The sequence below is a fragment of the Mesoplodon mirus genome (genome assembly GCF_964341445.2).
Source record: "Mesoplodon mirus genome assembly, chromosome: 7".
Lineage (NCBI taxonomy): Eukaryota > Metazoa > Chordata > Mammalia > Artiodactyla > Ziphiidae > Mesoplodon > Mesoplodon mirus.
Window position 1 is genome coordinate 24249448 of NC_138983.1, and position 117047 is coordinate 24366494.

Consider the following 117047-nt stretch of genomic DNA (forward strand, 5'->3'; position numbering starts at 1 on the left):
ACCTTACAAGGAGAGGGTTACTTTCATTTACATTGGGAATTAGAAGGTAAAGACTCAGTACTTTGATGATTCCAGGTTAAGTGTCAGGGAGCGAGGCTGCCAGGGTGGAATGGTTAATGATCACAGTGGCTGTAAGGATAGTGATAGAGGAATGAGGGTAAGTGCCAAGGGATGGTAGTCTTGTGACAGTGACTGGGGCTTGCCAGCAAGCTTCTGGGCTCGCTGAGTGGAAAGTCACAACACCTGGATAGGAAACAGGTACGGTTCTTGCTTATGGAGAGGAAAGGGACATCAAAGGCCTAAGATGATCCTGATGAGGTCTTTAACTCCCATAATTACACAATGTTCAAACAAACACTTAGTGACCTTGAGCTTTTCAGCTAAATGACAACAGTCAGTAGGACAGTTTGTTACTTCTGTGACATCAGAACTCTGGCTAGGTAAACTTTAAAGCAACGGGCAGATTTTTCTCGGAGGTACAACAGCACCGAGATGGAAGACAGAACTCATTCCGGTGCTACGTGGCCAGTGCGTTCCTGGAGACGAGAGGATGGTCAGGTCAGAAGCCTTGGGTGGGGTGGCGGTGGACTGTGCGGGTTGATGAGAAGAGAGGAATCCCCTTATATTCCTGGAGGAAGAGGAGAGACAGAAAGTGGGACCATGTGTTATTATAAAACACTTATTGGAGCCTATTTTGGTATTTGGCAAAGACTCTTGCTTTTCCCAGTGGTTGAGATAACGTGGGCTTCCTTCTGTGAACCAGGTCTTCCCTAGAAATGTAGAGGTTTCAAGAAAGAAGGAGTACAAATTGGGAAATATAATCTGTTCATCAGAAAAACAATTGGCCCTGAAACATCTCAGGCTGGTGAAGAAAAGGTGTGGGTCCCTGCACCCCAATGCCTAGCAATGAACCAGACACATGGTTTGCTTCTCAATGAGTATGTTTTGAATGAATCAGTGGTTGAATAGATGATATTCCTACTTTTTCATAGAGACGTTTTCTCCTTTAGATGATTGCTTAAATAACATATTAATAAGGTGTTTAGTGATGAGTTGGAAAAACTGTACCTTGTACCAAGGTCATCATCCGTGACTGCCTCTTGAAGAACTTAAGCACCCAGAAGTATGACACAGAGTCCTAAATGAGGATGTCTTCTGCATTCAGCCCCAGACTCTTTCTAGAAGTTCCGATGTTAGCTAGCGTCTTCAGCAATCATTGCTGAAGAAATTGGTCCAGATAAAAATCCATGCATCTCAGCTCTGCCATTTACCTGTTGTGTGGTAACTGTATTCCCCTGTGCAAGTGCACGGTATGTGAATGACTTTATTAAGAGTGTATCATCAACCAGTTAATCCTGCTGCAAAAGGTCTTGGGATCAAAGATTGAAAAGCAACAGTGTAAGTGATGTTGCACTTGGTGTGATGGAAAAGACAGGAGGCTTCATTTACATGATGGAAAGATATTTTCTGATATTGCTAAATATGTAAGGTGTTTGGTCCAATGCTCTACTCAGGGACTCTAGCATTTCTTATTCCTCTTGCAACACAAAATGTAGGTGTTACAAAGACCACCAGCTCCTCTTGCTGTTTTTCCCTTCAAATTACTCTTTTTTTTCCCTCCATAATTGGGAAGACAATGGCTTATGTTCATTCTGTTCTTCAATCATATCTTTTGAGTGTTTTCTATGTTTTGGGCCCAGTTTTAGGGTTTACCCTAAATTGGGTAGAATTGGGACAGTACTTAAATACTCTATCCTTTTACATGCTGATTTCTGTTTTTAGAAGCTCAAAAAGATGATAAAAAAATATTGATGGGACTTCCCTGGTGGCGCAGTGGTTAGGAATCCACTTGCCAATGCAGGGGACATGGGTTCGAGCCCTGGTCCGGGAAGATCCCACATGCTGCGGAGCAACTAAACCCATGCGCCACAACTACTGAGTCTGCTCTCTAGAGCCCACGAGCCACAACTGCTGAGCCAATGCGCCTAGAGCCCATGCTCTGCAACAAGAGAAGCCACCGCAGTGAGAAGCCAGCATACCCCAAAGAAGAGTAGTCCCTGTTCACCGTAACTAGAGAAACCCTGCAAAGACCCAACGCAACCAGAAATAAATAAATTAATTTTAAAAAAATGAGTCAAATGAAGCAGAAACTGCTGATAGTAATAATTCAGGAAATCAGAAAGAAGAGATAAAGTGTGGAAAGGTTGGATTTTGGGCGAGGACTCTATGTATTTGACACTGTGGATGATACCAAGCTGTGAAAAACCTGATGATTTTCCTTTTTGACAGTAATATAAATGACTTATTCTTTTCACATTTTGGCTCATTTCTCTCACTGTTTAAAACTAAGTCCTAAAGGTTCATTTGTTTATAGTTTCTTTTTTTTTTTTTTTTTGTGGTACTTGGGCCTCTCACTGTTGTGGCCTCTCCCGTAGTGGGCAGTGCTATTATAATCCCCTGCCATTCTCCATAGGAGAAAACCGAGCTGTAAAGAGTTACCTAAGCTTGTCCGGGAGACAGGCAGCCAAGGTGCTGAGTCTAGGTCTGTAACTGGCCTCACTCACTCCAGAGCCATTGTACTGACCACGCCCTGCTGATTTGCAGCACCCATGCAGTCAAACAAGGCGGTCAGCAGGCAGGACCCATGGGTGCTGTCCTCCTAGTGAGCCTCTGAATGCCGCCAAGTGCTGACCACCGGAAATGGTACCAGTTATGGGAGAGAACAGCAGAGAGACAGCGGGGATGAATGGGGTGGAGATGCGGGAGGAGGGTGCTGAGGGCCAGTAGGAGGAGGGCAGGCCACCTGAGGTTTTAAAGCGAGCCCACCATGGGTGGTCTCATCACAGACCCTCAGGCTACTGGTTGTTTTTCATCCTGAGAGTAAAGTCTACGCTTCGAACTTTTCTACCAACGAGGTGGAGGCATGTGACCTCACCCTGGTGGAAAGAGCCTGCTGCAAGAGAGAAATTCTCTGAAGGCTTGTGTTTGGTCTTTGTCTTTCAAGCACATTTTACATCACACTCCATCGTCTATTTGTGTTTATTTCTAGGTGTTGTGTTTTAAACTACCATGTTTCTCTGCTTCTGATATATAATCGTTTATAAGAGTTTCCACTGATTTCAGAATGACATGTGGGCGGGTAAACCTGCATTAATTATAAGGCACATTCCATTTTCAGAAATATTAAAATACGGGAACAAGATGTATCTGAGAATCGAGACAATTCAGTGAATTCTGAGTAAAATTGCTGCTCCCAGAAGATGTGTCATGTTTCTGGTGGGGCTGGGTCTGTCCTCTGGTCCATATTTGTGTACATGTGGTGGTAGACAAGAGCCTTGGTATATGATTCACAACCTTAGATGTGTTGTGGTGAGGGGAGCGTGTTGTGGTTGGGGCCGAGAAGCGTGGGGAGTTGCCCAGAGCTCATTCTGGGTCCTTTCCTGACATCTCTCGGGGCAGGGTTCCTTGACCTTTGCACTGTTGACATTTGGAGCCAGCTAACTCTGTTCAGGGAGATGTTTAGCAGCATCCTTGGCCTCTGTCTGCAAGGAACACCCCTTCTCTTCAGTTGTGACAACGAGAAATGTCTGCAGATATGATAGAATTGCCCCTGGTTGAGACCCGCTGTGTGAGGGCAAAAGAGAAGCACCTGAAACAGTGGACCAATACAGAGCCTTTGACCACAAGCTTTCCCTTTTATTCTAGGGGGTCTCTTGTGCCAGGATACACCAGGTAGGACACCTCTGTCATCTGGCAGCTGATGTTGTCTTTGGCCTTTATCTGCCAAGTGGCCAGATCTGAAGGTTTCTAGGGACCCTTCTAAGTGTGAAATTTTTCTCAATGGTTGAAAGGATTACAGGATTTGAAATAGTATCAATAATAACCTATCGCACCATTCCAATACCTCTGTTGAAGTTTTCCTTCCTCAAGGTTTAAAATGTATAGTATTATTGTACTAAATGTTGTGGTCATATTATTTGTTTATTTAACGTTCATTCAAGTGAGGATTTGGCTTATAAATGAAAGAGGAGTAAGAAAGAGTCACTAGGAGCCAGTACAGAAAGATAATAAATGCCTAAATATTATTTAACAGGCAGTGGATTACATATCAACATGGTCCAGTGATGGTAGGAAGATGGCAAGACTTTCTTCTCTCCTGAAAGTCTAGCTCATGTTCACCCTTGTAGGTGGTGATATTTGCCAAGAATTTCTGAAAGGAATTTGGAATCATCTGAGGCAAGAATTAATCATTTGTCTTCCAGCTCTCATTAGAGATTCAAGTTTATTCATGAAGCAAAAAATTATTGAAATTCCTATTGTGCTCTCTTTTTTTGTATTTTCAAAAATTAAAAAAAAATTTATTGAAGTATAATTGATTTACAATGTGTTAATTTCTGCTGTACAGCAAAGTGACTGTTATACATACATACATACATACATATATATATACTTTTTCATATTCTTTTCCATTATGATTTATCACAGGATATAGACTAGAGTTCCCTGTGCTATACAGTAGGACCTTGTTGTTTATCCATCCTATATATACTAGTTTGCATCTGCTAATCCCAAACTCCCAATCCATCTCTCCCCCAGCCCCCTCCCCTTTGGCAATCACAAGTCTGTTCTCTATGTCTGTGAGTCTGTTTCTGTTTTGTAGATATGTTCATTTGTCTTGTATTTTAGATTCTACATATAAGTGATATCATATGGTATTTGTTTTTCTCTTTCTGACTTACTTCGCTAAGTATGATAATCTCTAGGTCCATCCATGTTGCTGCAAATGGCATTATTTCATTCTTTTTATGGCTGAGTAATATTCCATTGTGTGTGTGTGTATATATATATATATATATATATATATATATATATATATATATATAAATAATATTACACCTTGTTTATCCATTCATCTGTTGATGGACATTTAGGTTGTTTCTATGTCTTGGCTATTGTGAATAGTACTGCTATGTATTGTGCTCTTAAGTGGTGATTTAACCGTGAGGGAAAAAAGGCCCAATCCTGCCCTCATGGCGGGTGCAGTCTAGTGGAGGATGGTGGACATCAATCCATTACACAGACAAATAGGGAAGTTGGACCTGATCTTCGAGGTCAGGAAGGCTTCCTGGAGGAAGCAATATTTGATCCAAGACCAGAAGAATGAGCAGGAGTCTGCTAGGTGAGGCAGAGGCGGGGATTTGCTTCTGTACATTTGTATGAACGGCTTGAGTAGTGGAAAACTTAATAGTAAAGAGACAAGTGAGTGAGAAAGTCAGTGCATCTGCTTCTATCAGTAGGTTCTTATTTATTTATTTATTTATTTATTTATGGCTATATTGGGTCTTTGTTGCTGCCCGTGGGCTTTCTCTAGTTGCAGCAAGCAGGGGCTACTGTTCGTTGTGGTGCTCGGGCTTCTCATTGCAGTGGCTTCTCTTGTTGTCGAGTACAGGCTCTAGGTGCACAGGCTTCAGTAGTTGTGGCTCACGGGCTCCAGAGCACAGGCTCAGTAGTTGTGGCGCACGGGCTTAGTTGCACCACGGCATGTGGGATCTTCCCGGACCAGGGCTCGAACCCATGTCCCCTGCATTGGCAGGCGGATTCTTAACAACTGTGCCACCGGGGAAGTTCTATCAGGAGGTTCTTAAACAGCTGCATTTACTCCATCCTAAATCACCCTTGGTTGTAATCTGCAAAAGCAATTTAGTAATAGTTTTTTCAAGTAGAAAGGCAAACACCGCAATAGATGTATATATTGAATATTATATGCAAGTATATATTCCAATTTCAGAAGTTCTAAAATATTTAAAGAAAGAAAAAAGCTTACCTTAAAACCAAGGAAATAAGGCATCAAAATTCAAATGTCAGTCTCAAAATTTCACAAATCATCCAGTTTGGCACAGGATGTTATTGTACTTTATGATTTACGTGAAATTGACTTGAAGCCCTGCTCATACTCCGAGGGCCACTGAGCCTCTCTTCCATGGATTCTTAGAGACTTGCATTTCTCCAAGGCACCTCCCAATCTGAGTCCTGCTTCTGTTGAATTCTTCCTCTCCACCCTGTCACCATCTGTGCAGGCTCTTTCCACCCTGCCTTCCCTCCCTGGAAGCCGTTTTGATGCCCCGCTTCCCAGGGTTCCACAGCCTTAAGGCTGCAGACACAGCAGAGCTTACTGATGGTCTGAGCGGCAAGGGAAGCGGGTGGCTTACACTGCAGAACAACACAGCGGGCAGAATACAGTGGCACCTTTGGCATTTCTGTTCTTAGGGAAACAGTGTGTAGTGCTGTGGTTAAGAACAAAGTTTCTGAAGTCAGGCTGAGATTTTCAAAACCCTCTTACTCTGTCACTTTGGGCAGATAACTGTACTTTTTGGTGCTTCAGTTTCTTCACCTGTGGAATGGGGATGAGAGTAGTACCTACCTCACAGGATCGTTGTGGGTATAAAGTGCTTGGAAGGACATCTGGAGTTAAGCGCTTTGGAAATGTTAGCTATCATTATTATCAACTTTATTATTATTGCTATTATTATTGTTATTATTATTGAAGGTCCTTTGACCACCCCTGCTAGCTGGGATAATCTTCATTGGCCATCTCTGCCACGCAAGCTCCCACCTCCCCACTGTGTTGATAGGACCTCTTGCTTCCTGGTCAAGATCCTCCCTTTTCCTCCCCAGATCCCTTCTCCCCCACCCCCTGAATTCCCATTTACCATTTACATCTTCTGCAGCACTGTTTACCCATTGCATTAGCTTACTCCCACCTGTCTCAGCCTAACCCCTGGAGTGAACTGTGTCCTTTAAGGTGTATTACAAAAGAAGAGCAGCTCGCATTCTCTCTCTCTCTCTCTCTCAGATTTGGTACAGCTCACTCTGAGATGTTTTTACAAATCTAACTGGTGATGATGTTCTTAGGAGAAGAAATTGTGCCAGTGCTTTGGAGAAGCGAGCTGGAGCCTGGCTGGTTCCTCAGCCATTGGAGTGGCTTCTAGAAAAACAACCTTGGCACCGGGACAAGATGAAAATGCCTTGTCTCTGTGACCTCTGAGGCTCGGCCAAGGCAGGAGTGGATAAAGAGCTAACCTGCCCCGCCTGCCAGCCAAAAATAGGCCAACTGCATCACAAGGCTGTCGGTAAAAAAACCTTCCCTCTGCAAAAGGCTGTGGCTCAGACTGGAAAGGGGCCAGGGATGGGTTAAGGTAATTCACTCCCAACCCTGACATTCTTCTCTTAGCATCAGAGGCAGGCTTGGAAACCATGTAGTGCTACAAGGAGGTGTAAATTCGTAACCAGGCACGATGTGTAAGCAGCCAGGTGAGGGAGCATGTGCCAGTGAGGTTACTTACAGATGAACTATTCTTTGTCTTTACTCTGAATAATGTAGACTTTTTGGGGGGTCAATCGGCTTATTTTTGTAAGTTTTTTGTTTCTTGTTCTAAAGGTTAATTTGTGTTTGTTGTAGAAAGTTTGAACATAAAGGAAAGAATCAATAAGGAAATAAAATGCATCCGTCAATATATAAGGAAATAAAATGCGTCCGTCATCCTACCATTACAACCACTGGAAACCTTTGGTGCCTTTTTTTTTTTTTTTTTGGCATCTTGATGCAACGTATGGTTTTCCTAAAATTGTGATCATATGCGGTTTTCTGTCTTGCATTCTAAAAGTACACACAGAGCACTCACAATGATACTGTATCTCATGAGGTCACTAAATATCACTTGAAAACCAGATGGTTTTTGGCTTATTAACCTCCTCGTGGCCGGGCTGAGTGCAGTGGAGTGGTGGCACACATGTCCATGTTGGTAGGAAAATATGCTAGTCTGGAGTGTTCTTCAGACTCCACAGTCCCAGGTGCCCACGTGCCGTCTGTGAGAGCGGAGATGTGCTGGCCATTCAGGGAGGTGGGGAAGGAATGGAAGGCTGCCCCAGCTTCCCTGGAGAACGTGTGACACAGTGAGTACAGCCTGGGCTCCTAAGGAAAGCATTCCTGGTTTGTATTCTCTCTGTGCCACTAACCAGTTGCCTGACTTTGATTAACCTACCTCATACTCTAAACCTCAGTTTTCCCATCTATAAAGTGGAACTAATGGTTGATTGTATCTATTTCTTTGGGAGAGTACCTGACTCCGAGTAAGTACTCAGTAGCGATTGTTAGAATACTCTTATGATTAATCTCTCAAATGAAGACTGGGTCAGCTGATTCCATTCTATGAGGATAGTGGGTAGATGGGTTCACTCTGTAAGAAAATCTCCAAAAGGAAATAAAAATGTGGGCGGGATTTAGTATGTTCTCTCAGAGAGGTGGTATGGTCAACGTGCAAGATGATACAAAGAATGGAATTAAGGCTCCTTCCATTACTCTTTTGAGGCCATGAGTGGAGGGTGCTTCCAATGCCTGCTAGGAGGTCACCCACCCCAGGGTCTGGGTCCAGACCAGAGAGAGGCTCCAACCCCAGGCAGGCATCTTCCCAATCAGACTTGATGGAGCAGCTACACCATCGAAAGTTTTGTTGCTTCTGCCAAGCTTGTTAGGGCCTGAAATTGACACACTGGGATGACATCTTACCTTGGTGTGCCTTCATGGAAGGATCCCCAGGTACCGGGGGTTCAGGTCTGGCTCCAGTCAAGAGCGGGGGAAGCATCTGAGGTGGCTGGAGAGGCCCGGGTTTGAAGCCCAGCTCTGCAGTAGCAATAGGACCTTGGGGAAGTTTCACACCCTCAGTCTCTCTTTTCCTTCTCACTTGATCTGGGTTAGACGTTTGTACCTTGTGGGTTGTTGTGAGGATTAAAAGAGATAAAGCCTAGGACATGCCTAATGCCATGCTGGACTCACTGTAGATGCTCAATAAATGTTGATAGTATCTTCCACCCTTACACTCTGCAAGATAAAACAAGGAAGAAGAAGAGAGTCTCTTGGTTTCTCCATCTGGAAGTAAGAAGGGTTGATAAGACTTAATGGCTCACTCAGCCTCTAGGGTTTGGGAGATGTTGTCTTGTCCTCCGAGTGTGAGTCCTAAAAATCAGTAGTGAGCTTCCAATATTTCCTGGCACATCCTGGCAGGTAACCAGAGTAAATGCCATGTGCCAGGCACTGAACTGAGCCCTTTGCATGGGCCATCCCATTCAGAGCTTACATTCCAAAAAGGAGAAAAACTGAGGCTCAGAGACATTAAGAAACTCACTCCAAGTTTCTTAGCTGGTAAGTGGTGGATCTGGGATTTGTACCCAGGTCTCACTACCTCTGGAGAGCTTGTTCATAACTAAAGACTTCTGCCCCCTGCTGGAAAAAATAAGTACAAAACAGACTAGAATGGCCTTTTCAGTTGCTAAATTGTAAGCTCCCTGAGCCCAAGGACTGTGCGTTATTCACTCCATCCCCTCCCAGGCATGCAGCAAACAGGAAACTGTGGACAGACATCCAGAAAATCTAAGCATCTGAGCCAGGCTTCCTTTAAATGCAAATGTCCTGTGAATAGTAAGTGTGTTAGATACATATCTTTGCTATGAGAGAAACCAGGACTTTCTCAGGTCTCTGGGTGAGTGCCCAGAGCAAAGGAGATTGAAAATCTGGAGGGGAAGGGCCTTTCCTCTCTTTTTGTTCCTCTACAGAAGGAAGGGAGGAAAAGGAGCTAGGATGAAGAGGACAGCTCCATAGGTTTCAAAAGAAAAAAAAAACTATCTGAATTATTGATATCTGGGCCCTGGGCATTTGCCAGACAAGGTTTGGTGGTCTGCAGTGCACAAAAAATCCATGTTTCTAAGGACTTATAGAAAACTGCCACTTCATCCATCCTTTGATTGTTTGTTCCTAGGGTCCTGTCGGCCTTTGATTCCCTTTGCACCTTTGACTCCTTCCTGATTCTCCCTTTCAATGTGGGCTTGGTTTCTTAGAATCTTTATTTTCATCCATATAGTCCACACCTTAACTCCGGCCTCATTCCTCACTGCCTGGGCCCCTGTGGTGCCCCCCATTCACATCCCTGCTTCCAATCTTGCTCCCTGTTTCTCCCAGATTCTCCTCCCACATTGTTCCTCCTGTTACTGAACTTTGCCTTTCCCATCCTGCCTCTGAGCTTTTGCCCTCCATTTCCTCTGCCAGATGCCTGTCTCCCCTTCTCTATCCCTATCGAATGTCTACCTACAGCCTTCCAAACTCAGCCCACACTCTTCTTTCTCCTTTGTGACTCTGTTCCAAGCTGTCCCATCCAGCTCTTTGTAACTCCGGTAGCACTGATGCGTGTGTGCATCGTTCCTTTGGCAGTTAATCATGTGCTGCCTTCCTCCTCATCTATTCAGGAGTTCTTTAAGTGTCTGTCTTATTACTGAGTCTCCACTACATACAAGACACTCTGCTGAGGGTTGAGGGACAACAAAGAGGATTATAGGGTTTGCTCATCAATAAATACTTGAGGGAAGACCCCCAGAAACGGCTGTTCATTGGCTCAACCCATTGCTAGAAGTTCTTTCCCAACCGCACGGGAGGCCAAGCTGGGCGTGTCTCTGCTTTTGACATTCCACAAGTCTCCTCTGCAGAAGCAGATGCCTGGGGAATGCTTCTGTGTCAGCCTGGATTCACAGGCATGTTTCTAGTGAGGCCGTGCCCATCAATTCCAGACTTTATCAGCTCTGTTAGTAACATCTCTTGCAGGGCAATGCATGGATGCTGTCCGTTGGCTGGGTACTTTCCCTGAATGAGGACAACCTCAGCTCGACCCAAGAGGAGCCCAGACTGTCATAGGGAGTTTGGCCCCTGGCGGGGTCAGAATGGAAAGCTGGCTTCGGAGGAAGAAGCCCCTTCTGCCACCCCTGCATTCCGAAAGCTCACAGCACTCAGCTTCTTTGTCATCATTATTCTTAGGAACAAATGAGTGCGATCATTCATTTAACAAACATTTGCTGAGCACAGTGATCTCTGTTCCCTAGTGCCGACCTGGCACAGGGCCTGGCACAAAGATAAATATGACAGTCTCGGCTCTAAATGAGCCTACATCTAAGAAAGAAAGTGTGTGCAAATTACTGGGCGAACGATGCCAAATATGGGCACTCAATTATGTGTCCATGGCAGACATTTCTAATCGATCATAGAACTCATTCACTTTGAATCTGGACTGAGCTTCAGAATACTTCTCAATACATTGCTCCAGGCAGCCACTATTTTTATTTATTTAGTTATCTATCTATCTTTTTTTTTTTTTTTTTTTTGTGGTACGCGGGCCTCTCACTGCTGTGGCCTCTCCCGTTGCGGAGCACAGGCTCCGGACGCGCAGGCTCAGTGGCCATGGCTCACGGGCCCAGCCACTCCGTGGCATGTGGGATCTTCCCGGACCGGGGCACGAACCCGTGTGCCCTGCATCGGCAGGCGGACTCTCAACCACTGCGCCACCAGGGAAGCCCGGCAGCCACTATTTTTGAATTGGATTTTGCCCAAAAGTTGATTGGCTTGTGATCCATTCTTATCTTTAAGGTGGTCTAAAGGCCATTGAGATAGAGGGAGGGAGGCTCATTGTATTGAGTTACTGTGTCTGTCCCTTTAGTGGAGTGCTCAAAAGTAGCACTGCTTTTGGGAAAGCCCCTTAAGATGGCTCCTCATGACGCCTTCATGCTTCTCCTGCTCTCTCATGACTCCTTTCTGCCTGCGTTTTGGAGGATTCTTCTTCCTCCTCTTTCCCCACAGAACTAGTTGCGAGATTCAACTCTCATCCTTTCTAAGGTCTTTGTTCTTGCCTGTTCTCTCACTCCGAGAGCTAATTAAAGTGGTTAACTCCCTAATCTTTATCTTCAGATACATCTTTTTCCTAAGTCTCCCCTCCTTCCTTTGGCATTGGAGTACCGGTATGACCTGAGCCTACTTATCTTTCCCACTCCCTCCCCAGCCCCAACCCCTTGCCTCCAGAACCTCTGCTGGGAGGACCTGGGTCCAAGTCCTGTGGAGTCAGTTGTGGAGCATCCTGCCCCCCTTCTCTGTTTGGTCACGTCTTATCCAGTCTCTGAGTCTCAGCTGAACTGTTACTTCACCTGGAAAGTCATACCCAACTTCTTTATGATTTCAGAAGAGCACCACGGGCTGAGATTCTTATTATCTTACTCTTTCAGGCATTCAGCAAACAGCCACTAACCGCCTCCTTTGAGTCTGCAGTGAATACAATACAAACCTGCCCTCAAGGAGCTTAGAGTCTGGCCACACTTCTGCTGTTAGTTTTTCTTGTTCACATGTCATGTCTCTGCCATTAGACCAAACCCCTTGTGGTCACTGTGTCCCCACCATCCTGTACATATAGTTGATGTTCTCCATATCCTGAGTGGACTGAAAAGTGGCCTCTTTTCCTTTTTGGTTTGCTGTCAACTCCATTGAATATGTGGTTCTCAGGGAAGCTCACAAAGGGTTGGAGTGCTGGCAGGAGAAGGAACAGCCCGTGGAGGCTGGACCCCAGAGCAGTGGGAGCCAGGGTAGAGATGGACACCTCGAATGGAAAGCAGTTACGATTAAAATGCCTTAAGAACAAGGTCTGGATTTGAATTCCAGCTCTTCTGCTTAATAACTAAGAGATGTTGGCAGGTTACTTAATTTCTCTTTGCCTTGGTTTTCTCATCTGCAAGATGGGCCTTGAAATAATGTCACCCCTATAGTGTGGCTGTGAGATTTAAATGAGTAAATGGGTGTACATGAGCATAAAGCACTGAAAACAATGCTTGGTATACGCACTGGCTCTTACTTAGACTTTCCTGGCAATGGAATTTACTGGGGATTTTCTTTTTTATATCTTTCTGTAAACAAAGTGCATATTATTTATGTAATCTGAGAAACAGACAAAAATTTTTTAAGAGACAAGGAAAGAGTCTGGTGGGTACGGGGGTCAGCGTTAGCCCTGCTAGCCCCTGCTCCTTGCCCCATGTGTGTATTTCTTGGTGCACTTCGTGTAGGAGAGGTAAGCTTCAATCCCCCTGTCTCCTGTCTGTCCCCATTGGTCCCTCCTAGTCCTAAGAGTTTCACAGTGTAAAGCTCCAACCTTCCTGGATGTTGTCATGATTGATGCCCAGAAGTCTTGCACGGAGAAAAGGAATGACATCACCCAAGGGTTCCCTCACAGAGAGAATTCGCTGATCAACGCAGTGGCAGGCGCACCAGGCCGGGGTGGGTTCCTCAGGACTGCGCAGAGGGCTCCAAGTGCGGGAAGGTGTGTGTAACGCCGAGCGGAGAAAGGAAGGAGGGCCAGACTCACGTCTGCAAAAGCAGGAGCCAAGTCCACACATTTTATGAAGTGTTTTATGGTGAAGCTGTAATTGGAACCCTGGTATTTAACAAGAATTATTAGGTGTGATGGTCCTAACACTGAGAGTCCTGTGGGGACCTGAGAGAAACTGGCAGGGGAAACAGGCAAAGTAAGCATCACAGAGTGGGTTGCTTGGATTCAGCACGCTGCTTAAATCTGCCTATTTATTTATTGGTTGTTTTTTTTTTTTTGCGGTACACGGGCCCTGCATTGGCAGGCGAACTCTCAACCACTGCGCCACCAGGGAAGCCCTTTATTGTTTTTTTAATTACTGTTATTAATTTTTTACTCTGGGGCATTCAAAACTCAACTTAGAGACAAACCAAGAATATTTGTCAGTTACTTGCTGTCTCTCTGAAACAGAGCTGCTAAGCCTAACTGAATGGTTTGATTCTCTTACTATTATACCTTCTGGAAACTAAAAGTGCCTCTGGGTCACTTCCAACTCAGAAGGCAGTGGAATCGGATCTAATCAGAATGCTCAGAACCCAGAAGGCTTTCCCTGTACAGAGAGGGGGCAGTGAGCAAGCCTACGATTGATCCTGTTCATCATTGCCCCAGGTTAATTTCTCAGTCTCCCAAGATGAGGGAAGGACCTCCCATCCCTTTGGAAATTCAGAACCAGCAGGTTGTCTGAAGAAGGAATTCATCTCCTCTTCGTCTCTTTCATCCCATGAGGGATGGCAGCCATGATTCAGCCATTTGGAGCCACACTAGCTCCAAAGCAACCATCTTCAAGGTTGGAGTAGAATAGAGTTTCTTAACTGGGGTCCATGGACAAAAGGCTCCAGGGGTCTTGGGGTAAGGAAAATGTTTCTGTATGTGCATTTTCAGGGGGAAACTTCTTGAATTGCATCAAACATGTGCTTACAGAATTTGCCTGTGTGCATGACGGTAAGGAAATCCTCCTTGCTGTTTTTAGAATTCACCACCTTGCCTGCTTCAGGGCCTTTGCACTTGCTGTTCTCACTCTCAGAATACATTTCCCAGGGGTTCCACATGGTCACCCTTACTTTCTTCAAGTCATTGATTAAATGTCCCCTCCTGACCCCCTTATATAAAATAGTCCCCCATCACTCTCTGTCCCACCCACCATTATATCACTCCATTGTTTTTTCACAGTACTTTACAGTACTTATTACCATATGACATTAATTATTTGTTTATGACCTCACTCTTTGTGAGCCTCTATTGTGTTCACTGATCTTTCTGTGGTATGTAGAATAGTGCCAAGCCCAGAGTAGATGCTCAGTAAATATCTTCTGAATGGATGAGTAAATGAACAAGTTAATAACTTTGATCATATTTGGGCCTCAGATGTAAAAAGTATTTTTTAAATGATGGAGAGTGAAGGTCTGAGTTCTTTTTTAAAAAATTTTATTGAAATATAGTTGATCTACAATTCTGTGCTAGTTTCAGGTGTACAGCAAAGCAATTCAGTTACACACGTATATATATAAACATATGTATTCTTTTTTTACATTCTCTTCCATTATAGGTTATTACAAGACATTGACTATAGTTCCCTGTGCTATACAGTAGATTCCTGTTGGCCATCCATTCTATGCACAGTAGTGTGTGTATCCCAATCCCAAACTCCTGATTTATCCCTCACCCCATCCGGAGCAACCACAAGTCTGCTCTCCAAGTCCGTGAGTCTATCTCTGTCCTGCAAATAAGTTCACCTGCATCACTTGTCTAGACTCGCCACACAAGAAATACTACATGAAATTCATCCTGCTCTGTCTGGCCCACACCACCCAGCACGAAAATCTCCAGGGCCATCCATGTCGCTGCAAATGGCATCATTCCACTCCTTTCCATAGCTGAGCAATATTCCACCGCACACACACACCACATCCTCCCCTCCATCCATCCCTCGATGGCTACCCAGGCTGCCTTCATGTCCTGGCCACTGCAAACAGTGCTGCTGTGAACTCCGCCATCTGAGTTCTTAGTGGGGCCACTTCTCAGCCATGTACCTTGGGTTTCAAGAATTCCATCTGCTGTGAAATGATCACCTGGGCACTGCAATGGATGTTTGGGCAGAAGCCTTCTAGGGATTTCACAGTGTTGGTGCATCTACCATCGATTTCATCAATCCTTTGAAATTGCCAGATCTGTGTGTGTGTGTGTGTGTGTGTGTGTGTTTGTGTGTCAAAATGAAGGGGTCAGATCTTGGTGCACCGATATTATTATTATTGATTGTTATTATTCTGGTGCACAGATCATGGGTTACCCCCTGTGAAGATGGATTACAGTCACATCACCGTGTTTGTTGTGACTTGCCTGAGTCCTCACAATGTGTCAGGGCGGGACAGTGATGAAAGTCTCACTTGCAAGCTGCAGCCCTATCCTAGAATCATTATTATGAACATTCTGGGGAAGATGTCCCAGTGTTGAACGTAAGTGGCCAGGACCAGTTTGGGGCTAGTATTTTCTGATACATGAACTGCTGTGTGAATGGGATGCAACTGCCTCTGTTACTGGCCAAGGAAAAGTGGAATTCAGACTAGGAAAAGAGATTCTGTAGTTTCCTCTAATTTTAAAGAAAATAAAAGGTACCCAGCTTTCCAGGAAGTGCATTTCCTCTGGTCCTTCTGGACAGGTTATTTGTTTTGTTTCTTGGGCATAAATCTCAGAATCATTTCGGACTTAAGGTTATCTTTTGTCATTATCTGTGTTGGGTGAGCTTGGAAGTAAATTCAGCACAAAGGGCTTGTGACCTCCCTGATAACTCCTTTCTAAAGGACAGCTCCTAAATTTTGTCTTTTAAAAAGTTAATACTTTCCTGCATTAAAAAATGTTATGTCCTCTTCAAAACATTTCAGATGGCTGATTCACCATTCCTCAAAATAAATTTTAATTATAGAACATGACACATGACTTTTATTAAAAGTCAAAACCTACACACAGGGCTTCCCTGGTGGCGCAGTGGTTGAGAGTCCGCCTGCCGATGCAGGGGACACGGGTTCGTGCCCCGGTCCGGGAAGATCCCACATGCTGCGGGAGCGGCTGGGCCCGTGAGCCATGGCCGCTGAGCCTGCGTGTCCGGAGCCTGTGCTCCGCAACGGGAGAGGCCACAACAGTGAGAGGCCCGCGTACCGCAAAAAAACAAAACCACACAAAAAAAGCCTGCAAAAAATGTGTATACACACACCTGCCTCGAAAACCCTCTTTTATTCCCAGAGTTAAACCCTGAGAGTATTTTTTTGCTTCTTCCAGAATTTTTCTCCATGCATTATAAATGTGCATTATAAATGTATAAAATTTTCACATATTTATATCTTGGAGATTTTTCCAAATAGTAATACGTCATCCTTTTTAACAGGTACATAGTCTTTCATTGCATCAAAGTGTATCAGAATTTTTTCAACCATATTGATGGAATTTAGGTTATTTCACAGGTTTTACTATTATAAACAATTCAGCAAAGAATGTACATCTTTGTGCACAGACATACACATTTCTCTAGGACAGATATTAAGAAAAAATGTTTCTGGGGTTGGGGTCAAAGGGTATTGCACACTTTTAATTTTGATAGAAACTACCACATCAACCCTCCCTCCACCCTACCTTACCAATCTAGACTCCCATGTTAAATTTTCCCATGTCTTTGCCGATCCTAGATGTTATAACTTTAAAATGTTTTGTCAATTTGATGTGCAAAGCTGCTGTTTTCCTTTGCTGTGCCCTGATTTCCAAGGTGATTGAGAACTTTTTGTCTGTTGTTTCTGATACTCCCTAGGTTGGTGGGTTTTTAACATGGTTTTCAAACATTTTCGTTAATAAGACTATTTCAGAAATGCCTCTCCTCCAGGGCTGACACTCAGTTGGTAGTTAAAATATTTTGCAAAAACAACCGGCTTTTACCATATGTGTATTGATAGTGATGTGAAAGTGATTTGGAGGTATAAAGCATTTTCTGATCTGGAAGTCAATATGGAATCATAGCTCGGGTTATGTTATATACTTTAATAACCCTGAAAACACAGAATCCTATGGAAAGGAATATGTTGGTGTACATAGCTGGCTTATAACCATACTTTTAAAACAAATGTTAGAAGAATGAGACTCCCTCTATCACTGATGTGGTCTGTGGCTAGGTAATAAACTAGATGAAACAACCAAAAACAAACAAACAAACAAACAAATAAATAAATAAATAAATAAAAGATCGAAATACTTTCACACTTGTTGGTAGCATGCCCTGACCTCAAGTTTCTGTTCCCTCACTCCCTGCCCTGGACCTGCCTGGGAGGCAGCAGCTAAGAGGTTAATAAGCAGGCTAGAGCTGCAGGGGACCTTCAAGGACCTGCCCTGTTGCAGTTCCAGCCTCTATTCAGGTGGTTTGGCACCCTGACGTACCATTTAAAAAATATTTTGACCATTTTCTCCCCTACTCTCAACCAAATGTACTCCACCTGTGTTTTAAGACATTTGGAAGTTTCTGGCTTCTGAGAGATTCACTGGAACATACCGCTGGCTTGCTTCTTGAACTGGTCTGTGCTTTGCTTGCCGATTTCCCAGGATTACGCTTACGTAATTTCCTTTTGCCCTTAGCCTGCACACCATAATCCCAGAGTGCACACACTGGGGGAATAAGATGCCCCTTACATAACTTGTTACATATGAGTCCAAAGATCTAAGTCTCACTGGAGTGTCTGCTGAGTTTCCTAAGAAGTATGAAAATTCATTTTGACAAGGGTTTATGTTGTCTCTTTTAGTCAATTGAATGCTTTAAAAAGCATTTTGTTATTTCAAAAATAGCGGAAGGAAACGGGGAAAGAAGAAAGGACAGTACTGCTACTCTGTGGCAGACACTTAGCAGAGGTTATTGTATCTAATTTAATCTTCTCTGAAATCCTCTTTCCTTCTGAGAAGACGGAGGGATGAAAATGAGTAGCTGAGGCTCATACAGCTGGAGACACCAGCCCTGGGCTGTAAAGCCAGACCCAGGTTCTGCCTATAGAATGTGCCTCTGTGTGTGTGTGTGTGTGTGTGTGTGTGTGTGTGTGTGTGTGTGTGTGTGTGTGTACAGCTCTGTTTCACGTCCTGTTCTCTTGAAGACAAACTTTCCCTGCTGACATAAAGCTGATAGGAAGCTGAGACCATTCTGAAGACTTCCAGTACCTTGGGGGCCAGGCTAAGGCTAGCTCTTTGATCTCTGTGCCAGAGATACCCTCCCTGGACCTGGCTGTGCCCAGATGGACTGGAGGCTTTGTGGCTGGAACCCTGGCTCCTTAATTCTCCCCTTCCTCTTTACCTCAGAGCTATGGCAGACCCCAAAGCAGCAGGTCCTGTGTCACATGCTAGCCTGTCACGAGCTGGGTCCCATTGCTTCTCTCTCTGTTCAGGGAAGTGACATGGAGAAGAGATCATGCCAGGGTGTATGTTTGCAATGGCCAATCTCACCAAGCCTCAAAGAAAAAGCTTAACCAGGGCTTCCCTGGTGGCACAGTGGTTGAGAGTCCGCCTGCCGATGCAGGGGACACGGGTTCGTGCCCCGGTCCGGGAAGATCCCACATGCCACGGAGCGGCTGGGCCCATAAGCCATGGCCGCTGGGCCTGCACATCCGGAGCCTGTGCTCTGCAATGGGAGAGGCCACAACAGTGAGAGGCCCGCGTACCACGAAAAAAAGAAAAAAAAAGGAAAAGCTTAACCAGGAAGCTTGAGGAAATGGGGTTCTGGTCATCTAACTTTTGAGTCATTGGGAGATGAAACTAGAAGTGTTTGTTGTTAAATATATTTTTGGTAATTCTCTTATTTTTAATCCTTAGATTGAAAAAGTAATTAACACACAAGGCAAAACATTCAAATTTTGCTAAAGAGGAGGTAATAATCAGTGAGTCTCCCTCTCACCTGAGATGCCCATTTACTCATTCTTCTCCTCAGAGGCCATTGCTATTAACAGTGTTCTGTGGGGGCTTCCCTGGTGGCGCAGTGGTTGAGAGTCCGCCTGCCGATGCAGGGGACATGGGTTCGTGCCCCGGTCCGGGAAGATCCCAAGTGCCGTGGAGCGGCTGGGCCCGTGAGCCATGGCCGTTGAGTCTGCGTGTCCGGAGCCTGTGCTCCGCAACGGGAGAGGCCACAACAGTGAGAGGCCCGCGTACCACACAAAAAAAACAAAAAAACAAAACAAAAAAACAGTGTCTTGTGATCCACCAGAAATAGTATCTGTAATCTTTGTGTATACAGTAACAAGTGTGTATATTTTGTATCTATCTATCTATCTATCTAATCATCTGTCCATCCATCTATCCATCCATCCTTCTATTCCAACTTATGCTTAACTCTTGTTGAAAATCACTTGATATTCTCAAATTTATTTTCTCATCTTGGTTTGGTGTGTTGGGACCAGTACACCCCTGACAGAAGGTCTTGTGTGTCCCCTGGGATGCCTGTCTGAGGTCCAGTCCTCATTATAAAGTCCTCCAGCTGGTGAAGGTATAGCACTGAGTCACATACCAACCTCCCTGAGAGGTTGTGTTGCCACACCCTGCACTATACTCCTCCTGGTGTCCATCCTTCTCTTCAAAGCAGGATATAAGAAGATGCTGTAGGAGTGGGGTGATAATTTTCCCTCTGCTCTTCTAGGTTCTTGGCCGATAACTCGTGTAATAAAAAGGCAAATTAACAGGAGAAAAACAAATTTAATTACTTATGCACATATGTACAGGAACTCCATAAAGATATGAGACCCAAAGGCAGCCAGGCAATCGAGACTTATATACCATCCTGAGCTGAGGAAAAGGATAGAGGTCTTAGGGCTTCAAGGGGGAGGAAGGCAATTTGCAGGGAGAGAAGAAGAGCAGACATTTGGCAAACAAACATTTGCCCTGCCTGCAGCTAAGTCTCTCAGATGAAAAAGTTACCTCTGGTAACAGCTTTCTTCCAGAGATACAGACCTCCTTTCTAAATTCTTTTAGGCAGTTAAGGGAAGAAGCTTTAACTGAGTCTGCTGGGTCTTGATTGACTCAACTCAAAATAATCCTCATACCAAAGGGGCATATTTTGGGGCGGCATGTTCTGCTCCCCTTCAGGGCCCTGTGGGATGGTGAGATTTCATGGAATTCGTGCTTCAGCAAAGACTGCCCTTACTCATCCCTTGCTAGAGAAGGATCCTGATTTATAATCCTACTCCCTACATGGAGACTACCTTTTTACATAATGTTGATTGCTAGATAACCGTATGCTCCAACAGAAGGAGGTAAGTTTTCTCACCAGCAAATTTTTGTCCCAGTTAAGTATGGCAAGAATGAAGGGCTGAGAAATGGCTAAGACCCCAGTTTTATTACAACTTCCTCTGAATTACCATGTGAGAAGCCAATACTCTACTGGGCCTTGTCACGGGATAGTCACAACTAGAAGGCACCACAGAGGTATCCAAGGCAAATGCCTCATTTTACCAGTGCATCTTAGGCCCAGACCAGAGACAACACATGAACAAGTTTATACAGCAAACTAGTGGCCCTTTGGAATTTGTAGCTGTTACCTCTGGTCCTTCTCCTGCAGTTTTGAAGGACTCTGCCCTGTAGACACATGGTACACCTAGTACATTTTTTTTTTTTTTGCGGTACGCGGGCCTCTCACTGTTGTGGCCTCTCCCGTTGTGGAGCACAGGCTCCGGACGCGCAGGCTCAGCGGCCATGGCTCACGGGCCCAGCCGCTCCGCGGCACATGGGAAAGACCGGGTCACGAACCCGTGTCCCCTGCATCGGCAGGCGGACTCTCAACCGCTGTGCCACCAGGGAAGCCCCCTAGTACATTTTTAAACAGAGGTAGAATCAGACCATAAACATTCATTGACTTTTGGATCCAAACTGGGTAGCGTGGTGACTTAGTATCGGTATTATTCTTGGCACATACTTGAGCCAGTGGAAAGACCTTATTCTGGACCAGCATGTGGTTTTTTTTTTTTTTTTGCGGTATGCAGACCTCTCACTGTTGTGGCCTCTCCCGTTGCAGAGCACAGGCTCCGGACACGCAGGCTCCGCGGCCATGACTCACGGGCCCAGCCGCTCTGCGGCATGTGGGATCTTCCCGGACCGGGGCACGAACCCATGTCCCCTGCATCGGCAGGCAGACTCTCAACCACTGAGCCACCAGGGAAGCCCCAGCATGTGTTTTTATGACTCAGGAGAACTCCTTGCTGTTGGGATGACTCAGATGTTTGTTTTACATGAAGATTACCAAACACCTCTTGCTACTTTTGAAAACAGTGAATAAAATGAATAGTTACTCATTGCCTTGCTTACTGCCCTCTGACACTATTTCTTTTTTTTTTTTTTAACTTTAAGTTGGCTCCATTGTCCTTTCAACATTGCAGTGAATATTATAAAACATCCTTGCTTTCTTTTTTAAATTTTATTTATTTATTTATTTATATTTTGGGCTGTGTTGGGTCTTCATTTCTGTGTGTGGGCTTTCTCTAGTTGCGGCGAGCGGGGGCCACTCCTCATCGCGGTGCGCGGGCCACTCACTGTCGCGGCCTCTCTTGTTGCGGAGCACAAGCTCCAGATGTGCAGGCTCAGTAGTTGTGGCTCACAGGCCTAGTTGCTCCGCAGCATGTGGGATCTTCCCAGACCAGGGCTCGAACCCGTGTCCCCTGCATTGGCAGGCAGATTCTCAACCACTGCGCCACCAGGGAAGCCCCTGACACTATTTCTGTTGGCTTGGTATGCCGGTAGCCATCCAAACAGCTAGGTTCCAATTTGGCTGTATGCTGATGAAAGGGTTCCCCTCAAATCCACCATCAACATGGACAGAGAGAGACCCATGGGCATTTTTATCTACACTAAGTGGGTCATACGCTTTGGGCAAATTCTTCATGACTAGCAGAGCCCTCTGTGGGTTTTGGTTAACCAGTAGTCCTGCAGTGATCCAAGAGGTGGATATTATAGGACCACAGCTCTTTAGCTGTTTTTTCCTTTTTTTTCTTTTGCAAATTTATTTCCAACTTTCATTACTCAGGGTCGTTTACATAAATCAATGAAAATAAATTTTTCATGAACCAAAAACAAGCCATATAGTCCTCTGGTCTCAAGTACTACAGAGACCTCAGTAAACAGAATGGAACATTTGGAATGTGGTTTACTGTTCCTCTAAGCCAAGGGTCAGCAAACTTTTTCTGTAAAGGTCAGATAGTAAATATCTTATGCTCTGTGGTCCATTTGGTGGGCCATGAGTTTCTGACTCCTGCTCTAGGCTCTAGTTAGTTAGAAAAAGAAGACCAAAGGATGGAGTATTTGAATTGGCTACTCAGTTACTTGAATGTAGTCTTTAAAAACTTGAGCTTTAGAGTTGGACAGATGTGGGTTTAGTTCTGTGGTTCTGCTGCTTAGTGGGTAAGTTTAGGCATGTTAGTTTCCCTGCCTATAAACTGGGGACAATAATAGTCTCCCCTAAAGACTCATGAGGATCAGGCAAAGGAAGTCACTTGCCACAGGGCTGGTATCTCTCAATGATAGTAGTGTAACTAGCACTATTGATAACTAAGACCAATGAATAAGAGGGACTGTTGAGTAGCATGTTATTGAGGAACTGACCTGTCTGGTTACCCTCAAAGGGAACGAGGTGGGGAATGCCAGGAAAACTTTTTTTTTTTTTTTAATTTTTATTTATTTATTTTTCGGTACGCGGGCCTCTCACTGTCGTGGCCTCTCCCGCTGCGGAGCACAGGCTCCGGACGCGCAGGCTCCGCGGCCATGGCTCACGGGCCCAGCCGCTCCGCGGCATGTGGGATCCTCCCGGACCGGGGCACGAACCCGTGTCCCCTGCATTGGCAGGCGGACTCTCAACCACTGCGCCACCAGGGAAGCCCCAGGAAAACTTTTTTCATCATCATCTTCTAAGGGGGAAAGTCTGAGACTGGATCGCATTGGCTTTTTTTTTTTTTTTTTTTTTTTTGCGGTATGTGGGCCTCTCACTGTTGTGGCCTCTCCCGTTGCGGAGCACAGGCTCCGGACGCACAGGCCCTGCGGCCATGGCTCATGGGCCCAGCCGCTCCGCGGCATGTGGGATCTTCCCGGACCGGGGCACGAACCCGTTTCCCCTGCATCGGCAGGCGGACTCTCAACCACCGCGCCACCAGGGAAGCCCCACATTGGCTTTGCATTGTTGCTAGGAGCCTAGTGCTAACTCATGATAGACTGTCTTCCTTTCTCCACAAAATGAGTCCTTACATCATTCAGAGGAAAGTGCAAAACAATAATCCCTTTCTTCTACACACACACACACACACACACACACACACACACACACACTCACTCTACCTGGAACAATTCAAGGACAGGTCTGTGATGCAGTAATTCAAGGAATATCTAAGAATGTATTCTCATCTGGAAGTTCCAGGTTCTTGCAGCCAACATACTGTGGTGAAAAAAGATTGGGTTTTGAATGAACACAGATCAGCCTGTCATTTCCCGCTCTGCCCTTTCCTAGCTACTTGACAGCAGGCAAGTTACTTAATCTTGCTCCCTCAATTGTACAACAACTTACAATCACTTCTCACACTATACACATTGTCTGTCTTAAAAGATGCTGCAAATAATTGCTGCCCAGCCGAACCGTACAGGCTGGAATCCAAATGACCAAATCTGCACACCCTGCCCTTTATTGCAGACTTGTAACGAAAAAAGGCTGAAGTGATTCTCAGGATTTTAGCACACGCTGAGTCATTACTCTAGAAGGTTCTAATCCTGCAGCCATGGTATCAAGGAGACCTGCTGAGAAGACAATGTAAAGCCTACTCCACCCTCTGTGGCCTGCTAGCCTGACATTGATTGTACCTCCTCCATTGGCTCTATCTGCTCTCAGGTCACCTGCTTTTCTGTTTTCACAATTGTCCCCTGAGAACCTTTGCTCAAAGTTGTAAGTCATGTGACATCTTTAGTAACCACATGATTCACTCTAAACCATGCTCTACCTGCTTTGTAGCCTGGCCAATAAATATTCATTCCTTGATTAGGGATTTTATTTCAGCACACAGGGAAAGCCTCCATCTATTCAGTGATGAAACTAAATGGGACAAGGCCTGCTAACTTAACAGGAGCCAGGCAGGTGTGCAGATGAAATCAGGAGGTAGTTTACTCTCCTGTTAACATTTTTTTCAGGCAAAACAGCAGTGCAAGCATGATGACAAGTAGTATTTGACATTTGGCCTTCATGTCAGGGAGCAATAGGGACTGGTGGGGACTGTGGCAGACTGGAAAATCTGTGTCTGTCTAAAGGACAATCACTTCTCAGTCCTAGCTGATTGTCGCCACTCAGGAATTAAGTCTGAGGATAGCTAGATTTTTCCAGTACTTTAAGAGATGGGAGAAATCTGGATTTTGATGTGAAATCTATCAGCTTTTACATTTTGTTAAATAATTCAAATTAAAAAAACAGTAACAACAACTGTGTGTTACTCTTGCATTTATAAGCACCTACATAAACTGAAAGGGAGAACTGGTGGGGAAAAAATGAAGTTGGGAGTGGGGGAAGATGGTCATGTGGACTAACACCTCAAAAATTGTATACAGCCTTTCTTGTAACACACTCCAAGTGGAAAAGCTTGCCTATTTCATTCAAGTTTTGTCACTTTCCTTAGACATTACTTACTAAGGCAGGAAAGTGGTCAAACACCTTTAGTATTTTTCAATAACAAGGTCAAAAGGAAGAGCATTGATGTTTAGTTAAGAAAAATGTAAATGACTCACAATTTATTGGCAGTTATCACTGCAAATTAAGAGGTTTTTAGAATTAATTCCCAACTTGTTATCGTTAATAGCGTTAAAGTTACTGCTGACTGAACTTAACAGTAAAGAAAAGGAACACTTGCCTAAAGGAGTGAATGGGTTCTGTGACTTCTCTCCATTATTTTTAGTGTAAAAATATACGAATATTTTCTTAGTGGCTGAGAAAGAGACCTCTTTGGGAGGACTTGACATGCTGTGTAGGCATGGGGAAGAGACACACTCCAAGGAGCATGCTGGAGGAAAAACAGCTGGGCAGCTGTTGGACAATCCATCAGGCTCGTGTTTTGCTCAATGGACTATGGAAATTGAGAGTGATAAATCTGGGGGAGTCTGAGGAGGAAGAACAAAGATGCTTCCCGTGAACTTTTATTATGTGCTTGCTGGGTGGTGTGTGATGTAAAACCTCGTCCCCTTCTCCCCATACAGTAGTGATTACCATGTATTGGATTGTGGAGTTGCATCTGTTTTCAAGTAAGGGACAGTGGGCTGACTGTGAGCACCTAGATGGGGCAGGTAGAGGAAGGAGGCAAAATCACCCATGGCAAGAAAGCCTGCCACTTCTGTGTTAACCCAAAGCCCTAGGGTGTCCTGGAGTCCAGGACACTGATATCAAGGAACACTGCAGATCTCATCCAATTCCTACTGATCTCGGAGAGACAGCAGTGAGCGGTGGCTTGAAGTAAGATCTTAGTTTTCTGCCCAGGAATTGGACCAGGGAAGCCTGGATGAAAACCAGGAATCCTAGCTGCTAGTCCACCAGAGTCTAGAGGCTGGAAGCAAAATTCCCCTGGCCCTTGCCCCCATTGAAAAATGCATTTCTCAAGGAGGCAAAAACTGTAAAAACAGGTACAAAGTTTATTGTTAGAGACACAGCACAAGTGGAAGATCACACAGGGAAACAGTTTGTTTAGTTAAGGCAGAAGGCAAGCAGAGATACACACCGGGAGAGAAAGGGTGTGGGCGTCCTCCCTAATGAGGAGGAGTGCAGTAAAGAGGTGGTTAAGTCATTTATATTGGGCAGTTCTTCCAGGTCTTTGTTTACCTTTGGCCAATTATCCGGTTTCTTTTTCCACACCTAACCCGCCCTAGGGCCCTCCCCAACATGCCTGCGCAACTTTTTTCCAAGATGGATTCCAGCCCAGAGGCCTATGGGGGCCTTGAAATCACCTATTATGGGGTGGCACCCCCTCCTTTTTGACCCCCAAGGAACGTTTCTGCACATGTGCAGTGTCTCCCTTGCCCCAAGGATGGAAAATATGTGACCTCTTGATCTTTTACTCAGACAGGGCCTAGCCCCTCTCTGTCCCTGCCTTAACTTATCTTAAAGTGTCCACAGGAGGCAAAGTCCAGCTATTTACCCTGTTCTTGTTATTTCCATCTCGAAGTGCAGAAAGGAAGCTGGTCGTAAATATCTAGCCTGGAGCCCACTTGCCTCCTGCCTCAGGAAATGTAAACAGGAGACTAGTTGTAAATGTCCAGCCTAGAGCCCATCTCTTTCCTGCCCCAAGAAATGTGAACAGGAGGCCAGTTGTAAATGCCTAGCCTGAAGCCCATCTATCTCCTGCCTCACTATTACCATATTTTATCCTAGCACTTAATTTGATCGACTGGTTTTCACTGAACACCTTGGGTGCCTGGCATTGTACATGCCATTATATGGTGGATACAAGCAATGACAAGACATGATCCTTGTTTTGATGTCATAATTTAAGAGCCAACCAGATAAGGGCTTGACACAGGAAGAAACCACACTCAAATAAATGAAAGATTTTACAAGTTGAATAAGATTGAGCCTTTCTTCCCAAGCACCTGGGGTGAAGGACTTTCACCTCAGTTACTGTGGAGTGAAGTGGTGTTGGTGGTCCAGTGGCTAACATACCAGACCACTTCCAGGGGTGTCAGGGAGAGTTGCTGCTGGAATGACTTCAGGAATGCATAAAAAGTCAAGGTATGATCACCTGTGCTAATTAGAAGCCCTGGTTGCTTTTGGCAAGGTCATCAGACATTAGTTTGAGCTTCTGGTCAACTTCAAGGCTAAGGAGTTACATACATCCTTTCCTTGTGCTTTGTTTAGGCTCCTTTCCAAATCTGTATCCATGGGAGGGGCCTCTTGTTCAGTGCCTGAGTTGGGAAGGCTTCTGCCACTTACCAAAGTTACGTCCTAGATCCTACAGACTTGGGTCCCCCTTGTACCTGTACCTTAACAAAGTCTTAATGAGCACCTAATGAGTATTGGGTCCAGGGGTAGATACAGGCCCTTCCCTTGCAGAGTTTAAAGTCTAGTGGGGAAGACATTCAGACATCAAGGAGACAATCTGAATGTGATGAAATGTGAAGTGCAGGATATTACAGGCATGAAAAGTAGGTTGAGGGCTCAAGATAGGATTACTCAAAGAAACAACATCAGTGTCAATTAAGATTTCAGGTTCTAATGTAAGAAGTAATGCAGTTCTAGAACGCCATGAACTATGACTGGCTCTTAAAAAGGGGGAAATGGATCATGAAAAAGGATGTAGTCCACTTGTGGGCTGTGCCATGTTTACATAGAGCACCATGAACCAATCTGTCTCAATAAGCTACCAGTTTGAGAAATGCACATTCTTTTAAGAAGGAATTTTCCTGGTGAGAGGATTACCCTTCTGTGGTGATTGAATGACTCAGTTTATCACTTGTGAAATAAACATATAAAACTAGTTAAGAGGAGATTGGGCAATCTGGTGGAATTAGCAGGGACTGAATAGTTGACTGATCAATAGCCACATATTTAGCAGCTTATTAGAAGGAACCAAAGTAACAAAAAACACAAGTCATCTGGGAGGCCCTGAAATGCTTCCTTGGACTTTATTGTTAAGCTAAAGCAATAAAACAGCCAGTTACTTTTACCAGCAAAAGAGGCTTCCCCGGGAGCAGTGAAGAATTGCAATTTGGAACATGCAACTATGGTGAAACATGTGCTAGTCTGGTAAAACAAAGGAGAGGAGACTCTTTTATGGAGGAAAAGGGGAAGTTGGGAGGGGCTGTTATAAACAAAAAAAGTCCATTTGAGGAAACTGGGAGTTCAAAATCTAGAGGCTTTTCATTGGCTGAGTTGAGACAGTCTCTCACTGGCTGAACTGTTGCCAGGCGAGCAGACATTTTTCTTCCTCCTGCTCAGGGTAGTAAAGTAGGGTCTCTCCCTGCTGGGGATGCAAAGTATGTCTCTTCCTGTTGGTCTGTGCATGAGAGCTCTCCCTTCTGGTCCTCTGACTCCATTGTAGTGGGGTTTCCCTTCATTAATTTTTACAGGTGATGGGAGCCATTTGGAAGCATGATGTTGACCAGCCTTTGAAACAGATTAGTGGTTAAGCAAAGATGTTGCTTTAGCCTGTGTTTATCTAGAGCTTCCCTCAAAGCTGGAAGAAGGAAGGAAGGGTGGTGTCGAAGAATTCTGCCTACATCTCAGTAAGGGAGGCTGAGAAGCAAGTGTTCGAGCATACTGCCTCTCTGGACAGAACTCTAGAAGGAGAGGAGTGGATATTGATAAAGACTCTCAGTATCTGCCACCTTGCCCCTTAGGCTTATTATAAACATCAAATAAGATACTTAGCCTGGGATCTGGTACTACATTAGCTTTCTATTGTTGCTGTAACAAATAGAGTGTTTTAAAGCAGCACAGATTTATTTGTTTTCTTATAATTCTGCAGATCAGAAATGAAAATGGGTCTCACTGGGCTAAAATCAAGGTGTCAGCAGGTCTGTGTCCCTTTCTGAAGGCTCTAAAGAAGAGTTTGTTTCTTTGCTTTTGCCAGCTTCCAGAAGCTGCCCATGCATTCCTGGGCTCATGACCCCTTCCTCCATCTTCAAAGCCAGCAATGTTGGACTGAGCCTTTCTCATGTTGCCATTTCTCTAGTTCTCTCTCTCTCACCTGCCTTCTTCTACTTTCAAGAATCCTGGTGATTATATTGGTCCCACTTGAATAATCCAGAATAAACTCTCCATCTCAAGTTCAGTTTATTAGCAACCTTAATTCCCTTTGGCCATGTAACTGACATAGTCACAGGTTCTGGGGATTAGGACATGGGCATTTTGGGGGAGTGGGCATTATTCTGTATCCGTATTATTATGCTGGTACACAATAAAAAGTCAATCAATGGTCCTTATTTATTACCAGCACTCTTAGTAACTTCTTTCTCAAGTGTGAAGTTACCTACTGGCCTTCATTCTTCAAATGCAGGACTGAAGCCTCAGCTCTGGTAGATTTTAGAAAGCCTTCCCTTGACTGGCTCAGGGGGGCAGGGACATGGCCAGACCCCACCTGGAGGGTTGTGTCCGGTCTAGGAGGAACACTGTAATGGGATGTAAACGGTTTGAGGTGCTGCAACCAGGACGGTGAGGAATTTGAGGAAGAGAAAGATCTGGGCAGAGAGGAGAGCTTCCTTCATGTGCCTGGAAAGCTGGTGGGTGGAGGAGGAATTAGGCCTCACGTATTACAAGTGTGTTGTGATTAAGAGCGTGCACCTTGCACAAGTAGAGCTGGGTTCACATCCTAACTCAGCCACTCACCAGCTGCCTGGCTTTGGACAGATGACCTCACCTCTCTGATCTCCAGTTTTTCATCTATAAAGAAGGAATAATAATAGTATCTACCTCGTGAAAGTGTTTCGAGTGGTCAATGAGATAGTGCCTGTGAAGTGTCTAGTACATTGCCTGGTGCTAACTACTATTATTATTAACTGGTTCCACAGGGTAGAAAAATAACCAGTGGGTGGAAGCTACAGGGAAACAGATTTAGGCTCATGGTAAAGGAAGAGCTTTGTAATAGTCAAAGCTGTCCAATGGCAAGGTGATGAGACAAGTGAAGTCAAAAGCTCTCCTTCAATGCACCTGTTTGGGTGTTGAGTAGACATCCGCGCATGGACTGACGACACCGAAGTCAGCTGGGTACTTTCTAAAAAGTCGGGAGGTCTAGGACCCACCTGATGTGCTGAACTGGGATATTGAGGGATGGGGCTTAGAGATCTGTGGGATTTTTTTAATTAATTAATTTATTTTTATATTTATTTTTGGCTGTGTTGGGTCTTCGTTTCTGTGCGAGGGCTTTCTCTAGTTGGAGCAAGCGGGGGCCACTCCTCATCGCGGTGCACGGGCCTCTCACTATCGCGGCCTCTCTTGCTGCGGAGCACAGGCTCCAGATGCGCAGGCTCAGTAGTTGTGGCTCAAGGGCCTAGTTGCTCCGCAGCATGTGGGATCTTCCCAGACCAGGGCCCGAACCCGTGTCCCCTGCATTGGCAGGTGGACTCTCAACCACTGCACCACCAGGGAAGCCCCGGTTTTTTAAATGGACTTAACTTTTTAAGAAAATTTATAGAAAGTTTAAAAGTTAAAGTTTTTAGAAACTTTACAGTTTTAGGTTCACAGCAAAATAGAGCAGCTGGTACAGAGAGTTCCCATTGACCCCCTTTTCCCACATGTGGACATCTTTCCCCACTAACAATACCCCCCCCACACCGCAGTGGTACGTTTGTTACAATTGACAAACCTACACTGACACGTCATTGTCATCCAAAGTCCATAGTTTATATTAAGGGTCACTCTTGGTGTTGTACATTCTATGGGTTTAGAGAAATGTACAATGACATGTATCTGCCATTATAGTATCATATAGATACTGGTTTTACTGCCCCCCAGAACTCCTCTATGCTCTGAGTTTTCATCCCTACCCCTGGCAAACACTGATCTTTTTACTGCTTGCCTAGTTTGCCTTTTCCAGAATGTCATATAGTTGGAATCATACAGCAAATAGCCTTTTCAAACTGGCTTCTTTCACTGAGTTATATGCATTTAAGTTTCCTCCGTGTCTTTCATGGCTTGTTAGCTCATTTCTTTTCTATTAGCACTGAATAATACTGTATTATCTGAATATACCACAGTTTATTTATCCATTCACATAATGAAGGACATCATGGTTGCTCCCAAGTTTTGGCAATTATGAATAGAGCTGCTCTAAGCATCCGTGTGTAGGTTTTTGTATTTTGGAGATCAAAAGTAATCCAGAGACAGATTTGGGGCCTCCAGACCAGATAATCAGGACAAACCACATAATTTGTCTGAGGTTGAGGTTGAGGTTGAGGTTGAGGGAAGACTGAAAGCTTCCCTGGTTCTGAAATTCTAGAATTCCATGAGGATTGTGTGTAGTTCTTGCATCAGGCTTTGGTTTGGACTAGGCATTAGCCTTCTCTCTGGACTTTTCTCCTCCAAACCAAAATCATTCTCTTGGTCAAAGGATCAGTGTCAATGTTTGTGGTTAGCACAAAGTTATCTAATATAAAGGGCAATTTTTCTAGTTCTGGAGACAGAGAGTGGGCTGACCTGTTCTTCCAAGTTCAAGACTGCCTGGGTTCAAATCCAGACTCTGCTACCCACTAACTGTGACATTGGGCAAATCTTTTAACCATCTCGTGCCTCAGTTTCCCCTTCAGTAAAGGTTGCTAATAATATATTTACCTCCTGAGATTATCGTGGGTATTAAATGAGTTCATACACATAAAACGTTTAGAAAAAACATGTCTAACTGCCTGGTACAAAGTAAGCTTTGCGTGAACGTTACTTGCTATCATTATTGTCATCATCATCATATTTATCCTTATTATTACAAGTTACCAGACATGTGAGTGCCTCTGAAGTGAAGAGTCCTTCCTGGCGAAGAAGTGGGGGAGCTGCAGTGACCCCTGGAGGCATCTCACACCAGCCTGTGCTTCCTGCACGCTGTGGCTGCCTGAGGGGAGAAGCCACTTCAGTGGATGCCAGTCCGCTCAGTGGTCACCTGAGGCCGCAGCGGGGCGTGGGCGTCCAGGAGCATGGATTGTCCAAGACGGGCCAACAAGGTGATGGCTTTCCAGAGCTCACGATGCCTTTTCCTTCCCCTAGGGGCGCACTCCTCTCTCTGTTGTCCTTCTCCAGGAGCTAGGATCACATGTCCCGTAAGTTGCTAGTGCCTGGGCAGAGATGGAAGTTTTGTTGTGTCCATCACTCTGCAAACATCCCTAGAGAGGATGTAGCCAAAGGACCCTGGACTCAAAGGCAGAGCGCAGCACAGGTTTAATTCTAGCTGCTTGACCACCTGGTTCAAGTTCCAGTTCTGCTGCTTCTGAACTTGGGCGAGCTTCAGAATCTCCATTTCTTTTTTTTTTTTTAACATCTTTATTGGAGTATAATTGCTTCACAATGGTGTGTTAGTTTCAGAATCTCCATTTCTAAGACGGACTAATTCTTTTCCTCTCAGGGGTGTCATGAAGAAATAAGCCAATGGGTGTGAAAATATTTTGTGAACTATGCATATTTTAAGTTATTATTAACTTATGTGTTTAAAGATCAACAGATGAAATGTTGGTTATTATTTATAATTTAAAAGATGAACACACAGAGTGAAGTAAGTCAGAAAGAGAAAAACAAATACCGTATGCTAACACATATATATGGAATGTAAAAAAAAAATGGTTCTGAAGAACCTAGGGGCAGGACAGGAATAAAGACACAGACGTAGAGAATGGACTTGAGGACACGGGGAGGGGGAAGGGTAAGCTGGGACGAAGTGAGAGAGTGGCATGGACATATATACACTACCAAATGTAAAATAGATAGCTAGTGGGAAGCAGCCGCATAGCACAGGGAGATCAGCTCAGTGCTTTGTGTCCACCTAGAGGGGTGGGATAGGGAGGGTGGGAGGGAGATGCAAGAGGGAGGAGATATGGGGATATATGTATATGTATAGCTGATTCACTTTGTTATACAGCAGAAACTAACCATTTACACCATTGTAAAGCAATTATACTTCAATAAAGATGTTAAAAAAATAAAATAAAAGAGGAGCACAAAGGGACAAGCCTTCAGGGAATCTTCTTTTGGAAGATAAACTGTTGTGTGAGAGTACTTTGCAGTTATGGGCATGGAAGAGCAGAGGCAGATAAAGACCAGGAATTTTCTTTTTTGGCCTGTGAGACCACTCTCTGGTAACCTGGGCTACCCAGAAGCCCCACTGCTTTTGTCTCACCTGAAGGAGACCTTTACGTGTTCCCCAAATATAAGGTGTTTTTTGGGTCAAATTAGTACCTGTTCTTTTGTTGGCAAATCCACCGCCATTGGAATCAGCCATTTGGGGTCCAAGCTAGAAATATAATATATATTTACTTCTAACACCATAATTTATTTAGTTTGCTTGTTTATTTTTAAAGTCTTTATTCAAGTCTAAGGTGCCCACAAAAAAGCACATAGATCTTAAGTAACTAGCTTGATTAATTTTCAAAAATTGAACACATGTGAACATAGCCTCCAAATTAAAAAAGAAAGTAAAAAGAAAAATAAATTGCTAGCCTCAAGAAACACTGTTGAGGCCACAGAGTTTTGAACTCAGTGACTTCAGAACGTAGCAAAGTTCACATCCAGTGTCCTGACCTCCCCTCTTTTTTTTTTTTGCGTTTCGCGGGCCTCTCACTGTTGTGGCCTCTAACGTTGTGGAGCACAGGCTCCGGACGTGCAGGCTCAGCAGCCATGGCTCACGGGCCCAGCCACTCCACGGCATGTGGGAGCTTCCCGGATCAGGGCATGAACCCATATCCCCTTCATCGGCAGGCGGACTCTCAACCACTGCACCACCAGGGAAGCTCTCTTCCCTCTTTTTATTTGGCTTCTGGATGTGGTTCTGGTCAGGACCTGTGTCCAGAAGTTTTCCCCAGCAAGTCTTGTTCTTCAGGATAGATCTGAGAAGCTCCTTCACACTGGGATGTCAGTGAATGCTTTTCCCTGGATTTCCTGGCTTTAATCTGGTCTCCTGCGGGGATACAAAGGAACAGGTCTCTCTCGAGAAGGAATTTCAAGGCCTCTGGGAGCCAGAAGCGGGTGACTTTGAAGAGCAATAGGGAAACCTTAAAGAAGTCCTGAAGCATCACCCCACAGTGTGGCCTTTTGAACGCCAGCCCTGGGAGAACTGACCATTTACGTGGTCACGGTGGTGACTTGCCTTCTTGCTTGGAACTAACACTGTGTTTCGTGCTTGTCTGCTTGGTCTAAAAGGAGAGAAAAGGCCCACAGACAGACTGCTCTGCTCACGAAGAGAGAGGACTGCACTGAAGAAAAGCAATTGTAGGGTGTGACCAAAACGCCCCGAAAGTCTCAGCTACTGGACGCCTCACCCAGTTTCTGCTGGTGCTTGAAGGCCCTGCAGCTAATTAAGCCACTTAGTCAACATTCCAGCCACTCCCCTGTCTGGGGGACTGATTGGGAAGGCTCAGTCTGGGAAGCTTCTGGGGCTAGAGAAAGAAATTCTCAGGCCTCAGGGCCAAATCCAGAGCTCTGTTAATCAAGGGAGCACCTCAAAATCAGAATCCCATTGGGAAGGGAATAAAATGCCCAGGCTCCTTGGTTGAAAGATCACATTTTGGAGGATCCAAATTTAGGGATGTTGATCTTGGCAATTGAGTCCTATGGCGTCTTCCTGTGTCCTCATCAGTTTCCCCCGAAGGCCTCGTTAGCTGAGCCCAGATTGGTTCATGGCTCCACCCTCCCCCGAGAATGCTGGAAGCAGTGGAGCCACCACATTTGGGCAGGGCAGCTGGATCAAAACCACCAGCAGGGAAGGGCCAGCCCTGGGTGGTGCTGACCCACCACTTCCTGCCACCCACTGGTTAATGCAGGTGTTTGTGCTTTTGCTCTCTCTCTTCTTCTCAGATTTACTAGTCTTTGAGAATACTACCCTCTAGAACTGTGTCACACAGAACTTGTGACTAGAACGTTTTTTATCTAGTCACCCATTCATTCATTCATTCATTCATTTATGGTTTTTTTGCAATACACGGGCCCCTCACTGTTGTGGCCTCTCCCGTCGCGGAGCACAGGCTCCAGACGCGCAGGCTCAGTGGCCACGGCTCACGGGCCCAGCTGCTCCGCAGCATGTGGGATCCTCCTGGACCGGGGCACGAACCCATGTCCCCTGCATCGGCAGGCAGACTCTCAACCACTACGCCACCAGGGAAGCCCCCATTTATGTTTTTAAATATACAATAATTGAGCATCTACTATATGCCAGAAACCATGCTGAGTGTGGGGAAGACAGTCAAGTAAGTCAAGATCTTGCCTTCAAAGAGTTTATATTCTAGGGCTTCCTTGGTGGCGCAGTGGTTGAGAATCTGCCTGCTAATGCAGGGGACACGGGTTCGAGCCCTGGTCTGGGAGGATCCCACATGCCGCGGAGCAACTAGGCCTGTGAGCCACAACTACTGAGCCTGCATGTCTGGAGCCTGTACTCCGCAACAAGAGAGGCCACGATAGTGAGAGGCCCGTGCACCGCGATGAAGAATGGCCCCCTCTTGCCACAGCTAGAGAAAGCCCTCACACAGAAACGAAGACCCAACGCAGCAAAAATAAATAAATTAATTAATAAACTCCTACCCACAACATCTTCTTTAAAAAAAAAAAAAAGGAAAAACAAGAAAGAAATTCACTAATCAAATAATAGAACTATTATTCTAAAAAAAAAAAAGAGTTTATATTCTAGTGGGGAAACAGACAAGTAAATTGTGATAAATACCTTGAGAGAGGTAAGCACAGGTAAGCCCGGGTAAGCTTCAGGAGGAGCGTCCAAAAAGCAAATTTGGGAGTCAACAAAGACTTCCCGAGGGAAGTCACACTTGAATTGAGTTTTGAAGAAGAAATAGAAATTAGTCTATGAAGGCTGGGTTGAAGGGTAGGGTGGGGAGGACATCTTAGCCGGAAGAGACGGTTTGCCTCAAGGCAAACTGATTGGGGCCAAGTTCCATGTGGCTCAAACCCAGAGTGCATGCATGCCCCATGAATCTCCTCCAGTTTATTGAAGTTATGTGAAGTTTTCAAATGTATTTGCATGTTGTTCCATGAACCAGAGGGGGTGGCAGTTACTTCAGAATCGACATGCCTCTGGGGACTGGGCTGGCCAGTGTGCTCCTAGGCCATGGCTCAATCTTTATTTTTAGAAAGGGTTCCCAATTTGGGAAGATCAAACACCCCCATCCCAGTTTGTCTCTTGGGCCTGGAGGTTTACTGTTCCTTGGTGTCTTATTTCTGTTTTGGGTGGTGAACCTTTCTGGAAATGGGCAATTCCACTGGGTCAAGGCCGACTTAAGTCTCTACCCTGGGGAGGACTTCACAAAAGTCCAAAGGTTTTATACTTGAGACTGTACTCCTGATGCTCTTTGAGAGGTAGTCTAGGCCATTCCACAGTGTGGAAGCCTACAGCAGTGGGAACTTCCCAGGCTCCCACCCACTTGGACCCCGTTCTGAGACTTTCTTTTTGTAAAAAGCACAAATACCATTTGTTGCTAAAGTGACTTATTAAACCTCAACAGTAGCTAAGCTATCTGGATGGTCATTTTGCACCATTCTGGGCATTTAAGACAAAGAAAGCAAACTAGAATTGAATATCAATTATATGTTAGGTGTTGTTGATGCTCTCATAAGTATTATCTTATTAAAGGCTCTGTAATGACCCAGTGAGTTGAATGTTATCGTCCAAGAGATTAAATGAATGCCTTGTCCCAGCCACAGCTGGAAAAGGTAGATTTTAACCAAGAATCCGATGGCCACGTTATTATGTAATTTCATTCCACTGAGGTGCCTTCTCTCAGCTGCTAATCAGAGCCAGTGTTTGGACTTATGGTTCTCGGCAGAGTGAGTGCTATTTTACTGATTCCTTCATGGTTTTGTCTCCTATTCTTCCTTCTCTCCTACTACTTCTTGTGTGAGAACATCCAAAGTCCCACCTGACTTTCTATTTGCGATTCATGTCATTAGCGAGTTTGAGCCCCTTGGCCTGGAAAGTGATATGGAGAAAGGACTCCTTTCCCTCAATTTTTCATCTTGAATGCTCCTGTGAGTGCATCCTGTCCAGTTCCATGGGAGTTGACTGTGAATGAGATAGGTGGACTCTCAGTGATTCAGTGGTGGATTTGGCTATTGGCTGGTCCCAATGCCAGTTCACCTGTTTGACTATATTCCCACGGCATTGACCTGCCCACCTTAGAAGTCTAAACTGAGAATTGGTCAAGCGTGGATGGGGGATTAAGATGATGCCTGTGTCTGAATTGTATACTGAAGTTGACCCCAAACTCAGCTTTAGTAGCACTAGAAAAACATGTTTATGTAGCAGAGATAGGAAAGGTAAAAATGGAGATAAAGACATAAAGAAATGGTTGTCACTGTTATTATTGGTTTGTCTCTTATCCCTAAGTCACCCATGATCTCTAAGCTCATTCAGTGCTGGATAGAATAGAAAGGAGGCTGCATCTCTGGAACTGAAGGCAATTAATGACCACCTCCCACCCCAGGAGAATTAGAGAATCACAGAATTTTAGAACGTTCAAGAATTTCTAATCCAGCCCTCTTATTTTACAGATTAAGAGCCTGGGACCTCAAATATAAAAATCTGCCAAAACTGATACCTAAACCCCATTGGTATTTCATATTCAGAATGTGTTTTTATCATTTCATAGTGCTTTACTCTTCTGTCTGATTATGGTCAAGTAACTTTACATTAATCTTATATTATTTCTGACACAGCCAGTTAGCAGCAGCCCTGGAGTTAGAACCCAGACCTCCTGACTTCCCATCTCATGTTATCTACTAGGTCCAATCCCGTCATAATTTGGAATAATTGTAAACTATGCTGTTTAGCCAGACCTTCCGATATTCAAGAAGAAGCTTAAGATGTATCATTTGTGAAGTCTGGTGTTCACTGGCAGGACCTTTCCAGAAAGCATTTAGGTGATCTAGGAAATGGACACAGTGAACAGAAGGGACTGAGGAGGTTTTGGAGGCTGTGAACCTCTAGGTTTCATTCATTCTCAGGATCGATGAGGACACAGTATCTGTCAGAGAGATTCTGACTTCTTGGTCAGTGAGCATCCTTAACATGGTTAAACCAGGTCTTACAGGATCTAGCATGGGTGAAGGAACGGGTTGTTGGAAATTCCCAGCTGTTTTAGAGTTCCAGTCCCTTTCCCTGTGGGTGTGACATTCTTTAGGAAACCAGGGAATTCCCAGATATTCCCAGTCACAACTGTAACCACTGTTTTGTGGTGCTCGGAGCTGACGGCACTGGTATTTCCGGGATTCTTTTTCAAATACCTTGACCACCTTGGGGGAAAGCCCCATCAACAAACACTATTTTTGCTCTTGAGGGTCTGACCTAGTGTCCCCCATTAGGGCCATTTCTGGACGTTGTCTCTTCTGTGCCTCTGAGGTCTTTAGACTTGGGTAGCGGAGGGTCAGATGGGTGATACCCATCTCAGACCTCACATCCTCCAGGAAAAAACACACCGGTTGCTTTTAGGTTCCTTGGGGAACATTCTGTTGTCACCTCATTGAACCAGAGGAGGAAAAAGAATTGGTGCCAGAGAAGTTGACACAGAAGTGTGCAGGCAGGAAATCCGAATCCAACACCACATCTAATGAGCCTATTATTAGAGGCTCTTGGCAGAGCAAGGGAATGCAAATGCAAATGAAAAGCAGGTCCTGAGAACTGTTTAAAATTTAGCACCATCCCCATTACATGTTCCCTTTGGAGTCACAGAGGATGTTTTGCATGATAAGCTGAGCTTGCCTTTGAAACAGGACTCACGTGGATTTGTGTGAGAAAGATCGGGGCAGTGACTGCAAAATTAACAGCTGTTTAAACAGTTTAGTGGAGAATCTAAGGCTGAAGGAAATTATAGGCTCATTGTTCAAGTTTAAATTATACAAACAGCTCTCCCATCGCATGGCCTTACTTTGCTGGGCAATGGAGAGAGATGTGGCCTAATTGGCTTATACTGTATTAAAGAATTACATTGCTAAATCTTCCATCCAGAAGGCACCCGAGTAGAAATAAAGGTGGTGAACAGTGTGGGGAGAGCATCAGGCTTGATGGATTTGGTATAACCAAGCCATGCCTGGGCTTTCAAAATCCTTATTTCTTGGTTCTGTCTGCAGGGCCACAAGTTGTAGGGAGGGAACATTAATGAGGGAATAAGTGTGCACATTTGAAATAACTTATTGTCTTTATACAGTGGACCTACCCAGATCAGGCCTTGCCCTTTCTGTTCATTGCCAAAGAAGTAAATCTGCAGGCTGTCGTGACCTCCGGCCTCCTCCTGTGTCCAACTCACCTTTCTCTGATATCCATTTCTTTTGCTTGGAACTGGGACAGTCATTGAACTTCCACCATATTCATGATGGTAATGGGATGCAGCATTACTGCCTTGACTTTTTTTTTTTTTTTTTGCGGTACACGGGCCTCTCACTGTTGTGGCCTCTCCCGTTGCGGAGCACAGGCTCCGGACGCGCAGGCTCAGCGGCCATGGCTCACAGGCCCAGCCGCTCTGCGGCATGTGGGATCTTCCTGGACCAGGGCACGAACCCATGTCCCCCGCATCGGCAGGCGGACTCTCAACCACTGCGCCACCAGGGAAGCCCTGCCTTGACTTTTATTTGAATCAGTGCCTGTGCTAAAAACCAATGCGTGGACACCAAGATTGGCAACTGGTGGGAGCTTCGGGCTCTAGATTGGACCAACAGATTTCCAAATTGTGTGTATGCCCATTTATTTGCTAAGCTCTACAAACTGCATAAGTAATTTAGGAGACCCCTTATTCCTCCAGGTTTCTGTTCAAATGTCTCCTTATCACGAAGCCCTCCTTCCCTGACCACTTGATGCAAAATAACTCTGTCTTCTTCCCACCTGTCACCCACTTCCTAGCACATTATCTCCACTTGAAATATATTTATTCATTTATTTGTTATCCCACTAAAATGTACAGCCTGTGAGAGCAAGGGCTTTGTCTATTTTGTCTATTGTGATATTTTATCACCTAGAATAGCATGGGGCCCGTAATATATGCCCAATGGGAATTTGTGGAACAGATCCAGGATGGTATGAGGGGTGCTAGGTGGTATGCTGCCAGGCTACTGTAGAAGGGCCTGGTTCCCAGGAGAAAGCACAGTGCCCTGTATAGCTGCTCTCCAATTCTTAATTTCTTTGAGCAAACGTTTATCAAGTGCTTGGGACCAGGTGTTAAAGATCCCAGTCCTGCTCTCAGGGTTCAAATGTTGGTAGAGGATGTAGACATTTAAATTAAATCCATCCTTTAAGATCCAGCTCTGGTATCAGCCCCTCCCGGGGGCCTTTCTTGAACAGTCTTCTTCTTCCCCAAAGCTAGGTTAGGCACCATTCTTACCATGTCCCATAACATCCTGTACAGGGCCTTATCATGGCCCATATGTAAAGCAGACAAGTACCATGCAACGTGCTTTGTGTTTCCCCTTAAGAGCTCCTTAAGCACGAGGATTACACCTTACTCATCACTGACTATAGTGTCAGACACAGAGTCCTCAGTAAATACCAGTTATCCTTGTTATCGCCGCTGTTACTATGTGCATTCAGTAACCAGCATTCACATAGCTGTGGATGTGTGTAATCTCATTTGAAAAACTATATCTGTTCTAGGGATGTAATGAAAGTTGTTAAAAGAGTCAATCCTAAGAGTTCTCATCACAAGGAAAAAAATGTTTTCTATTTCTTTAATTTTGTACATATATTAGATGGTGGATGTTTTCTAAACTTACCGTGATAATCACTTCATGTTGTATGTAAATCAAATTATAATGCCGATCTCCCTGTGCTATGCGGCTGCTTCCCACTAGTGTCCACCTAGAGGGGTGGGATAGGGAGAGTGGGAGGGAGACGCAAGAGGGAGGAGATATGGGGATGTATGTATATGTATAGCTGATTCACTTTGTCATACAGCAGAACCTGACACACCATTGTAAAGCCATTATACTCCAATAAAGATGTTAAAAAATTATCATGCTGCTTACCTTAAACTTATACAGTGCTGTGTGTCAATTATATCTCAATAAAACTGGAAGAAAAAACCCCAGAATTATAGGAAGAAATAAAGAGCATTGGAAATGGTGAATATAAAATAAAGTAAAAACAAAAACAAAACTATATCTGTTCTTCTGAAGATATATAAGGCTTAGAAGCAGCTCTGTATTATGCTATACAATATTATTTTATGTTATGTTCTATAATATTCTCCATTGCAAGCTCTCCTTGTGTTCTGGGGGATGCAGGGATCACTTAGACTGGTCTAGGATCTTTCTAAAGAGTTCTCAGGGGACTCCCTGCATCCCCAGAGGCCAGCCAAGGCTCTGATGTACTTTAATAATGATTTTCTATGTGCAGAGGTTAGGAGCTCCTCTGAGCTTGGAGCACATGTTTGATTTCAAGAGGGCAAGTCACAGGCATTCTCTCAGTGCTTGTGGGTTCATGACATTTTGATGCTGACACTTTGATGTGGCTGTTTTGATTCAGGGCTTCAGGGACATTTTGTCATGGCTTAAAAGACAAATCATTAAACATACAGCGATTTTGTGCAACTAAGAAGTGTGGCCAGTAGGCATCCGACCACACTGCTGGATCGGGTGTGTACGTTAACCTAATATTTGTGTGTTTTCACTTGGACACGGCTGTCTTGATGCTTGACACTTTCATTACATCATGTGGATCCTGCCAGAATGTCTGGTGTAAATACTTGTGAGTCTCACTGAAATACCAACCATGTGCCTGATTCTAACTTCGGTGGCAGGAGGGCTTCAAATGAAGCAGAAGGCAGGGGATTAGGCTCTCAAGGAGCTCATAGAGTTTTTGCCAAGGGCTGGCTAACGAATGCATTCACCATTTCTGAACACGTACGGCCCCCATTCTCCGTTGGCAGTTTCCTGGTTTACAGCTTCAGATTACTGGCTGGAGAAGTGTTTAAAAAATATAAGGAGATCCTAATGCAAGCATAGAAATATGATCTATCCATGTTAAAAAGATAGTTTTGATCATTTTCCCTGCTGTGCTGTAAAAAGAACTTTTCCGTCTGTTTCACTTGGTGACGGGAGGAAGTGGTACTTACTGCTCACGGGTCAGAAAGCCCCCGTCTGCTTGCTGTGAGCTTCATGCCCTATTTTCTTCTTTAGACTGTCTGAGCGATCATTAACACACACGTATGCCAGATAGAGATTGCCCCCAGACTAACTAGATGAGTAGAATATTAGGCCATTAAGGGAAAACTAAGAAGCTTATATTTTGACTAATGTTATCATCTGGGCGTTCTACCAGACCATGTCACATTATTCCTAATTTTAAAATATTCTGTTATTTATTTATTTATTTATAATTTTTATTTTTTATTGAAGTATAGTTGATTTACAATGTTGTGTTAGTTTCAGGTGCACAGCAAAGTGATTCAGTTATACATATACATATATCCATTCTTTTTCAGATTCTTTTCCCATATAGGTCATTACGGACTATTGAGAAGAGTTCCCTGTGCTATACAGTAGGTCTTTGTTGATTATCTATTTTATATATACTAGTGTGTATATATTAATCCCAAACTCCTAATTTATCCCTCCCCCCACCTTTCCCCTTTGGTAATCATAAATTTGCTTTCTAAATCGGTGAATCTGTTTCTGTGTTGTAAATAAGTTCATTTGTATCATTTTGTTCTGGAAGCAAGTATATTAGGCAGCCTGTTATGAAAAAGTAAGTCTTGTGTTGGGTCCCTGGTCTTGACTCTGAGACTCTGGAAGCTAAGCTTGGTGTCTTGAAAGAATGATGGTGCAACTGGGTGTGTCCCTGAACTTAAATGTCACGCTTGTCGTGAATGTTCCCTGGAGAAAGGAACCACTTGTGTTGGCTGCCATGCCAGGCCCCCAACATACATTATCATGTTTAACTTCCACAAGGTAGGCCTCGAGCCCTTCTTTCTATAAAGCACACAGCTAGCAAGTGATAGAGTAATGATTTGAACCCAGGCTCTCTGTTTCCAAAACCCACACCATTTCCATTATAACCAGTGATTCCAAACCACTAACCTGAAGAGTTCTGTTGGTTCCAAAGGAAGATCTCCCCAGTCTGTGGTGAGAATATCTGGGTAAAGCTGACACCTGCCTATCTGGGAAGGTATTGTCATTTATTCAGAGACTGTGACTTGTCTTTCTAGGTGTTAAAGATCTTTTTTTGTTTGTTACATGATGGTGGTTGTAAATGGCAGCTAACAAAAACATCCTAAGACATCAAAGTGAAAAATTGGCCTCCTTATGTTGGCCCCCAAGCTTAAATTTGAAATCTTATTGGCCTGGGAAATGACATAGCTGGAAAAAAAAAAAAAAACAGGCAGTATACTCATTATCCTGGCAAGGGCTCCATTGGCAGAGTCTTAGCATAGCTTGGGTTCACATGGGGTTTTTCTGGAAGAGGGCTGGGGTGCCTCTACGGGTGAAGGTGATCGCATGCTTCTTAAAGCCATACTTCTTTGACACTGGGTAGCGTGACTATTGGCAGCTTAGAGGAGTCCTGACAATACAAGTGACCTTTTAAAAACCACAATGGAATGATTTTTTTTTAACTAGATAAACCATCTTTTCCAAAAGAGAGGTAAAACTTGGACTACTATCATTTATGACTTTTCTGTGTCCAGAATGGGGAAGGCTTGAGCTCAGAGGCATTTAATTTAGCAGTGACTTAGGCTGTGATGCTCCTGACCTTAGATTATTCAAAAGCCATCTTCTTGCTCTTGATACAAGAATGAAAGAGCTCAGGTTTTGAAGCCAGGCATATATGGAGTCTGACTGTCCATTCCTTTTAGCCTGTGACCCTGGGCAAGTTACTTTCTGTAAAACAGGGCAGAGGTACTTGCCTCAGAGAGTTACCATGGTGGGCAACTCTTGGAAAAACCTTCCACTGCCTATGTGATGCCTTTTCTCTGATGATCCAAGATACTAGGGATAAAAGCACTTGGCGTGTTGGCGTTCGGTGTGTCCTAGTAACCTGCTTATAGGCAAACTGGAATTCAGGGTGCCCTGAGTTGCCCTGGTTTTACTTTCCTGCCCATGGTTCCAGATTCCCAGCTGTGCCTGGGGAAGGCTGTTTCGCCTCCTACAACCCGAGACCCTCAAACTGCAGAGATGCCCAGCAGACTCTAAGCACCGCCTCCTCTTCTGTTTTAGTGCCAACAACATGCCCAAGCAGGTGGAAGTACGGATGCACGACAGCCACCTCAGCTCGGAGGAACTGAAGCCCCGACATCTGGGGCTGCGCTTGTGTGACAAGCTGGGGAAGAACCTCCTGCTCACGCTGACCGTGTTCGGTAGGTGACAGGCCTGCCCCACCCTCCCCTCTTCCCCTGGTCTCTCCTGGCTAAGTGTGGAAGCTGGTTCTGGAAGTCAGCCCTCCCCCTAGGAAGCAAGCCACACGCTCTGCCTAACTCTGCCTTTACCCAGGCACGGCTGCCTCAGTGATACCATCTTCCCTGCCACCTGCCCTAGCCATGTTTGCCTCCTTGGGATTCTTGTGGTTCTCAGATGTCAGTATGCGTGTACATTTCTCATGGGTATGTCAGCATGCAGATTCCCAGGCCCTACTCACAGAGACTCTGGGCCACTTGGAGTGAGACCTAGGAATCTGCATCTTAACAAACCTCCTAGGTGATTCCAAAGCAGATGGTCAGTATACCACATTTAGAGAAGTACCTGTGTCCAGTTAAAGGCAACAGTTGCCCTAAACCCCGCTAACAGGGCTCCCAAGGTCTAACCTTCTTCAAGCACCTCATTAACTTAGATTCAGTTAGCACATTAGCTAACGAGGTCCGTGTGGAAGAGGCTTGTCCCAAAGCCTTGATCCACTCCACCTCCACCTCAAAAGACTTACTCCCCTGCCTCTGGCCTCACCCAAGCTCTGGTTGTCCTTTCGTGTGACTGTTGATACAGACTTGGCCTTGGGTTTTCAACCAGGATTGATGGAAAATGGGGAAAATTGCAGTTTCTTATAGTGACAACCACATCTTTTCCTTTCTCAACCCCCCTCCTTTTTCTTCAACTCTTATGAGGCTATACAATGAAGCAATGAAGAGCCATCTACACACACACACACACACACACACACACACACACACACACCCCCCTCATCCATCGCTTCTCCTTCGAGTCAGTCATCTTGGATGTCGGTGGACTAGAGTCAGGACTGGGAACTTGCCCCCCAGCTCAGTTCACTTAATAGAAGAAGACCACAGGCGTGGTAGGGTTTTCCAAGGGTTACCTTCCACAGAAGCAAATTTCATTCATCATAGGTTTTGAAGAAGTGTGTTTTTCACATGTGGAAGAAAAAAAGGTAAGGCTTTTGGCCATGTTACTCCCTTTGCATATCTGGAGTTAACACCATAGCCACATACCTAGTACCTCCCTCCCCCCCTTACACCAGTCATGCTATGACCCCACTTGTGGTCTCCAGAAGGTAGTTTATGTTGGCCACCAGTTTGGAGAGATCCAAGGTTTTCTTGTGGAAGCCCTGCATATGCATAGTGAAAGGCTCCTGCTAGCATCTCTGCCCAAATTGTTTCCTCCCAAATTATATATTTTTAGACACCCCCCTTGACTTCCCCTAAGACCAGCAAGTCTCAAGATTATGTACAAGGACATAGAAGTCAAAGACAAAACTTCTTGAGGATAAGCCATGGGGAAATTATCGGAAGTCAAAGAAAATAGAAGAATAAAGAAAACACCCCATCTTGGTCACTTAAATGTTCCTTTTATCTGGGATTCAGTTCAAAAGGGAAGAAAAACATTAAACACCATGGAATGTGGCCAGCCTAGGCTGCGAAGAGAAGCAATATCTGGTGCTGTGGATTATTTCTGCTGACAATCTGTGACTCTGCAAGTGGATGATATCCTCAAAGAAGTCAGAGTCAAGTTCCCAGGTTATATTTCTCACAAAGCCTTGAGAAGGCTCTTCTTGACTCTTCCACTGCTGCCTTTTAGAATAGTTGGAGATAGATACAAAGTATTTTCTCATGAGTCATCAAAATCAACTTCACTTTTCTAATGGTATTTTTGTTATGTGTTAGTCATCATCTGATGATGAAGAAGTATGAGGAAGGTCAATGTCATTGAACTACATCCCTAGAGCTATTCATTTGATGAGGGCAAAAGCTAAATTCATATATTCCCCCCTTTCTTATAGGTGTCATTCTGGGGGCAGTATGTGGAGGGCTTCTTCGCTTGGCATCTCCTATCCACCCTGATGTGGTTATGTTAATAGCCTTCCCAGGGGATATACTCATGAGGATGCTAAAAATGCTCATTCTGCCTCTAATCATCTCCAGTTTAATCACAGGTAAGACCACCTCTCTGGCACCGGACCAAAGCAGGTCATACTCCCACTCCAGCTTTTGGATTGACCATAGATTCTCAGTTTGGTTGAATCAATGAATGTGATCATCTGTGTCATTTCACTGCAGAGCCTTGGTTTTTCCTGTCTCTAAAATTGGGATAAGAAACCCTAAAAAAAAGAGTTTGCCATCTATTGGTTGGTCCCTCTGTCTGTCTAGCAAAAAAAGATAAAAAGGAAATAGCCTCACATTAAAAGTGATCATACCTAGTGATTTTAATTTTTAATGTATATTTCCCAAATTGTATTTGTTCAGAAACTGACAAATAAAGGTAACAAATAGAAAAAGAAATTTTCTCTTTACTACTTAATTGGGTGTAGAGGGAAGTGGGTATTAAAAATAAATGAGATACTAGATATGAAACCCTTCGAGGTTTTCAGAAGAAAGGTACCCTTAATGTATAGGTCATGTTCACTTGTCTTTTGGCTGAAAGAGTTGTTTTATTTGAAAGAATTTTTTTCCCCTCCCTGGGATTATACTGGTAGTTTCCTCCTTACCAAATAAATATTACTCAAACAAGGTATAAATTGATGAAGTTTAGAGACTAAGTTCTGAGTTAGGGATGAAGAACTGGGCTTTGGTTTATATCTGGGTACCAACAGGCTGGGTGACCTTGAGAAAGCTGTCCCTCTGGACCATCCACCTTATGAAGGTAGTGAAGCTCTGGTAACTCCAAGAGATTCAGATGGTACAGTCTCATAGCTGGTTGATCAGTGAATCCAGTGAGGGAAAGAGCTAGGACTCAGTGTCAGGAGGATCTTATCATTCAGCCCCAGATTGAGTGAAACTATGTTTTACTTTATATGTTCCTTCTTAAAGCAGAGAAAATTTGTTCTCCATGCCTGTTTAACAGATTGTACATTAGCCAACCTGGTAAGGAAACCTCACTTCCGTTGGCCAGAATTAGACTTCAGGTTGTAAGGAGAAATGTGTCACATATGGGTCAGCTTCATTCAGAGAATTATTAACATCAGTAATAACTTCCTCCCCCATGGCAAAAAAGACTGATCCCCAGAAAGGGTTGCATCTCTCAGTCTAGTAAAAGCAGGAACTGAAACCAGGAAGTAGAAAAACTGAAGAAACTACTGGAAAAAAAACCCAATGAAGGCTGGAGTTTTTGTGACTTGCTTGGAATTTCCGCTAACCATCACAGAAGCTCCTGAAATATAGATGAAGCTCCCACCCATGCTGGGTGTTTTGTGCACCTGTTCTCACATCCCTACTTGAGATCAGAAAATGTGGTGTCCATCAAGTTTCACCTCAGGGGAATGAGAAGGCTGTGCTAGAATCACTTTTCCAGACTTTTGGTTTCATGACCAGTAATGTATTCAAAAGATGTTTTGAATACATAGGGCTACCAATCTTTTATTTTCCTAAGCGAGGACATTAAAACAAACAAAAAAACCTAACATGTACCAGGACCACAACTTCATAAAGAAAGGATATCTTAATATCAAATAAGTGGGAAGGACATAATCTCAGAATTAAAAATTGAAGAGAGTATTCAATTTTAACTCACTATTGCAGACTGACAAAAAGTAGTCACCAACCAGTTTATAAACCCTGAACCAGATGTTCTCCAACTCTCCCCAGTTCTCTAGAATCTCAAAAATATCCTTGGAAAATTGAATTGTAAACTGTGGAATTGACCAAATATTTAGGTGAAGAAGCTTTAATTAACCATTAATACGTTTGAGTAATACGAAGCCGAGGGTTGGTTATAGGTATGCAGAGAGGGTCAAGTAACAGGAAAATAATAGAACTAATACTTCTGGATTTCTTTTCCATCCAGGGTTGTCAGGTCTGGATGCTAAAGCCAGTGGCCGCTTAGGCACGAGAGCTATGATATATTACATGTCCACGACCATCATCGCTGCGGTGCTGGGGGTCATCCTGGTCTTGGCTATCCACCCGGGGAACCCCAAACTCAAGAAGCAGCTGGGGCCTGGGCAGAAGAATGATGAAGTGTCCAGCCTGGATGCCTTTCTGGACCTTATTCGAAATCTCTTCCCTGAAAACCTTGTCCAAGCCTGTTTTCAGCAGGTAACCTAGAGTTCTGATATCCATTGTTCTCCAAACTCCTAAGTTACACAGGTGGTAACTTAGAGGCTGTTTCAACAAATCAGCTCTGGGGAGTAATTTTTTTCATATTTATACTCTGCCTGGGGGTTGTATGGGGTCATCTGGGGCAGGAGTTTAGGATTGGAGTCGTGTTGTCTTTGTTTTTTTAACCTTCCCTTTCTTTTGCAGTACACTTAATAACATTTAGCTCTGGGATCCCTCTTCTTTTTTTCTTTGATCTCTTTTTCTTCTCTTTGTTTCTTGTCTCTGTGTCGTCCAAGGGGGCAATTTTGATCACCCTTGCCCACAATTCTCTAGAGTACTCAGTGGTTCTTGATCTTAGCAGTATAGCAAAACCACATGTGGTCCATTTAAAAATGCATGTGCTCTACAGAATCAGAATCTCCAGGGTGGGTCGGGGGACTGGGTATGTGTCAAATTCTGGTAGTAATACATGAAGATTTTGGAAAGTTTATAGATGCACATAAAGTGAAAATTCAAGTCCCCACGTCACTTCCCTAGAGCTACTCATGTTTCCTCCTATATATTTTCTTTGTCACATATGCGTGTGTATGTGTGCATAAAATTAAAAAACATTCAGCTCGGGTGGTGCTGCATCGTACATACTGTGTTACACCTTGCTTTTTCATTTAACAGTGTTTTAGTGTCATCTCTCTCTTTCGTTTTTCATTGTTGTATAGTATTTCTAAAGGATAAATTCTAGAAGCAAAACTGTCCTGCCAAAGAGTTGATAGTTTGAATTTGCTGGATGTTACAAAAATAGCCTTACAAAATTTGTATCAATATATATGTTCCTACCAGCTGCACACAGGCATATCTAGTTTTTAACACACGACTTTTAAAACCAGTTGATTCTGCTGGGTGTGTTACTGACCAGGGTTCTTGGACTCTTTAATCAATAGAAATTGATAAGAGGGCAGACGAGAAATTCAGGCAAAGCTTTATTTGGACTTGTGCTGCCGTACAGCGAAAACAAGTAACAGCTTCCCTCCCTCCCTCCCTGGGGTGTGGGGCAGGGCCGGCAAGCTGGTCCCTTAAATGGGGTGAGGGTGAGGATGGGTCCAGGGCTCGGGCGGGAGGGGTGGCTTGGGTGGCGTGCCTACCCCCTTGGTGGTTCTGTGTACAACTTTTGCTTTTGCTCCAGACACCTCAGAAGTGGCAGTTGGGTTTTGGGTCTTTTTGTATCTGGTTGTTCATAATTTGCCCCAACTGCGCATGCACGCAGTTATTTTTAGTCCCTTATAGTTTCTTTGTATTCTGCTGTTTGCCCAGGTGCAAGTACTGCAGCAAAGAGTCCCAGATATCCCGGGTCCCAGATCCCAGCCTCTCTCAAGTGGAACCACTGAGTTAGCTGCCCAGGCCCCCCTCGCCAGCCTGTTGTCTAGACCTAAGGCTAGTTTAGGTTCGAATACACCTCAGTTCACATTAACTCTGGTTGGAAGTAAATTAGAATCAAGGAACCTCCTTCAACCATTTCCAGGGAATCACAGAAGAATACATTGAGGAAACAGGTCGCAGAGAAGAAAAGTCCGCATTCACAGCTGCCCCCAAAGTGCCATTGCCAATCACTGCTGAGCCCAGTTTACTCTGGATAAATCTGGAATACGGTCTCTGTTTTCCAATACCACTTCAGAGGCACTTGTAGCTAGGAGCTATATTAAAGGAAACGTACCAGGCGGGGGAAGTTGGGTGGGGAGTGAATAGAAACAGGCTAGGGAAGGGGTGCTTACTGGTACCCTCTCTGTGCAATGTGCCTGCCCCTCAGCCAGCCTGCGTAGAAAGATGAGTTTGCTTGCTTTGGGGTGATAGACACAACCGGGTGCCAAGTCTATTCTTAAAGTATTGGAAAGAGCGCTCTGGAGCTGTAGCAGCTGGAGGCTGAGCTGGTAGGAGTCTGGGGGTAGGGGTAGCATCGGAGGGACGGGGAGGGACAGATTTGGGCCTCCCTTCTGTGCCCCATCACGACCACTCTCCATGCAAGAAGGAGTCCCTTTCGTCTGAGTCAGTGAGGCAGAACTGAGAAGCAGGCAGCCCCCAGATCTGTTGCTGTGGGCTGGGGTGAATTTCTGTGGTGTCAGCCATGCTCATGCTCCCTGACCTGTCTGGGTGATGGGCAATCTCTAGTGTCCCCCAGGGCAAGGGGCACTGAGGGACACTAGAATAGAGGACCACGCCATTCCCTGCCTCACCCCTGCCCTGGACCCACCCCTCCACTGACAAAATTCATCTGAGGAATGAGCCTTTAGTCCTCCAGCTATAAGCCCAAGGACATGGTCCTTTGGGTTAGGATACTCAGAGAAATAACCATGTGGAATATTTGACCGCAGGGTGAGGGAGGGTGCAGATTACTTAAGCAGACTCCAGGCAGCCCAGAGGAAAGGAAGCTTAAACTAGGTGCAATCCCATAGGCCTAGGAGGGCCTTGAAGAGGGTTGGAAGAAAGGGAACTCTTTGACGGTGACATGGAATTACCAGAGAGAAAGGGTGCTGGGTGGTGACTTCCGTGCCCTTGGGGTACAGCTGGGAGTGGTTTCAAATAGCCTCTCTTGGGTGGAGGGAGCTTCAGGACCAAAGTTAGACACAGAGACATAAAGAGAAAGGCGTGCTGTCTCCAGTGCAGAGGCTCCTCCCCCAAGGTGGCAGGACCTGTGTCTCTGAGAGCAGGGAGGCCTCCTGTTCACTGCTTCGGGCTGACTCTGAACCAAGGTGAGGTTTCCAAGGTGGCAACAGGCTGTCAGGTGTGGCCTGACCACATTCATCAGGCCCAGTGAGAGTGACCACATGGGGTCCTTTCTTCCGGGGAATTCACTGAACCGGGTTTGCTCCTTTGGCCGATATTTGGGTGCACAGGATGCCACAGAGAATGAACCAGTCATGGTCCCTGCTCAGTGGAGCTGACTTACATTCAGGGACTGCAGGGAGATAGACCAGAACAAATGTCAGGTAAACGCACAAGGTACTTGAAAATTAAGGTAAGTGTACTCTGAGAGCTGGAGCAGGATGATGGGCTAGTAACTGGGGGAGACGTCTGAGCTGAGACAATAAGGAGTCAGAATGAGCCAGCCCGGGGCTTCCCTGGCGGTGCAGTGGTTAAGAATCCACCTGCCAATGCAGGGGACACGGGCTCAAGCCCTGGTCCAGGAAGATCCCACATGCCGCGGAGCAACTAAGTCCGTGCGTGACAACTACTGAGCCTGCACTCTAGAGCCCGTGAGCAACAACTACCGAGCCTGCGTGCTGCAACTACCGAAGCCCGCGCACCTAGAGCCCATGCTCTGCAACAAGAGAAGCCACCGCAACGGGACGCCCGCACACCGCAACGAAGAGCAGCCCCCGCTCGCCAGCAACTGGAGGAAGCTGGCACACAGCAACAAAGACCCAATGCAGCCAAAAATAAATAAATAAATTTATTTTTTAAAAAAAGAATGATCCAGCCTGAGGAGAACTGGGGGAAGAGCCCGCTAAGCAGGGGCAGAGGCTCACGGAGCTTGGCAAGCATTTGGTGAGAAGAGAAGCAAGGCTGCTGAGTGGGGAGTGGAATAGGTGCAGGAGGACCTGGCGGGCCAGGGTCAAACTCTGGTTCTTATTCTAAGAGTTTAGGCAAGGAGATGACTGTTTTTCTATTTTAAAAAATCAACCTGGTAGCTCTGGATATAGACAGAGCTCCAGGTAGCTACTTACCTGGGGATCGCAGGTAGCCAGGAAGAGGAGGTGAGCCAGTGAGCAGGCTTTTGCAGGTTTTAAGGTGAGAGACCCTGGTGGCTGGGACTGGAGTTGGCAGCCAGCTGGGGTTCTTCAACCCAAGCAGGCTTGAACTGAGAGAACCCGGCCATCCAACCTTCAACTCAGCCGCTGAGCTGTGCTCTTTGGAAGCTGGATTTTGGAGCTGAACATAACTCATTTTGAATCCTGCTTCAGTAAACTACTAGTTGTCTGTCCTGGGGTTAGTTACTCAGCCCTGTGAGCCTTGAGGGGCTCCTGTTGACATAAGAAGTAATAGTTGTTGGGCTTCCCTGGTGGTGCAGTGGTTGAGAGTCCGCCTGCCAATACAGGGGACACGGGTTCGTGCCCCGGTCCAGGAAGATCCCACATGCCGTGGAGCGTCTGGGTGAGTCATGGTCGCTGAGCCTGCGTGTCCGGAGCCTGTGCTCCGCAACGGGAGAGGCCACGACAGTGAGAGGGCCGCGTACAGCAAAAAAAAAAGAAAAAAAAAAGTAATAGTTGTCAAAGGTGGAGCACCTGGCCGCCCCCTTGATCCTAGAAGCACCATTTATTCAGGCCCATGGCCGTGACTCCTTTGAACTTGAGCTTTGGCTTCTTTAGCCTTCTCAGGATAGGCCTACAGTTGGCTCTGATCCCCACTTTGTCCCCAGGAGGGTGACTCTGTTGTTCATGGAAGCTTCCCTTCAGATCCTTCCTGCGTCTCTCTTTGTGCCAGCGTTGCCCAGACCAAGGGGACCGTGAGCTGCCTATTCCCATTCAGCTGGGGCTGACCTTCTCCCTGCACAAGTGCTTGTGGCCAGGTTAGAACACAGAGTACCTGCCTTGCCTCAGGGAATGCTGTGCTTCCCTCTCTCCCAGTTAGGAGAGCTGGCCAGGTCAGCCTTGCTTACTCTTGGGCCCAGCTGCTGTACGGTTGGGTCCATAGAGTTTATCAGGCAGCACAGGTGGTGAAAGACCTCAGTGGTGGTCAGTGCATCTGAGTTGAGCTCCCAGTTCTCCCAATAATTCTATGACATCTGATGAGTCACTTGACTTCTCCATGCCCCCTCTTCTGTATCTATTCAGGCTTCAGCCATGTGTCGCCTACTACGTGCCGGCACTGACATTCTAGGATTCTGCATGACTTCTGTTTTAATGCCCCTGGAGGTAGAGTTTCTCTGGGCTTAGACGTGAGTTTTCACAGCATGCAGGGTGCCTGGCACCTTTAAAAATAGGGTGGCCGCCCCAGATGTCGAGGAATAGCATGAGAGCTTCTTAGGGGGCCGTTTGCACAGGGATGCTTGGGGAACATTGAGCAAGGCTTGGCATCACCACCCCGAAGGAGTGGGTGTCTTCCCAACTTACATATGGGATATGAGCCAGTGACCCTGCCATGGGGGCTGCTGGCAGCTGGCACATCTGGCAGCTACATGGAGCTTCCCAGCAGAGCCAGGCTCTGGGAGGAGCCTCAGTGAGAGTGGGCCTGTGAAGATTCCGTGCGACAGGAACCAGGCAGGGAGAAGCAAATCACTTGGATCATGAGGTGCTGATCTGACTTCCAACAAGACCCCTGCCTTCCTGTTCCTGACCAGATCCAGGACCCTCCACAGGGGCTAGCAGGGCATCCAGCTGGGTCTCACATTTGCTACTATCTCCATGGGAATGAAACAAGCAGACAGGCATCCCTCAACTTGAAGCTTCGGTCCCATTACCAATCACACTGCCTATAGTAGTTACAAAAGAATGTTATAAATCCCGTCATTATCGTGGGATAAGGACGATCATATCCCACTGCATTTGTGCCATGAAGCATCACTCTGTCAAGACAAACATATAAAATATTCCCCAATTTCATAACCTTGTTTGGCCATTTCTTAATTATAATATTTTTGACATATTGGGAATTCAAAAATTTATGTAAGCGGCCAGGCTTTTGGTGACCTTTTACACCAAACCTCTCATCTTTATGGTTTTTTTTCCCCACTCCATTAGATTCAAACAGTGACAAAGAAAGTCCTGGTGGCCACTCCATCAGACGAGGACAGCAATGCCACCAATGCTGTCCTCTCGCTGTTGAATGAGACTGTGACTGAGCCGCCTGAGGAGACGCAGGTGGTTATCAAGAAGGGCCTGGAGTTCAAGGACGGCATGAATGTCTTAGGTAGGCACACTGGTCTTCATCTCCTTGGGGGAGGTGCCTCTGCCGGGGCCACGTGGCCAGCTTTCCCTGCAGGTCAGCACCTAGGCATCCTCGCTTCCTTCTCCGAAAGCCGATCGCCCTGCTGTCCTGTAGGTGGAGCAAGAGGCTGTCTCTGGGGAGCGAATTTGAGGGTCACTGGGGCTGAAAACTGAGAGGGGAAGGGCGAGGGAGACGGCAGGAGCAGTAGCACGTGGGGACGTGGCAGCTGGACTGGGGTATGGGCGAAGCGAGGGGACTGACATTCACGGGGCACAACCCCCACTTTCTGCGTGCTGTTGGCAAGTCACTTTCCCTGACTCTCCATTTCATGAAGTTACACATCCAATCCTTTCATTTCCTAAGCATTTCTTTTTGAGGCGCCCTTGTGTCTGTCCCAGGACTATGCTAGGCATGGGGGCTGTCCCACCCCAGCCCTCACAGTCTGTAAACAAACGCAGTGCTATCAGGAGTGAAAGTGTTGGCGCTGGTGCCAAAACGAGCTTGTCAAAAGGAGACTGTCTGGTTTAACTTTCTGGGATTTCAGTGAGCTTGGAACCTTCTGAGAGTGTCATCCCAGGGGTTCTTTGGCTCTGACATTAGACTGGTTTGTATCCAGTTTGACTGGTTTGTATCCAGTGGTCCAGATGATGGACCACTCACCGGTTATCTAATCGTGGGCTGGCTTACCTTTTATCTGTAAAGTGGGCATGGGGTTGGCATTTCTCCTGTAGATCATTGTGAGGATTCAATGAGATTGTGCATGTTGGCACAATGGTCCGTGCCATATGCTTTATCACGTGAGCCGCTGTCATCATTAAAGGCAGGGGGTGGAGTGCTAAGCGGCTCAGTAGAAAACACCCCACAGGAAATAGAGACTCCCCATTGTGTGGGTGACTCCAGTTTGCTCACTTTACTCCCCATCCACCCTGTGGGTTCACTCCCCCACCCATAATAACCCCCATCCATGGTTAGAATGGTGTCCCAAGACAAGACATTTGGTCATAAGCTGGGAGAAATGGGAAATCTATGTGGAAGAAGTATGTTGACCCACGCAAGCAAGATTTCTAAGGATTTGAATGAGAGCTGTTTAGAAAAGGTTGAGCTCACTTTACCATCTAGGAGATCAAATGCCCTTGTCTCTTTGCTAGGGGCATCAGATAAAATACAGGGTGCCCAGTTTCATGTGAATTTCAGATAAACAACAAATAATTTTAAAGTGTTAAGTATGTCCCAAATATTGCATGGGATATACTTGTACTAAAAATTTTTTTTCATTGTTTTTCTGGAATTCAGATTTTACCTGGGAGTTCTTTTTGTTTGTTCTAAATTTGGTAACCGTTCTCCTTACTTATCCAGAATGGTGGAGACACAGAGGGGGAGGGAGAAGGATTGCCGGGCTAGTGAAAAGTGTCTTTTTCTTTGACCTGGCAGGAAGCAGAGAGTGAGGGAAGAGATAAGCTGACCGGGTTGCCAGGCAACAGAAGATCAATAAACATTGCTGACAACCAGTGGGAGGCGAGAGGAGGAAAGAGTGAGGAGAAAATAGGAGAGTTCCTCTGAGAAGGAGGGTTTGCAAATATCCTCAGCATCCAACCCTGAGTGGCTCTTCTCTCCCACTGTCCAGATATCTGTGATGCTTTCAGGCATTCCCAAATCCCCTTGCCCCCCAAACCCTATGGTCAAAGTGGCCCCACTATTTTCTACTGTGGCCATGAGTAATGGGGCCAGAGCTTTGGGGTTAATCATTCAGAAGACTTTTGTGGTCATTTCCAGAGTCCTGGTGGATTCTGGGAAGTCACATGACCTTTGGCTGTACCAGGGAGTTTCAACACAATTCAGGACTCTCTCAACCCCAGTGACCAAGTCTAAGAGGGCTTTGTTCAAATGAAACACCCCTGTTCCAGCGAGTTCAATGAGGCAGTGTTTACAGAGGGAAATGCACAAGCTGGCTGTGGGTTTCCAAGTGCAAATTGAGGCTCTGGAAAGCCAAGGGAAGTCAGACTGTTGAGAAACTTCCCACTTACAAATCATGGCTGAAATAAGGTTCTTTCCATTGTCTTCCAAGGGCAGAGATGGTGGCCTTTTTTTTTTTTTTTTTTTTTGGTTTTGGTTTGTTTTTCGGCTTTGGAAAGTCCCAAGGATCAAGCATTGCAAGAGTGAAGATAAAAATCCTGGCTCTGGCCCCCCACTTCTTTAAAGACTCATTTCTTTACCCCCCAAACCTCCAGACTGCTCCGGGCTCTACTTCAATCCCAACCACTTAAATCAACTCCTGTGAGAGAGCTCCTTTCAACATCTCTCTCTTACACTCATAGAGATGGCCCGTTTCTGGTGACCCTGCCAGGGGAGCTACTTTATTCTAGTTCTTGGTGACCTTGAGACCTTGAACATGTTCTCTTAAAATTTCCAAATGGAATAACCAAGTGATACTAGCTATTCTCAGCAAGAATGTTCACAGATTATTGCTCACCACACACCTAGCAAACTCCTCTCCATGGGCTTGATGAGAGCTTGAATTTGATTTCCTCCATTACCAAAGAACTAGGTCACTCTCTCCTGTCACTCTGATTCTAGGTCACGCTAATTCTCATTAAGCCTTTGTGTTCATGGCCAATAACTCACTTGTAAGTCACTAGTTAATCTTTCTGGCCAAGAGCTAAAAAGGGGAAATATTAACTACCAAGGATTAACAATTTCAGTTAGAATCTAGCAAGTGCTAGATTCTTTTTGCTGAGGGTAGCAAAGGGTAGTTGAACAGTCTGGGTTGACATGTGCTTAGTGTGGGAGGTGTGTGGTTTTGGTGACTAGAGAAAAGGTAAAAGCAGAGGTTCAGAAAGAATTTTCCCCTAAGAGAATCATATTATAATGCTATCATTTACTTTGATACAGCTCAAGACTGCAGGCATAAAAGGATGGACGCAATAGGAAATTGGATGGAATAGGGAGGGACCGGAAATGAAGTCTGCCAAACTGGGACAGGGTAGGTGTAAGGAGAGGAGGGAGAGAGAGGGAAGAGTGGATGGCCCATACCGCAGGTCAGAGAAAAAGTCAGATGGGCAAGCGAGGGCCTGTTGCCAAGGGGACAATGACATTGATTTATAGTCCATGCAAGTCTTCAGAGTTGGAGCCCCAAGACTGACAATAACAGATTGGGAGCTGGGGGGCGCATGATGACTGGTTATCAGAAATCCAGAGAGCCTTCAGGTAGTAACAGGGACATCCGTTAGCCATGTAGTGTGCCCCAGTCCCTGGGAGGGTCTGGGTGAGACTCCAGGGTGAGAGGCTGAGGAAGAGGGGTGGGACAGAGTGGAGCCAGAGAAAATATTCTGGGGAGAGAGAAGCCAGGTCTTGCCTTGGAGGAGCTAACGTATCAGGCAGGTTGCCTGGACAGATACTCAGGGAATGAGGTAAAAGGTAACATAGAAATAAGACCCAAGGTTGGCTGTTGGGCTTGGTCCAGGACCTAGTGCAATTTGATGCCAGCATCAAGAGGTGGGGACAGGGTTCCTCAAATCCTCCTGGCCTGGGATTAGATTGACCCTGGGGGCTGGGGGGGAGGGGGGCTGCATTTAGATGGAAGTCAAGTGATATCAAGTGAAGGGAGAAGAGGGCCAAGGGGCTAGGAAGTAACAGAGACTATGTTCTCACTTTATGATCCTGAAAAAAAAAAACACAATAGAAAAGAAAGCATTCTAACCATTTTGACCATGGAAAGAATGATGATGAATTAATAAATAACAGGTTAAATCCAAACAAATTGGGTCATTTGGGGTTTCCCAACTCTTTTGGATTTTTCATTGCTTTCCCTTGGATTTTTCAAGATTCTTCCTCCTCCAATTAGGCACACAGCAATAGGAAAAATATTTTATGTTTAGGATTTTCCTAGAGTGAAACATACCAGCCATGCATTAGCTTGGGATAACACCAAACTAATACAGACATAACCCTGGCAGAGACTGAATTGGCTAATTGGTCTCTGCTATTCTAATATTGGCTCCAAAGTTTGCATGATAATCCCCAAGTCCCAACAAGCCTTCCTTCTTTAATCTATGTACTAATGGAATCTGCTTCCACATGATTTCATAAGTGAGGAGGAGAGAGAAGAGAGTACTTTTTAGTTTGGAATGAAAATGAATTCCTTTTCTGCAAGGAACTAACCTGCTTACAGTTCAACTTGCTCATGTGGAAAGTATTCAGAAAAGCCATAATTATCCAGGGGAAAAGTGTGAAACGTAATGCTTTTGTCTTTTAAGGCCTAATTTATAGGGTAACAGGTGGTAAGAATGTGGCTCCATACACGGGGGATAGTAATGAACAAGGGAGAAGAAACACATACTTTGTAATTTGTCCTTCTGTGTCCTGTGATTCACCCAACAGGTCTGATAGGGTTTTTCATTGCTTTTGGCATTGCCATGGGGAAGATGGGCGAGCAGGCCAAGCTGATGGTGGAATTCTTCAACATTTTGAATGAGATTGTAATGAAGCTAGTGATCATGATCATGTGGTAAGTGGGCTTGTTCTTGCTTCATGGTGGTGGTGCGTGAGATGGCCTTGGGGTCGCCAGAGGACACTGGAGCCCTCCCAGCAGGAAAGGGTGGGCAGGCGTGAACCAAGCAAAGGGCTCTCCAGAAAGACTTTGAGAAAGGGATGAATATCTCTTTTTTGGAGGTTTCACTAGAAAATGGGCTGGAAAACTATAGCCTGTGGGCCAAATCTTATCTGCCATTTGTTTTGTATGGCCCGTGAATTAAGAATGGGTTTTATGTTTTTATTTGACTGAAAGAAAAATCAAAAGAGTAGTAATATTCCAGGACACGTGAAAATTATGTGAAATTCACATTCAGTGCCCATAAATAGCTTTGTTGGAACCCAGCCATACCTATTTGTTCATGTATTGTCAAGGGTTACTTTTGTGCGGAAAGACAGAGTTGAGTAGCTGTGACCAAGACTGTGTGGCCTGTAAAGCCTAAAATATTTAGTACTTGGCCCCTTACATAGAAAGGGCTGGCCCCTTCCATCCCTGCCCTGGAAGAAAAGACTTAAAAAAAAAAAAAAGAAAGAAAGAAAGGACAGAAAAGTTGAAAAAACCAATTAGTAATCCTGAAACTGAGCAGTATCAGAATACAGTACACTAAGACAGGGCCAAGATCTCAGGGATATGACATGACCCAGGGTGTCTGGAAGAACCACTGTGCCAGTATTCTGGTATCCAAAAGCAATGCACCTTAGACCTGGGTTACTCGTGACTCATATAGGAAAAAAAAAAAAAAAAAGGCAGTTCTCAGGCCATGCAAGAAAAAGTGAAATCACAAAAGATTAGAACTGGAAGTGCTCTTGGAAATCTGGTCCTACTCTCTGGCTTTACAGCAGAGAAAACTGGTCTAGAGACACTAAATCTTGATTCTTTAACATCATCATGATCATCATCATCATAAAAACTATCTTTTATTGATTTCCTCTTATCTGCCAAGAGCCATGATAGTGCTTCATACCTATCAAATGTAATCCCCACAACCCTGAAAAGATGGTGTTATGGTTCCCATTTGACAGAAAAGGCAACTGAGGTGAACTGAGGTGAATTAACTTGCTTAAGAGTATATAGCTAGGGAGAGGAAGAGCTGGAGTTTATGCTGGTATCAAAATCTTTGATATGTAAGTGAGTGGGGTTTTTTTTGTTGTGGTTTGAATCATGTAAGCAATATTGTCTCCACTTCATTTCATGTGTGTTTATGGTCATTGGTTCTGAAGTATAGGGTAGCACAGAGCATAGGTGTTCTCTCCTCCACCAAGGAAATTGTGTCACCTCCAGTCACTGGAAACTTCTCGTGTCTGGTATCTATCAGACAGAAAGATTTTTACATACGTTCATTTCAGACCCCTATGACAGTCCCGTATGCCTGCCTAGAAATAAGGCCAAACCACATGTGTGCTCTATTTGCCACAGGAATTCTGCGTTACAGATTCCCGGTGCTCCCCACCAGCCTCCCCACTCCGCCTCTGATCCGCCTCTGATTCCATGTGTCTTCCCCTGCAATTCCACCTTCTTTCTCTCTTCTTCCTTTCCTTGGCCCTTACTCCCAACTTACAAGGGCACAATCTGTTCTCGACTTGTATTTTATCTCCAAAACTGATGATGTGCCTGTAGTAAATTCTTATTAAAACTTTAGGAATGAGGGGCTAGCTGAAGGCCCCCCAGGGTCCTAGATCAAGAAGATGTTTCCCATGATTTCATGAACCATATTTAATAGGTCTGGCTGGTGTTGATCATTGCTTTCTTGTACTTTAGAAACATGGAAAGGATGCTAGTACAATAGTGTGTTCTTTTCGATTATTGTACTGATTCTTCAACTTCCCAGTCAATGCTAGATTTCTGAATATTTTTTTGTGTGTGAAGATTTAAAGTCACACACGATGTCATGCTGTAAAAATATTTTAAAAGTCTTTTAAATCCATTCTGAGCTTGATGAGAGATTAATAAATGGTAATATATGAAGCAGAATAGGCCTCTTGGTTTTAAACCTTAGGATCTGCCTTCATTTCCTAAAATTCCTAGCAGAGTGAGCACCCTAACTCTAAATATGCAGTCCACTTTTCTGTATTATGATCCCAGCGATGTGGGTAATGTATGAAGATTCCTTCCTTTATCCATACCACTGTCATTTCCACTGAGCCCTTGAAGCAGAGGGAATCTTCTAGGAAATCAGATGAGTTATGGGATAAAGTGTAGCCTCCCTTCTCTGCAGGGATGGAGTGGGTGTGGATTGAGAAGTTTCCTCTTCACTGAAACCAAATCTCCTAAAGATTTAGCATCATATCCCAGGAGATGAAGAGCAATTGTGAGTCAGGAATAAGACCTATCGAACAGTTTCTGACAGCTGTTGGGTTACCTCATCTAGGCTAACAGTCCGGAGGGTGTAATATGATGTGAGATGCCAATCCTACACATTTCTTTCATTCTTTAGCTGCCTCATCAGCAAGTGAAAACGATGTGTGTGAGAAGGTTCTGGATAAAACAACCAACCACTCCTTAACTGACACCCTCAAAGCTTAAATCATCAGAGTTCTTTCATAGTCTTCTCTATGTGGTAGTAAGAAGAGTAGTAATAGCAAAATGCATCTTTGAGGAGATTACTATTATTCTAACAATAATTATTATAAAATTATAACAGAATTATTAAATTCTTGCTATATGCTCAGTACTTTTTCAATTACTGTCCTGTACCTATTATCGAGAAGATAATAATATTACAATTATTATTAAATCACAACTAAGATTTACCAGATTCCTACTGTATGCTTAATACTATTCCAATACTTTACATGCATTGACTCATTTATTTTTCACAATAATACCTAGCAAAAATAGGTACTTTGGTGAGCACTATTTTCCAGAGGAGAAAACTAAGCACAGAGGTTAACTCATTGCACAGCCTAAGTAATTGGAATTATAGAGAAGCATTACCTTAATCAACTTCCATCTGACCTCAGACTGGATTGAACCCAGGATCCTTCTCTTACTAGCTGTGTGACTCTAGGTAAGTTAGAAACACTCTAAACCCCTCATCCTGATCTGTGAAATGGATTGATCATAGAATCCATATCATAGGGTTGCTGTGAGAATTAAGTGAAACTGTGACCAATAGTTATGGAGCATTTCCTATGTGCCAGGACCTGTCTGAGCATTTTGCATGAGCTAGCATTATTATTGTTGTTACATTGTAATTACCATTATTATCAATTCAATCCATAACCCTTTGCTTCTCTGTATTTGTGAATTCCTTAAGAATCCTGCAAAGCCCTCTGAATCACCAAAAAACAAAAAGAAAAACCTTCATTTCGGTGTGATTTTCATATCCTCATTTTTTCACAAAGTGCTTTAAAACATACTTTTCAAAATCTACAAAACTTAAATAGAAAGTAAAACTTTTCATAATCTCACCACCATAGAAACATAAAGTGAGAAGTGAAATCTCTGCTCACTCTTTCAATTCTCCCTCCCAGTTAACCCACCACCACCATCATCCATCCATCCACCAGTCCACCCATCCATCCATTCATTCCTTCACTTCCTAAATACTTTTGAGCACCTCTTCCATGCCGACAGCAATTTTAGGCACTGGTGATATAATGGAGCCTGGAGGCTCCATGAACTGACTTTCACTCTATCCTGATGAAAAGTTCTAATCCTCATATGGTAACTCCCAGCAAAAGTCACTTCTCGGATAGCCAGAACCTTTCCCTAAGTGGACTGGAAAAATGGAGATTTGTGTTACTTCCTTGCCCTGAGTACCAAGAGCACCTTAGGTAACTCTTGGAATGTATGTTTAAGTCTTTATTGACAGACTCTTCCAACTCTGAATTCTCTCGAAATCTGTCCCAAACTGGCAGAGTGGTGTTGCTGTTGGCAACATGTGGGACAGAACCAGAGTGGCTTTATGGCAGGACTGGGAAAGTCCCTCCACTCCAGGTGTCTGGCCCACCTATGCCTGAAAGTCCCAAATTGATCACTTTAGTGGGTTAGAACCAAAGGCCTTGAATAAGATGCAGCTAAATAAAGTAAATGGTTTCCAAAGACTAACCAAGGACTATCTGTATTTCATCAGTTGCAGATCAGATTTTATCCCTGGAAACACTGATTTATTTGGAAACATTGATTTCCAAACACATCAGAATTACCTGGGAACTTGTTTGAAATATAAATGTCCCAAGGCCAGCTCCAGGAAATTCTAACTCAGTAGGTATGTGGTGGGTCAGGGGATCCATATTGTTTCAGGAAGGCCAGGTAATTCTGAGGCAGAAGTCTAAGGATGCACTGACTGAGTTCAGGGTATGTTAGGGCTGTGGATGAGTCTGTTTGTGGAGTAGAGAGCAGACCTGAGGGGGCATCTTGGCTGGAACCTTAGGATGACAAGGACTGAGGCGCAAAGTGGGCAGAGGCAAGAATGGGTGATGCAACAGTAAGAAAAAGATTCCACAAGCCAGTCCTGGATGAATCAGTGGCTTTGAAAATGAAGCCCAGAGCTGAGGATATAGCCAGTCTCAGGGCAGCGTGGGAGCCATTCCCTCTCCCAGCTCTGTAGTTATGTCCTTCTAATTTAGAAACTGGTCCAACAATTACTGGGCATCACTTGGCTTCAGGACACTCACGGGAGCCCTCAGCCTCTTTTTTTTTTTTTTTTTGGCGGTACGCGGGCCTCTCACTGCTGTGGCCTCTCCCGTTGAGGAGCACAGGCTCCAGACGCGCAGGCTCAGCAGCCATGGCTCACGGGCCCAGCCGCTCCGCGGCACGTGGGATCTTCGCGGACCGGGGCACGAACCCGCGTCCCCTGCATCGGCAGGCGGACTCTCAACCACTGCGCCACCAGGGAAGCCATCTCAGCCTCTTTTTGCACTTTAGTTTATGGCTTCATCTCAGAAACTTTAAATGGTGACCTGGAGCCCTGAACATTTGCCTTTTCTTTTCCATTGAGTACATTTTCAACAAGGTTATTCGTTAATATGGAAACCCAGGAACTCAGAAGCTCCAGCTCCTGAGTGGAGGCTTAAGCTACCTGCTTTGAAAACAGGTGCAGGGGGGCTTCCCTGGTGGTGCAGTGGTTGAGAGTCCGCCTGCCGATGCGGGGGACACGGGTTCGTGCCCCAGTCCAGGAAGATCCCACATGCCGCGGAGCAGCTGGGCCTGTGAGCCATGGCCGCTGAGCCTGCGGGTCCGGAGCCTGTGCTCCGCAACAGGAGAGACCACAACAGTGAGAGGCCTGCATACCACAAATAAATAAATAAATAAATAAATAAATAAAAAGGAAAAAAAAAAGAAAACAGGTGCAGGGAAGTAATGACCCTAAAAATTAATATAGAACAAAGTCTCTTTCCCTGTCCTAATTAATGCTCATTCTAGTTCCAGAGACCAAAGTGTTTGGGTTAACTAGGGCCCCTGCTTGCCATATTTATTTACCCTAACACTCTACCTTCTGGCCTTTGAATGACACTGTCCATTTATAGTGGGGACTCAGGTTTCTCCCAGTGAGCTGAGTGCTCTGGAGATAACCTGTTACCTCTCTCTAACATATGGCTCTGGCATATGTGTTCTCCAGAGGTCTCTATAGCTGGTCTTGCTTGGCAAAAGCCTTGAAAGCATTTTCTCTCCATTCTAAAAATCGCTTGTCCTAGAAGAGCAGGAAAATTGAATGGCACCCAAAACAGCCGGTTTTGTGTTTTTCTGGACATTTTAAGGGGTGATTGGTGCCTGAGAAAGAATTAGTCTCTTGGTTTATGAAACTAGATGCTTGTTGGTTTTATCAGAAAATGCATTCTGCTTAGTTGTTTACAATTTCAGGGAACACAGAGCTGGCCCCTGAGACCACCCGACTGATCTATGAGATGTCGAGACTATGGGCACAGCAAGATAATATAAAATGGTGGGAAAGCCGAAGGTTTAATGACTTGACTCCCTAATTCCTGGGAAAGCAGCCCTCAAACATCGCCAGCCTTCACCTCCAGGAACAGAGAAACGGAGACTACAGGCTAGATGCCCCTCAGGGAGAGTAGCTACGCTCATGTTTTAACTACTTAGTGTCAGTTACAAATCAGCTCTTTCAGGAGAAGATTCCTCTTGAAAAACTAGTTTGCACATAAAAACATCCGCAGTTGGGTGGCAGTGACCTGTGAGATGCCTTAGAAAACCTCTTCAACTGAGACTTGACTCATTACGCATAGGTGATGAGGGGACATGGGGTAGATGTGTGAAAACAGAACCTGCAAGGGACTCCTGTGTCAGGAGTCAGAGAATTAATGACACTGACAGGGATGGGGGAGGGACTTTTGATAGTGCGTACATATGCATGTTCAAAAACGTAATCCTCACAGCAATCCCATGAGGTTGCAGGTAGCCTCTCTAAGCCTCGACTTGCACATCTGTAAAATGGGAATATCACTAACCAAGGTCTTATAGCTGGTAAGTGGCTGAACAAGCTCCATGTCTCGTGTAACTGTGTATATGACTCTCTTCTACTCCTCAAGGCTTTGCTTTAACCCAGGAAGTGCTTTTGCTCCAAACAACTGAAAAAACAAAATCCACCAAATCTGCTTGCTGGCCCTCTCTTTTTCCTGACTCCCCTCCCCAGGCTGGGAGCGTGATTTCATTTGCCCCACAGTCTTTCTTTCAAATATGTTCATAATTCTTTATAAGGTGTCAACGTTCCCACAAACATTTTCATTTCAGTCAGAAGTGTTACAGGCTGAACAAGTTCATGCTCCAACACCACCGGATTAGGCAATAAAAAAAGGGTGTTGTCAAACGTGCAAAAGGTATACCCAAGGTGAGAGAGAGCATGGTTAGCTGACTCAAGAATGAGGACAACAGTAGATGGTTTCCAAGCATGCTATAAAATAATAATAATATAGAAATATAAAATAAGTCTATTTTAGGATAGGTTGGTAGAGAACAAATTGTCTGCTTATGTACAGAAAGCTACAATTGCTCCTTCAAGGAAGTGGTTTGGTTGGTAGGGATGAAAACCCCCAGTGGTAGAGTTTCACAGATCTGAGATTATTCTCCTCCTCCTTCCTGTTTTCATGGTCTTGGCCCAGTTATTTCACTTTTCCAAACCTCAATTTCCTCATTTGCCAAACAGGCATAATGATTCCTTGGTTTTAGGGGTTTTGTAAGAATTAAGTGTGTGGATGTCTCCCCATATCCTTGAAACACGATGAATGGCAGCCAGCATTACTGTTGGAGTAGGTATGGAAAGAAACACTTTCAGACTTGGAAGTAATAAAACCACATTTCTCTAAACATGCTTCTTGGCTCAGATGGTTTTCTTGTTTGGGCAGCTCTCTCTCTCTCTCTCTCTCTCTCTGTCTCTCTGTCTCTCTGTCTCTCTCTCTCTCTCTCTCTCAATGTATTTCCTAGATTCCTTCCAAGGCAAAAACAAAACACTATTTACAAACACCAGTGTTTGTAAATTGGTGAAATTATAATGAGCTTTCTGAGATGCTCTAAATTTATTCTCAATTTTCAAGGAAGGAGATCTGGAACAGAGAAATCAAATAAGATTCTCAAAGATGTAACCTGGGTGTCTCTCAACTTTTACCTTGGTGTTTACTTAAGAGGTGGTAAAGCATGTCTCCTTTAGCCCTAAAAAATTACCTGAGCAACAAAGTTTGCCTTGGGATTTTTCATGAAAGCAGGGGCCACCAGGTCCATAGGAAATATTTCAGATAATGCAGTTAGTCGGAAGCAAAATATAGCATCTATTGAATCTCAAGGTCCTCTTTTGGCAACACTCTACAAGAATGCAAAGGGTTTTCCTCAGGGTGTGGTATGAAGGAGGGCCCTGATTTAACTTCTGAATCCCATCACCAGCTCTTCAATGCTTTTTTTTTTCTTTTATGTTTTTCAGGTACTCTCCTCTAGGTATCGCCTGCCTAATTTGTGGGAAGATCATTGCAATCAAGGACTTAGAAGTGGTTGCTAGACAACTGGGGATGTACATGATCACGGTGATTGTCGGCCTCATCATCCATGGGGGCATCTTTCTCCCCTTGATTTACTTTCTAGTGACCAGGAAAAACCCTTTCTCTTTTTTTGCTGGAATTTTCCAAGCTTGGATCACTGCCCTGGGTACCGCTTCCAGGTAGAGAACACAAGAAATCACTGTTGTTTCTCTCTGCTCATTCCTTTTACTTCTTCATCACTTCCCCTCTTTCAAAACCTTCCCATCACAGCGTTCAGTGAGAACACTTTTCACATATTTTTAAAATATTTTTGAAAAAGTGGAACACTTTAGATTCTTCACTCCTTTTAGGAACTTTTAAGCTTTCTGATGAACTTTTTGCTGGTATGTAGCTGTCTTGGAGCTATGATCTCATACTGTTTCCCAGGTGAATACATGCTATTCATCTCTAGGCATAATTTGCCACATATAGCATTAGTTCAGTTTTAAATGTTTTCCAAAAGGGTGTAACAGGATGTTATTTTATTTAAGAAATTCTGTCACCTGTGATTTGAGAAAGGCTATTATATCACTGTACTGGAATAATTTTTCAAAAGTAGGAGAACAAGGTTTTGCAGGGTAAATGGTAGGTTAGGTGAGATTTTTCAAACAAACCGGAAATCAGACAAGTCTTTGAACCTGTAATGGACTATTCTGCCCCGTTGACTTTGAGGAAAGTCAGGTTGGCATTGATTTGACTTAACATTGACCGAGAGTCAGTTCCTTCTTCATTACCTAGTCCCAGTTCCTCCCAGAAGCCAGTGAGAACTCCAGAGATATGCAAGCAAAAAAACCTCTTTTTTTTTTTTTTATATCATCTTGGACTGAATTTAGCAAAAATAAAACCAACAACCCAACAAAAACAGATACGTAAGAAACAGCCAGCAATGTAGAATTTCAAAGACTAAAAGAGTTTTATTCTTTCAGCCTGCAATAGTTGCTTTTATTTCTGCACGTGTATCCTTGGGTCACAAAACAAAGACTGAGGCCATAAGGCAGGTGGCAGGGAGGCAAGTAAACTCTGCAACCCATAGCTCAGCATTATCTCTGGAGTCATAGATTGGCAGGTCCTTGTTACAGAACCCATGACCACTCACTGCCAGGGAGGCAGCTGCTCTGTGACACAGGGAGACTGCTTTTTTTTTTTTCAAAACTACTGAGCAGTCAGTCAGGTTTTTCTTAAGTGACCTAACAGGCCAATAGTGGTGACAACCTGGGAAAGCCAAATTATATTTCCATCTTGCAAATCAGTGAGAATTCTGTACTAGTAGAACGTGAGGTTTCAGAAAAAGCTAAAATCTATACAATTTGGGAGATCTAGATTCTGCACTCAGTTTCCCAAGATGAAGGGAAACACTTCAAAATTTCCTTTTTCCTTCTTGGTCCTATACATTTCTTATCGCTAAGTATCTCTATCCATAAAGATTTTCTCTTTTTGGTGAAAAAGTTAACTTTCTTTTCAAAAATAAAAACAATCATGTTTAGTTTTAATTTTGTTTTCTGGTTATGAGCATGGTATTTGGTCATTATGAAAAAGTTCAGACAGTGTATAAAATTTTGGAGGAAAAAAATGGGCAACACCACTGATAACCGGTAGTAACCTTTTTGTTAATCTTTACAGTTATGTACATTTCCAGTTCTTATTATGTATAGATATTGTACACTGCTCTTTTCACTGGTCAATAGATCATAAAAGTTATATCTATTAATATAGCTCTTACTATATCTATTACTACATATCTATTACTACTATTTTTAAACTTCATAATAATATACTGTAGGTACTACAATACATCCCCTACCCCAAATGTACATTTAAACCTTGTCTATTAAACAGGGCTGTGACAAGCATCCTTGTAAATACATTTCTACAAGGATGTTTGGTGATCCCCTCAGGATAAATTTCTAGAAGTGGAATTTCTGAATCCAGTGGTAAGCACCCTGTTGGTTTTGAAACATATCACCATTCTAAATAGATTACTATTTACTATTTAGAAAAGTACATTCGTTTATGTACCCACTAACTGGGTACACGAGTGTGCCTTCACCCACCTGCTCATCAACACTGAACACTATCTGTCACCTTAATACTTTCAAATCCTATTGGTGAAAAGTGATCTCACTGAATTTGCATTATTTTGATTACTAGTGGGGGGAAACATCTTTTTAATGTTCTTTTTGACCATCCTTGTCTCCCTCCTCTGCCCTGTGAATTGTTTGTGAGCTTAATTTCCTGTTGGGGTGTTTATCCTTTCCTGATTGGGTTTCAGCTCTCTACATGTATAGAAATATCAACTCATGTGTCATAGGTTGTAAATAGTGTCCCCCTTCACTTGACATTTGTCTTAAAAACTTACAGTGCTTTTTGCCACTAGCAGGTTTTAATTTGTATGTAGTCAAAGTCGTCAGTGTTTTCCTTTGGTATTTAGAACTTTGATTTTGCTTAGGAATATCTTTTCCGCCAAAGATTATAAAATATAGCTTTATATTTTCTTCCAATACCTTTATGGTTTTGATATCTACACTATTTCAAAATAGTATCATTATCTTTTCTTTTGAATGACTAGACAATTATCCTAGTCCCTTTATAAGACAAAGGTAAATCTTAAAAGCATAGGGAAAACCCCAAATCATATTTAAATCAAAGACAAATTCTTGGGTTATCTGACCAAGACCACAAACATTAGACTCATATCTCCCCCTTGCCCTGTATTTCATCTGAAAAAAAATATGGTTTTAATCTTTGGTTAAAATGTGGCTCTTGCCTAGATGAGGAATTTCTTTTTTAAAGAAGTCACTGTAGCAGGAGTCACATACTAAGAATTAACTCAGGGTTTATTTGCCATTATGACCACAGGGGAAAAGCCCTGGGACAGCCAGCGCTAAATATACTTTCCACCTCCTCAGACGTTGGACTGAATGGGGATGTGCAGTGGAAGGGTTGACCCCGTTTTCTCAATAGGCACAGAGGCTGGTGTCAGGGCAGCTGAATGGAGTGGGGATGGCCTGCAACACATCTCTCTGCATCCCTCTGACTTCCGAGTGCGCTGTTAAAACTAATCTGGATTTAAAAAAAGAAGAATCTCAAGTACCAGGCAGTTATTATTAGCAACGTTTGAAGACTGTCATATGGCCACTGAGGCAGGAACCAAAAAAACAATGTCAGAATGTCAACCTGTCAACACAAGAAAGAGTTAAAATTCTCAAGTCCCAGTTTGGACTGATGGGGTACATATGGATTTTTAAGACACAAAGCCTGTCCAGTAGTGACATTAAGAATATTTTCATGCCTTACCAGTTGTTTTCTCCAATCTGTTGAATTGTCTAAAGACCCTTTGATGACACTGTGGGAAAATGAATGCAGTAATAATAATGGATATATTCCAGTCCTCCCAGCAGTGTCCTTAGATTCATACTGATGAGAATTCAGCTGCCAACCATAGCCTCGCTGCCATTTCAGACTAGTCATGGTGTCCTGGTAACCTCAAAGGGGTCTTAGGAAAGGGCTGGGAGTGTGTGAGAGAGGAATAAAGGGACACTAACTTCTCATTAAAATAGCTGGGGCAGCAAGCCAGGTACGATGGCACCCCAGCATGTGAATGAGGCCAGACTCCAACTTTTCTCCCTGGGTTTATAAGGTTTTGGTAATGAGAGATCTCCAAACATCCATTTCTTCTCCCCACCTAAGACCAAAGAGGAGGCATGAGAAAGACCCCTGACCTAAAATCACAAAGAATGTTCCAGTAAGATGACTCTGGTTTCCCTAAGGTTGTTAATAGGGCTTGTGGGTCCGTGGGTTGATAAGATGCAGATCTAGGAGACCCTACTTTTAGAGCTTCAGGGACTTTGGTTCTGTGTAGGCCCTGGAATCTGCATTTTACTTAGCATGCCTGAAGCTGACGGTCCTGTCCCACTCTCTGAGGAACTGACACCTCTGCAGATGTCTTTGTCCAGCTTGGCTGGATCCCTAATTCTGACAAGTAGAAGGAGGGAGCTATGACTAAGGTTGTAAATGCAAGAGAGAAAAATGTGCTGTCTGCACTGGGGACAGTTTGCTAACGTTTGAATAAGAGAAAAGAGAATGGACCACAAGGTACTCCCATGGAATGTTCTACATTGCTTTCCATATCACTTAAACTTTGAAGCAAATCTGCCTGCCCTCCCATCACCTCTATCCACATGGAAATAATATTCTGGCTTTCAGCAACACTTACTCTTATAGGTCTCCTGTTTTAGAAGACACAGAACATGTCAGGATTTCTGGCCTTTAAGATTGATTCATATTGTCGTGAATTCCCATCCCATGCCTGGGAGGAGTGGGGTGAAGTCACTCCATGTTGGGTCTTTGATTAGCTCCAGAGCACAGGCTTTTCTGCCCTATGTCATTGGAGAGACTGTAGAATTGGCAATGACCATTTATCAGGGAGTTGGATTGTCTGTGAGGGTCCCCAGTGAATTGCTAGAAGCTTGGATTCTTGCTGAATGGTCCTTAACATATTTGTCCAGCATTCTCAACATTAGCAGGCCCAGCTCAGGGCAGTTCCCAGGGGCTAGATACAACCCATGTAGTCATCTTGTTGGAAACAGTGTTTCTAGCATGAAATTATGGGTCATTCAAGAATTCCTCATTCCTTCTTACTGTTGATAGCTGATCCTTTTCTGACACTTTATTTTGGCAGCCCAATTGATGTGGGCAAACACATGGGCTTCAATATTTAATCCAAGATGGAAACAATGACCAAAGGGAAAGGAGAACTTGAAGCTCTGAGTAGATCTCAAAAGCTAGAACCAACAAAAATATTTTGCTGACTATTAGCATGTTAATAAGATTGTATTTGAGCCCCAAAATCAATGGGCTTTTTTTCTTTATTATTAGAATTAAATTTTATTTGGACTTTATATTTTTAATTTTTACTGGAGTACAGAACTCTACTCAGTACTCTGTAATGGCCTATATGGCAAATCGATGGTTTTTAATTTAGCTCCAAACACTGCTTTTTTCAAGTCACATTGACTGGAACAAAAGAACGAGAGCTTTGTGGTGGCATTTCAGTTTGTGCTTCATCCTGCTTCTCTAAAATGGACATAACTCTTGTCTCTCTTTCTTTGCTCCTTAGTGCCGGAACTTTGCCCGTCACCTTCCGTTGCCTGGAAGAAAATCTGGGGATTGATAAGCGTGTAACCAGATTTGTCCTACCAGTTGGAGCAACCATTAACATGGACGGTACAGCCCTTTATGAAGCCGTGGCCGCCATCTTTATAGCCCAGATGAATGGCGTCATCTTAGATGGAGGCCAGATTGTGACCGTAAGGTGAGTGAAATGGGTGGTGTGAAGCACTGAAACAACTTTTTGCCTTATCCCCTTCCACACTAACTCCATTTCACAGAGGCCACTTGAACTGCTGTTCTCCAGTTAGAAGAATGGTGAAGGAAGTAAAGGAAAAGAGGAACTACGGGCAGACTCAAAGGGAAGATTGGTTCAGGAAGGAATCAGGCTCATACTAATGCCTTATGTTTGTATTGCCCATGTGAAATTGCTTCAGAAATTTGATATTATTTGATTTTTAACAATCCTGTGATGTTGCAAGGCAGTTATTTCTATGATTATTTAATAGATGAGGAAGCACAGGCTTCAAGGGGCATGGTAGTTTGTCTGAGGCTGTAATACCATCAGTAATGAGCCAGCAGAGCTGCCACTGGGGCCAACATCAACTGACTCTGGATCCAGTTTTTCTTTCATTAAAATATGTTCCCTTCAGCATTCCAAGGAGTGATGGCAAAAATGATGAAATACAGGGAGGAAGAGATTCCTCAATATAGCATAACATTATATTACAAATAAACAGCAATTTTTTTTGTTTTTACAAAAGGTATTTTTACCATATGTATTCATCATTTTAAAAAATTCAGAAAGAATACTTTCCCAAGATGTCATTAAAAACACATCACTTCTCTGCAAACTTAAAGATCACACCTACTTACATATATTAATTTATCTAATCCTCACAACCACCCTGTGAGGTATGTACTTGTCTCAGTCAGCTCGGGCTGCTGTAACAAAATACCATAGACTATGGCTCAAACAGCAGATGTTTACTTCTCACAGTTCTGGAGGCTGGGAAGTCCAAGATTAAGGTGCCGGCGGGTTCAGCTCCTGGTGAATGTCCTCTTCCTGGCTTGCATATGACTGCCTTCTAGATGTTTGCTCACATAGCCCTACCTTGGTGCGTGGAGAGAGAGAGCGAGCTCTCTTACATCTCCGCTTATAAGGGCACTAATCCCATCATGAGGGCTCTACCTTCATGACCTAATTACTTCCCAAGGCCGTATCTCCAAACACCATCACGCTGGAGGTGAGGGCTTGAACAAATGAATTCAGGGGGAACACAACTCAGCCCATAGCAGTACTGTAGGGGAGCCTCAGTTTCCTGTATAATGGGTACAATAATCACATATTCTAGTGTGGCTGAGAGCATAGTCACCTGTCAATAAATGTTAGCTACTAGTATTATTACTATTACTGATGTTTAATAAAATACAGTACTCCCAGGATATGAAAGAAAAATGTGACTATGATATAGTGAGTGCCATGATGTTACTCAGTGGAAAACATGCTTCGGGTCAGATTATCAAGCCATCTAAGTCCGTCCTAACAGATTGCATGTGAGACTGCCAGTCTCCCTTGCTCTAAAATTCAAAGACAAATAGAGCTTCTTCATGGCCCTGAATTCTCCCCATTGATGAAGCAACCATGCTTCCCATCAAGCTCACACCACTAGATGAGGACTTAGAAGCGGGAGGATGTACCAGGGAGTGACCAGGCGATTGAGACTGTGCTTGAATTATTTAAATTTATCCTTTATTTTAACAATGATACGACTGAGAATTTTCACTGGACAAAGGATAAAGTTGGCCAAATATATTTAATACTTGTGCCCCTGGCAAGTTCAGCTGAATCTGCCATATCTGTACATGTCACAGGGGCTGTCTCTGGGAGGACCACCCCCTCTCCATGGAGTGTATGTAGTTCACTGTCTTCAATTTAGTCAGAAGAAAATAGCCAAGTCCAGCTTCACTGCTGTGCTTCCAAGTACATTCCTCATCTTTTCATTTCCCTGCAGGCAGGAGAACAGTGGCCAGGAATTCTCAGCAAATTCTTTAAGTCATAGCGTTTTCAATGTGAGGAGGAATCAAGGGACATCAAAAGCCAGTGTGGTATTGGAATCAAGCAGACAAGTGTTCAAATCCCAGCAGACCATGTTCAAGCTGTGTGACCCTAAGTTTCTCCACCCTTCCAATCAGTGGTACTACCGTATGTACCTTGCAGGGTTACTGTGACGTTCTGCTGTGATTAATGTGTGTGTGTGGTAACTTGTACAACATCCAAGAACCAGCCATAGGGAAATGAGTCAGGGAAGGACAGGAAAGCCAGGAGGGGATAAAAGGACAGGGGGAGATCACCGCCCTGGGAGCTATTACAGGACTTACAATGTCCCAGACACTCCACCTGTGGTCGGGTGAGGGTATAATTGGGATGGAGGAACAGAAAGAGACCCAGCCACCAGGAAGATTTCTTTATAGGATTTTGTCTCACACAACCAAGGGGTAACAAGACAATGTGGCCACAGTACCCAGGGATGTGTAAGAGTGACTCATGTAACAGAAGCAACTGATGTTGTAAACAAAATTGCCGAGGCCAAGATCATTGGAACTTGGGAAGTTCCCTTCCCTGGTGTTCTATCCATCTTGGGAAAATGACTGAGAATTCCCACCTGCCAACTCTCGGGACTAGGGATGTTTTCATTGCAAAGCAGCTCCGGTTGCAATGTGCTGACCTCTTCTAAGTGCTTTATTTCTGAGCTCCTGATGCCTCTACGAGTGAGACACCATTGTTCTCTTCTTTTCTACAGATAAGAAAATCAAGGCACAAAGAGGTTAAGTAAATTGCCCAAAGTCATGTGGTTAAGGGGCAGAGCTGGGATTTGAACCTAGGTCATTCAACTCTAGAACCTTCACTGATAGCCACTACACACTACTACCTCCTATGACCTAGATGGATCTCCCGCAAAAATGGAGTTCTTTAAACCCTGACGCCAACTCCACATTAATGGGGCAGGGGAAAAGCAAAGATGGGTTCTAGATCCCACCTAGGGGAAGTGTCTATTCTGTGAAAGCCTAAATGTGGGAAGGATGGCAATATGGAAAAACCAGTGCAAAACACAAAACCTCCCAGGACCTTTCTTTCCTCATATGTAAGAGTAAGTAAATTTGGGTTCCTCTTGACGGTAAGACCAGGATGCTGTGCTTGGACACACCAGTTGGCAAACCAGTTTGGGAGTCTGATTCTTAGTTTCAAGCCCGAAGACCTACTGAAAAAATTCTGGAATCATATAACCACAAAGAAAGCAGCCCCTTTTTTCTTTTCAGCAGCCAGAAAAGCAAGGTGGAAATCCATGTTTTCATAAGCCTCCTTCCATTTAGAAATGATAGCTTTTATAATTAACATCCAGAAAAGAGGAGAAAAAGTCACTGCCCTTTGTTGGACCACAGAGGCCCTCTGGTGTCTAGACAGGGCCCATGAACCCTAGATTAAACCCTCTTCCGGAGGCAACTTCAAAATGGTGCTGGGTATGCCCTAGGCACTGCTTGGAAAGCAAGGGATGAGATGCTTCAGAAGGAAAGCCTCCTGTTATTTTATTGTCATTTCTTGGCACCCTCTTTCTGAATAATGTATTTTCCAGCCCATGGTGAAACGTCCAGGCATCTGAACCTTAATGTCATTTGGAATTCTTTTGATTTGTTCTCCTGATGTCCACTCAGTTGAATCTGGATACTTGCTGTTCTGAGTTCTCATGTAAATATTGGCAACCTTCTCAGACTCTTGCCACGCAGACTAGAAGTCTCTGGTTCTCACAGAGACATAAAGGGGTAAGCAGAAACGAATGCTGTGGTGTTCCTGTGGAAGGATTAAGGGTGACTTGTTTTTCTTCTTTAATATTTCCTTGCCTGCTTTTAGAGCCACGCTTACCTTGCTTGAGCCCTGTGATATATTCAGTGAATTGGATGTCATGATGGGAGTAAGACTCTCATCCATGAATTTATAAGTTTCCATCAAGGTTAAGCAGAATCCAAATAGACCCTATTTCCTGGGTCTTGGTACTCCAGATTTCTTTATTCCTTGGGAGGAAAAGGGGATTTTATGACTGCCGGGAGAAATTAGAGGCGAGAATTGCCTGCCAGGGATGGTTTTGCCAAGACCACTTTCTCTTCCCTTGACCTCACCTTTTCTGTTCTCACAGCCTCACAGCCACGCTGGCCAGCGTTGGTGCAGCCAGTATCCCCAGTGCTGGGCTCGTCACCATGCTCCTCATTCTGACGGCTGTGGGCTTGCCGACCGAGGACATCAGCCTGCTGGTGGCTGTGGACTGGCTGCTGTAAGTGTCTGTGTGTGTGCTTCTGCTGGGGATGTGAACACTGCCTCCCAGGGGTGGACAAGATGCAAGGCTGCAGCCAAGATCGTCACCAATCCCCATGAGAACTCTCCTGTTTCCTTCCTCCTTTCTCCCTTCCAACATTTGCTGAGTGCTTATTTGGGAACCAGAGAAGGAAAAGAATCTTTGAGGGCTTCAGAGTCTAGCGGACTAAGCAGGTAAATTATAATACAAAGTTAAAAGCAAAGCTATAAGGGACCCATACCAAAGCAGGCAAAGGATCTCAAAGCATTATGCTGAGTGAACAAAGCACAAAGGAATATATACTGTATGATTCCATTTATATGATGCTCTAGGAAAGACAATATAATCTCTAGCAATGAGATCATGATTGCCTGGGCCCAGAAGCAGAGGCATGAGGATTGACTGGGAAGGGCATAAAGAAAGCTTTAGGAGGGATAGAAATGTTCCATGTACACAGGTATGCACAGGTGTCCACATTTGTCGAAACTCACCATACCACACACTTAAAATGGGTACATTTTATTGTATGTAAATTACACTTCAACAAAGTAGATTTAAAAAGAGCACACACATAGAAGAATAGCGGTAGAGACAGACACACATCCCAGTCTAGGATGGAAGGACAGAGTGGAGAAATCAGAAAACAAGGAATATGGCTGCTGAATTTGAGGGCCTACTATATGCCAGCTGCTACATGGAGCCCTTCACCGCTGCCTCTAACAACTGCCATTTTATAGATAAGAAAACTGAGGTTTAGGGAGAATGAATAGAGATTTGGCCGTATGTCTGCTTGGCTTTGGAGGCCACCAATTCATAATCATGGCCACATTCAAGCTTCTAAAGGCAGTGATAGCTGAGCTGGATCATAACGGGTAGGTAGAAGTTACCCAGGTATTCATAAGTGGAGGGAGTGTGTGGAAATAGGACATTCTGGTCAAGGCCAGCCCACACAAAGGCACTGAGGCAACAAATCGTATGGGGACCTATGAGTGGTTTGATATTATCGGAGTGCAAAATGTAAGGCAAGGAGTGGTAAAAGGTGAGGCAAGATGGACAACCCTGAGGTCATGCAGAGATGCTTGAACTTGACAGTGTATACATAGCCCAGCTCCCTTTCCCAGTGAAGGACACTGTCCTAGTGTGGGACTCTCAGCCCATTCCCAAAGGTGGGTCAGTCTAGCCAGATGGTCCCCCAAAAAGAGGTTGGAATCAATTCTTGCTAAGGGCTCACTGGGGCTCTGATATTCTATGGGATGTACACTGATACTTCCGGTCCAACCCTGGAGCTAAGTGACAGGGGCTGGGGGATGCCATTGGCTTCAAAGTCAGAGGCTCAGAGTAACAAGTGCAGAGATCCGAGGCCAAAGTACTCCCACTTATTTTTTTTATTACCCTACATTCCATTAGCAATCTTTCTGACATTTATTGACAAAGATTTTAAGAGCCAGAAGCCACATTTTATGGACTTGAGTTTCCTCAATGCTAAGACAAGTTCCACTCTTTTACAACCACCCTTCCAAAGAGAGAAACGTGCAAGTGACCGAAGGGAAGAAGGACATCTGGGAAGGCTAGAAGGAAGCCTGGTCTTTCCAGAAAGCTTGCTTGCTGTTGAAGTTTAGGTTAGAAATGAGAAGTAGACTGAATCTGTTCAACTCAGGAGGGCTGCGAGGAAGGGCACGGATCTTCCTGACTGGTTCTTCCATCACCAGAGAAATGCTCTGGAAATGCCTTTCGTGGGAAGGTGATGAGCAAAGGAAATGACTCTTATCTGTCCCTGCCTGTCTCTCTCAGGCGGGGGTGGCAGGGTCCTCAGCGCCATCTTGGTTGTTCTCTGCGCCCTACGCTGGCCCCAAGGGGCAGTCTTTCTCATGAGGTCCATTCAGACGGGGCAGTCATAGGTGCAGCTGAGATTCGGTGGTGGTGAATGGTGGAAGGATTTGGATGGAATAGGATGGAGACAAAGGGGTGGGGTTGGATTTGGTTAGGAGGAGGACAAAGAGGAAATGAAGACAGTGGCAACCGCTTGGGGACAGAGCACACAGCAGGAGCTCAATAAATGCATGCTAAAACTTACCCACAGAGCTGCTGCGTGATAACCAGGAGCCTTTCTACACATGAAGAAAGACAGAGGAACCTATTAAAGTCCCAGCTGCTTCCCTTGTGGCTTTGGCTGACTGAGCCCTCTGCCTCTTTGCCCCTTGAACTTTCATTGTCATTGAGGGGCCTTTGCCTGCTCCAACTACCTTGCCTATTCTCTTCTTGGACTTGTTGCTGAGGCTTGAAATCCACCATTAGAGATTCATCTCTTTTAGTTATTATTATAGATGCTGCCCCCATTATAATGCAAATGCATTTAAGTGTAAAAATGTACTTGTGTTATCAGGAATGAAGGAAAGGAGCAGATATTTGGTGGTACCACCTTGCTCTTTACATCAGTTTAAAGTTAATCCTTAAAGATCACTATGGTGTGTTTCACAGATGAGGAAACTGGGCATCAAAAGGCACAGGAGAGCTTGTGCGGCCAGGTCAGGGCCCTTCACGCCACCCCACACAGCATCCTACTAGGTACCCAGCAGATCTAACAGTGGGGAGGAGGAACAGAGGGGTCCAGAGTCAGAGAGGTTGGGGAAAACAGACCGATTCGGGTCACCCCTGGTTCTACATACTAATCAGAGAATTTTTTGTCTGACCTGTTTTTTTCCCCTCTCCCAGGATTAAAACAAAACAAAACAAGCAGGTTAAGTGGGGACAAATGGGATACAATCAAGGTCTCAGCCACTCTTAGAATTCAAGTCCTCCAGCTGCACACCCCCCCAGGTCAGCCATCGTGGGCCCTGTCTTCCTGACAGTCATCTGCTTCCAAGCCTGTTGGAGAAGAGTCACCTCATGAAACATTCAAGACCCTGGCTCCTCCTGACCTAAATGTTAGCGAATGGGCACTCACATGCTCACACTTGCACCCAGAGCAGGGCGTCTTAACTCCAGGGCTGAAACGTGCTAGCAGAAGGGAGTTGGCTGAACAACAAAAAAATGATGATACATTTGGATTAACTCTATTGATGAAATTGCATTTGAGAAAACTCTACCCCAGGCTGCAGCTGGAAAGGGAAGAGTGATTGAAGGCTCGCCTCTAGTTCTGGGGTCTGATCTCAGATGGAAAGAGGCCCCGTGATCAAGGGAAGAAAGGCAGGGGCAGGAGCCCTGGGTCTGAGCTCTGCACCTAGTCGCTGTGGGGCTGCTGGCGAGTTACTTACTCTCTGGATTCAGCTGTGTCGTGTGTACAATGGGAACAGTAACTTACCAGCTTGAAAGCACAGTCTAGACCCCATGCCCTTGAGTGCCCTTCTAGTTTTAAGACCCAGACTAGGCTTCTGCTGGTGATGGATGTTTGTATACAAATAAGCATGAACGTTCCTTTTCAGAAGAAAAGAAAAAGGGACGGTAGAGGATCCTGGGAAAGTGTGCTTAGGGGTCGGTAGCTAGGTCAGATCTGCTTTGAATTAGGAATGGTTCCACATTCTTTCTCACCAGCAAGAGGAGTTCTGGAAACACGCTCTTGGTCATGGGCGCCGTGGCTGTTGGGTGCCCATCAGCGTGTGAGTGGGGCAGGGGGATGAGTTGAGAGGGGGGTGCAGGGATTCCCTGGTGACACGTAGTCTGTGCGGGGAAAGCAGAGACAAAGAACAGGGGGGCATTTCTTTTCCTCCCCAGGCAAGGTTTGTAAGCTTTCAATTTGTAAGCTTTCAACTTTTCAATTTAAAACCAAACAAAGCCCGCAGTGACATTTAATGTGCCATGGTGTTTGCCAACTGCTGGAGATCAGCCAGCCTCATTAGTGCTCGCCGAGCCCTGGACGTTTTTCAATGAGCAAGCTTAGCTGTTCTGTAAATGTCATGGTGAAAACCAAGATTCTGGGCCCTAAAAAGTGTCTGAGTCCTAGAACACCGGATGGGTGGGGCTGGTAAAACCAGAACCTTCCCCAGAATCTAAGAAGCCCTTTGTAACAGGAGTCCTTGGCAGGTATTTATGAGATCTGTGACACCCCTCTCTCTCTGAAGGATTCAGGATGGAAGGAGAACTGTGGGGCAATACCAGGAAGAGATGACAAAAAACTGGGTCTGGCCACAGGTGGGAAAAGGAAAGCCAAGTGGATCTATGGCCCACTTATCACATGGGACTGCTAGTGAGATTGTTTCTGGGGACATATTTGCTCATTAGGGGGTATACTTGAGATGGCATTTATAAGGAAGCCTGAGAGAGCCTCCACCCTGCAGTGGGGCTCTCAGAGGCTCCGTCATTAGCCTCCCAGGATGGAATGGAGCATTGGTTCGCAAACTCAAGCGTGCACCAAAACCTCCTGGAGATTCAGGAGATCTGGGGGAGGGGCCCAAGAAGTAGCTTTCCTAACAAGTTCCCAGGGGATGCTGATGATCATTCCAGGGACCTGACTTCCAGAAGCAATGGACCAGAGGTAGGGAGTAGGAGTTCCTGACTGTAGTATATGAGCATCTCTACTCTTTTGTGAGCACTGGTTGACATCGTGTGCATCCATTCAATGGAACTAGATCAGAAGGACACAGGACTCTAACAACTAATACTCAGTGAGTGCTCCTTCATTGTCAGACATTGTTCTAAGCACTTTACATAGACTTGTTTAAAAAGTTGCAGCAAATTATGAGGCAGCTAGTAATATTATCCCTGTTTTACAGTTGAGAAAACTGAGGCTCAGAGCCAAGAAACTTATCTCAGTTTAGTAGATATTAAAGGGCTGAACTGGGATTCAAACTCAGACAATCCGGCTATTCCTTAGATGTTCCAGGCTTGCCCATCTGGGTTCTTGTTCTCTTATTTAACTGATTTAACCCTCATTCCATGTTTGGTGGAAAAGAAAACCAATCCCTACATCTACCCTATCTCTGAAGAGTCTAGGGACTCATGTTTAAGCCTTTTGCTTTGATTTCCTATTTCCACTGATTTCTCCTTTTTTCTGCATCTTACCTCATCTTCTTTCTCTGTCATCCTTAGCATGACATCCTTATCCTTTTCGACTAAGTCTTTTCTTCCCCTGCCAAAGTGTCCCTGACTCAACACACAGGGGAGTGGGGTGGAGGCGGGGCGATAGTTCCACACAGCGAAGTCATGTTTTAATGCTCACAAAAGAAATATGTGCTCCTGGAAGGGAGAGGAGGGACCAAGCTCAGGAGAGTTATAAAATGAGAAAGAGAAGTCTCCCTTCACCTACAATTGAATCTTGAAAAGGAGCAAAATATGCGGCTCCCCGCAAAATGCCAGTTGGCATGTGGGTTATTTTGAGCTGAAAGCAGTCAAGACCCAGCAGACTCAAGACAAGCTTTTTACCTCCCCTTAACTGCCTAAAAGAATTTAGAAAGGAGGTCTATACCAGGAAAAATGCTATTACCAGAGAGAACTTTTTCACGGAAAGACTTATCTGCGTGGCAGGGCAAACATTTTTTTTACCAAATATTTGCTCTTCCTGTGAATTGTCTTCCTCCCCTTTCAAGTCCCAGACCCATATCCCCTTCCTTAGCTTAGGATGGCATATAAACCTCAACTGCCTGACTGCTTTTGAGTCTCCTATTTTTATAAGGCTCAGGTATGTACAAAATTAAATTTTCCTATATGTACAAAATTAAATTTTCAATTTAATTATTAGACCAGCCAAAGAATCTAGAAGGGAAAATTTTTCCACCCCTATAATTTCAGGTCTTGTTTCTCTGAAGTAATCACTGCTAATAATAATTTACAGAAAGTAAAAAGTTAATAATAGGCATTTATTTTCTTTAAAAAAAACTCCTTTAGTGTCCCCCACCACTGGGAACCTCTCCCTACACCTGTTTAGTTCCAGTCTCTGCCTGCCTTGCTGGGCCTCCTGGCTCTCCTCCTCTGTGTTTCCCCGCAGCTTTCAAGACACCTCTCTCATTGTCCTCTGCAAGGGACTCTGGTGTCTCTCGGTGTCTCTCTCTTCCTTCTTCTAGATCTTGTCCTGCATCCTAACTTTTCACCACCAAAATATCCAACTGGACGTTTGCTAAAAAGACAGTTCTCTTTCTAGAGTTAATCTGCTTCCACTTCTTAAATAATGATCCATCCCCACCCTGCGTCCTTCACATACCTGCCTACCTCCTTCCCCCAGGTCCTGCCCATGTCATAAACAAATATGGTATCAACTCTCAAAGGGCTAATAGTCTAGTAATGGGGATAGATGTGGTCAAAAACTCCCCACAGTGCTAGGTGCAAAAGAGGAACGTATAAGACGTGATGGAGGAATAAGATAGGAAGTGATTTGCTCCCCTTTTTGCTTGGACTAATGATGATGATGGCAGTGAGCAGCTAAGGTTGACCGCTGAGTCTGGGTCAGGCGTCCTGTCAAGCCTTTTATAGGCAGAGTTTGGCTGAGGACCTCTCAGAGGACAGGCGCTCCATATGGGTTAGCCGTTGTTACCTTCTCCACATGCTTGCAGGTGGATATTACTTTCCGTATTTTACAAATGAGAAAACTGAGTGGAAAAAGCTGTTTTCCCAGCTAATCCTGCTGGAGCCAGGATTGCAATCCAGGCTTGAATCCAAAATTCACACTCTTAACCAATGCTTCTGTGGGTCCTTCTTCCCTTCCCTAATCCCATGTGGTTTGAGCTCTCAGAAGCCCAGAACCGTGCCAACCTTCTCAAGGTCTGGGGCCTCAGGCGACCCACCTGCCACACTGTGCACCCTGCATTCTGAGAGGCAGACACAATGATCTGTTTCTATGAATATTAAGCTGACTCATATGAAATTGCCAACAGTTGGCCTTTCTGGACTCATTAAAATGGCAATTTCATGTGGCTCACTCCAATACCAGGGACCAGATGAATCTTGAGTGATCCTGCCCCCTGGTTCTGTTCGTCTGTGAGCAGGACTTTCAGACAATCCCACCATCTTCCTGCCAGAAGATTTAGACTGAAAGAAGGAGAAAGAGAGAGACCACCTTGGCAAATGCTTTTCTTCCAGGGCACCAGACCCAGCGCCGCAGCGTGAAGGAGTTTCGTCAAGCTCCCCTCTTGGTTTTGATTCCCGGTGGTCCCCAAAGAATAGCTATGTCATCTGTAGTGAATTCATTCAATTAAAGATTCTGCCTTCACCTCTGTCCCCTTCTCAAGGTCCTGACGCACCACATCCAGACCCGAGAATAACAGCAAGCACTCTAAAATTCTTTTTACCAAGCAGCCTAAAAACTCTGGAGGTCAGCAGGGTTTCATGAACGGTTCAGGGCTGTTGGGAGAGAAAATGAAAGTATTTGCCTGTGGAGAAATTTTCCACATGTGAACCATAAATCCCCATATCCTGCTTTTGGCCAGAATCGGACTTCCCCAGAGTTGGTCAGATATTCCCCTGGTGACCTCAAAAGCAAACTGAAATTTCTGTCTTCCATCTGCCTCTGTCTACCATTCTGTCTCCTCACCGTCTCAGTCAGTCTTCTTGAATAAGGTGATTCTACACAGTATTCCCTCTTCCTCATCTCTCATTCAAGTTTCTAGCGATGGCGAACAGGCTTCGGTTGTCCCTGACTCTGTATTGAAACTACCTTTGCCAGGTCAATCATGGCCTCTTTGTTGCTGAAACCAAGAGACACTGCTTTCCCTTATCTCACCTGACCTCCAGGCAATCACGGGTATTGTCCTTCACACCCTTACTTTTGAAACACTCTTCCCCCAGGCTCTTCTAATTTCCTGCCACCTTGGCAGGCTCTTACTCCTTTGCCTAGTCCTTAAATGTTGGTCTCCCTCAGGGTTCTAGACTAGATTGTCTGCTTGTCTCACTCTACTTCTCCCCAAGGATGAACTGAACCTGCCTTGGCACCCATCCATGGCCTCTCTAGGTGCTGACTTCTAATTTCCTACCTGTAGCTCAGCTATCTCTCCTGACCTTTAGTCCGTATTCCCAACCACTTGCGGGACAGCTCCCCTTGGCTGGGTCACAGTCTTCACACTCAGTATGTTTGAGCTGATACCAGAACCTTTCTCACCCCAACCAGTTGTGTCCCCTACATGTGGTAGCCCTGTCCACTGGTTGTCCAAACCAGCAACTCGGGAGGAATTCTTGACTCTTTTTCTTTTTTATTCTCTGTGACCAATCAGTCCTCAAGTCCTGTAATTCTGTCTCCTAAATGTCTCTCAAATTCATCTTTCTCCATATTCCCCACATCTTCACTAAGTGGATTTTGCTCTTTCAGTCTTGCCATCCTTTATAATGGAACAAGGGTGATCCTTCCCTTCCATGGCTCCTCGTCACACATGGGATAAAGTTCTAACTCCTGCACTTGACTGATAAGGCTATACATGATTTGGTCAGGCCTTACTTTCTGCCTCTCACTGTACTCACTAGTCATCCTGAACGCTCCTGAGGGCACCCACCTCTTAGATTTCACACGTATTAGTTCTCTCTTCTCTCTAGCTCATTATCTCAGACCCACCCTTAGCGCCTGACTCAAGACACTTCTATTCAAGCCTTTGCTGGGGCCCAAGTGTAGATAAACTGTCCTGCCTACAAAACCCAAGAACACACAGCACTTATTCCTATTAGAATATTTAACTTACTCTAGTGGGGGATACAGACAAGTAAAGAGAGTGTGAGTTCTACCAGAAAAGAGAACAAAGAAAGGGTCTTTTCTTGCTCTTTACTGCTTGGACACCTGGCATAGTGCACACACTAAGATGCTCATTAGATACCTGTTGAATGAATCAATGAACTAACAAAGAACTCAGCAAGTATTAGAGTCCACATTCTTATCTTATTTCCACTCAGACATTTTCAGGCTTATGTGCTCCTGCAATTTTTAATGAGTATTTAAGGCGTTCCCATTGTGTCTCTCATTTCACTTAACCCTCACAACTTCTTGTGGAGTTGGAATTAGCCTCATTCCATATTTCATGCTCAGGTAAGAAGTGAGAGAGTTAGAACACTTGGGTTAGGGTTTTAGCCCTAAGTCCAGGGCCCTTTGTATGTTGATTTGGGCATCAAACATTAGTCTGCTTTGATTTCACCCAACTCTGTCTTCCATCCATTACTGTCCTGGTGACTATTTCCATTGGCTAGAGTTCCTTTTCAAATTCAAAGAGACCTAAGCATATGGAAGAGACATGAGCATTGTGCACATTTGGAGAAAGTTCACCCAGAAATGCTATTCCCAAAACTTGGTTCAGTGACTGCTCAGGAGAGTGGGGTTTGGTGTCAGAGAAAGCCAAGAGTTGAGGAAGGGGGAGTTTGTGAACTTGTATCACTCATTTGAGTGGAAATGGCTTTATTAAGCTGGAAAAGTAATTAATCCTTGAGCATAGTATTTTGTGCTTTTGTCCCCGTGATGGGATATGAGTGATGCTTAACTCCAATAGGGGAAGGAGACAGCACATAATGAGTATCAGCTGTGGATCAGGAACAGGCGTTATCTTCCCCAAATTTTGTAAAGTAGGTATTTTGACTGGATGAGAAAAATTCTGGTTGAGGAAGTCACCCAGGTCACCCCGTTCATATGTGGCTGAGCTAGATTCAAAATCAGGACTGTCTGGCTCCTGGGTGCTTTGCATCACATGGCAGACAGTGGATTCTTTTTTTTTTTTTTAGTTTAATTTTATTTATTTATTTATTTTTATACAGCAGGTTCTTATTATCTATTTTATACATATTAGTGTATACATGTCAATCCCAATCTCCCAATTCATTCCACCACCACCACCCGGCCCCTGCTTTCACCCCTTGGTGTCCATATGTTTGTTCTCTACATCTGTGTCTCTCTTTCTGCCTTGCAAATCAGTTCATCTGTACGGGGATTCTGGAGTCACATTGCCTGTGTCCAAATATGGTTCTGTGACTCTACTAGCGTGTGTGACTTTGGGAAGCCACTTAATCTCTTTGGGCCTCAGTGTTTCCATCTCTTAAATGTGGATAATAGTCCTTCTTATAGAGTTGTGGTGAGGATTAAATACGGTAATACCTATAAGGTATATTCCTATACAAATAAAAGTTAGCTACCATCATCATCACCACCACCATTACCTTTGGTCCCTCTACTTGCCAATAAGGCAGATTCTTCTGGGCCATGAGATAAGTGAGTATTCAGAGCATTCCTCTCCAAGACTTTAGTGCTCTTTGGAATTTAACAGTTGATCAGGGGTGTTGGGTGCATGGCTCAGAGCAGAGGCCAGGAGGGATGGAAAGTATAGTTGAAAAGCAACAAAGTAGACTACAACTGCAGGATGAACAAATAACTCAGCTGTTTAGTTGGGTGTGCTGCCATAGGAATTGGCCTATAAATAGGGTTAATGTTTTCAGGGTAGAGAGTAGCTTAAGCAGGCATGTTTGGATGTTCTACCTAGGAGCTTCCAAAAATATATATGAATTGACCTGATAAGATTAATAGTGATATTAAAAGTATACATCATGTAAAATTAATGTTTTGTGAGTTCTTATTAAATGTCTGGAACTGTGCTAAGCATTTTGTTCACAATAACCCTTATGTAGGGAACACTTTTATTATTTCCATTTTATAAATGAGACAACCAGGGCTCACAAATGTTAAGTATGATCAAGATTGTCCAACAGGTAAGGGGAAAAGCTGGCATTTGATCCAGGTCAGCCTGCCTCCAGAGTCCATGCTTTTTCTTAATACATATTCCTTCTCATCTCCTTATACTGGGGCTTCTTAGTGATCTTGATTTCAAGAGCCTGATTCTGTGGATGACCTCAAGACCCAGTCTTCATTCATGTTAAGACTATCACGCTAAGGCAGATTCTCTAAAGCGGAAGGGAGGGGAAGAGACTTCTCAGATGGAGAGATGCCCCTGAGAGTGGAAACCGGGCTTTGATCTTTATTTTTTCATGGGCAGCATCTTCCTGCTTGAAACCAGAAGGCCAGCTGGCTCCCAAGTTCCTTGCAAAGGAACCAGGCCAGACTCCTCCTAGTACAACTTCATAATTACTATTCTCTAATGAGAAATAGGTTTGATCATAGCAACTAGAATTTATTTTAGGCCTTGGTTCCAAGAACCTGTTAAGGTTTCCACTTTGCCTTAAACCAATTCTAGTATCTTCCTTTATTTATTTATTTTAAATTGAAGACTAGAGTGCCCTGAACTAAGATGTCTCAGCAGCATTTTTACCTAAACTCCTTCTTTTTCTTTATTTTCTTTGTGGTTTTCCAACATCCTTCTTTTTAGAGCTTTGAGTATCTCATAAGCATGGTCAAAAGGACTCTTCACACTGATTTAAACTTATGGGTGAGAGACTACAACTTACTCTTAAGAAATTAATTAGTTTTCCTGGTGCTGACGTTCTAAGAGGGAATGTTATCAACCATCCTATTTTTTTCAAGTCAGAACTTGAGAAACAATATTTGAGGAAGGATTTTTCTCAACCCTTCTTGGTTCAAGAGGCCCTCTGGAAGATTTTATTTTTTTTTAATTAACAGAGAGAGCAAGAGAAAGCATTTTGGTTTTTTTCAGGACACATAGGCACTACACATATAGGTCAGGGAGGAAATTGTGACTGGGTTTCTCACCCAACAGCTGTGTCTGTGTATATGTGTGTGCTAGGGACAGACTGGGGCCCAGGGGGAAGGCAGTGTTGTTTTGATCCTTACAAAAAAGATGAATTTTCTACTATGGGGGAATTCACAGGTGGTTGCACTTTCCTGTAGAATTAGTAAATAAAATAAGTGGAGGTAATCTGGAATCTTCAAAGAACAGTTTAAATCAAGAGGACTCGCTGGACACAGCTAGGAATGGCTGCAGTCTGGGAGCTAATTCTGAGATCTGGACACATTATTTCCCTCTAATTCTTCCTCCCCTCCTCCTCCTTTCTCTTCTCCTGTTGTTTATTGGGTGCTTACCATTCATTAGACATTTTGCTAAGCAATTTACATACATTGTCTCATTTAATTTTCATACGAACTTATGAGAGAAGTATGATTGTTATCTCCAGTTGACAAACAAGGAAATCAAGGCTCCTAAAAGTTAAGTCACTTGCCCCAGACCAGGCAGAGGGAAAGGTAGAGCCAGAGCTCAACCCCAGGTCTCTCCGTTCTAGACCTTGACCTCTCAACCATCACATCATACTGCTTCCTCACTAAACGTGTTCTGTTCTTTGTCCCCAGGGACAGGATGAGAACATCCGTCAATGTTGTGGGAGACTCTTTTGGGGCTGGGATTGTCTATCACCTCTCCAAGTCTGAGCTGGACACCATTGACTCCCAGCACCGAGTGCATGAAGATATTGAAATGACCAAGACTCAGTCCATTTACGATGACATGAAGAACCACAGGGAAAACAACTCCAACCAATGTGTCTATGCTGCACACAACTCTGTCATAGTAGATGAGTGCAAGGTACCTTTCCCATTCATGGATATCGAGACCTGTATTTAATAGTGCATGCTCAATTTCTTAAAGCAAACACAAAAGCCCTGCATGTATTATTGTCACATTTATTTTTCTAAAGAATCATGTAACTCAAGCGTCTATGAGTCCCAGATCATCTAACTCTGTGTCTAACGTGGCAGGAAATCAACAAGTCTAACGGTGAAAGAGCCAATCAGTTGCTTGTTTTATCCATGTGATGTAAAACAATCATTTTGACTCCCCCGTCCACCCACTTCACAAATTCAATCAGTTTTCTTTGAATATTATGCTCAAGAATTTGTGGTTTCTAGGGCCTTGTTGGCTTTCAAATATTCTGTTCAAGTGAAACATCAAGAGAAATACCCAGAATCATTTGATTTACATAGCACAAGTATTCCTTCTTGCTCTATATCATGTATTGGTCAAAAGTGTGCCCACATAATTTTGTGCAGCTATCTTTCTCTTCATTATTTTTGTGGGAAGGTGAGTTTTGACCTGACAATCACTTTGCTCCAAGAATGGGGAAGCAATTTCAAGTAAAGAATAACTCTCCTTCAGGACAATTATCCATAGATGTCTTTTAAAAAAACACTATATGTCACATACTGCCTGGCAGCACCATTTTTCCTGAAGCATGGATGTTCTGGACTCTTTTCCAAGCTGTTGGATGCTAAGTCTTCAAGCTTGATGGGCTCTGTCTAGCCTTCATTGTAACTAACTTGACATTGTCAAAGTGTCATGACCAGAGTGAAGCAAACTTGGAGAAACCCTGGCAGGTGAGCAGTGTCAAATCTAAGGGTTGTAAGTGGCAACTGAGGACAATCTGAACGGAACACAGATTTCTGATACCTTTTTGACTCCTGTTGACGGATCTCATTTAATAGTTAATTTCTCCCTATGTTATTTCTGGGTCATTCCAAATATATGCCATGGCTTCTGCCAGACAACTAAGGATGACACAGAAGCAATCCCCTCTACTGGACTGTATCATAGGTCCAGCCACCATCTTTGGTTCATCCCCTCTGTATAAGCTACATGTGTGGGTAAACCAGGGCTCTGATGCAAATTAGGGAGGGACCCCGCCCATCAAGAGGCAACTGCATAAATTAATTGACTCAATGAAAACAATTAAAATTGTTAGAAACTCAGATGCACCTAAATGGTATACTCCATTCTCCTGGAAGGTTAGTGTTTTCCACATCTCAATGATTGTGCTGGATTATTCCCCATCAAAATATTAGTTTTGGTAAACAAGGGTCAACATTCCATGGAATAGCTTTATGCTCTATTATATTTAACAAGTATTCATCGTGTGCCTTGTGGGGTTTAATTGAGCACCCCCATCTTATTCCTATGACCTCCTATATTTTGATTATTAGTCAAGTTTTATTGAGTGCCCATAATCTGCAAAGCCCTGAGTTAGGCACTGGAGGACAGCAAAATGAATGTACAGTTATAGAGTGGAGATACAGCTTGATCCCAATTACTGCCCTATGAGGAAAAATAGTAGTAGGAAACAAAAGAAAATCACCACATATATTCTTTAACTTTGCAGTTATATATAAGAAGAGTCCTAGTGGTTAACTGCCTTTGGTGTGGCCCTTTTGGAGCATCTCAGGAGGCTTCTTAACAGTATTGTGTAGGACAAGTTTTGAGGAAAGTGTATAGGCATGGAGATGTCTTTAGATTTCAGACTTCCTGCACTTTTTTTTCCCTTAAAGCATATCAAGCACATCAGGACAAATTTGCTTCATTTATTTTAGCAAACAGTTCAATCCCTAAAGGGAAATGTTGGTCAACTGTCTCTGTCACTGTGAAGTAAGCCCATGAGGAGAGAGACTGTGTCCCTGTTTATTACTGCTGTGCCCTAAAGCAGTGCCAGGCATGCAGTAGGCTGTTCAGAAATATTTATTGAGTGTGTATTTTAACATCTCGACCCCATGCTTTAATTCAGATAACCTTTTTTGCTGGACAGTTTGATAGAGACAGTGGCTCAGTCTTTCTAGGTAATCGACCACCAAACCAACCACCTGCAAACTCGTTGGTGAATTAGTGTTTAGATGGTCAAATGGTGAAACTGAGCAGATTATGGAAATGATGAAACGGCCATATTGGTTTAATAACTCTTTGGCGGTTTGCATTTTTTAGTGAAGTGATGGGTTCAGCTCAGTGAAGATTGTGAGGCGAGGCCAATCGACCCTTCTCACTCTAGACCAATTAACTGAGTTGACACCTATATGCAAAGGAGGCAGTCAGAGCTATGGAGGTGAATTTGAAGGCTTTCCCAGAATATCTGAGTCACATCTACTCCTGCCTTTGAACCTACTTCTGGCCCATTCTCAGTCTCACTGTTTTAAAAGCTGAGTTGGGAGACATCACTGCTTACTGCCAGTTCTCCCCTTTGGGCTCTTCCATTACCCAGGTGTTGGGACGGAGCCGGGTGGAATAGACTGGGGGAGCGGAGTCCCTGCTTCTTTTAATCCAGACAGAAAAAGGAAATACCAAAAAAGCTGCTGTCCCAGCTACTTCAGAGACACAGGTCTCAGTATTTGAAAACAACAGCCTCCCTGCCCCTGCCACCTGAGCTCTGTCTGGTTTTCGAAAGGCACCATGATTTATAATGTTGCACAGCTATTGATCTGGTTCATCACTGAAAGCCAAATAGGTACATTCAATGTCATGGTGAACAGGCAGCTTGCTCCAGGCAGATAGTTTGTCCCTGGCCGTCTTTCCTGACAATTCACTGAAGGGGAAACAAGTTTGCTGCTGCTCTGGTCACAACTTTAACCATTCTAAGCATTGTTCTGTTATGTTGGTCTCTCTATTTTCAAACTCTTGCCTTGTAACCGTAGTTTGAAGTTATGCAATGTTTTTAATTTTAATCAGAAGAACTGCATGTGATGCTTTCATTTGCTTGTTGCATGGTCTTTTTAAAAAAAAAAATAATGTGGGGGCCTCATGGGGACCGGAGGAATGAGTAGTTTTTATTTTCATTTGCTTGGTTCGTGAAAGGTTTTCTGTTCCTAGCATGTTGTGTGTGTTCATAATGCATGCCTCTCACTTCCACTTGGGTAAGAAGAAAGCCAGATTTCTTTCAAACATTGCTGCGTTTGTCATGTCTCCATGTCCTAATGCTTCCATAAATCCAGTCTCTCCATTATGTGGAATATCAATCGTGGGTTTAAGTTTGCACATGACGTTGAGGACAGACAGATGGAAGGTAAGCTAGGAAAATGACTTAGACGTGGAGGGGAAAACTTCCCACTCTGTGTAAGGGTTCAGTTCGCTGAGAGCCAGGGAAACATAATACTGACCGTCTGGAGATTATAGTTGACTAATAAATGTCTGCAATGAAATAATTTAGAGATACTGATTTCAGCCTTTTAATTCCCTCCTTTCCTTTTTAATTTTTAAAGCCTGGATAGCTTATATGGTAGAGCCAGACCATAATGATTTGAAAGTTGGACATGTATAAACTCCACCTGGCCTCATTGCAACTGAACCTTTCACATGCATGGGTAGAACTAGCTGCCTAGTTCTGGATTTTTTTTTTTTCCTCTGTGGTTGTTTGGAGTAGCACAAGGGCACTATGTTTTCAGGACTGCATTGTTGTGTGGTGGGTCTATGGGTAATTAGACACCCTCACAACCCTAGAAGTTATTTATCCCCCAATTTGCAAGGTATCTCTAGTCGCTCAATACCCCCTAAGGCAACTATGTTTTTTTTTTTTTAATATTCGCGAATCAGTGTTGAAAACTAAGACCAGTTCAAAATCAATTTGGAAGGAACAACGTTTAAAATTAATATTTAAGTTGTGTAGTAGAACCTGGGTCTGGTGCTCCTCCACATAACCCCCCGGGTGGTTTTCTGGTTCGCGGCCCGTAAGCAGGATGTTGATGATAATTATTTTTAGGTAACTCTGGCAGCCAATGGAAAGTCAGCCGACTGCAGTGTTGATGAAGAACCTTGGAAATGTGAAAAATAAGGATATGACTGTCAGCAAATTCTTGAATAAACTCCCCAGCGTATCTTATGGTAAAAGAGGATATAAACAAGCTTTCTTTAAAAAGAAAAAAAATACATATATTTCTATGTTTACTTAATCTGTTAGCTGAGGCTTAGAGGATCTGTTGTGAGTCAGTGATAGGCACGGTGCTGTGTCTTTGCCAAATAATGCTTGGTAACCATCTAATTTTCTCACTTGTATTATTGTTTGAATGGATGTCGCTGGAGGAATCAGTTTGAATTGAAGATGCATTCTTGCCAGCTTCCCTTTTCTCTCAAGATGCAGAACCGTGGATGCTCTTTTCCCAGGGGACACGACTAAAGCCGTGTGGCACGTTCCAGGGATTTGGATTAATGAGCAGACAGTCAGTGTGTTACTCCTTCCAGTGTTCTCCATGCCTCACCTTGTAACACACAAGAGATTCTGTTAGAAGCCTTTAGAAGTAAATCCCCTTAAATGTCTTGTAGCGTATGTCCTTGTGTTGATTAAAACAAAGTACCCATCTTAAGGTACAATTTCTCTTCTGTATACGCTTTAAGTTAAATGGCTAAATGTTTCAAAGAGAGTCATAGTGGGAGGCATATCTTAAAGGTAGCTGGTTATGGAACCCACTGAGTCTCTGCTCTACCCCATCTAGTTTATGGGAATAATTGTTGAATTTCAAAGTAGGTTTCATAATTTGCTCTAAATTTGATAAGGGATTAGGATGTAATTTACACATAACTTCTGTATATATTGACAAAAGTAAGAGAGCACAGTCAACATAAATTTTAACCAGATTCAAATTTGTTTGTGTTTGGTTTGCATCACCTGGCATAGTGAAATCAAGTGAGATTATTTGCTCTATGCTTCAGTGTCTTTGTTTCGTTCATACAATTCTTATTTGGGTCTCTCCCAAAAAAAGACATTCTTAATCCCCAAATTATTTCAATCATAGTCTCATCAAACTAGAAGGCTTAATCATTTTACTCTCCTCACAGATGGAGGATAGTTGGGTTGGCTGTGCCTTTTTTAATACTAATCTCATGATAAAAACAAAACCAAAACACTGTTAGTTATCTAATATGTGGAAAGCTTTTTGTTATATTATATCACAGCACCTAAAACCAGTTACAGGACACAGTTGGAAGCAGAGCCCATCTTTTCCCCCAGTCTTCTCTGTGGAAAGGAACAGAAAACAAACATAGGTGCAAAATCCTATAAAGGTGACATTCTTATGGCAAAGTCAAGGCAGCCTTGAACCATGAAGTAGGAACAAAGGATGGCTCTACAGAACTTCACAGATGGAATCTTCTCAAGGCTGTGGAAGTTTGAAGGAATACATGATATAATTGGAATAGCCCAGTCAGTGCCTTGCATGCTGTAGGCACCTCCAAGCTACATTTTTCAATGTCTGTACTATCATTTTCTGTTGAATAACCCACAGTATTTTCCTAAGGTTGCTGGCTTTAGGAGTTTGCTGAGGACTTGAGCATGAATCATTGAGAAATATGCACATTTGACGTGTGTAGAACCTTGGTCCAATGTGAGAGTAAGGTGTGTTGATCTGCTGCCAGCAGATGGGTGCTGAGATATTCATGAAGAGTCATAGAGTCCAGATTTTCTTAGGAGAGGGTGTTTATGGACATACATGCCCTTTATTACCCACTCCTTATGACTTTTCTCTTCCAAATCAGATACCTTTGGAACACACAAGAGACATGAGATTCTAGTAGTTTTGTCTCTTAAGCTCTAGTGGGTTTTTTTTTTGGATAAGAATCAGTGTTGAGCAGTATTAAGTAGTTTTTGCTTTTTTTTTTTTTTAAATACATTTGTCTTCATTTTCATTAGATGGACAGTTAAGAGGGTGGCCAAGGGCATGCTGAAATGTAGTAGTGGAAAATGCATCCTTTACAGCAGATGTTGTGGGTCAAAGGGGCATTTCCTGGATTTAACTGTGAAACTGTTCAGGATCATTGTTAAGTGGTGCTCCCAAGAGTTTTTTTATGGTAAGGAGAAGGATTTAGGCAAGGCATCTAGGAGCTTGTGGTTTTGCTGTTTAACGCCAGCTTAGCATTTTTACACGCTGACATGTTACTCAAAGGAGTGGTCTCAGGACCGTCTTCCGAAGACTCTGCCTAAAAGTCTTCCCTGTTTGCTTGTCTTCAGCTTTTTCCTAGTTATCGAGTTAACCTACAAATATATAAGGGGACAGTGTGTCAGAAGAAACTAGGTGCACAGCTTAGCAAAGCAGGTTTTTCAGGTTTGAAACTATGCAATAAGTTTCATGAGAATATACTTAGGAAATCAGTTCATCTGGAAGTTCAACAAATCAGTAAAAATAAGCAATGTCTCAAATTCAGGACTAGCCTGAAAACCCAGGATGTATGTAGAGCTGACGTGTGACTCTGTCCTCTGGTTTTTTTAGGCCTCATTCATTCTTCTCATGCCATGCCCACTGGGGTTTTCCTTGCCCAGCATATGTGCCATAAACAGAACAAGTAGATCCAGAATATACCTCTAACAACCATTTTCTGAACAGAATATTATAGCCTGTCAGTTATATGCATAGATTTATTTTAATAGGTCCAACACAAATATGGATGCTTGTAACAGTCCATTAATGTTTGACCATGCATAAATGTTATACTTGTATACAGACATGGCAGGCTAGATACATACACTGCATCCCTTAGGTTCTGTTAAGTCAGGGCTTTGGCAACACCGTTTTTTATGAACTCATTCACTATTTTTAGGAATCAGAATTGTTTCAGGAGAAAACCAACAAGGTAGACTTTTATTCTCTCCTTTCTCATTTATGTCCTTTGGGAAACCCAAGTGGAGTCATCATTTGATTACCTACTACAATTCAATGAATCAAGTCCTATCAGTGAAAAGAATCGCTCTCAAGGCAAAGCTTTACCTTAGATCTTTGAGGATGTGCCTCCCATGCAAAGGGCATCAGACTATCAAGGCAATCATCTAAATCATGCAGATCTTCAATATAAAACTTCAGATGATGAGTTTTGAGCCAGGTAGCTGTCAGGTTTGATTCTTCACTTCCTATTGTGTGTGGAAACACAACCTAGAGCCTCATTGCCTGCAGAAGTGGCCATGTTCCATAAAATATAAATATTTACTTCTCTTTAACTACTCATCAGCTTTGGATGTTCAGGAAAGTCTAAAGAAAGGTTGCCAAAATGCCTAGCTTTTGGATTTGAACTGGTGGAAGCTGAGAAAGGCTTAGGGTAAATTCAGATTATGGAGAGATGTACTCCTGGTAGGTAAGGTCAGGAATCCCAACGACCGGTTGAATAGAGGGTCTCAGATCATTTCCACATGTGCACAGAGAAATATGTCATTTGCAAGTTTATATCTAGTCAAGAAGCCCCTTTGGAGTTGGGTAACTCACCTACTGGATCCCCAAAAGGAAACCCAATCCTGCCATGCTTTTGCAAATACCACACTTCCCTTTGTTCCCAATAGCAAAAGTTATGGTACAATATTTCACTTTTGTCTGAATCAAGGGTTTTGTCTGTGTTATGTTTTCCATGCAAAGAAGGTCAGAGAATTAAGGCAATCATGTAGATAATACAGATCTTCATGATCTGAACCAAGTAGCTATTAGAAATATTGCAATGAATCCAAATAGGTACCCACATGCTCAGAGAGAATTCTCCATAGTTCAGACTCTTGATAAACAAGCCTCAGCAGCTCTTGCCTGGTGTGATGACTAAATGCTCAGCAGTTACACCCAATGGAGGTGGCTGTTCCAACTTCGCTGCTCTTCAGTGCTTGGGGCCATACAATTGTGTGGGTTGCTGGTTTGGCTTTGCTTATTCTCCAAATAAATTCATTCCAAGCCAAGGAAAAGGAACAAATGGGATTTTTCAATTATTGTAATACTTGCTCTTTAAATAAAATATGACAGTCTAGGAGCCTAAAAAGATTAAGTTTAAAAACAAAAGGCTTGAAGGAATTCTGAAGTGAGAGTTTTGTAAATCTACTTGTCAGAGAAGATAAATGGTCTCAGTATCTGGTAATTTCTGGCTAAAACCGAGAAGGACCGCTGAGTGCCAACCCAGGGATGTTGCATTGTAGGCAGATTGGTCTCCTTGGATGGAGCGAGTTCAAAGCTGTTCAGGCATCAGTTGCTTATGATTTTTCTGAAAAGAAAACCCAATTTCCACTCTTCCTTTTCCTCCTTTCTTATTCCAATGATCATTATTGCTGCTTAAGAGACAGTTTAATAAATGACCATCCAAGTTAGCGCAAGGGTTGGTTTTAGAATAGATGACAGGGAATCTTAACTGAGTAGTGTCTCATTTCACCGCACAGCACAGCTAATTCAGGGAATGACATAGAGGTGAGGAGAAATAATGCAGTTGGGTGGAGAAACTTTTGACTTAGACTCTGCCCATTTTTATTCATATAACTTACACAAGTCACTTTACACACAAGCTCCACTGAAGAAAAAAAAAGTGAAGTACTGGATTAAATGATTAAAACCCCCATCCAGCCCTATGAAACCACCATATAATGATCTCTACTTTAATTTCTTCTTTCATAAGAGGCTTACTACTATAACACATTAGCTATTTATATTGTAGGTCAGAGGGGCCCACAACAATGAATAATCAATTTGGATTTTTCTCATCCCCTTTGGGGGAAATTAAATTCAAGCCTCTCTCTTCATCTGAAGTTTTACAACAAGCTTGGAAGATGGCCATGTTCATCCACAGTTTGGTATTTGGGGATATAAACAAACCTCCTTTTATAAAACTGTCCTTTGCCTAAGGCACTGTCCTAATAGAAGTAGCAATTCAGCTCAGGGAAAAATGCTGCCAGAGTCATCATGAGGGGCCAGGATGAGCCTATGGCCTCCCTCAAGGTCTTGCATCATTCCTCTTGTGGCAACAGGGCCCACTCCGAATACCCTAAGCACACAGTTTCCTCCAAACAGTCCTAATTGCCAACCCAGTATGGGAATTTGGGAGCATCTGGCAAATCAACTTGAACACTCTTATGAAACTGGTGCAAGACTTACACAAAAACAGCGACTGTCTGTAAATATTCCCTTTCCACTCGTACGTAGACTCGCACATCCATGCACAGGGTGGGCCCGGGCCAGCTCCTTTCTCTGGAGAGGTATGCAGGGATATTTGGTTGAGTTCATTTTCAAATTTTTCTCTTGGTTTGCTATTACTGTGGGCATCACATCACAGGTGGAGAAGGTCTATCTTACAAGAATAGACTTGTATTGGTGATCATTGCCTTCTTCAAAGCCCAGAGTTTCTAGGCTGGATAAAATGCATGGTCTGTCTGCGAGGTGCATGTGACTGGCCATGGTCTTTGAACAATCTCTTGCACGTTCTGGTACTGCTGCAGTGGGCCACTGTTTGCATCCTTACTCTTTGTCCAAACTTCTGCTAAATACACAATACATTTGGTATTATTGTGTCATGAGCACCTTTATTGCCAGAGAAGATTTCAGCTCTGTAGATGCGCAGCAGAGGGATGTAAAGCTAGTACTAAAAGGATCGAGTTAGTGCTTGTTTGTTCGTTTAAATTTTCAGTGCAGAAGACCTGACACTAGAGCATCAAGAAAAAGATATTTCTTAACGGATCCATATAAGAATGTATGGAAAAGTAAGAGAAGCTCTCAAGTTCTTATTTCATTCACTTTAAATAATATCCTGAGTAATTACTGATCAGCTTTTTTTTTTTCCATGTCCAGCTTTGCCTCACCTTCTTACTTCTGGTGCAAATATCCATTTTGATATTTTTTTGAAGTCCTTCTGATTATTATACAGGGCCCTTTTGTGCTGAGGATAAAACCTACTACTAGAACAGATCCCGCTACCTTGCAGAGTCAGCAGTTGACCTAGAGCCTGGGTAGCAACAGGTCTCCAGTTCCTCCGGAGACACCTGCCATCCCTGGGTGAGTGTTGGAACGTAACAGCTGGCTGTGACCCTTGTCATTGTTCCCCGTGGGGATGAAGATGATACAGCAGGAGACTCGCTCCTTCTGGGGCTCCATTTCTTCTCATGGCAACCATTTAGCTGCCTAGAAACAGCCTGTTGCCTTCGGTAGGAAAGAGATGCACACACTAGCCAAGGAAGTTAGTCTAGCATATCTCTGAGTTTTCGCCTCCATGGAGCAAATTCTCTGAAGTGTATGATCAGAATGCTGGCACTGTGGTTGCTCACTTCTCCAGGAGAGTTATTCTCCTTACTAGGAACTCATCCTTTGGCATCCAGATCTTTCCATAAATGACCTTCACTCCTTCCCTTCCTCCTTCCCCTGGGAAACCTCAGCATTGCATTTCCATGTTGCACAAGACAGATCAGGTTATCTGGTCACTACAGAGATTTGTATATAAAAAACTACTTTTGTGAGGATTTTTGTATATCGTTTTTCTATTTGTTTTCTATGGTTTGAGGAGAGAGCTGACAAACTGTGAATCTAATTTGGTCTTGCTGCCCACGGATATATTTTGGCTTCCTGGTAAAAATCTATGTTACCAGGGACAATATATTGCCCTCTGATCAGTATTGCATCCACCCCAAAATTCCTCCGGTCCAACCTTACATTCTTTTTTAAACAAATCCGTGGGCTTCTTTGCTATTATTTATAAAGAGCATGAGAAAACATATTTAGAGTCCTGGCTATTATATGGTTAATATTGATTTAGCCTTTAATGATGTTATAGGTTTGTATCTATTCTTCATAAACCATAAAGAACTCACTGTAGACTGAATTGATCTATTTAGTATCTGTAATTTTGCAGACAGATATCTTCTTATGGTATTTTCTATATAACCACATATGTAGAATTACAACTAATTAGAGCACAAGACGTTTCTACAGCAATTTAGAGCTGTCAGTTGTTTCCTGAGCATACAGCCACATTTGAAAAATTTAAGAACCCAGTCCTTTTTGATGCAATGAACAAAATGACCATTAAGAACAAGGAGTCACTTCAATCCCTTAGCTGGTTAGGATATGCATTTAAACAATTAGTCTTTTTAACTCATAGAATGGTGCTGACTCCTTATTATTATTATTTTTAATTAATTCATTGTTTATTTTTGGCTGCATTGGGTCTTCATTGCTGGGCTTTCTCTAGTTGCGGTGAGCAGGGGCTACTCTGTCACGGTGTGCGGGCTTCTCATTGCGGTGGCTTCTCTTGTTGTGGAGCACTCGCTCTAGGTGCACAGGCTTCAGTAGTTGTGGCATGTGGGCTTCAGTATTTGTGGCTCGCGGGCTCTAGAGCGCAGGCTCAGTAGTTGTGGCACACGGGCTTAGTTGCTCCGTGGCATGTGGGATCTTCCCGGACCAGGGCTCGAACCCGTGTCCCCTGCATTGGCAGGCGGATTCTTAACCACTGCACCACCAGGGAAGTCCCCTGACTCCTTATTTTTGACACCAGCCTTGTTTTTCCAGCTAAGCATTCTAATTTTGCTTTTCTCCAAGAAAATGAGAAATAAGGTGTTAACAGTGGGATCATTTCTATGTCAGAATCTCCATGTCTTCCCAATAATTTACGTGAAAATTGGCTTAGGAGAACTTTGAATAGAGAGATTGAGGGTGAGTGCAAGGAAGCAAATCAGGACAGATTGGTCGCAGTTCGTTCTTGCCAAGCAAACTGGTAGTAAATGTCACACTGTTATGTGAATTGAGCACATATTTTTAAGAAAAAAATATACTGGTACCAGCTCTGAAGCAATACTCCATCAGTGGGGCTTAGAGTCACACTGAAATTGTTTAGAAGCAGCCCAGGTAGATTCTGTCCTCAGGTGAGTAACAATCTATGTAAATTTCCCCAAAAGGCAAATCAATAACTACTGCAAAGACAAGGGAGGGTCTTCCTTCCACCAAACACGCTTTCTGGTATGGTTGCAGGGCTAGTATTTTTGCTATGTTTTAGGAAAATAGTCAGTTACATAGAAAGTGTACTGGTGTGTATTTGAACCCGCTTCATATTAAGCAAACAGATTAGATGTGCCCTCAACTGGCAATGACTGTATCTGTGATTTTCAAGTACAGATAGCTGTCAAGCATGAAGTTCTTGTGTGTACAGTAACACTTGGTTCACGCATGAAGAACAGTGCCTATGCACTTTGTGTAGCTATAATGTAGGTATCTATGTGTAATTTCAGTGAAATGGTATATAGATGTATTGTAATTTAATTTAAATGTTATTTTTGGCCGTTCATCTAAGTGCAGTAGACATGTTGACTGTTGTTTTGAAAACCCTTCTTTTCCTTCTTAGATAACTAGTAGTGAATAATTTTTCCTCTTTCTTAAAGTGACTTGGGAATGTATATCAGTGAAGAACTTATCTATGAATCTTTTGTACTGATGATTGTTTGAAAGTCTGTGTGTGTCCAGTATCTTTGTAAATATGCAATTCGGGGCAAAGGAGGGTTGGATATGTGTCATGATTCTTAGTGAAAAGTCATCTGAAGTCTATGTAGTGCCCAATGAATGCAACTGTGGAACTTTTGATTATCTAGGCTTAGGTAGATTTAGAATGAGGACATTTATCTACAGCCCTCCTTCGCTTGATGGATTGGGCTCAGAGAGACAAAAGATTCGTCTCCTTCTGAGCATGAGCATGTTATCATCATATCCTTAGGTAAAGGTCTGTCTCTTTGGTTGCCAAATACTGATCATGATGCTCATGACTTAAAGGTTCTGAAGAGCCCCGTCCTCCTTGGTTTCTTGAGTCAGGATACAGGAAAGACATTCACTGACTAACTGCCATACAGGCAAAACCCCACAAAAGCACAGTTCTGGTAGTAAATTGCACAGTTGTCTCTAGAAAGATAAGAGAAGCACAAGCATGGTCAGTGTACAGCTTTGGGGTTGCAAAAGAAAAAAAAAAAACTGGTGAAGCACAGATCCCACATATGTGAAGGGAGTAGGACCTCTACCTAGTAGGCTTTGTGTGTGTGTTTCAAGCAATTGAAGAGGAGGTTCAATGCAATTATATACCAGCCTCCAAAACACACATCCTGTCTAATTATCACTAAATGGAATGCTGTGGGGTCTATAGTTCCTGTAACCCCTTTTTCCTCTGTAAGGACAGAGAAGAATGGCCATGTGCAGCTGGGAACTCTGAGTGCCCCTCTCTTTTCACAAGAGGAGTGAAGCTTAAGAGATCCTCTGAGGGCACAAAGCACATTAATTTTCAGTGTCTTCTCCAATGATTGGAGTGAAGGAATGTAAATGGGAACAGGCACATTTTTTTTTTCCTGAAAATGTGGTTTCTTCAACTCCCGTCAAATTCAGGATGAAACCTTACCGAAAGAAAGCTAACTTTTAGGCAGGATTCCCTTTGAAGATTCTTGTGTGTCCAGAATGAAAGATAAGAATAATTTTTTCCCTCACATTCACAATCCCCATTGGTCTAAAGTCATGTAACAATAGAGCATCTATAGCACATAGTGTTTAAAGACTAATGAATGAAAAAAGATAAAAACTTCAACTAATTTTGGGGGTGTTTCTTACATGTGGTACTAGGAAATGCCTTGTTGGCAAAGCACATTTTGGGTAGTTGAAGTATTTTGTTCTCACCTTTAGCTTTCTAAGCTTTCTTACAATGTGGACTGATTACTGTAACATTACATGTGTAAAATAACTGGATATTCTTTATATACGGGAGATAATCTGTAAATCCAATATTTCACTAAGTGTTTTAACTTTTATGTATATATCTCTCATCAATAAATGTGGATTCCAATTTCTCTTGGTTGTTGCCTCTCCTTCAACTCCAATTTTAAACTAGTGTTGGTTACATGTTACGTGTCTCCAGTGCTCCATTTGGAGAAGTTTGTGGATCAAAACCTACAGTGTCTAAATGAATATTTTCTAGGAAGCCTAAATATATGGTGGAGTCACATGTTATGCTATAAAGTTATGAGTTGGATAAAAATGGTGTATAATCAAAATTATCCTTGTGAACAGCCAGTATGTGTTATCCCCCAAATCTCAGGAGCTTAAAGCAACTGAGGTTGATTTCTTACTCATGTGATATGTCCATCATAGTTTGACTGGGGGACTCTGTTCCACGCCATCCTCACTGAGGGGGTCTGAGAGAGACTTCCCCCTTATGCTTCTGCACTTGCCAAATGCAAGAATAAGAGAACATGGCAAATCTTACACTGACTCCTAAAGCTTCTTTCCAAATGTTGTATGCCTCACTTGTGCTCATTTATCAATGGCCAGAGCTAGTCACATGGCTCTACATAACTTCAGAGAGACAGGAACGTGCAACCTTACCAGGTGCCCAGGAATAAAACTGGAAAGAATTGATGAACAGCTCTAATGACTATTAGGCCGTAAAAAATTCCTTAAATCATTCATAAAGGATAGTATACAAACATATAGTCTTTCAATTTGTCCAACACAGCAATTTTTCTCTAGTATTGAGAAAATCATTGCTATGGAAGTAAGTGACGAGCATTTAGCAGTCATGTTGTAGAAATAAAATGCATGGTCTTCAAAAGTAGGATGAGTCAGCATGAGGAGATTTTCATGCAGTGAAAGGTGTATATTACAGGAATGGAGCCCCACTGAGAGAGTGACAGGTTTTCTGTTCACGCTCCAGGGCACCCACATATTGAATAGAGTGGCTTGGATTAGTTGAATTGTTCTCTCCCGTTGTTTTTTGGGAGGAAAGGAAGCAAATATTTGATTTTAACTAAATAAAATACATGTATGTGACACATCACAATTTCTTTCACCAGGGTCAGCAATTTATGTAAATTGTTGGTGAAAATGGACTCTTCCTTTGAAAAGGCACTTTTCCTTATCCCTTTGGAGTCAAGCGTACATCACATCCATATTCAGAATGTTATTAAAATCTTATTTACTGAAAATATGCTCGGCGGTAAGTTTCTGGGCTGCCATTTGGTCTTAAAGTAGCAAAGAGCCACAAATCAGAGTCAAGGTAAACTTAATACATTAGTATGGATACAATTTGATCATTATCAACTACTTCTTCAAAAGAGGACACAGCCCAAGAGAAACTTGACTTTGCTTGTTCCAGGAGTATGATCCCCATGTTCTAATTTCTTACCCTATCTTCTGGAAGAGAGGTGTATAATCCACCCACTGGCATTGTAAGGCCACTTGTATGTTGCTTCAACTTACTGAAAGGAGAAGCAGAAGAAGAAAAAAGGGAAGAAGAACTATTATTTTGGGGGTGAGAATGGAAGGAGGAATTGTAGACTAGGAACCAGGAGGCAGGAGTTCTGATCTTTGCACAGTCACTAAAGAGTTGTGCAAATGTGGTCAAGTCCCTTTGCAATTTGGAAGTCATTCTGACATACGTAAAATTAGGGGTTTGAAGTAGATAATTTCTAAACTTTTGAACTCTGAAATTTGAATTCCATCAGCTGGGTAAATCATCATGACTACAGATAGTTTTATTTTTTAATCTGATTATTTTAACATAATATACATACAAAAGAATATATGTAACCTACATCTAAGTCATGATGCCACATGATATAGAATCATACGAATCTATTAGCCAGTGGAAAAACTAAACCTTCACCAATAAATTCCCTTGATCTTTGTACTCCTTCCTTATCCCATTAAGCTGCTTTACTCCCCAGGGGAAACTGCTACTAGGAATTTTGTGTTTATCATTCCTCTGCTTTAAAAAATATTTTTATCTCACACATATGAATGACTCCACAAGCTTTGCTTATTGCTCAGCTTTATAAAAAAAGGTATCGTACTGCATGTGGTCTTTTCCAACATGTCTCTTTTCTACCTAATGTGTTTCTCAGTTCATTCATGTTGTTACAAGTAGCTGTGGTTCACTCATTTTCACTGCTATATAATTACATAGTATGTGAAATGTGCCACACTTTGGTTATTCACTTTCCTGCCAGTGGACATTTGCCTCATTTCCAGTTGTCTTCAGATGTCAAATAGTGCTGCTATGAACGTTTTTATATGTTTCCTGGGCATTGCTCCTATATGCAATAAGAAAAATTATGTATTAGTGTGTCTGTGTATCTCTCTGTGTATGTGTGTATGTGCGCGCATGACTGAAAAGTTCCTATTCAACTCTTCTCCCTATTTGTCCATGGCTCCTTCAGTGGGCCCACTTGTGGACACCGTTGGACCGCCTGGTGATCCACACGCTGCTGGCTGTTTAATGGAGTCCATCTCTCTAGCAGGAACACAGAGCATTTTTAAAAGAGGAATTTAAATTTAAAGCTGAAACCTTCCTTCCTCAGGCTCACATGGTACGGCCTTTGAGTACAGCTCTGACGGTAGCCAGAGAGGACCTTCTAAGTCTTTGACCTCTTCTTTAACCAACAATGCGCTAGGCCCAGCAACTCCACCCAGCATCAGCAGGCTGTTTGCTATGATGCAAAGAGTAGTTTGACGGAAGAAGTTACAGGAAGTCACCAGAAATCTCTCCACCTACCCCAAGAACCACTAGTAGCCCCGTTAGCTACACTCCCTTCCCCCCGCAATGGAAGATTATAGAAACATAAAGGGTAGTGTCTCTGCAAAGGACGAGCTCTGTGGCTGCCACCTAAGGCTTGAAACCTTCTGGCACCTCTACTTCCAGGCATAGTGACATAAACAGGAAGCCAGGACTCTGTACTTCAAAGAACCACAGGTGACAGAAGGTTCAGGCACCTCCAAGGAAGCTTTCATGAGGTGCTCTCCCTGCTCGTTACCTCTCAGCCCAGACAGGAAGGCATGGGTGGAGATGCCCACACAGTTGACGTGGGTCCTGCCAGAATAGAGGACTGTGGAGTCCCTGGCAAATAATACTTTCCTTCCTGGTAATTTTTTAAGTTTCGTTTATTCATCGTCCTACTGAGGCGGTGAGAGGGCATCTTTAATTCTCTTGTCATTATAAGAAAAACTGAGCCACAGAGGCCTAAATTCAGGAGTGTTGGGTCCACACTGCTTGTCCAAAAACAGTATAAGGAGAATAAAGCTGTCCAATATAAATACTGTTTTTACTCTCAAATATTTAAAAGCAATGACTCTAAATTCTTCTGAATTCCAGAGAGCAGACAAATAAAACGTTATTGCATTCCCCCATCGCATTTGATCGGGTCAGAATGAATATGCAAAACCCCAAGATCTATTTTTGTCTGTGATTTGAGGTAATCAGATTTTAGCCTTCCAAATATTGTCTGGAAAAATCTAGAGGCCTCCAGTGAAGGGGAAAAAAAGGCAAATATATAGAGCTGCTGTTGTCTGAGGTATACTCGTTTTGTTGCATGACCTGGCTCTCCTGGAATTCTCCAGCGGCTTCTGTCACTTCTCAGATGTTTTCCAGGCCTGGATAACGTACTGCTCACAGAGGGAGGGGCCATGGAATTTCCAAATTGTCTTCATCTGAGTGAAAAGTTCAGCTGGAACGCAGTATCCCCTTTCTGGTTGCTTACCCTCCTGATCCCAGACTTTCCTCTCATCTTGGTGAGGAGGATAGAGATCATTCTAGACTGTAAGACCAGAAAGGACCTCAGAGGGCAAATATTTGAAGTTTAGCCATGCCTTTTTGCAGATGAGGAAATTGGTACCATAATTTAAAATGAATTAGAGGCAATACAGTGGCAAACCAAGGTTAAATCCTGGTGCTGTACCTTTCCTAGCTATAGACCATTGGAGTGTTTACATAGCCTCACTTTCCTCATCTGTGAAATGGGGCTAATCATGCCTATGCTATAGGGGCTTTAATAGAGAACATCCATAAAGTAGTTAGCACAGTACTTGGCACATAGTAAGTGTCCAATCAGTGATAGTTATCATCATCATCACTATTATCATTCTTAGCATTTTCAGTCCCAATTTCTTAGTGACTAAGCTGGAGGAAGCCTGGCTTCCTCTTTCCCAATTTGGGCTCTTTTTCAGCCGTATCACATGGACTCTAGTCTATAACCCAGGGCTCATCTGGTCTTCCAAAAATCTGAGCTTTGTTGCTGGACCATGACCTCTCCTGACCTGGCCTGGGATAATCTTTTCTTTACTCCTAGAGAAGCTTCATGAACGATATAAGCCTGTACAGTTGGATGTTCCAGGTGCCCCTCTACTCTTTCTTCTGTTACTTGCCAAAGCTCTGATCCGTGGCAGTGAGGGAAGGCACTAGATTTCTTTGGGGACAGGAAGTGAATCTCAGCCTGGCCAAACTGGCCTCTCACTGGGATGGGAGCCTGAGCTGGCTCTTCCAACGGGAAAAGAAACAGGACATCCAGAAATGAAGCAATCCTTTTCTTCCCTGGAGAAGTCCCTCGAGGAGTCCTTAGCTCAGAGTGTTGCAAGTACTAGTAGAGAGAAATGTCATGAGAAAGGCTGCTTCTGTGGAATGTGGCCAACCCAGCAGGGCCCTCCAGAGCTCTCTTGGCTGAGTCTATTCCCAGCAGCTTCCCTTCCCATGACCGTTTTCTCCTTTGTCCTGTCTTCTCTCATGAATGACATTCCTGTTCTCTCTCAACAGTTTCAAGAACAGAACTTGGGAGAAACTTTTGGCAGCCTTTTGGTTTGGGAAACTCATCCATTGCTATGCTAGCTTCATCTCAAGACGGCACCCCTCTACAGCTTTCAGCAGCTTCAGGGCACGGCCCCAATCTTAGGAGCCTGATAGTTATGATTAATAGTAGCTATTGTCATAGGTAGCATCCCTAGAAGCAGAATCTTGGACAAGATTCAAGTTCACATGATTTTTTTGAGGGAGTACTTCTCAGGAAATGCAGTAAGGACATGAGGGTAGCAGGAGACGGAAGGGAAAGAACTGAGCAAGAAGATAGCTTCAGGGAAAGTCTAACTTTAAGTTGTCTCCCCTTGAGGAAAGGAGACTTGTCTTTGGCACCCATATCAGTCAGTCATTGACTGTGGGCCACTTAGGGGTTGCAGGCAGAACCTCCAGGGTAAGGTAGATCCCATTTGCAGAGAGTCATTCTCTAGAGAAGGGGGCAGCTGTGAGCTGTTAGCTGTTGACACAGTAGTTACGGAGTGGGTGCACCAACCTGAGAAGGAGAGCTGGGCAGAGTACCAATGGCATCTACTACAGCTTTCCTCCCACATGTACCTACCACGTGGCAGGCTCTTGTATACCTTAGGTCTTTTAGTTCTCACAACAATTCTGTGAGGCAGGTGCTATCACCCTCCCTATTTTACAGGTACTGAGATTCAGAAATGACCTCAGAAGAATTGGGCCTGGAGGTCTTTCCAGTTTCAATGCCTCCCACTATACTGGCTCCATTTTCCCAAACAACCCAGCAGAGTATATTGCCACAGTATCCATTTTTCAATGGCATTTGAACCTCTGTGCAATACTCCTCAATGTCTAATCTGGAAGCCTAATTATGCATAAGACTTTTGGCTGTTCAGAGAGGATTGGTCATGCTTGTCACCCCATGAGGTCCTGCATCACCCACTTAACTGTTCCCTGGAGTCATGAAACACATGTTTGGTAAAGAGAAGATCTCAGAGGATACCTGGAGCCCTAAGGTACACCTGTAATAGCTGGCCCAGCTCATCAGAACATATTCTCTCCCCTAAAGCATTTGCTAAGTCAACAGGCCAATGAGTGTCATCTTGAGTGTCAACGCTGAGAGTGACGGTGATTCCCAGGCGCTATCTGTGCTCACTAGGAAAGAATCCCATTTGATTATGAGTGACTGCAAAAGAAGAGAGAAGAGGCTGTGATTTATGTTTGTCTTATATCTGCCACCCTTAATTGTAGCAGCCAGGATGAGTTGCACTGCAATGACAAACAACACCCAAGTCTCGGTGGCCTCAGCAAGATGAGTTTATCACTAGCTCAAACATAGGTCTCCCACAAGTCTGCATAGGTCACCCTGCTCATTGCAGCCTGCTCAGGATCCCTCGATGATAAACCAGCTACTATCTTGAACAGCTGTGTTGACACGACGGGGGAAAAGAGCTCTAGGAAGGTCCTCACGTGAACAGTTAAATGTCACCTCAGCTCCCAACTCATTGGCCAGAACTAACACACAGCCCCACCCAGCTCCAAGGGAGAATGAAATGCAGTCCCCCCACGTTCTCAGAATGGAGAAGATCCAGAAACATTTGTTGAACAGCACTAACAAATTATTATGGTCCACTTCTCTCGTCACCTAATATTTGGTGCACTCTGTTTTCCAAATGCAAAATGTGCTCACCACTTCACCAAGGGAGACCACATCAAAGTCTCATCCAATTATGGCATCAAGCTCAAAACCCAGGATCTTGGGGTGATGCATGGAAATTCCTACACATGGTTTGGATGTGACTCCTCTTGGCCTAGAAATCAATAAACAAAAAAATCCAAGTTTTCTGCAACTTCTAATCTCTCCTCCACACCGCACCTCCCCAGTATAGTCCTATAGTGAAATAGGGACAGTTTAGTCACCTTAAATACTCCCATCTGGAAAGGGAACAAATGGAAGAATTACAAGTCACTGAGCCATAACATTTCAGAAACCCAGGTGGGCAGACATTAGAGGGCCCCCTCAATGACGGATAAGGGAAATTTCTTGATTAGGTCTTGTTCTGGCTCCCTGGGAGCCAGTCCATTTCCCCCCCAATGACCCTGAATTCCACCTCCTAGTAAGCCCTTCTTTTTCCATTATACTTCATTGATGCACATGAAGAGAACATTCAGGAATAATCTCTCCTGTAACAACATCTTCTGCTTTCTGTTAATATAAAGTTAGGGTCCAGGGCTCCTTTTAAGTCTTGATCAATTACAGAGTTTTCTAGTTGAGGCCCATGGTCTCTGTGGCATCACAACTCTTAAAATTTTTGCTGGCTTTCATCTGTTTGACTCTAACCAGCCTCATATACCAATAGCCACACCTACAGTCCTTCTAGAAACACATCCCTTTCTCTTAATTGTGGGTACCTTGAGTCAATCAGTCTTAAGGCAGAAAGCCACGTCCTTAGATTTATTTTTCCCAGAGCCTTTTTTTTTTTTTAATGAAAGACTATGCTGAATGCTGCCTTAGGTCCTGCAGAGGTTTTAACAATAGACGTGATAACCATGTACTTGAATTGATTTTGCTTCTGAGGCTGAGCTGGCTTTTAGGGCATAAAACATCTCTCTATTTTATCTTCAATTATTTGGGGTTGAGAAGCAGTGATTTCTTCCAGCTGTACAACTGTTCACATTTCTAGAATCTCTCCTTCCCTCTGGCAGGTAATGAAAGTATTTGAGTTAGTGACTGTGCCATTCATCAGGGTCTCCAAGTGTCTCTGATGGCAGAGCCTGTCTGAGGCCTGTGATGAGTGTATGGCATGAGTGGGCAATAAACTTTGCTATTAGGGGTCATGGAGAATTTGTATTTGTTTGTATTGCAAATGGCTGCTTGATATATCAGGCAAATTTATCTCCCACTCTGGGTTTCAGCTTAGATGTTTCCTTTCTGTTGCAGCCTCATTTGGAAACAAAATCAAACACTTAAATTTCAGTAACTATCTGAGGATGATACATGTTTAACTGGTCTGAAGAGAAGGGAACTCAATTGCCAAAGGCTTCCAAAGACAAGGTGAAGGAAAGGCAGCATAGATAAAGGTAGTCTCGGCTGCTATAATGTAAAAGTTGTTTTTCTAAGATTGAGGCTAGAGAGTCTCAGAATCACAAAAAAAAATTTCTGCACCAATTTCAAATTAGAAATATATATATATATGTGTGTGTATTAAAAACAGCTATGTTATTGGAAACTAAAATGATGAATTGGTTGATTAAAAATGACCACACACTAATGTTATACCTTTATTTCTGCCCCAATGGAACGGGTGTCTAGATATCCTCTGAATTGATGGAAGTCAGGAAGAAAGTCTTTCCTCTTTCTCCAGCTGGATTCTTGCTGTGGGGAATGTTCATGTTGCTTAGTGGAGCACACAGGCAGTTTCTTGTTTAACATGTATCAAATCTGTATTAAGTGCCAGACACTGGTCTATGGATATCTTTATTTATATCCTCACAACAACTCTATGACATACGTGCCTTCGTTAACCCCATTTAACAGATGAAGAAACTGAGGCCCAAAATGTTAAGATGCCCTCAAGCATACTGTCCACTCAGTAAGTAATAATCAGGGAGGAGGAAACATACCCCTTTTCTATTCTTCTCTTGGGTAGTTGGAGACTGGAAGGCAGATTAATTTTGCAAGGATGCTGCCACCATAACTTCCATCACCAGCTCTGCCACTGGACACATCTACCACGTTCCTACAGCTGTGAATCTCTCTTTACTTCTCGCTTGTCTGTGTGTCATTTGCTCAAGATTCAAAGTCCTGGGCAGGAGGGTCCTTTTGGCCAAGCTTGTCTAGCTCAAGCTTAAGTCATGCTTTTCTGTTTCTCACCCACTCTCTGTCCACATGGTACCTCAAGATGTAGACATCTCCTGGGTTCTGCTGGATCTCTTCTCAGAGATACTTTCTCTACACACACTTTGGGTTAGAGCTTCCTACACCAGCTGAACCAGGAACCCCTCTACCGTTTGCTTTCTGTCTTCTAAAATCTGTTGAAATCTCTTTTTCTGAAGTGACATCTTCCATTCTTTTTTGTACGGGTTGGTCTATACTTTCGATACATTTGTTATAATTTGAGTAATTCTTAAGCAGAAAAATACATAAATGACTATATTCAAGCTGTTGACTTTAACTGACAGTCCGAGAGGGAATATCCATTCTCAAATGGGAGCAATAGCGCATGTTACATCATTTCCCAACCAGCAGTGCCAGGCCAGTATTTAGCTGCCTCCCCATAAGTCCCTCGTTTATATACACCATTGTATAAGAAGCTCTTCTATACAGTAAGTCCCCTACATATGAACCTTCAAGTTGCGAACATTCAAAGATGCAAACATGCCCCGTATGCCAGCTGTTGTACTGTACTACTGTACTTTTCAAGGTACTATACTGCAAGATTTAAAATGTTTTCTTTATTTTTTGTTTGTTTACTTTTTATGTATTATTTGTGAGAAAATTATTATAAACCTATTACAGTACAGTACTATATAGCTGATTGTGTTAGTTGGGTACCTAGGCTAACTTTGTTGGACTTACGAACAAACTGGACTTACGAACGTGCTCTTGGAACAGAACCCGTTCGTATGTAGGAGATGAACTGTACACCATCACTCCTCTAGCTAGCTAGGTCCACTCTGACAGCTTGGTGACATTCTGCTAACTCTTTAGCATCTGGCCTGGGGAATATATTCACAGCTTAATTCTGTTATGACCTGATTAAAAATAACCAGACACCATATCCCCATTCAAATACCCTGGGGAAAAAAAATATCCAAAATGAAACCAGTGAATTAGGTTCCTCCTTTTCTGCCACATAAGATGTGTCTCTTGCTATGCTTCACCTGTGCATTTGTTCAGCACTTATCACTGAGCACCTGCTATGTGCCAGGCATTCTTCTAGGTGTAGAGGACACTGCAGGGAACGTGAAGCTTATTGTGAAGACTACATCACTCCAGCTACTGGCGATTCGAAAGCATTCCTCAATTGTAAGAATGCAATGGGGAGAGGACATCCAGGCACTGTGGACCTGATTTAACTTCCTTATCCCCAAGCTATGCAAGCTGGTATGTGTGAGTGTGATGTGTGTGCGTATCTGTGTGTGTGTGATGTTTCTTCCTGGAGTGGGCAATGTGAGATATGCCTTTCCAAGACTTGCTCTTCGTCTGCTTTTAATTCCTGTCCTTCATCATCTCTCCTCCATTAACCCCATCTATCTCTGGTGTCCCCTCCCTTTCTCCTAGTACCCACCACCCCTTCCCACAGGAATCATGACGTCTCTTCCCTTTTCAGCTCTCTCTGCTTCCCTCACTTTCCCAGCCTTCCGTGTTGGATGTCAATTATTTTTCTTCTCCTCCAAGTTACAGCTGTTCCACAGAGAATGGTGGGCTCCGTCTCTGTGTCCTCTGGATTCCCCATGGGTGAGCCCTGGTCTCTGGGAACTGGAGAGATTGGAAGAAAAACTTGGTGAGAGATTGCCACCCTGGGTGGTGGCTGGGTTTCCCCTGGATTACCTAAAATTAAACATATCTCATCACCTCCAGGATTAATCTCTTTCAGAAAGCCCCTGTCCTGACCTAAATAACCAATACTATTTTCTTCCTCTCATCTTGACACTCCTCCTAGCAGAATTAGTACCTGGACTAAATATGCTACTAGAGCAAGTCACACCCACCCGGCCTCTGAGGTAATTTATCAGACACCTTACTCTCATTGGACAGTCAAGAATATCTTATCCAAATCATGCTTCCCTAAACTCTGAAGGCAGGAAGAACTCTCAGTTCATACAATCCCAGTGATATTATTTGAAATTTAACTCATTTGTGTAAGTTGTTAAACTTAGAGGATACTTTTGGGAACAGAAAACATTTCCAGCAGAAAAATACCTTCTGGGAATAAAGAATTTTCCAGAAAAGATGTTTGGTTGTCTATTTACCTTTCTATAGTAATGGAGTAGGCCATTAATTTTGTACATTTAATGTTATATTCTTTTGAAGGAACGAGACAAGCCATCACATAAGCCAATCCCTTCTCTGAGAAGCCTAGATTCTTTTAGCAAATTCATATAGCCAAAAGAATAATTCCAAACCAAAGTCAAGAGCCACGATTTGGTATGGAATTGAACTTTTCCCCAAACACCAAACAGACAAGTAGTATGTGCTACATTTAGAGCTGACTAATAGGCATAAACTGTTTGAATCACAGATGATGTCGAAACTCATTTACTAGCTGGTCAGTGCTGATGCCAGCATCCTTAGGAGCTGTAATGAGAATCATTCCTGCTAAAAAGATAGGTAGGTGAGGGCAGAAGCCGTGTAGGCAGGGGTTAGGAGAACAGGCTCTGGCTCCAGGCTGCTCACACTGACATCCTGTTTCTGTCACTTACTAGCTGAGTGACTATGCTCCCCGTGGCTTAGTCTCCCCATCTGTAAAATGAGGAGAATAAAGTACTTGATCTCACATGGTTGTTCTGAGTTTTGTTTCAGTTTTCTTATTTTAGCACACATTCATGTGATGCACCGTGCCAAACACTGTTCCAAGACCTTCAAGATGTTAATTTGTTTCGTTCTGATAACTCTATAAGCTATGTTCTACCACCTGCTTAACCACGGAGAGGTTGAATAACTTAATTGAGTTAATACATAACCACATTTAAATTTTTTAAACTAAATCAACAATTTAAATTGAAATATAGTTGATTTACAGTGTTATATTAGTTTCAGGTGTACAACACAGACATTTGATATTTTTATAGGTTATACTCCATTTAAAGTTAGTATAAAATATTGGCTATGTTCCTTGTGCTGTACATTACATCCTTGTATCTTATTTGTTTTATACTTAGTAGTTTGCACTTCTTAATCCCCTTCCCCTGTCTTGCCCCTCCTCCAACCCGTCCTCCCACTGGTAACCATTAGCTTGTTCTCTGTAAGTCTGTTTCTGTTTTGTTATATTCATGCATTTATTTTGTTTATTTAGAGTCCACATATAAATGAAAGTATACAGTATTTCCCTCTGTCTGACTTACTTCACCAAGCATAATACCCTCCATGTTGTTGCTAACGGCAAAATTTCATTCTTTTTTATGGCTGAGTAATATTCACACACACACACACAAACACCCCCAACATCTTCTTTATGCATTCATCTGTTGATGGATACTTAGGTTGCTTCCATCATACCACATGCTTTAAACAGTGTCTGGTGGATAGTAAACACCCAGTCAATGCCAGCCATCATAGAGAGATTCCCTCCTATATATCCCTCTGTCACGGCAGGTCCTCTGCTGAGATTGTCTGTATCCCACAGACTAGGATGTGTAGCCCAGCACACAGCACAGTGGACAGCACACAGGAGGTATTCAGTACTATGATTAAATGGTAACTAATTATTTCCTTCTCCTTTAATGATCATTGAATCCTTTTCAAAACACAAGATAGTGATTTAAAAGAAAATGTGAACCATCAGTTGTACCCTGACCCTTGGTCCCATCATCCAGGCAACCCAGTTCCATTCCTACTCCACACAAGGCTTTAGTGCACAGACTCCCACCTTCACCCTCTTCTTTCTGGTTTTACTTTGAGGTTTCAAGGACTGAAGTCAGGTGTCAGGATTCAATTTCCACGTGGACCAGAGGGATGTTCTGAAGCGTCCACTAGGGGGCGCATTATCAACAGGCCAGAAAAGGCCAACAAAGTGGTTGGACTAACAAGGAAAACAATGTTTCTGAAAGGACTGAAACTAGATGGGAGAATTCTCATTGGTCTCAACTTTTTTTTTTTGCCAGATGAGCACAGGACTTTTCTTATTTCGCTTTTACACAAATCTCTAAATTTTGCCAAAGAGGAGAGGGATTTAAAACAGGGGTCAGGAAGTTGGCTTGCTGAGAGAGGTCCCAGCCTTGTGCTGCCCTAAGACAGAGCACGGGGTTGCCAATGACTCTGTAGCCCCGTCCAGACCTTGTGCTTCCGAAGGTGCCAGGCTCCAGATCCCAGAGAAAGTGGCTTCAGAGGGTGGAAGAGAAGAGAGGCTAAGTGTGGCCAATCCAACCTGCCCTGGGAGTGAAGCCAGCCAACGTCACTGAGAATGAGAGGAGAGATGCTGTCCTTCTTGAGACTTTTTGGGGATCACTTACACCTATTCTGATTTCTATATCTGCTATATGTCAGAGGTCCTTAATAAATAAGTACTAACTTTTTTCTTTCAGAACAACTGTCCAAGTCTTGCTCTTCTTTGCTTTCTTCTAGCTCTATTTTTATCCTTCGGCCAGCTTTTCCCAGAATTTCTTTCTTCATTTCTTAATGAGATTTAAAGAATCTTGGGAGGAGTAGAAAATGAAAAGCACAGCTCTTCCTGAACTCCAGTAACCTTGCCTGAAGTTTGAATTGCCCTTAAGCCTTTAGTGCTGAAAACCTGTCTCTCCACTTTTGCATGGAAGAGTTCCCAAGGTGTGAGCCTGGGATCTCTGGAGCTCAGTCCTTGGAATTTCAACCTGTCTCCTCTCTCTCCCCATCTAGGTAGGAGCCAGCCTGAAGCTTGGCTCTAGCAGGGCCTCTGTGTAGTAAGATTTTGTTAATAATAAGCCTGGATCATTCCACCCTTCCCTAGAAGAGAGAAGGGGAACCTCTTTTCCTTTCTGATGGCTATTTGGGCATCTCAGCGTGGGAGGTTCTTAGGACCCCAATTCTCAGACGGGTTAGGGAGGGGCTCAAAAATTCTTGGAATGCCTCTGACTTCCCATGCATCATGGTTCATATTCTATCTAGGTCCCTACTATGGATTCACACAAGAAAAACATTGAAGATGTCAGGAAGGAGGGAGGAAACCAGTGCACATCTACAATATTCCATGTATTTTATACACATTATCTTATTTAATCCACCAGCAGTCTTTCTGGTAGTAATTACTATTCCCATTTTACAGATGAGGAAACTGAGGCACAGAGCCATTCAATAACTTGTGAAGGTCATAAAGGGAGTAAGTGGCAGGGGTTGGATTTGAACTCAGAGTCTCATTTTATTTTATTTATTTTTGGCTGTGGCACGTGTTTTGCGGGATCTTAGTTCTCCAACCAGGGATCAAACCAGCGTCCCCCATAGTGAAAGCCCAGAGTCCTAACCACTGGATCATCAGGGAATTCCCAGTCTCATTTTAAAGACCACCATTTTCTAACTAAACTTTAGCTTCCTTTCTTGAGGTTTTTGCCATTCCTCTCTAAGGAGTTAGGAAGGAGGAAGTGGTTTGGACTAGATTCCTGGAAAACAGTAGTCATCATATGATGAAGCAAGCAGTCTGGAAACCTGAGAGGGCGGGATTGAGGAGGCGGGTGATGGGGAGTCGTGATGGGCAAACCACTGGCGATAAAGACCAGATGTCAACACAGTCAAGGGAGGGGGCTGGAGGCTGGGGTGCTAGTTATTGGGAAAGAAGGATGGTTCAGCCAGACTGGCTGCTCACCTGACCCTTCCTCCCGGTCATGATAGCAAAACTCACATTCACACACGACTTGCTCCTTCCCTCTCCAATAAAGAGAGCCATCCATGAGGTCGTTTATGGTTTCCTAAATTCATTCTATCACCACTATGGCCTAAATGGTGAGTGTATCTTCACTTACTCATCCCCAAACCCTTCCTGTGGTTTCTGAATACCTCCTTTTGCCCCACCAGGCACAGAGAGTGAGAGCGTGCTGACCTGGTTTGTGGCATTTGGAGACCATCTCTTAACTTTGACAAATTCAGTTTACCAAACTTCTGCCAATAGTCAATAAAGTACATTAAGTCAGAGACTTTGGATGGAGCTGAGCTCCATTTCAGGTCCCACCACCTTCTCATTGTGTAGCTGGGGACCATAGTTAACTTCTTGGTACCCACCAGTGCCTCACCTGTTCAAATGGGATAAGAATTCCCCTTCACTGGTTGTAGGGAAGACTCACAGATGTGTAAACCCAGGTATCCATAAATGCTCAGC

General features: G+C 43.7%; 1 protein-coding gene across 2 annotated transcripts; it reads left to right on the top strand.

The window, feature by feature from the left end:
* Positions 1 to 455: 455 nt before the first annotated feature.
* Positions 456 to 92698, top strand: SLC1A2 (solute carrier family 1 member 2). Of its 2 annotated transcripts, XM_082626271.1 has the most exons (11): positions 456 to 558; positions 44059 to 44198; positions 46067 to 46219; positions 48067 to 48317; positions 54050 to 54218; positions 58614 to 58740; positions 66635 to 66868; positions 71845 to 72039; positions 76028 to 76162; positions 88329 to 88560; positions 92486 to 92698. In XM_082626271.1, the coding sequence occupies exons 1-11, from the start codon at positions 551 to 553 to the stop codon at positions 92555 to 92557; spliced, it is 1716 nt and encodes a 571-aa protein (XP_082482397.1). In that variant the 5' UTR covers positions 456 to 550; the 3' UTR covers positions 92558 to 92698. The 2 variants fall into 2 exon arrangements, with proteins under 2 accessions (XP_082482397.1, XP_082482398.1); XM_082626272.1 differs by lacking the exons at positions 88329 to 88560; positions 92486 to 92698 and having other exon boundaries at positions 73850 to 76084.
* Positions 92699 to 117047: the final 24349 nt, after the last annotated feature.

Bases quoted from the DNA above. Each gene is read 5' to 3' on its own strand.
- SLC1A2 (XM_082626271.1), top strand. The intron at 76,163-88,328 runs GTAAGTGTCTGT...CTTTGTCCCCAG, and splicing joins GTGGCTGTGGACTGGCTGCT to GGACAGGATGAGAACATCCG. The intron at 88,561-92,485 runs GTACCTTTCCCA...AATTATTTTTAG, and splicing joins TCATAGTAGATGAGTGCAAG to GTAACTCTGGCAGCCAATGG.